This window comes from Cyprinodon tularosa, unplaced genomic scaffold, assembly GCF_016077235.1.
Source record: "Cyprinodon tularosa strain WSP-4 unplaced genomic scaffold, ASM1607723v1 ctg384, whole genome shotgun sequence".
NCBI classification, from domain to species: Eukaryota; Metazoa; Chordata; class Actinopteri; order Cyprinodontiformes; family Cyprinodontidae; genus Cyprinodon; species Cyprinodon tularosa.
The window spans coordinates 359,344-502,933 of NW_024039101.1; the positions used below are offsets into that span (position 1 = coordinate 359,344).

The 143,590-nt window shown below is 40.5% G+C and overlaps 2 protein-coding genes across 5 annotated transcripts; one reads left to right on the top strand and one right to left on the bottom strand.

Annotated features, from left to right (window-relative positions):
* Positions 1-13,285: 13,285 nt before the first annotated feature.
* ckma (creatine kinase, muscle a) lies at positions 13,286-17,246 on the top strand. Its single transcript, XM_038297173.1, has 8 exons — positions 13,286-13,443; positions 14,498-14,705; positions 14,798-14,952; positions 15,077-15,209; positions 15,994-16,165; positions 16,273-16,396; positions 16,481-16,670; positions 16,775-17,246. The coding sequence occupies exons 2-8, from the start codon at positions 14,513-14,515 to the stop codon at positions 16,951-16,953; spliced, it is 1,146 nt and encodes a 381-aa protein (XP_038153101.1). The 5' UTR covers positions 13,286-13,443; positions 14,498-14,512; the 3' UTR covers positions 16,954-17,246.
* A 7,702-nt stretch (positions 17,247-24,948) lies between these two features.
* mark4a (MAP/microtubule affinity-regulating kinase 4a) lies at positions 24,949-86,239 on the bottom strand. 4 transcript variants are annotated; one of them, XM_038297159.1, is made up of 18 exons: positions 85,570-86,239; positions 82,558-82,755; positions 65,081-65,134; positions 56,300-56,348; positions 56,116-56,181; positions 49,733-49,803; positions 49,594-49,650; positions 45,452-45,688; positions 39,284-39,403; positions 39,100-39,199; positions 38,900-39,009; positions 35,075-35,261; positions 34,716-34,927; positions 34,355-34,458; positions 31,275-31,559; positions 27,564-27,646; positions 26,996-27,040; positions 25,922-26,120 (listed from the first exon to the last, which is right to left on the bottom strand). In XM_038297159.1, exons 1-18 carry the CDS (start codon positions 85,621-85,623, stop codon positions 26,056-26,058), a joined length of 2,097 nt encoding a protein of 698 aa, XP_038153087.1. In that variant the 5' UTR covers positions 85,624-86,239; the 3' UTR covers positions 25,922-26,055. The 4 variants fall into 4 exon arrangements, with proteins under 4 accessions (XP_038153085.1, XP_038153084.1, XP_038153087.1 ...); XM_038297158.1 differs by having other exon boundaries at positions 34,716-34,942; XM_038297157.1 differs by lacking the exon at positions 27,564-27,646 and having other exon boundaries at positions 24,949-26,120.
* Between the last annotated feature and the right edge of the window lie 57,351 nt (positions 86,240-143,590).

Consider the following 143,590-nt stretch of genomic DNA (forward strand, 5'->3'; position numbering starts at 1 on the left):
GGAGCAAAACAAGGCTTTGCTGTGCTCCACTCTATAAAGCCTTGAACTCAAGACTATTTCTGACATTTTGAATTGAAAAAGCTTCCTGGATGGGAAGTGAAACTTCTTCAAACATGGAAACAAAGTCCATTGGATTGTCTTTTTTTTTTTTTTTTACTTTTTTGGATAGCTTGCTGAGTAGTTTGGCCTGGAGGAAAGTGGGTAAAGAAGTATTTTTTTATTATATTTGTTTTCTGTCCTTGCGAAGTATGTCAAAGTATTTTTTACATTGTTTTGTTTACAGGCTGCTGGTTTTCCTCATCTTCTCTTGACTTACGGTATACATGTCTATGCAAATTCTCATTCATCTGGATCAGGACAACCACAAAGAGACTTAAAGCAGAAACAAGTGGACTTTCAATTTAGCTCAATTTATAAAATTACACTCACCAAACAATAGACTAATTGGATCGGAACTGCTGTGTTCGATTCTGGCAATTTGTGTCTTTCGGAGGCCTGATCCTGATTACGTCAGCACGGCGCAGTGCCGTGGCCTGTTCGGATTTGGAAGACTTCATCCTGGACAGCCGACAAATGCAGCCATCATTTCCACCAGTTCGAAGGACTGGTCTGATGTATCCTTCGTAGCCTTGGGTATCCCATGACTTATTGTGAGTCTAAGTTAGCTGGCTGCTCCGTGCTCAGAAGAAAAAGGTACATTGTGCCAAGCAGTGGTGAATATTTTACGTGCAGTTTAATATAATTCAAGTATGTGAATAATTATGCCTTAAATTAATTAAAACAATACATTTTAATTGTTAGTTTGCCAGATATGTGGTGGGTAAAGTTTGGTTTGTATAAAGGTTTCATCTGTCCCTGTGCCAATGGGTTTGGGTGACTTTTAATCAGAGTCAGAAATACTTTCATAATCCCAGAGGGAAATTACTTTTGTTACACGCTCCAGTTACAGTTTTATATATACATATACACATCCAACTACACAAGATAATAAATATAAAAATAAAAAACATAAAAATATATATACATAGAGCTCTTCTGTATATATATATATATATATATATATATATATATATATATATATATATATATATATATATATATATATATATAAGTTGTGTCACTCAGTATGTTCTCCTTCCTTTCACTTGATGAAATGAATCTGCTACTGCTGCTGTGTCTGCAATGAACTCTTTTATGATTGTATTATAATGTATTTTTACATTGTTGTGTGTGAGCAAGCCAAAGGCAAATTTCTACCATCATTGTGTATGGTAGACAGTAAAGTGTTTACCAGTAAAATGTTCTATTCTATTTCAATATTTTTCAGTCTCTCAGTAGAATATTTGTGTATTTTTTTAAATTTGTTTTTTCATACACTCCTTTTGAGCATGATATTGAAATATTGCCAAATAATACATCCACACACTGAAGAAGCATGTTGACAAGCAGGTGGTGTTAGAAAAGAATTGTTTTTGTTATTTTTAGAAAAATGGGTCAACATAAACTATACTGATGTGAAAAGCTCAAAGGAGGGAATTTCTTGGATCTGGTGAATAGAAGCAGTCAGTTCAGAACTTCAGAGGCCCAGGACTGTTTAGGTAGCAAATAAAAAAATCTTTATATTAATATAGTGGTGATATCTGCAGTCAGATCAAGGCACAGGTCTCCAGTCCTATATATAAATATATACATATACATACACTCAGCGGCCACTTTATTAGATACCCCATGCTAGTAACTGGTTGGACCCCCTTTTGCCTTCAGAACTGCCTCAGTTCTTCGTGGCATAGATTCAACAAGGTGCTGGAAGCATTCCTCAGGGAGTTTGGTCCATATTGACATGATGGCATCACACAGTTGCCGCAGATTTGTCGGCTGCACATCCATGATGCGAATCTCCCGTTCCACCACATCCCAAACATGCTCTATTGGATTGAGATCTGGTGACTGTGGAGGCCATTTGAGTACAGTGAACTCATTGTCATGTTCAAGAAACCAGTCTGAGATGATTCCAGCTTTATGACATGTCGCATTATCCGGCTGAAAGTAGCCATCAGAAGTTGGGTACATTGTGGTCATAAAGGGATGGACATGGTCAGCAACAATACTCAGGTAGGCTGTGGCGTTGCAACGATGCTAAATTGGTACCAAGGGGCCCAAAGAGTGCCAAGAAAATATTCCCCACACCATGACACCACCACCACCAGCCTGAACCGTTGATACAAGGCAGGATGGATTCATGCTTTCATGTTGTAGACGCCAAATTCTGACCCTACCATCCGAATGTCGCAGCAGAAATCGAGACTCATCAGACCAGGCAACGTTTCTCCAATCTTCTATTGTCCAATTTCGATGAGCTTGTGTAAATTGTAGCCTCAGTTTCCTGTTCTTAGCTGAAAGGAGTGGCACCCGGTGTGGTCTTCTGCTGCTGTAGCCCATCTGCCTCAAAGTTCGACGTACTGTGCATTCAGAGATGCTCTTCTGCCCACCTTGGTTGTAACGGGTGGTTATTTGAGTCACTGTTGCCCTTCTATCAGCTCGAACCAGTCTGGCCATTCTCCTCTGACCTCTGGCATCAACAAGGCATTTCCACCATCGGCGTCGCCAGACCCCATTTACTGGGGCACGTGCCCCAGTATAAATGAGATGTGCCCCAGTATAAATCTCATGAATATTTGCAACAGTATTACATTTTTTTAATGCATCAATTTAGATATTTCCAACGGAAGGAGACGTATATTTCTACTCAAATGCGCAGCAAGTGTGTTGGTAACTCCAAATTGAGGATGTATTAGCGCCCCGACGTCAGCGCATGTCACTGCATGAACTGCAGGTAAATTAACACGCTGCTCTCAACTGAGTTGGATGGGACACTGTGCGGCCACGACGCATTTTTTAGTTTAGTTTCTTACCTGTCAATTTTATTATTTTCCCAGTGAAACCACATGATTTATAGGCTACTAACTGAAAATTACTGCATTGGTTTGTAGATGGATATCAGGAAATTCCTCACACGACGCAGAGACAGGGAAGCAGTAAAACAAGATGAGAGAGAGAGAGGTAAGGTCCCGTAATGAATTAGTGATTTAATGTAACCAGTTACATTAGGAACGTTATAAGTAATATGATAGATATTTACATAATTATAAATTTGCGTTTTTTTTATGTTTGCTGTAGAGAATGAGAATGCAGGTGCTGGAGTAGGAAAGGGAGGAGGAGGCGAGACTGAAAGGCAAGAGACAGGAGAGAGACAGGAGAGACAGGACCATGAAGGTGATGAGGATGCAACAACCAGCTTCCACAAACAAGAAGGGGACATTAGTGACTTAGGGGGAAAGCATGATGGTCCTAAACAAGTGAAGTTGTCCCACAATCCCCAGCACAAATTTGGAGTAAAAAAAACGTTAATTTAATTCAAAATGGTTTGAGCTTTTCCTGGTTAAAAAAGAAAGCCTTGTCATCAAGGATATGCAGTGTGTTTTCAACTTGCTTGATAACACCATGTTCCCCACACTAACGCAGGTCATCCAGATCTCCATCACAATCCCAGTCTACAGCTGGAGTTGTGAAAGGTCATTCAGTGTGTTGAGAAGGATCCACACTTGGCTGAGGTGCACAATGGGACAAGACAGGCTCCATCATCTTGCTATTTTATCAGTTGAAAAGGAAGAACTTTCTAAGCTGAGTCACAAGTGATTGACCACTTTGCAAAAATGATAAATAGGAGGTACACTTTAATGCTCAAAAAATAAAAGGAAAACTTAGCTCAGGATGAGTTAAAATTTCCCCCGAACTAAAACTCTGTAACCTAGGAATTAATGATTACTTCAGAATGTGTATAAGGAAACTTTTTATATGTCAAAGTTGTTGATGTCTTATTTTTTATAGCTGCAATGTTGAAAATGTTCATGTTTGTTAAAACAAATATGCTCTTATACTCATTATTATCTCAACTGGTAATTTTGGTAGGAATGTATCAGGGTTGGGCAGTGTGCTTGTCTGTATTTATGTATAGAAGGAGGGGCGTATGCACTAGGGGGCCGGTGCCCCAGTAAAGCTTTGTGCCTAGCAACGCCCCTGATTTCCACCCACAGAACTGCCGCTCACTGGATGTTTTTTCTTTTTCGGACCATTCTCTGTAAACCCTAGAGATGGTTGTGCGTGAAAATCCCAGTAGATCAGCAGTTTCATCATGGCACTTTCAAAGTCACTCAAATCACCTTTCTTCCCCATACTGATGCTCGGTTTGAACTGCAGGAGATTGTCTTGACCATGTCTACATGCCTAAATGCACTGAGTTGCCGCTATGTGATTGGCTGCTTAGAAATTAAGTGTTAACGAGCAGTTGGACCTAATAAAGTGGCCGGTGAGTGTATATCTATATATATATATATATAAATAATCTTTTATGGTGTGATGCGCTAGCAAATAAATGTACCAAAATGGTCTCTCAAACCAATTCCATGCTTAAAGATCTTATATTCACAGATTCCTAGAGTGATGAAGAATATTTACCTCTGGTAACGATGCTAACATCAACACTAAAGGATTCTGCACCAATAAGAATAGTAGTTTGATGTCGTCCCATATTGCTAGTAGCTTTTATTGCCGTTATATTTCTCATATTCAAGCAAACCAAAGAAGAAGCAAAAACAGCGTGACCATCAATCAAACTTTTAAGGGTTTTTGTCGACTTAAGAAGCAGAAGGACTCCGAAACCACACAGAAGTTGCAGCTTTTCTTCTAGACAAGTAGGTATTTTGCAGAATGGTAAAGCAGCCCATTATAAAAGCAGAGAAATGTAAGTTCCATCAATAGAATATTTCCTCCTCTCAGGCATAGATTCATGTTCCACTGCACAGTACAACAATTGCTGTGATCTAAGGTACCATCATGTCCCAGAGTGAAACAAAGCTTTTAACTCATACATTTCAGTATAGTTGATCATGTTTAGAGGGTAATGGTATCTCTAGTTGTAAATGTTGCGTGATTCAAATTTTAATGCTCTAAGGGTGTAAAAATGGGGGACAAACAAACTTTGCAGCATTTTGTTGAATTCAGACACAGCCTAGGACGAACAGAAAACTGAGTCGGGGAAATTGAATCGGGCCCTGCATGGATGGGGGGTGCTCCGGTCAGGGTGCAGACGGAACGAGCAAGCAGAGTATAATTTTAGCAGAGCCCCTGACCATGATACGTACGCGTGACTTTGGTTTTACTGGTACATCAGCTTCGCACACTCAGCACTTTAAAACCAAGCTTATATAATATAAGTTTAAAAATCTGTTTTTTTATTTCAAAAGCATCAGTTTAACTGTAGGTTTTGATCACAAAATCCAAACTTGATAAAAGTTCAACCAGCTAACTCACTTAATATGCTCTACTTGTTCAAAAAAATAATCTGAGCACATGAATTAACATGCTCCTCCATGTGTTTCGTGCAAATCTCTGTGGCAGTTTGTCTCTGACAGGTGCTGCACTGACTTTAAATATAGTCTGTCATAAAGGTGCTATTTATGGTGCCTTCAGAGTTCATTGTATTTAGTTGCTAAGCAAATAAAGAAAATATGCTTGGCATGTTTTATTGAAAATTATTAAAAATATACTTGAAAAAGTAGAAATGCATTCCTACTTTTATTACAGCCTTTGAAAATACATAATTGCCCTATTTCTAACCCCTCGAGCTAATTTGTTCCTACCTAACAGCTATGTGTAGCTCTGGGTACAGCTGCAGCTTGACACCAAGCTATTCTGACAGTACTGGGGCAGTTGGCCAGGATTCCTTTCAAAGGGTCACGGTGCTTTAAGAAAGGGCTCTGAAGGGTTACAAACTTAATCTTACTTCCTCTGGAAGAATTAAAGGGGCAATAAAATACTTAAGCATCCTTTTATCATTAAAATCTTGTTCAGTATAATATTTAAACTGATCTAAATCCTTTAAAACATAAAACTTGATTAAATGAGTGAGTATTTTTGTAACCCAATGAGGCACCACTAAAAAGTCGCCTGGATCGTATAATCACCTTGTTGCATAAATATTCCTGACTGGAATTATTTAGTTGCTGAAATTAAATGATGTTATCTACAGGTGTTGGTTCTCTTCCATTGAAATCAAACCTTTCAGTTTAATCTGTGTGACACTAAAAGCTGTGACGAACATGCCAGAACACGCTGTGAATTCTCAGTCATTTGGGTCAAAGCAACCTCAAAACAGGATTAAGCTATCATACTTCAAATTGCATACTTGAAAAAGGTACTCATAGAAATTTAAATTTTCCATTAAATGGCTAGAGGTGAAAGACTGAACAATTAGTCTAATGCAACATTTTGTATTCTTGTCATAAAATTATTGTACTTTTTTTAAATCAGATTCAACAAAGGTCTTAAATGGGATTTGATCTTTTCAGGCACCATTCATTCATAAAGATGACGTTGAAGATGAAAAAAAAAAATTACTTGTTTGTAGATCGAGGATCTGTTGACTGAGAGCTGAGGTGCAAAATTAAAGGACCAGTAAAAGCCAAGCAGTGGGAAATAAATTATAAGAGCTGTAAGTGACGTGGTTGGACTGTTGGACTGAACCTGCTTTTATCTGTGAAGAGCACAGAGTGTCAGGGTCCTGTTGCTTGTGGCCATCCATTTGTGGCCTGCTTGAGGTCATTTTGCAGGGCTATGGCAGTGCTTCTCCTGATCCTCCTTGCACAAATGCTGGGAATGTCAGTCATGCTGCTTCCTAAGTGGGCAGCTTGATATGACATGAGTTTAATGTAATTGAAGTTATATTGTGTTGTTTATGTGTTCACTTTATTTTTTGAGCAGTGTATAATGATGAAAGCAGAGACATATGACAAGAAGGCACAGACATTTAGATATATTCCTAATACCTAAAATCCGTAAGAACATCTAAGCCACAGTGGAAGGGGTCAGCAGTTGCCATAGTAAGTGCTGACAGTTGTCAGTGTCACAAATGCTAATGTACATTCCCTCATATGTTTGGGATTTTTCTAAAAAGGAGCTTGAGGCATTCACTACATTTATCCAAATTTTGCTTTTTGTAGTTCTTTTTTTGCAAAGTTTTAGTCCAAATGTAACCAGTGTCATTCATCTGATGCAATCTACCAGCTCACACCGCAGGTCCAAAAAACACACGTCAGACTCAGCTCTGAGAGATGGCGCTGGTCAGACTCATCAATCTGGAAGAAGAAGAACTCCATTGTTTGCACATGTGCAGTGCTTGAGGATCTGGTAAATCAACTTGTAGCTCTGCTTCAACAGCAGGATTTGTCCACAAACAACTTACAATAGCCAACTAAATTTCAAACATGTCTGATTTTTCCTTACCTTACAATTCCTGATCAGTAGGTGGTTGTGGGAGTCTAATGGCCCCTCGTTACCCCCTGTATACTACATGATGCAGGATGCACCATGAGGCTGAAACTCGGCAATATCGAAAAATTCCCGCATCACCGGAGAATCGGCCCGAAAAGGGCAAAAAATCATACAGTGTATGCCCGGCTTAAGGCAGAGGGCTGTATGGATTCAGCATAGCAGTGTACATCCCTTTTCCTACCCTGGGTAGAGGGTAGGAGGGATGATCCATAAGACCAATAACCCACACAGGAACAAGACATAGGAGGGTTATTCTCTGAATTTTGGTGCTCTTTGGGTTCTGAAGTTACTGAAAGATACAAATCAAAAAATAGTTTTTCTGAGCCTGGCATCTACTGAGGGAGTATTTGAACATCTGAGAAAATATGTTTTGCCAACTTAGGCATGGAATACCAACATTATTAGAAACCTCTTTGTTATTTAGATTGTTTTGATTCAACCTCGTAACAGGGAAATTTGATTCCAACATAATTGCTAAACATAATCAAATAATTTCTTCCAGTTGCTGGTTAATTACCTGTCTCTTCAATAAATTAACTTGTATGCATATTTCAATTGATTCTAAATTATTTTAGATTATTCTGATTGTCAAGTAGAACCTGGAAACGTATTGTAAAAGCTTCCTTCATTGATCCTGAAAATACACCAACATCAGATGAGGATCTTATTTTTTTTAACTTGTCTAATATTTGTTATAGTTATCAAAAAAATTTAGTGTAAATGTATAAAGTAACAGGGCTGAATGATTGATTTTGAATCAAGATCGAATTTGCTTTCATTACAAGAAGGAAAGTGTCATGATTTTATTCAAAGATCTGACCCACATGCAGAAAACCAAACAGAGAGACCAGGAGAAGGTTTAACAGGTTTATTGAGAACTGGTAGAGATGGGTCCAGTGCTGCTCTGAACACTGGCGAACCGGGACTGAAAAATGAAGGGGAACTTCCTGTGGTTAGTTCAGGCTCAGTGGGAAATTTGAGCTTCAATTTGCAAAAGGGAGTAGAGGCAACAGGACTCACTTTTCCAGAAAAGGTGTCTTTCTCTGAATCCAGTCGGTGTGGGTTGTTCCAGTAACTAACTTTCTCGTATAAGGGTGGATTTACCCAGGTTTACCCAGGTTGAGGTGTTTCCTTGAGGAACGGAGGAGCTGACTGCCACTTAGATTTCCAATGGTACTTGAACGGTTTCTTGTGGAGATGAATCCCCTGCTCAGTGTGAAGCTCAAACAATCCTTTGGGAAAAAGTAGATCCAAACCTTCAGTTTGAATCCCCAGCTCAGTTTGAAGCTCAGACAATCCTTCCAGGGGGAGAAGGTCCAAAACATCCAGTTTGCAGGATGACTTCCTGCCGAGAGGCAAAGACAAAAAAACAACAAGGTTTTAAGACTCAGGTTGACAAAAACTTAGCTTGACCCAGCAAAATTCAGCTTGGCTAGAGTACCCAAAACTGGCAAACACTCTGGGGTCGAGGTAATGGCAGTCAGCAGCTTAAGAGTCCTCAGGTAATGAGTCAACCATCCGCAGGTGTGTGATAAGGCCAACGAGAACCAGGCGCCACCTGGTGGTGGAGGGAGAACACACAAAAACACAACCCACACAAACTGGACTCCTAACAGAAAGAAAAGCGATAACTAGATGTATAACATGTTAAGCATTGGGTAAAAATAACATCACAGTTTGAGTGGATCTGCTTCATAATGGCAAACCCAAACAGGCCTTAATCGAAGGCAACCTGACCTTTTCTCTGTTTTTCTGAAAATGTTTTCACACCTATCCAGTAGTCTTTTTTAATTGCTCAGATCGGAGCATTCTGTAGCTGGAGCGCTAATGTTTAATGCTACATTCACACCCCTAGAAGCAGAAGCAGCAAAAATGCGCGTGCTGCTTTCTTTTTTGATGTTCTGAGAACCAAGTTTAGTTCTCAGGACTAAACTTGGTTCTACTTTTTACCCATCTAGTTCTAAGTGGGTAAAAAGTAGTTTTGATATCTTTCTTAGTAAGAAAGTCCACCTAAAAACTTCAATTATGCAGTCAGTTCATCAATATTATGATCCTGGCTTCAAATATTATTTTGCTGTCAGAGCCGCTCAGACCCCCGCACCCAGACGGTGTTCTTTCACTGGGTATCCCCAGCAGCAGCTGCCTCAGGCCCGGTCACCTCTTGGGGGTTTTCCAGTACTGTTCCCAGTGGCTGGAAGATGTTTTTCACATACGTAATTCAAACTCCAGGCACCAGAATAATAAAATTTAACATATTTTGCCTGCAGGTTTCGACATTTTAAGTTAATTTAGTTGATAACAAACTGTTTGAAGTAGTGAATATAGTCTCCCTGCCAGCTCCCAGATTAGCTTCTCTGATTGGTCGATGCAGTGCGTCGAGCAGCGAAATTTAAATTTTTCCAACTCCAGCAGCTGCTGCTTCTGAAGTGTGTCGCGTGTGTCAGATGCTCAGAAGCTCATGATGTGCTGCTCCTGCTGCTAAAAACGCACTGCGGGACGTTTTGCTGGGCCTTGATGGACATTTTGCCTTTGCCTATTGACTTTGCAGGTAAACTAGCTGCCTTAGCTGCCTGCGGTCTGAATAGCATTAGACAGCATGGAGGTCAATCCTCCTAAAGCACATTCCAAGTCAGATGCAAATCGAAGACCCACCAGTCGTCCTCCTGGGTTGTAGGATTCTTTTTTGTGTGTATGGACTATGTGTTAGTCCATTTGAAACATGATGAGTGTGCTTGTGTAATTTCTTTGGAATTAGTTTCCTGACTGAATAAGTCAATTTCCCATCTCAGGCTGAACAGCTCATTGTGGGTAAGGTCCTTTTTTTGGCTACCTAGCCACATTCAAAGGTAGTGGAAAGAAAACAAGAAATATATATGTATATGTATATATATATATATATATATATATATATATATATATATATATATATATATATATATGTATATATATATATATATATATATATATATATGTATATATATATATATATATATATATATATATGTATATATATATATATATATATATATATATATATATATTGCAATAGCCTTAATAGGCTGTTTTAGTACAACAGCGTTGTACTTTACCACTCACATAAAATAAAAAAAATATAACAAAAACATTGTCCAGTGCTTTAGTGTTGATTAAGTATTAAATCACAATCTGCATTACCGCAGAAAGGAGAGAGAGATAGACAACAAAAAAGATGCTCCCTACACAGTTATTTACATTCTGCAAGTAGCAGGTGTGTCATTCAGGATAAACATATGATGAAAACATATCTACAACATTACAACAATTCATCTCTGACAATGTCTGCATCATAAAATACTAGAAGCGTTCTGGATCTTTACGTTACCTTTTTATTTTAAAACAGGAAGTGGATGGTTGGGTGACCAGCTGATTGAATATCCTAAATAAATCTATTTAAGCATCCTCTATTTCAGTAACATACCTTATGGATATATAATGACTGTGCTGCTTTACCGGGCAGGTGGCAGAGAGAAGGGGATGATGATAAAGAGGGAGTAAGGTATTGGTATTGCTAAAGAAACCAGGAGAACCCATTTATATTTTGGATTGGACATTTCTACAAAAACTTTTGTTCCTCTAAAAACAATGACGGCAAAAAATATGACAACAAATCCAGCTTGTTCAGTTATCATTACTACTTAGGATATAATCCCCAGAAAAGAATGCTTAATGTATGAGCCTGCTCTACTTTAGAACCCATGGCTTGTCCAGAACAGGCACAGTGGACAGCTGGGTAGTCTGAGAAAAGATTTGATGGTGAGAATGCAGGCAAAGGACCCCTGGCCCCAGTAACTATTGACACTGGCCAAACAGGAACACTGAAAAAATGCTGTTAAAGAAGAAGTAAGTTGCATTGAACTACAGAGTTAGCAGAGAGGATTTGAGCTTGTTGTGCTGTGTGTGCGCAGACAGGAGCAGTGATAGCAGCAGGTGTGAACCAGGCAGCTGTGTGTGTGAAAAGGCTGGGATTACCTACTGGTGATCCAATGACCATTTCAGTCTCAGTAGTTGAAAGTTATGTCAGACAGGTTCCCGTTACAAACATTCTCCTCAACATGGCACAAGCATTCCCATGAAACTGGTCCTACAATAAAAGTTCAATAAAATCTATATCTGAAATGTCATTTTTTCACCTATGAAATAATTAATTTAAAAAGAAATCTTCAGCTAACTACATATCTACAGAACAAATAATCAGCACAGGAGAACCTATAATAGTAAAAAAAACTAACTTCATTTATTGATTTGAATGGTTCAAAACAAGCAGAACCATATTCTTAAGAAAACACTTTATACTGTAAGAGTGTAAAGTGATGAACAGGGAAGAAGGTTTTCTTCTACATTAATGCTTTGTCAACCCTCTCAGCATTGGGGGAAGAGTGCCAAGACTTTCACAAAGGCAGCAAACTGGCAAGGATGCATCAGTCCGGGCTGCTGCTAGCAACTTCCTAGACTCCATCGCTAGATGATCCACTTGGTTCTGTCTTGCAGTGGTTGACTTGCTCTCTCGTAAACAAACCTATTGGCTGAGCTGTTACTGGTACTAACTAGACCATGTTCTTTACCTCTATTGTCTATATTTGGTTTTTCAATCACACTAAGCATGCTTGTAGCGACAGTGGAGAGGAAAAACTCCCTTTTAACAGGAAGAAACCTCCAGCAGAACCAGACTCAGTATGAGCGACCATCTGCTGCGGCTGACTGGGGTTCAAGGAGACAGAAGCAGAGGTAGAGAAAGAGGCAGAGATACAAAAGGCAACTGTCAACTTTTCAGAAAACACACAGCCAGGCAGACGAGCTCCGACCCAGCGCCCATGTCCGAGGATAAAAGAGAGGAAACCGAGTTAGAGTTAGTCACAGTCAGAGAAACAGGACTACCCTGAAAAACAGGTCAAGCCGACATCTATGAACAAAGGTTTTGATGGCAGCAGCACAGCTGATATTTCTCTCCAGGATAGAGTCACAGCCAAACAGGTGGAAAACTGGGCCACCTCTTCACTACTTGCAGGGGGCTCAAAGGTTCATGGAAGCTTTTCTGACCCGGTGAATGCACTCAACTGAGTCCCTGTTGGTGCCCTAAGGGAACCTTTTACTAGAGGCCAACCAGTCTCTGACTAAGCAGGGCAGGAGTCTTCTCTGCATTGCCGAAATTAAGTCAGACCTATTTAAAACTAAAATCTCTTAGATTACATTTTAGTTGACTTCAAATCTGGAAATATAGACATCTATAAACAAAGTAACAACAGTATCATACCAACACTATGTTATATTTCAGACTGTTACTGTTTAAAAAACACTCTGATACATTTAACTTAAACACGTATGAAGAGATAAGAACGAAAATTCTCCCTAAGGGATCATCATCCTCTAATATCCTTATTTTATGGTAATTTTGACAATATATTTTAATTTTTCAATTATTTTTAATTCATTTTTTTTCATTCATATTTCAATTTTTCAATTATTATTAATTCAACAGCTAAATTAAAACATTCATGCTCACAAATGCCCACCCAAATACCAGAGATTGTTAGGCAAGTTAGAGTTAAGTGCCTGGCTTAAGAGAACATCAACATGTGACTGGAGGAAATCTCTTCCCACTGAGGTACAGCCGCCTAGGAAGAAAAACTCCCTCTAATATTTACACATAGGATCCCTGTTCCCCTTGGCAGACCCCCACCCTCTCCTGACCAGTTCTTCCCCGCTCACACATCCCCTGTCATGCTACTGGGGCTATCTATGGGTCCTAGTGGGGTGAGGGGTGGGGGCTCAGCTGAGTTAACCTTCTTGGCTAAAAGTGTTGCAAAGGCGCCCCTTTCATAAACCTGTTAGAGTCCCAGACAAAAAAGCCAACCAATGAGAGCTCTGCAAGCACTAAATGGCCAAACGAATGGCCGACATCGGCCAAGTATATAAAGAGAGAGCAGGGACGTGAAAAGCTGGGTGACCCCTTTTTTGGCTGTGCTGAACAGGATCTGATCCCAAGGACTGTTAACTCTGTTCTTGTCTTGTGTGCAGGTAAACAATATATAACACAACAATATTTTGATTTTTAAAAAAGGTGGTGACAAAGGGATATAGATATATTTAGTGAACATGCAAAGTATTTTAGAGGAACAAGATACTCTTATGGTGTTTTATATTCACAGCAATGGAAAATATTAAAGCTAAATATCTTTAAATCCCAAGTATCAAAGTAATAGGTGGTATTTTGTATCTGTAGACTAATGTTTCCTACAATAATGCACTGTTTTTCAATTCACTAATATTCTGCTACTTTTTTGAGTTCTGTAAAGTTGACTATGATAACATTTGACCTTTTATTAATAGTTGTATTGTTATTATATTTTGTCTGTAAAGAAAATCGTTGAGTGCATGTCAGGTAGACAATATAAATTCACAGAGATCCAAATAGTGGTTATATTGGTATATTTTCTTATTTTAGATAACACATTTTTTATCTTTAATTTCTAAAAATCTTCAACTTAATCAACTTTACAAGGAGTAAAATATATTGCAGAGGTGGACGAAGTAGAAGCTTGTTTCTAGCTCACTAAATTCTTTTGGAAGCTCAATGACTACAGTTGCTGATTCTCTCTGGGTTTGATCTTCTGTGAAAGTGTGAGAAAACTTTGTGTCTTTACCAAGATAAATAAGGCCTCGCCTGTAATGGCTAGATAAAGGGTATCCAGTCAGATGTACTCAGGCTAAAAATACCGCAAGATCATACCGCTGCTCCCTCCATCCTCCATTTCAGCATGATATCCGAGTCTGAATCCGAGTGACACATGTTGCCAGGATTCCTCAGCACACACCATTGAAATGTTGCAGCTGTTGCAGAGAATATCTCAAATGTCAAACTCATGTACAGTTTTCACAGCCAGTTATCCTCTTTGCATCCACACAGTAAATGTTGCAGTGTTAAAGTTACACTTGGAGAGTACATTTGGTCCCACACTAATGGGTGGGACCAAATGTACTCTTGAGTGTTACTTTAACACTGCACCAGTTTGGACTACCGGTAGATACATTTTTTTTTTAATCAGAAAATGTTTTTTTTTTCTCTCTGTAGTGTTAGAAAGCAATCATGCCTTTTGGAAACACCCACAACAACTTCAAACTCAACTACAAAGTTGAGGAGGAGTTCCCAGACCTGTCCAAGCACAACAACCATATGGCCAAAATTCTGACCAAGGAGATTTATGGCAAGTTGAGGGACAAGCAGACACCAAGTGGTTACACTTTGGATGATGTGATCCAGACTGGTGTCGACAACCCTGGTGAGAGACAAGGAGGCTGATTTAGCATTACTAGATTCATTTAAAACTCCTGAATTCTAATTCAAGCTATTCTACCTGCTCCTGTTGTTCAGGTCACCCCTTCATCATGACTGTTGGCTGCGTCGCTGGTGACGAGGAGTCCTATGAGGTTTTCAAGGACCTGCTTGACCCCGTCATCTCCGACCGTCATGGTGGATATAAGCCCACTGACAAGCACAAGACTGACCTGAACTTTGAGAACCTGAAGGTATGGTCCTGAGACTATCGATGCGCAAAGCTTCTCTAATAAGCTAATCCTAAAATTGATCACCAACCAGCAAGATGTCAACATAGACACCACCAGTAAACTGACAATGAAACTTCTTTATTAGGGAGGTGATGACCTGGACCCTAACTATGTCCTGTCCAGCCGTGTTCGTACTGGTCGCAGCATCAAGGGATACACCCTGCCACCCCACAACAGCCGTGGCGAGCGCAGAGCTATTGAGAAGCTGGCCGTTGAGGGTAATTTATTACTAATTTGAAAAGAAAAGGGTTGAATAGAAATGTTATACCATAAGGTCAAGATGTAAACCCAGGAAGTGAGAAAGAAAGTACATTCATATTCCTCTCCTCCTGCTTCTACTGACAATCACCATAGATGATTGATTCCTTTCAGTCTTATCAGAATCAGAAATACTTTAATTATCCTGGGGGAAATTATCTTCGTTACACGCTCCAGGTATAAAAACAACATATTTTCAATTAATTTTTCAGTTTATTGCACCAATTCACAACACATGTCAGTTCAAGGCACTTCACCAGATCATCCAGTCTAATTGGTTGAAGTTTTCTATCTAAGAAAAACCAGATGGTTGCATCAACTCATTGACTCAAAGGCAATCCCTCACACTAAGCATACTTGTAGCGACAGTGGAGAGGAAAAACTCCCTTTGAACAGGAAGAAACCTCCAACAGAACCAGGCTCAGTGTGAGATTTTTATACACACACACACACACACACACACACATATATATATATATATATATATATATATATATATATATATATATATACACAACATTCCACACTATATATACATATATATATATATATATATATATTTAATGACTTAAGTGATATATATTATAAAGTAATAATAGCAATGTGCAGAAGAGAGTAAAAATAATGAATAAATGTCAAAGAATTGTCATTATAATATATAACTTAAAATGATTGTATTATATAGTCCAACTGATCATGCAGTTATCAGTGTGTCCCTTTATTGAAAGGATTCTGTCATTGCAGCTCTGACCAGCCTGGATGGCGAGTTCAAGGGAAAGTACTATCCTCTGAAGTCCATGACCGACGCCGAGCAGGAGCAGCTGATCGCTGATCACTTCCTCTTTGATAAGCCAGTTTCTCCCCTGCTGACCTGCGCTGGTATGGCACGTGACTGGCCTGATGCCAGAGGTATCTGGTAAGTATTTCCAAACAGTCCAGCTGCATAGCACACTTACCAAAAACTGGAGTGTCCATTTCTACCTTTCTGAAGCCTTTCATTGACTAAGTTTAGTTTACTCTTAGGCACAATGACAACAAGACCTTTTTGGTCTGGGTGAATGAGGAGGATCACCTGCGTGTCATCTCCATGCAGAAAGGTGGCAACATGAGGGAGGTCTTCAGGCGTTTCTGTGTTGGCCTGCAGAAGGTAGACAATTAAAATAAGATCAAAATAAATTGTTGTTGTGTAAGGCTTTAAATCACATTCGTATATCTTTCCATGCCTTATCAGATTGAGGAGATCTTCAAGAAGCACAACCATGGGTTCATGTGGAACGAGCATCTTGGCTACATCCTGACCTGCCCCTCTAATCTGGGTACAGGCCTGCGTGGTGGCGTCCACGTCAAGCTGCCCAAGCTGAGCACACATCCCAAATTTGAGGAGATCCTCACAAGGCTGCGCCTGCAGAAGCGTGGCACAGGTATTCGCAGATTGTATCAGTTTGGCAATTGTTAATCAGCTTTGCTAATTGGGTACAAAAAAAAAATCTGATCTGGGCTCTCATCACACTTTGTTCTTCTTTAGGTGGTGTGGACACTGCATCCGTGGGTGGTGTGTTTGATATCTCCAACGCTGACCGTCTGGGCTCTTCTGAGGTGCAGCAGGTCCAGCTGGTGGTTGATGGCGTCAAGCTCATGGTTGAGATGGAAAAGAAGCTGGAGAAGGGAGAAGCTATTGATGGCATGATCCCTGCCCAGAAGTAAAGAGGGACAATCTTCCTATTTTCTTGTGACCATTCATGTGCAATGGAGCCGGCTGATGGGCATGCAGAGAACCGCTGCTCTCTTAGAGACTTTTGCCTCTGCTCAACTCTTCACTTCCTTCCAGCTATTTCCTTTCCTCTATCTTTTGACTTTTTTCATGTTCCCCCTGCTGGTTGGTAACAGAATTGAGCTCTGCTCTCCTAGCTGACATGGCATCACCTACTTTTTATTATGAAAAGTGATGATATATAAACCTGTTCATACTGTTCAATAAAAAGTGCCTAATTACAAAATGCTTCGAGGTCCTTTTGTTTGTTGGTTACTTTTGTTGAGTTATGAAAAATAGCATTGTGTGTGTGTGGAAAAGGTGTGAGGGATCTTGTTTTGTAGAACTACCTGAACCAACGGCTTCTCTGATACATTTTTAATGTTTGAACTTACAGTAGCAGCCGGTCAAAATGGCCCTTCCCAGTCAAAAGCCAGTCGAATGGCAGCAAAATCCCCTCTAAATTCCAGCCACTGGCCTTCTCATTGCGATGCATATTTATTTTTTTTACTCTGACTCCACCCTTTCACTCAAATACCAGGAGATGACGCTTCTCTTTAGATCTTAATGTCAATAAATCATGAAAGAAAGAATATTTTCAGGGCTTAAAATGGAAATGTAGGGGACCAGCCAAGGGCCCATTAAGGAAAGTGGGGACATTTTGAATGGCTTCTACGGTTACACTTGGGGAATTTTGCCCAACTTACTGTATTGTTACATTGATTCAGTCCATCTAGATAATAGACTTTTAATTTTAGTTTAGCTTTAATTTAATATAACTATTTCATTATCTAATTGAGTTAGTTGTAATTCACTTTCATAAAGTTTTTATTTGCTGTCATTATTTTATTAATACTTATTTTTAGTTTAGTGTTAGTTCCAGTACAAGTTAGGTTTCTCATACTTTGGTGATTATTTTAGCAACAGGATTAAAAAAATGTCAAAGTCCTGTATTTATGAAATTATACATAAATGTTAATAAAGTCGACACAAGATACAGATTTTTTTTTTAACAAAAAGGTCAAATTACAGATTAACGGAGTCCTGGTTGCAATTCCTATAAAAACAACCGGTAAAGACAAAAAGGGTTTATAAATGCACTATACAGTTTCTATAATTATATTTTTCCCTTTTAGTTACAGCAATTTCTATTTTTGAATAACCATGGTTTGCAATGCATTCGAGCCAAATGCTTCTTAGGTTTTTCCTCCTAACTGTTTTATAGTCTTTCAGAATAAGACTGAGCAAGTATATTCATCTCATTAACAACCATTTTTTTATGCTAGGGCCTGTAGAGTCTTTAACAAACATCACGTTTTTCATTTCACAGCATTACACAATTTGAATTGCAAATAGTGTTACTCTTTGGGTAACAATAGACTTTAAATCATTTTTAAAAAGCATTTTAAACTTTCCCAGACTAAAGGCTGAAAAGAATTGCATTTTAAAATGTTTTGCTGTTGCCTTGGCACCAATATTTAGCAACAATCAGTGGGGACATTGTAACACTTGGTAATGAACTGTTAATTAAATGCTTTAATTAGCGGCACTGATGTTTCCTACCCAAGTTTAGTGAAATAAAATCTTCTCACCCAGCTCATGCAGTGTGGCTTGTTTTGCAAACTAAAACCGTGACAGACATGTGACACTTAAGTAATTTTAGAACTTAAAGATTAGATCATTATTATTGTATTTGATGCCCAAAACCTTTGATTGAAACTTTATGTTTTCAAAGGTTAATAGAATAAAACTCAGCTCTCAGCTCTTTACATCAACTTTGTATTATGATGCAGGAAGTATTTTCTTCTTAGATATTAATCCAGACTTGAAAAAGATAGGAATCAAATTCCAGGCTTTTGCAGACCGTGTATGAATCCTTAATTTGTGTGCTCATAACTGTAAATAGGGACCAAATGGTGACTAGATTGGCGCAGCAGTGTTAAAAAGGTTACAAGTGGACAAAGAAACCAGCAAATCCAAAGTCTGGGGAAAACAGACGTTTTGAAAAGTTAGGACACAGAAATAAAAACAATCACAAAGCCAACATCAGTGAAATTTATTCAACTTCAGATCCAGATTATCTTTAGGTACCACAACCAATCAGTTCATGTTGCTTCTGTGGGAAGATTTTAACATCACAACAGAGTAAAACTGAGTTATTTAAGGTCTGCTGTGCAGAAGATCCACTCTCCCAAAAATGACTTAAGAAATGAAGTTGATGTGAAATACTGAGCCTTCTGGGCTCTTAATACTATTATGTTCCCAATGAAACTCAGATCAATAATACTCCTTTAAAAATACTTCATGGGGTGAAACTGTCACACTTTACCACAATATAACCCCATCTTTCACAATAGTGAGACATGTAAATCAAGGTTATCATTGTTATCACTGAATTTTTTCACACACATTATAGATCAGACACCAGAAGTTTAGCTTTTCTATGGCTTGTTTGCAGCTGGGGCTTTTTAAAGGTGTCATGGTGTCAGCAGGATGGGCGTGAATTCAAGTTCAACCTGTCAACAGACAATTAGGTGGAGGATAGTCACCCGATCTCACTGGAGCCCTTCTGTTAAGTTTCTGTGGAAAAAGGGGGAGGGGGGGTCACTTTACTGTAAAACTTGTTTTACAAACTAATTGTGTCCTCAAATACAGGATGTGCATCATAGTTCATTTTTCCAATATTATCCATAGTCTGAAGTCATGCAGGACAGCAGGTTGGTTTTTCTCCCTCATATCACTGACAGAAACTGTTTTAATCTATAGAATTACTTCCCTTGATCTAACTATAAATAAACCTTGAGCTCTAAGATATATACTATATTCATATATTTCATATACAGTCATCAAATGACTGATATAAATAAAGTTTTTTAATGATATTATTCTAAAAAATAAATAAAGTACCTGTGCAAATATCCACAAATTGAAGTGTTTCACATTTAAGACATGGGCGCCCTCCAGTGACTAGTACTGGGAATGACCTTAACAGGTACACCGGAGGGAGCTGATTCAAGTCAAAGCAAAGTGCATTGAGGTCTATATTACCTAATGCTAATATATACCACAATGAAAATCGTCCGGTGAGAGGACAAGGACGGACTCCTTGTGCCCATGTTGGTGCATGCTTCTCAACCTGAGGAGGAATGCAGGTCCCCTGTTGGACACCAAGAAACAGTGCACACCAAACAGGACAGAGGAGATGTCACATAACATGACGGAGTGAAAGACAGCTGATTATTTCCCCGTCGGGAGAATGAAGCCAAAATACTCATTGTGACTCATACAAAAAGTTTGCTAAGCGTAAGAAGAGAAGGGACTGATGAGGATAAACAGAGGAAGTTGCTTAAGTCCTGATGGGTGTAGACATGAATGGTTGGATGGGCATTGTTCATTTGGGTTACAGTGAGTAAAACCACAACTGAGAGAAAGTTTTAACAGTAAATCAGCAGCCAAACAATATGACCTCTGTAGTCTACGCAAATATCACAGTACATTGTTCACTAAAAACAGGGAGGGAGCATAGAAAGCTTTCTCAGGTTTCTTCCTTATTTACATAAAATAAGTACTGTATGAAGGCGCTGGGGGGAGTGTCCATTTTAAAGGCAGCTGGACTAACAAGAAAACAGTGTCCACATTGCTCCCATTGTGCCTTTCCAGACACAACACTCCCTGTGATTTCTGCAGTCATCAATAATGGACTCAGTAGTTCTTATAGCGGGACAGGGGGGTAAAGAGGTGCATGTTAGGATGTACATGGCCTCAGCTTATTAAGGTGAGGTGGAATGACCCATGTGCTGATGTTTCCAGTTAACAACAGAGCATAAGGATGGGGGAATCAAATGGCACAGAATTGAATCAATAGAAGAGTTGCATTGCATTGATGCTCCTAAGAATTGAAAGATTGCTTTAAAGAGCAAAGCTGGTGATTTGGTGTTGGTTGAAATATGTCTGAGATCAACACATTGCCTTTCTCCTATCAAAGATCAGACCATGGAGGCAACAGGTCCAAACCTCTCAGACACCCCACTCTTCAGTGACACTCCTTCTCCTCCTCCCCCTGCGATAATACTAGAAAACCTCCCAAAAGAGCAATCAAGATGTCATCCTGATCAGATGCTATGGAAGAAGAGCAACACTGGGTGTGCTCATAGCGCCCCCTAGAGGATGGACTCTCAACCTGTTTGTAAGGCTTACAGAAGTTCAAGTGTGACATGTATTTCCACAGTTTAGTAAAATGATGTCATTTCTATTGAGTATTTTATTTTTTTACACTACGACTTGGAATTATGAGTAATCCAGAGAGTAGATTAAAACCATAACCGTTATCTACAATGTGTTAGCGACGATAGATACCAAAAGAGGTACTTAAATGGATTCCAGAAAAGAAAAAGCAAAGAGCTGCTGGAAGAACAGAAAAAACTTCCCAAAATAAATATGTTCTTTCACAGAACCGAAGAGGGAGAGGTGGACGTTGCTGCTACAGTAAAGATTGTGACCAGGAGATGAATGGAGAGAGCGTGGGTGAGGAGGGGGGCTGTGACACTCACTGTAGCCCGATAAGACTAATTTTACAGCAGAATAAACTAAAGTATATCCACATCTAGTGAAGGGGAAGAATTATGAAATGATAAAGTGTGTATGTATGGGGCACGTTTCGCGTTGGATGTCTACGGCGATGGTGGGGTGGGTGTTGTACTTCATATGGGGCCCACCCAGATAATGTTTCTTAAGGGCCTAATGTTTTATCGTTACGCCATTGCCCTGGGCTATACGATGTAGTTCTGTTTGACTACAGTGTATACAGATACGAGCTTCCTGTTAACAGACGATTGCTTTCAATTGTCTCAAAAGTCCAGTGGTGTGCTTTAAACTGTGGTTTTGATTATCTTTTTTTATGTTTGTACAATGTGGCTACACACTGACATGCAAAACAACTACATTTTCTTCCCAAAGAAGCGAAGGTAGCTTGTCAAGCTACCACCGTTTGTTAACAAGGTTCTATATTGAGAGCAATGTAACTCTACTTTACAATATTTTCATTCCTTACCAGGAATTAGTTTTAGTAAATATGGATTAATTTGCAATAATTTGGTGATTATAAATCACAAATTTTAGTGCCATTTTGTGTCAGCTAGAAGAGGGAGCCACTGACTCCATCAGTGGTTGCCATCAGTGGTTGCTAAGTGGAGCTGTCTCCATTCACTTTAAATGAAATCATTTCTCTCTTTCAACACCTCTGCCTGGTAATGGGGAACAGAGACAATATCCAGATTATCTGAAGGGTGGCAGGGAGGAGCAAATGGAAGCAGGATGTCCTGAGCATAACTTCTACTCCTTCCTTACAGAGAAAACCTTTGGATTTAGCCCCCACTAACTATTAAAAGGCAGATGGAGGACATGACTATTGTCAATAAGATTGGCTTTGAGGGGTTTTATACAAGGTAAGATGGGTTGCAAGGTATATCAAACATAAAAATATGGAAGTAACATTAACCCTGGCGTTAAACATAATTGTATAATATTAAACAGCCATTAAGTGAAAGGCCAGGAAGTAATGCATGTGTATCCCTGCAGAACCAGAAATCATTCTGCCCTGACAATCAAACAGCCCACATCAAGCTTTAAATCTGAGCAGAGTAAAGTAGGTCAGAATCATACTTTTATGCTAAACAATGTTAATGTTGTTTCAAAGTCACATTTTCCCAACTACAAAGGACTGAAATTCACCTCAACGCAAATAAAACTGCTGTTTAGAAGTTAAAAAATAAAGCCATCGCTTCCTGTTGGGCGGTTTTAAAACAACAAGTCTGTTAGTGAAATAAAAAGCTCCGTCCATCCATGTGCCACAAAGCCGAATAATCTGCTGATGAAACTTTGTTAGAGTTAGATCTATCATTCTTTGCCACTCGCATGTTTACTTTCTATCTACTTCAAAATTAAGCTGCAGTATTTCTTACAAAATGCTCCAACCTTTCATTTCATCTTCTGGCTGAATGTTTTTTTTTTTTTTTTTTTTTTTTTTAATCTATTAAATTCATATTTTAGCCTTTATCAGTTTCACAAGAAAATAAAAGTTGGGTAAAACTTTAAAATGCGACTGTGACCTTATCTGAGCAGCAGTAATCATCTTTATTTGTCTCTTTTAATAATAATAATTGAACTTTATTGATCTCACACTGGAGAAACTTATCTCAGCATGTAACCAATCACTTTGGGGAGCAGTTGGCTGCCACTGTGCGGCGCCTGGGGGGCAGTATGGGGTTAAGGGTCTTGCTCAGAGGCCCAGAGGGCAGGCTGTGGGGATCAAACCGGGTACTTGTAACCTTCTCAGAGCAAAAGTGCACTGCTCATATCACTAGGCCAACACTCCGCCACAAAAAGTGGGTTCAGACTTTTTGGTGTTTTTATACTGCAGCTCTGCAGAAACTGTGTCAGTATAATGTCAGAATCTCATAAATATTAATGAATGAGAGGAACAGCTCTAGAATCTAAAGGAGTCAGGTTTTCTTGACAGTTGCAATGATAGAAACTACACACATTAAAACTTTTGTAAATAATTCTATACAAATGATGATGCAGAGGATTTCCCTTTACTAGCCCTCACCTGGCAAATGGATTACTCATTAGGTACACTCCAACGACTTATTGTTCACCTACGCAAACATTAAAGGAGAAGTTCGGTTTTTTACACTTTAAGCCCATTTTCTGTAGTGTCCAGGATGAAATCGAATGATCGACACCAAAAGTTTGTCAATTGCTCCTGTCTCTGCTTTTTGGCTCATTTAGAATCAACCCCTGGCTGCTTTAGAATGGCTAGCATAGAGCATGTCCGATAATGTCCTTAAAACAACCTTAAACGTTGTTTTTTTAAAATATGCTACTCACCGTGTCGTCAGCGCTGTTCAATGACGTTCCAAAAAAAGTTTCGTGAAGAAAAAACGTTCCTGTAGTGTTTTATTTAGCATTTTGTAAATCCCATTGAGTTCTGTAGGAATAGTCAATATTCCGCTGCCACCGGAAACGGAAATGGGGCCTGTTTACACAGTTGTAGTCTTTTCGCTTCACTCTGTGTACTCCGACGTCGAAAATCAAGAATCCACCTTTCGTATTCCATTTTCAGAGTTTTTTAAAGTGTTTAACAGAGACGTTAGCACCTCGACGTCGGAGTACACAGAGTGAAGCAGAAACACTTGGGCCTTGCGAAAAGACTACAACTGTGTAAACAGGCCCCATTTCCGTTTCCGGTGGCAGCGGAATATTGACTATTCCTACAGAACTCAATGGGATTTACAAAATGCTAAATAAAACACTACAGGAACGTTTTTTCTTTACGAAACTTTTTTTGGAACGTCATTGAACAGCGCTGACGACACGGTGAGTAGCACATTTTAAAAAAAGAACGTTTAAGGTTGTTTTAAGGACATTATCGGACATGCTCTATGGAAGCCGTTCTGAAGCAGCCAGGGGGGGATTCTGCATGAGCCAAAAAGCAGAGACAGGACCAATTGTCAAACATTTGGTGTCGATCATTCGATTTCATCCTGGACACTACAGAAAATGGGCTAAAAGTGTTAAAAACCGAACTTCTCCTTTAAGATCAAAAATGTATCTTTATTGGAATAAATAATGAGTTAATGGGTATATTTTTCAAGGAAAAAAAATGTGTTTGTTATTCTGGCACATGGGAATGGGCTGACTACTGATCCTAGGTACACCGAATGAAAACTGCTCGAATTTCCACAATATTATCACTAGACATTTCTCTTATTGAACAGACCACAGACTGATGGCTCTAAGTTTGGTTGCACACTGGCAGACAGCTGGCTAACACAAGGCAACTACATTGTCCCTTCCTAAGAGCAAAGACAATGTCAGCCACAGAAATACAGTAATTAGTTATCATTCAATCTGAAATACAATTTCAGATTTAAACAAAATTAAACAGATTTTTTTTTAAATCAAAATAACCATAGCTTTTTTTTTCATTTTTCTTTAAAGATCTTTGTTTTTTATACTGATGTTGTGGTATTTTAATAAAACGTTTTCATCCAGGGAGAATCTCATATTGACTGTCCAGTAGCCATTCTGCTTCAACAAGTTGATGATCTTAAACACCTTCTAAGCTTATCTGACTTAGAGAGCCTAACTGATTGGCTGTTGTTACCCCACAATAGCCTCTGATTAATTGTCAGACTTCAATTGATCTTAACCCAATGAAGTCTGAGAAGTCTGTGCATGAAACAATGCAATGCAACCCTTCATTTTCCACTGGATAACTGAATCGGACATGTTGTCACCTGTGTGACTGTCCCTAGGTGATCCAAATGGATGAAATAGGATGACGGTGACTGGGAATGTCATATAGAAAGAGCTTGAAAAGTACTGGGTGGACAGTGAGGCTTAAAATCTGAGGGGAGATAATGGTGATGGTGGGTAAAACAACGATCAGAGCATAACAAAATAAAGAGTCATTATGGCTAGGAGTAGCAATAAAAATATTCAACTAGATTTCATTTGATACAGATCCAGTAGTCATAGCAGCTCAGTGAGGAGGCTGCTAAGCCGCTTGCGGTGATTGTGTGGACGGTGGGGTGCTTCGGTCAGGTTTACCTCATTGCTCAGGGGTATGTGAGTCTATGTGTGTGTGTGTGTGTGCAGAGGGCGATTCTTGAAAGGGTCCAGCCCCTTGCCCCATCTATTACCTCTTTCCTTCTTCAGTTCTCCAGATGCACACATATAAACCCACATAGCACACTTTCAAGCACACACACTGCCTCTGGCTCAAAGCTCAAGGTCCTTTGAGATTTGGGTAGCGATGTCTCGAAAAGTTAGTGGTGCCCCCCAGAGCCGCGTGTAGCGTACTCCGTTAGAAGTCTCTGAGGTGCCTGTGGATAGATGGCACACCTCGGCCTCAAAAGCCACACGGCCCCCTGCCACACCATGGGTGCAGGAGAGCAGAAAGGGGCCGGAATGGTGGACCTGGCAGCCACATCCGAGCGCTGCCTCCTGCAGAGCCAATACCACCTCTGCAGGGTCCCGACGCCCACCACCTCTCAGATTCCAGCCACGTCCGACGGCCCGGGGCTCGGGCGCTTTTTGATACCCAGGTAGATGGCAACTACGAGAGAAAAGATTAAACGTCAAGTAAGGACTGCTACAACTAAATGTTGCATAAAAAGCAAGAGAACCTATGCTTGGATAATTTCGTAATGTTTTATTACAGAAAGTACTGTGAAGCCTGTTTGTTTTTAACCAAAATGTGCCAGATAAAAAAAAAATGCAGTTGTTGTTTGAGTTGCAGAGTTGAGGAGACTGGATTGGGAAGAACTTAACAAATTCTTTGCCAATGGCTTTTGTTGGTGACACTGTGTTTAGATATTCTTCCCTGGAAAGACAAACCATTACTGTTGGCAGAAAGGTGCTAAAACAAGATCTTTAATCAAAGAAACATAATACTAATCTTGAAGACATCTTGCTAACAGAGTGGCGGTGATCAAAAGCCATCTCCAGAAATTAGGGCTAAAATGTATTCAATTGCCTAACTCTATTGAACTGAAGTAGGAGTTCAGGTGTGCTCTTGGTACCGTGTTAGATCCTCAACTGTCAATGTGTCGTACAGAGAATGGATTGACACATCTAGTCAATGTGTGACTAAGCTTTTATCCAACACATGGAGGAGTAGACAGTCGGTCTTAGTTCTTCCCTGCATTACAGGTTGAATAAAGTGTGTTGTTCAATCACCCATGCCAAAAGCAAAGCATAAGCTGTTCCGGCTTTTTTAAAGAGGGAAATTTTTACATTGGCAAAACCTCATGCTGTCCTAATCCAAAGATGTATTTTCTTGAAAGGTCTAGCAAAATTTCAAAGGAAAAAAAACATAAATTTAACCAGACTTATTGCAAACAAGTTAAATCAATTGTAAACCAAAATAAAACACAAATTTACTTTTGTGTCATGTATTTTCCTCCAAAGCAGGTTTACAAAACCACTCACCTTGTGACCGCAAATCTCCTGATTCCCTCAGATTCATTTGTGACCCTGCAGGCCAGACAGATGGGGTAAGAAGTAAATCCACCAGAGACAATAAGCCTTTTAAATAATCTTCAGCTGTCAGATGAGATGGTGCGCAGCAATAGATACCATACAGCTGAACCAAATGAGCTTCAGCAAAAACAAGTGTGTGATATGAAGAACAGTCTTAGTCTCTACTCTACTCCAAACGACATGCAGGTATGAACTCAGAGCTTTCCATTACCTCAGTGCAGGTGGTCACTCATGATTATCTTATTCCAGAAAAATATAAACTTAACACAGCAAGTCTACTGTTGCAAGAGATGACACTTAATTGACCATCAAAGCAAATATAATCATTGACTCCACCCATGCTGAAAAACCACATGTGGGGAACCTTGACAGAATGAAGAAAAGACACAAGCCATGCACACAACAAGCAGCAGGTCAAGTCAGGCAGTGGGGTGAAGTGAGCAGATACCTATTAGAGGAGCCAGACAGACTCGGGAAGCACAGACAGACCAGTGAAGCCGGAGACATGGGAACTTACTAACTGTTTTTGATCCTTGTGGGAGTGAACAACCCGAGACTGATTTATTTGAACCCTGGCGCTTGGATGGGTCAAGGTTGACCCTGATGCCATAACAAGGAAGGAAGCAGAAAAAGATAAAGATGGAGAAAAAGGGGAGGGTTAGGAGCAGGGCTAGGGAGGGGTATAGAAGAGAGAACGTTTGAATCACAAGCGAGCAGGTGCTGATATGAGTGCAGCATTGAAGCTGATTGGCAGGGGAAAGCTGAGGCCTGAGATTAGATATGTGTGATTACGTCGACCGGGGAAGAGAGCTCTGGATAATCCAGGGCCTCAGGAACGCTTGCCAAAAGGCAAGGGTAGATACAATGTTTGGATAAACATGAAGCCAGACTGTATTTATCTGAAGGAGGGTCTCATGAAGTCCATGCTATCAAATAATAAACAACATTTATTTATTAAGCTAACTGAAAAAAAAACAAGTTTAGAGCTCTACCATCTTTCTTCCTTGGCATATTCTGGCCAAGGAAGAAAGATGGCTTGAGCGAGGAGTTAAGGAAGCCATCTTTGTTAACCGGAAAAACAATCTCTCAACAGATGAGGTGTTCCTAGTCAAAACATTTCATCTACTTAAAAAGCACTTTTAGGAACAATACACAGATGATTCACCTTTCACCTGCCCTCACCTGACTCACACTTCATTGAGTCATCTACTGAAAGCACACTGATAAGGGAGTTAAAGTCATAGCGCATTTCCGAATTCTCCCAAGTGGTGCACGACTTTACACGAGTGAATAAAATTAATGTGATTGGTCGTTTATCAAGAGGGCAGGATTGTTGTGGTTCGCAATCACAAAGTTTAGTTGTTGGAAGCATCTTGCTAACCAGTTAGCAACTTAGTGCTAGTAGGTTCCCAATGTGAAATTACATTGGGACCAAGTAGCACTAAATTGGTGACTTAGAAACGACACTGTCAAGGAACGCTATGGACAGAGGAAACATGCAAGAGGAAGAGAGTTTGGTGTCGGAGGTCGTGGATGAGTGTCCTCCGTCATCCATTTTTTTATTTAGAGGAGGAAAGCGGGGACGAAGATGTTGTGGAAGAGGACGCCAGGGCGGCAGAAGCTTGGTTTGGTGTAGAAGGCTTCCAGCCGTACATGTTTGAGCCCTTGCCTCGCAACGCTGCCAGTTCTGTTAGCTCTACGCCTGCCGAAGACACAGACGTCCATCCCCGTGAACACTGGGACAGAACTCAATGGGAAAGGAAAGGATTCTGATTTCTTATTTCAACCGTTGCGTATATTAGCTGCGACATATGAATCAAGATGCTTTTGGCGAAAAAATTTGACTGACAGATAACCGTTGTTATATGATTGGCTGAATTTAAGTGTTCAGGCTGACGTAAAACTAACTGGCCTGCATAAGATACCGCAACAAACAAAAAAAAAAAAAAAAAAAAATGCTTTTAAGAAAGGACATTTCAAAAATAGTAATTTTCTAACTTTTGGGACAATATCTATAAAGAGTACATTTATATACTTGTTTAAGCCAGAATTATTTGACATGTAAACATGACTTCCCTACGACTTAAACGACCCATCGGAGCCCCCTAATGACCATTAAACCCCTCCAAGTAACCTCCATGGCAAATCCAGTAGGAGAGATCAGAGCCACCTTTTGTTTTCCTCCAATTCTTTGGTACAACTACGTTATATTAATCTCAGTGCTCCCCGCCACTAGTCAGAACTGATGAGTCTCTTGGAGTAGAGATTAAATGTCTTCTAGAAAACTTCATGTCCAGTTGCTTAAACTGAACTCTTCAAGCTTCACATAAATTCTAGGTTGACAGTTTAAGTTGGTCATTTTAATTTTCAATATTGATCACTGTAAATGGGAAGCAGATACACCTAAAAGTCTTTTTCAATGAGTTTTAGATAATTCTATGGCTCTTTAAAGGGGGGTTTTTACAGCCATTGTTGGTCTGGCTGACCAGGCGAGTCCCATGTCTTGGGATGCAGGGTCCCCTGCATGCGATGTGGCTTATGATAGTGGGCCGAAATCAACTCTATCACTGCGTTGTACATTATGGAGAGCTGAAACCTGAGTTCACCCCCTCTGTTTAAGTTTGGTTTTTTCAAAACACCTGTCCTCTTTGTCCAAAATGTGAACGTTCTGAGGACCAAAATATTCACGTTTGCAGGATAACAAACGTCTCAACGAATCACCATTACTAAGGGGCTGACCTGTTCTTCTGGAATTGAATTTGCATGTTTTCTAATCCAAAACAAGGCTTTGTTGGGCTACTCTATAAAACTTGGAACTTAACACTATAGTAATTCTGACATTTTGAATTGAAAAAGCTTCCTGGATTGGAAGTGAAATATCTTCAAACTTGGAAAACCAAGTCCAATGGTTTGTTTTTGTTTTTACTTTTTTGGACTTTCTTCCAGTTTCTTCCACTTGTCCGGAAGCAACAGGTTTCTTCTGGAAGAATCTCAACACTGGAACTGAAGCCAAGTTGGATCATCATTTTTCTCAGACTTATAATTTCACTTCATATGAAATTTTAATCATAGATTTAATCATAGATTGACCTTTTCAGATTCAATCCACAGTGATCTGCTGCCACTGCCCTGTAACATATTAACATAGAATTCAGCTTAAATTATAAATGAAACTTTGTCATTTATGACCTGTGTGACCCTACCAGTGCACACAGGAGTTAAAACATGAACCAAAATGAATTGACTCTTTACTTTAAGCCACTTTTAGGAAACCAAATAATTGGGTGAATTTCTCCATAAATCTGAGGCATCCCAGCCAGCGAGCAGCTCTATGCTGCCTGATGGTCCTTGTTAATCAGTGCTTTGCATGGAACCACTGATGATGTATTTTGGGCTTGTGGAGGGCAGAGTATGAGGAAGAGCTTTGGGTGAAAACTTTAAAGTCTTGCTATGATCTACCTAGGACAATTGTTTGGTTTTATAAATCAGATTTGTTTTTGTTGTTTTGGTTTACTCTATTTTCACTCTGTATTTCACCAGGATTTTTCACCAGGAGTGACACTGCTTCTTCAATGCTGCATCTTCTTTTTTTTTATTGATTCTTTGCTAATTAAGCCTAGCCACTCAATGTTCTTGTATATTGGAAAGCATTGTTCATTTCTACCCTTAATACGCAAACAATCCAATTGTTCCTGTAGCAACAGCTGGTTCAGAGGCTGCACTGAAATGCACTGTGGAGGGAAGCCCAGGGTGCTACTGTCTAAGAAAATTAGTGTTTCAGCCTAATCTCTGCGTAGTGACCCACTACTTTGCAATGTTCTGCTGAGAAAACGTGTTTTGTCACAACCACCTGTTTGATAAAGTATTAATATAACTTAACATGCCTACTGTAAGAAACCAGACTACTGCATCGTTCATTATGCTTTTAGTTTGGCTCTTGCAAAAGATTTAGACACATCCACATGGTTACATGGTGAGCTGAGAAGGTTGGAAATGATTTATAAGGATTGGTCAAAAAAACGGTATGGCAGAGGAGTCGTAGGACACCATGGATCCAAATTTCAGCCTCCTTTACTTTTACAGATAACAAGTCTTTAAACTATTTTACTCGTAAAATTGGTAATAGCTGTAAGCAGAACAGTTTTGTTTAGTCCTGGAATTATTCTGGGTTCATCTAGCCTCATCAAACACCTTTCATACAGATATAGCTCCTATGGCACATATTCACCTGCGTGTGAGTTTGGAGGTCAGCTTGGTGAAAAGGTTGGAGGTTGCCCTGGTGCGTGCATGGGGGAGGGGGCTGGCATCATGGTGGGACAGAGTGGGTGATGTGGGCGGGGCAGAGTAGACTGGGGGGCCGCGATCCCTCAGCTGTCCACCATGGAAGGTGCTGCGGATTGTGGAGCCTCGGGTCAGGCGACATCGGTCCGATGAGGAAGAAGAGGAAGCTGCCCCAGCTCCAGCCATGCTGAGCGTGGAAGGAGATGCTGTGGGCATGCGGTGGCCCAGAGAACTGAAGAGAAGAAGAAACCAGAACTATTCTTCCATCAGTTTGGCAGAACCCAGTTTGGTTTCCTATGTTCATCTAAAACACTGCACTGGCAATTACCAAGTTCTCTGCCTACTGTCCCTTAACACTAGAACTCTCAAGGCCATCGTCTTAATGGTTCTGCGATTTTGAAGTGAAAAGCTTTATTTACATTAAACTTATGTTGGTCATGTTAATTTGTTTTTTTCTGTTTCTATATTTCCTTTATTTTCAAGTTTTTTTTTTTATTAAAATAAAACCTAAAAAAGAGTTATGGTTAATTTTACCTCTATCTCCCACAAATTGACATTTGATACTTTGCCTAGCAACCAATATTATACCTAGAAAGCTCTGTAACTGTTAGCTTTAAGAATATATCTAACAGCAACAAAGGCTTTAGAAAATGCTTCAAAATATTGCTGATAGCTATTCGGGCAGAGATGGAGAGACCGATGATGACGACTGGTTGGTAGGGAGCAGCTCAGATTATGACAGCGAGTCTGAGGATGATCAACCACCCGCGGAAAAACACAGACGTATTAGTGACACAAGAGACAGTAGAAACATTTTTGTTGGACGTTTGGAAAGCACTGCTTACACCTTAGCCAGTACACTCAGCGGTCTAAAATCCAAACCAGACCCCGTGGTCTATTAAAATCACGCAAAGGTTGGTGTGGATGGCGAAAAGAGATCATATCTCTCCTATCCGAGCTTCTCATGATTGGCTTTCTGCTAAATCCAAAATAGAATATAAAATCCTCCTTCTCACATATAAAGCCTTAAATGGCCAAGCTCCATCTGATAACAGAGATCTGATCGTTCCTTATGTTCCTAACAGAGCACTTCGCTCTCAATCTGCAGGTTTACTAGTGGTTCCTAGAATTTCTAAAAGTAGAATGGGAGGCAGATCTTTTAGTTATCAGGCTCCTCTCCTGTGGAACCAACTACCAGTTTTAGTCCGTGAGGCAGACACCCTGTCTACTTTTAAGGCTAGGCTTAAAACTTTCCTTTCTGATAAAGCTTATAGAGTGGCTCAGGTTATCCTGAGCTATCTCCATAGATATGCTGCTATAGGCTTAGACTGCTGGAGGACATAGGGAGCCCTTTCTTATCATTCTATCTCTATTTTCCCATTCTGCAAAATGAATTTGTTCAATCTCTAACACTCTGTGCTTTTTCTCATCATTGTTGCTTCATCTGGTCTGTTCCTGTTTGGCTGTGACTCCATCCTGGAGAGAAATATCAGCTGTGCTGCTGCCATCAACACCTTTGTTTATAGATGCTGGAGATCTGCTTGTTTTCCAGTGTAGTCCTGTTTCTCTGACTGTGACTAACTGGATGTGCTCTCTTCATCCTCTGACATGGGAGCTGGCTCGGAGCTCGTCTGCCTGGCTGTGTGTTTCCTTGAAGGAGCCGCCAGTGGAGCTGGTTGACAGATGCCTTTTGTTTCTATGCTTCTTTTTCTATCTCTGCTTCTGTCTCTTTGAACCCCAATCGGCCTCAGCAGATGGCCGCTCACACTGAGCCTGGTTCTGCTGGAAATTTCTTCCTGTGAAAAGGGAGTTTTTCCTCTCCACTATCGCTACAACCCTGCTTAGTGTGAGGGATTGCTGAAGAGTCCATGCAATCAACTGGTTTTCCTTAGATCAAAAACTTTTAATCAATTTGACTGGATGATCTGGAGAACTGTAAAGTGCCTTGAGATGACGTGTTGTGAATTGCCGCTATAGAAATAAACTGAATTGAATGTAAATACATCTAACACAGCAATAAAGGCTGTGGGGCGATTTCTATACTGACTGAGGCAGTGAGAGGTGATTCGCAGAGACATCTGTGAAGTCTGTATAAGTTTTTTATTTTTATGAAGAGTGGAGAGTAATGAGCTTTGCTTACCTGCTCTGTCTGTCCTCGTTATTTTATTTTTTTGTGATGCTCAAAAGGATCACTACTTTATTATATCCATTTCTGTCCTCCTGAGGTTTTTTTTTCTTTTTCGGGGAGAGTAATAATCTGCTCTTTCTCTCCCTTGTTATTTTTGCAAGGCTCAAAGAGGATCATCACTTTATCTGTTTTCTCTCCTCCTAAACTCCATGGGTAAAGTTTCTATTATAATGTTTTATTAATTGGTTTTGCACAAGTCTGTCCCGCCTAATAAATACTTGCTGTGGGACCCCAAAACTGACTGTTTGCCTTTGTGATTAACAGATCTTATTTTGTATTTTCCCCAAAAGCGGATGAGTTTTATTTTGTAACTGCGTCTCTCTTCCTGTCAGACCCATGAGATTTCCACTGAATTGCTGCGTAGTCTGACTAATATAGACCTGTGGTCTATCTCAGTCAGAGCTATTTGCCTTTTTGGCAAAATCCTGTGAAACTGAAAGGGGAAATTGAACCTAAAAAAATAGAAACTGAAAGAAAGGGATTTGAATCTGAAAATATAAAAATCTAAAACTATAATCTTTTTCTCAGATTATAAGGTAAAAATTTGACATTCAATATCCAATTATATTTTTTCACTTTCAACTTTTATTGATCAGTTTACAAACAATGAGCGCTGAGCGCCAGAACCTCGTCTGCCACGCTTTTCTTTCGGATTGGAGGCAAAAGGGGATTTGTACCGTTCAGGGCTAAAAAGAGAAGCTAAATATGCCTGTCATGCTATCAACTTATTATTTCCATAAATTCGGCAGAACATGAAAATGAAATATGTCTATTTTAGCTAAAAAAAACTAAAAAAAACTCCTCTAACCAGGATGTTAACCCTGAGCCAAATACTTTACCTGTTCTCTTTGCCGTTCTGCAGGAGAGAGTGTCTGTCAGCCCCCGCGCGATCTGTGCACACGTATGTATTCCGACGGGTCATATTGCTTCCAGGGATGTTATTCTACACAGAGACCAGCAGTTTAAGAGGTAGATGTTAGCTGAGGTTCTTGAGATAAAAAATGTGCAGAGCTACTGGTTAGTGTAGAACTCTGGCCTGGATCCCAACCTTCATCTGTTGAGGAAACCCTCTGAACCACAGACAGAGCAGCAGAGATCCTATCAGCTCCACCCGATACTCAAATTATATGAATTTTCTTCTAAACCCTGTTTGACATGTTCCTGTACTTCCCAGAATTTTATCCACCCTGGCTCACTCACCGTGGTGGCAGTCATGTCTTTGCGGCGGTCTGGGATCTCAGACTTGTTGGGGTTGTTGGCACTGCTAACCATGGGGCTGGAGGGGGGGAGGCTATGGCTTCCCATCACACTGCAGCTGGCTTTACGTGACGGCATCCGGCCCTCACGCAGCTCGCGGTCCCCAGTGCTGGTCGGGCTCCTCTTGGGGTGCATGACGGGCATGGAAGGCCCGCCTTTGTTGTGGAGGACAGCAGAGCGCAGACACACAGAGACTCACATAAGGAATATTCCGTGACTCACGGTATAGACGGGTTCAAAACTACACAGGAAATGAGAGGATGACCGTTTCAGGAGGGAAATACATCCGAGAAGAGACTCACAGAAGTCGCTGTGTCGCCGCTGTCTGTGGTAGGTGGAGGCGCTGCGCTGCGACTTGCTATGAGAGGAGGAGGTGGAGGAGGAGGAGGAGCCAGTGACAGAGGAGTGTTTGTTTGTCCCGTTGGTGATAGGGCTGGGTCGGACCCTGGCCAGAGACAGTGTGCTAGCAGTGCGAGCCTCATTGCTCTCCTGAAATGTGCCGCAGCAGACACACATGACATCACATCATAACCTTAGTTTAACACAATAAATCTCTCTTTAACCAATAAAACAGCTTTCATATATAAACAGTCTAATGTTCATGAAGCCAGCTTATCTTCAATGATATGATGATTATAGATGGCATAAAGGCCTGCTACAAGAAGACATAAAAAAACAGTTACAAAAACTGAATACTCACACTGCAAAAAAGATGTAGAAATAATTAAAAAAAAATCTTAAATCAAGTGTTTTTACCCTTAATTTGAGTAGCTACATGAATAAGATGATTTGCCATTGGAATGAGTGTATTTACTATTAAAATAGGATAAATAGATAATATGCACATGAAATAAGACAAATACTTTTTTTTTCATATTGTTCTTATTCCATTGGCAGAGTGCCTCAATTACCTCCTCAATTCAAGAAAAAATGCAATTATTTTAAGAAAAAAATTACTTATTTAGTTGTCTCTATTTTGCCATGCAGTTCAGGCAGACGCTACTTTGTAGAGTTTCATTCAGCGTCTCAAGAAGCTCTGAGCAGGTCCACCTCTCAGCAGTTTTCTGCTCCCATCTATCTATTGTCCATTCCTGCATCAGTGAGCTTTGACCTCGTTCACTAGTCTGTGGCTTGATCAGGGTTTATACAGGAATGAGTAACTCTAATTTAATGCTTCTAATGCTCTTTGAATGCTCTTAAAAAATAATTTTAATGCAGTTCCGCGCAAATATATTACGATATAATATATCTGATTAAATTGTTTTTAGAACATTTTTTTGGGTTTTAATATCGCATTTTAAATGCCATGATAATCACATTTAATTAATTGTAATGCCAATTAAGGCCTTAATTTAAACAAAAATAAAAATTTAATGACTTTAATGATTAATAATGACCCGTGGAAACAATATCAATTCGACATTGTCTTTCTACTTGAGTCAACTTCTACACAGGAAGTTCTGTGCTGAATGCATTTCTGGAGTAGAGCGAGATAGTGATAGAAACTGGAGGCCGATAAAGGAGGTGATGTCTGATAACAAGAAAGTCTATACATTGACTTGACAGTTAGCATGCTAACTGCTTGTAAAGGTTAGAAAAAATGTCTGCCCCATTTTTGTTATATTAACATTTAAACACAAAATAGAAAGATTTTGTAGATCTTCTTGAAATAATGTGACTCTGCTCTTTCTCAAACACTCAACAGGCCTCAGCTGCTGATAAGAATAATGAATGAGTTCACAGTGGGGATCCTCCACTAAATTACCCAGTATGGTTAAAAAATATATATATATCAATACTGGGATCAGCAACCCTTCAAAATAGTTCTACTTCTTCAGTACAGAGAAATAAGTCAGAAGAAATGTTCTGTCCAGAAAAGAGGAAGATTATTCCCAGTAGATCAGAGACACAGATGGACTTCACTTCATAAATAAGCCCCAAAACACAGAAATTGAAATGTCAGATTTTATTTTTTGGACCAGATCTGGTCAAGATGAGAATTCCCATCTCTCCAACAGTAAAGCCGGGCATACACTCTGTGATATTTTCAATTGTTGCAGGAAGCTACTGCTCAAAATGTACAACGTAACTGCAGGGTTTAAAAGTTCCCAGCTCTCCATGTATGTTCTTACACTGTACACTGCAAAACATTTCAATCTAAATGAGTAATTTTTCTTAAATAAAATGAATTTTTTCTTGAATTGAGGAGGTAAGTGAAACACTTTGCCAATGGGACTAGATAATTTACATTTAAAATAAAAAACAAACAAAAAAACAATGCTCATTCCAGTGGCAAATCATCTTATTTATCCGCTCAAATTAATTAATTAATACACGTCATTTAAGACATTTTACTTATTGCTAGATCATTTCTACAGTGTACAACCCGACGCTCTAATGCAATCTACCTCTTCACACTGCATGTCCAAACACACGCCAAGAGATTGCACAGGTCGGATTCGTCAATCTGGAAGAAGAAGAACTCCATGTTTTGCACATGCGCAGTGCTCGAGGTTTTGGTAAATCAGCTCGTAGCTCTGCTTCAACTGCAGGATTTGTCCACAAACACCTCACGATGGCCGACCAAATTTAAAACATGTTTGATTTTCTCCCGACTTCACGATTCCTGATCGAGGTGGTCGCGAGGGCAAAGATCGTACAGCGTATGCCCGACTTAGGGCTCCTAATTCATTCACTCTGTGGAAACCATGAGCCAAGAATACAACTGTATCTCCCAGTCACTCCATCTCAGTGTAATCAAGCAACACTGGTGGTGAATCCGTTTTCCGTTTGTTGTGAACATAGAGAAAGTAACTGGTGGAAACGACAGGTGATGACCAAGATGGTTGAGAGGTGATGACTACAAATCATTTCTCTCTGTTCACCTTTTCTGGCTGTTGCTTCGACCACTTTTACATTTGATTGCTCTCACAGGTTAGTTTATGCCTGTTGTATCTACAATGTGCACAGAACATTGCCAACACAGCATTTGTAGTGTTAAATTCTTCATCTGACTTTTCCTTGCAGTGCCTGATATTTTGGCCAAATATTTATTTATTTATTTTGTGTTATTGTTAAGACTTTTTTGTCCAATCTTTAAAATACTGAATAATAATAATAATAAAGACAAAATTAATAATAATAATATACTATATAAATCTACTATATAAATAATATTTGTAAACAATAATCTTACAAAAAATGTACGTAAAATTTTGTGTTTATCATATTAATACTTTATTGCAAAATATATAACTTTGCATATATCTCCTGTTTGAGTTCAGTTTAAAAAGTTTTTAATCTGAATAAAAACGTGTAATCTAAATGAAAGGTAATTTTAAAATTTGTTTTGGTTTTTTAAGAGGTTGTGACATGTAAGAGATTATTGTAATATTATCTCTGACTCATCTTTCATGCGATTAAAATGAGATCTAAGGCTCCTCCTATTTATTCTGACAGCAGCTGCCTGAAGCTGTGGTCCGATCCAAGATGGCCGCCCTCAAGGCACCTTGGCCAGCGTCCAATGAGGAATCTACAAATAAAATGTCTATGTCCAAAGCCTCTTCTTGTCATCAAAAAGGGGCAGTCATTTTTCTGTAAGATTTCTACACAGTCTTTAGGATTGGTGCTAAAGTAGGATGTGGAGTGGAACAAATGCTTACAAGTACCTTTAATCTTAAAAAGTTTGTCATGAAACAACCTGGCACAGAAAATGTTAGCAGCCTTTTGGTTCTAAGCCTGTAGAGAACACACAGACAGCAGCCTTTGTGTTGATAGGTGTGCTGCTAACCAAATGAAAGTACTGATATAGAAATAAAATGTTGTCATATTGTTCTTGAATTCTGAACTTCAGGAGACCTGGTTTTCTACAAACTACTTTCAATAAAAAGAGAGACTGCTCCTAAGAAACAAATTCCCAACGGGAAGAATGAGGAAAAAAAGACTTGTTTCTGTGACATTCTCATGAAATAACGGGTCTATGATTCATTTGGTGCATCTTCAATCATAATACATGCAAGAATAACTTCATTCTCTCTTCTACAAGGTTTCAGATCATCCATTTGATGCCCTTTCATGTAATTTTGCAGGATGATTAGTCAGCAGAAACAAAGAAACAGCAGACTCACATCGCCTTTTCGACCCAGCAGTAGGTAGGTGGCGGTGACCTCGTTGTATTTCTGATTGAGCAGAGCATCTTTGATTTCTTCAGGGGTGAAGCCCATCCCCACCATTAGCTCTGAGTCACACACACAAGCAGAACAGACAGGTAAGAGAAGACAACACCATGAACAATATCTTGCAGCTGACAACAATCCAGCTGACTGACCGATGCGAGCGGGATCACTGTAGTCCTCCACCGGTTCAATATGTGGTTTCAGCTCATCCCCCTCGTACCCTGCATTTATCCATTTTTCCTTCATGACTTGCTGTGAGCACAGGAGAACAGATACCCTTCAGGTTGGACATCAGTGGAGATCATTTGTACCTCTACTGCTCTTGTCTGCGCTTACCTCCAGCGTCCAGCGCTTGGCTGGGTTGAGCACCAGAAATCGCCGAATGATTGCCTCACAGTCGGTTGACATGTAGAAGGGCACACGGTACTTTCCTCTCAGCACGCGCTCCCTAAGTTCCTGTTGGACACAGGTGTCACTTCAGCTCAGTTATGATAGATTTATGACAATAAAAACCAATAACTGCAGGATCACAGAAACACCGCAGATGCTGAAATCAGCCACCATCTTACTAACTGCATGTTACCAAGGCAACTGGGTTGTAGCGGAAACAACTGATGAAATAAATCTTTGGGGAGATTGTTTATTAATTCAATTCAATTCAATTCAGTTTATTTATATAGCGCCAAATTCACAACACATGTCATCTCAAGGCACTTTACAGTCCAACCAGATAATACAGTCAAATTGATTCAAAGTTTTCTATCTAAGGAAAACCAGTTGATTGCATCGACTCATTGACTCAAATGCAATCCCTCACACTAAGCATGCTTGTAACGACAGTGGAGAGGAAAAACTCCCTTTTAACAGGAAGAAACCTCCAGCAGAACCAGGCTCAGTGTGAGCGGCCATCTGCTGAGGCCGACTGGGGTTCAAGGAGACAGAAGCAGACATAGAAAAAGAAGCATAAAATGAATGCCCTGAAATATTTTTCAGCTGGGCAGATAAGAAACATGTCCTTCACCAGGGGAGGTTTTCCGAAAAGGGGGGCTGTGGCAGTGCTAACTGGGGAAGATCGGGGGATCACGAAGGAAGGTCGGATAAGTCTACCGAGGAAAATGTGCCCGAGTGTGGAGTGTGTTACAAACAGGCAATACTAAGCAGTTGCCTAAGTTCCTGGGGGCCCCAAAAAACACAAATTCCATGTATGGTTAATACAACTATTTCTTATTTGTGCACATTAATTATGTTTTTGATAAAAATTCTTTTACTCTAAAATGCCATCAGAACACTTATAACATTAAGTGTGTCTCAACCCCCCCTCAGTGTCCAAGACATTGGTCCATTTGGTGCATAAGTTCAGAAAGGTCCAAACAGACAACAGCAAACCATTTGAAAATAAAAACGATGCGAAGAGCAGTGTTGCCAACGTAGTGCATTTGTCACTATATTTAGCGACTGGTGTGGAGAGGCTACGTCTGACTGAGGCTAGCCTCTAGGCTAAAGCTTGTGTTTGAGCAATGCAAACAGCAACTTTTAATCAGGGCGTGCACAGGGAGAAATGGTCTCGTGCACGGTCTCACATGTGTTTAACAGGCATTCCCTCTTGCTTTTTTGTAAAGTGGGAGAGGGGCGGGTCTTTTCAATAATTTGCAAAAATCCTTTACTATACCTTTAATAGTAATGTCAGTGCCTACTACAGACATAGGTCCACTTTGAATAGAACAAAGGTTGAGTATTGACATGGGTGTAGGGCTGGCCCGAGGCATAAGCGAACTAAGCGCTTAGGGCCCCAGGTGGCTGGCGTCTTGCAGTACGTGCGTGCATTGACAATTCACACGGGCGCACACGTCACGTTAATAAGTCTAAGCCATGACACAAAAAAGGATGCATCCCTCTGTTGTTTCGAGTGTCAGGCCTCCACAGCTGATGATGCAGCAGGTGAGGGTTTTCTTAATGGCAAATGGTTACATGGCCTGTTAATATGAAATGAAACATTTAGCTTTTTATTTCTTTATTTCTTGTTTGTTTGTTTTATCATTGCAGGTTCATCCACTGCACAAGCGACTAAAAGGGAGGAGCACTTACAAGCACCTACATTCACTGATACGTTGGTTTGTTCGCTGGGTCCACTCAAAGGTGGGACGTCTTATGGAAGTTTGTTGACATAACGCTCAAATCCTGGATTGAGACACGCTGGGAAAGCCGGATAAAAAGTATTGAAGCTTTGCAGTACCAGTCAGAGAAGGTGAAGGAACCCCTGCTAGAAGTTAGAGGCAAAGCGTCTGACTCTGTAGTGGCTGTTGAAGCCAACTCACTTGCGGAAGAGATACTGTAGGTTAATTTAGGTTCCAGATTTGTTGCGTTGTCTGGTATGACATTTTGTCTAAAATTAACATCACAAGCACGCGTCTATAGTCAAAAAACATGTAGCTTGATGTAGCAGTTAACCTTCTAAAAAAGAACAAAGGTGAACTTATCAGTTACCAAAAAACAGGCTTCTGTGATGCACAGACATCTGCTAAAGAATGAACACAGAAGCAGTGCTGAAAGAGAAGCGATTGCGTTCACAAAAAGGCACTTTGCCTATGAGGCTGCAGATGAGACAATAGTGGATGATATGAAGAGGCTTGAAGAGTAAGTATTTTAATGCTGTAGTGGATTGTAGCATTCAGTCATTGGAGGATAGATTTACATCTCTAAGTGAGGTTGAACTGCTGCTCAATTTTAGGGAGCTTGATCAAAAAGTCCAGAGGGAACAATGTGAGCTTCTTGCGGAAAAACTCACTTGTGGAGAGGAGGCTGATATTGATGGTAGCGCACTGGCATTAGAGACAGAGAGTCTTCCTGAGCTTCTTCAAACTATGAAGACTGCCTTTGAGCTTCTCACATTTCTCTCACAAAATGAGATGTTTGAGCTTTACCCAAATCTTTGGGTAGCTCTCAGGATAGCCCGCACTCTGCCTGTAACAGTTACCTCAGCAGAGAGGAGCTTTTCCAAGCTCAAATTAATAAAATCCTACTTGAGATCATCAATGGCCCAGAAAGACTAAGTGGACTTGCAGTCATTAGTATAAATAACAAAGTTGGCCAAGCAATACCGTACAATGATGTCATCGGTGACTTTGCCTCAAGAAAAGCTAGGAAGGAACGACTTTGAGGCAACATTGTACAATTCATTGTTGAACCCAAGCTGTTCTTATATTTGCGTTCTTTATTTAAGTATCTGTTTTTGTAACATTCTATTTTTGATTATATTATTTATGTTTATCTTTTTTGGTTTTATTTAAAATATTGCACATTTAATGAACTTTTGCAAATAATTTGTTTAACATGTTTGTATTCAAAAGGTTTAATTAAAAAAAAAGTAATGTAAGTATTGTTTATTTATTTATTTTGTATTAATACATTACCATAGTGTATTCATTTATAATATTCACTATAACATTATAGTGTGACATTTGTGTCAGTAATGTTCTAGTATATGTGATTCTGCAGGGTGGAAGGGGGGGGCCACCAAATCAAATTCTGCTTAGGGCCCCCAAGAGGCTCAGGCCAGCTCTGAGTGTTGCAATACAACACGTGTCACGATACTTGGGTCACGATATGATAGTCAAGATATTGCAATATCACTATATATTCCAATATTTTCCCAACTACCTCAACTACAGATAGAGTGCTGCGCCACACAGCAAATAAGCTCCACAGCTCTATTATCTGGAGTGGCATTGCAAAGATAGCCCTTTTTCCCTCATTGTTTTAGGCAAAAATGTTGTTTACGCCTTCGTTACTGGCGTTGTGTGGTTGTCAAGTGTGATATCCCGAATGTATGACGTCACGTGATGCTTTTTATAAACTGCAGTCAGTGTAGAATAGGTTTTGAACAAACAGTAGCCTGGATTGGAAGCTCTTTTTAGGAAGGGTCAGAGCAGACTCTACCTAATGAGGAGACTGACATATTTTGAGATGGCTTAAAGCAGGCAGCTTATTTATTGCTGAGAGGAAGAGATGAGATAAGCTCATCAGGAGGCCAGCTACAGAGATAGACTGCTGCACCATAGTGAAAAACAGAAGAATTACCACAACCGCAATTTTGGGCTACTTTTACACAGCAGCCTGAAGTGACCCAAATCCAATGTTTTTTGCCCATATGTGACCTGTATCTGATCTTTCCATGACAATCTAAACAACATAGAACCAATATTTTCCACTGTGACCCAGGCCATTAGGCTCTGTGGTCCTGAATCCAATAAAAATCAGATCTTTTCAAATGGTCGACCTGGGTGTGAAGGACCAGGTCGCATTCATCCAACCTGAATGTCATTAATAATCAACAAAGGTCCCTATTTAATGTCTAGCTATGCAGAAGCAGCAAGAGAAACAACATCCATGGCGGATGATGATGTGGAGAGCATTCTTCATTTTCAACCATATTGAAAAGATTGTGTTGTTTAATGCACTGGGTGATAGGGGTGTTGGAAAAACCGATTTAGCGATATATTGTGATTTTCGACTTCCTGATAAAACATTTTTCAGTTCCTATCGTTTAAAAAAAAAGAAAAAAAAAAGATTTATACCTAAAACAGTGAGGGAAAAATGGGCTACCTGTGCACCGCCAGTCTGGCAGATGGTGCTGTGCGGCGCCATATCTGTAGTCAAGGCAGTCACAGCAGAAGACGTGGACTGACCCAAACCCCAAACATCATGGATACCAAAATAACGAAATGATCAATATCTTCAGATGAATATATAGAGCAGTTTTTCTGTTTTCCCTATATATCTAATTTGATAGCTGGGAAAAATATCGCAATTTATGGTTACATTGCAACTATCATGACATGTATTGTATCGCAAAACCTAGGCCAATACTCACTGGTTGAGGTTGGGAATGATCGCTAGATGCACTGCAGAAGTACCATCCAGGTTTACTTCCATAAACACAGAACACGCTTCCTTGTGACCTCATAAAGTCCTCTACTCCTCATGCGGGACACTTAAATTGTATAAATGCAATTCACACAGGAGATCACGTACAAGTTGCCTATATTTGGAAATGTTAATGACCACGCAAAAGATTAAGAAGCATTAATGCAGTGTGAACGTAGCCTAAGATTCCAGAACCACTGGTCTAAACAAACTCCATAAATGTCTACCTACATGCACTCACATGCAGTTTTTCGACTTTCTCTAAATAGTTTGTCGTTGTTTATGCATGTCCATTTAGTGCTCTTGTGGTTCATCATAATCAGTTCTGATTTTATTTACTATCACTAATTTATGACACAACATTTAAAACTCTACAGGATTTTTACTTGTATAAAAAACTTGATCCTCACTTGCTGCTGATACACCTGAATTTACATCACTAACAGACAATATAGGATTGTCACATCTGATGCATTTCTATTCTACTCTACTTGATTCTGTTATTTTATTTAGTTATACTGTATTCTATTTTACTGATCTATCTCATTAAGCTCTATTATATTCTTTTCCCCTTTTGTTTACTAGATTCTACTTTATTTGATTCTACTGTATTTTACTTATTTCGGTTCTGTTCTACTCAGTTCTACTCTATTCATATGGCACCGATGGCCGTCTAAACCAGGTCTTAATGAGGAAACTGAACAGTTTTTTGTTTGTTCTTCACAACCAAAGTAAAGCTTTAATAAATCATTGCAGAATTTAAAGGCGTGCTGTCTAATGCAGGTTAACCAGCTCTATTTAGCCCAGATTAAATCTGATCCCAGCCTCTATTCTGTACATTGACATGGTAAGGTCGTATTTTCCGGCAATATTTACTTTGTAGTTATCAACAGAGTCAACTAATCGTGATTTCTAATCATAATTCTGTGATTAAAAACATGGCACTTTTTTGTACAAATACTTTAACCCAATCATTCTAGTCTACATTCCTGGGTATTTTTTGTTGTCTCTTTTCAGCACAACCCTTTATTTGACACATTTTTAATTATTTTACATGACTTACCAAACTAAAGCTGGAATCACACCGAGAATTGTTACTGTATTAGTTAAAAACATTTTCCTATTCTATGTTTATAGATTTCTGACACATTTTGATCATATTCCAGATTTCTTTGTTTTAAGTTGGGGCCAAAATGAAAGAAAAAGGTGCCACAGAGTCATCAGGCATGACAGTATCGGAGATAAAGGCTGGGATTTCAGATGTTATAACAGATTTTTTGTTTTTATGCAAGGATTACTAACATAGCTTCTCATGCTAGTTTAACAGGATTTTACTGCTGCACTGTGCTCAGACTTAAATTCAGAACACTTTATCCATAACAGTTGGTTCTGTTTGGCATCCCACTTGGATACAATGGACAGCAAAGACAAATTTCAATCTACTCATTACAATCTCCCACATTTCCACATCTTATATAAGCACACTGTATGCCTAAATATGAAACTGCCCAGATTATCTGCTGAAATCTGAAGAGGGGAAACTTGAATGTTTTGATCAAGTAACGTAAATGGAAACCACACCTTTAGATTCTGACCATCGAATGGCAGAGAGCCGCTGACCAGCGTGTAGAGGATTACTCCCAGGCTCCAGACATCCACCTCAGGCCCGTCGTACTTCTTTCCCTGGAAAAGCTCAGGTGCAGCATAGGGTGGCGAGCCACAGAACGTGTCCAGCTTGTTCCCCAGCGTGAACTCGTTGCTGAAGCCGAAATCAGCAATCTTGATGTTGGCGTCGGCGTCCAGCAGAAGGTTCTCCGCCTGAGATAATTCCGAGTGAGAGAACGGTTAGACAGCAGGAGGAGAGCAGAAAAGTAACACATTAAGGACAGCAACGACACATTCAGGATGATGATGGATGAGGGGAATAGGGGGCTGGGAAACAGAGAACAAACGATGAACCAGTAGATAAAAAAGGACAAAGAATGAAGTGGGCAGAGAGGGGATGCATGCGAGATGTGACTTATACTGCATGCATATAACAGCGTGTTTGGGCTCCGGTGTTCTGTCACACCAGCATACCAACAGTCAATATGCATGTGCAAGACATCAGACTTGCGTTTATCCCTTTAGGTTTGTACGAAAAATAAACTTCAAACTACCTCAATGGGCGTGTATCCTTTTAGTCATGTCCTCTACCTTTAAAGCATGGCGGCGCGTGTAGACGCAGCGGCTCGGAGCTCCCGTGTTTTCGTTTTTTTTAGCCTGTTTTTATTGATGTTTTCGCTCAACACACTACTGGAAGCCGTTACAACTTACAGCAGATTAGAACTGTGGGACATAGGAAGACAGTTTGGACTTCACACACCCACCAAGCTGGACTTTATTCCTCCAGAGCTGCTACGAACACCTGGGACTATGATCATTCCCCCCATGCTGCTAAGGCGACGGAGGAGGCAGCGCAAACAAAAAAGGGGTAAGAGAGCCGGCGTGCGGGCTAGGCTACAAGCTAGCCCTCATAAACCGGCCCTCCCCAGCCTCTTCCTCGCCAATGCAAGGTCCCTCGTCAACAAAATCGACGAGATGCGACTCCGGATTACTTCTCGCCGGATGGACAGCTGTGTGACTATTGTCTCAGAGACCTGGCTGGAGGATAACATCCCGGACGCAGCGGTGGAGATAACGGGGCGCGCTTTGTTCCGGGCGGATCGGACTGCAGCTTCGGGTAAGGGCAGAGGCGGAGGTTTGGCATTGTATGTACACAATGCCTGGTGTACAGCCACACACCCTGTCGGAACATTCTGCTCTCCTGACTTGGAATATCTGGCGGTGAAATGCAGACCCTTCAAGTTGGTGAGAGAACTCTCGTCCATTGTGATCGTGGCCGTCTACATACCACCGAGGGCTAATGCTAAGTTAGCATTAGAGGAGCTATACTGCCTGATCAGCGTGCAGATGAACTCCAACCCGGAGGCGGCCGTGATTGTGGCGGGGGACTTTAATCACGTGGAACTGAAGGCTGTGTTTCCAAAATTCCACAAATCCATAAACTTTCCCACCAGAGACAATAACATTTTGGACCAGGTCTACTGCAATATCCCCGGAGCCTACAAGGCTGTAGCAGCTCCACATCTGGGCATGTCTGACCACATCTCAGTGGAGCTGATTCCTGTCTACAAGCCTCTGGCCTGCAGAACTAAGCCGACCATCAGAATAGTTCAGGTCTGGACTGAGGAGGCCTCCTCTGCACTTCAGAACTGCTTTGAGCATACAGACTGGAGTGTGTTCAGGGACGGTGCAGATTTGGAGGAATACACATCGTCCGTTCTGTCCTACGTTCAGTTCTGCACCGACACTGTCCTCCCTGTTAAGACCATAAAAGTGTTTCCAAACCAGAAACCATGGCTGGACAGCACAGTACGGGCCCTGCTGAAAGCCCGGGATGCTGCCTACAGGTCTGGAGACAGGTTGGCTTACAACAGGGCCCGGTCGGAACTGAAAAAAGGTATTAAGCAGGCCAAGCTCCAGTATAAACAGAAGATTGAGGAATATTTCATCAACAATAACCCCCGAAGCATGTGGAGAGGCATTATGCTGCGTTCACACCGGGGGCAGCAAAAGCAGCAAAATCGCGTCTGCTGCTTCATTTTTGCTGCTTGTACCAGTTAGTTCTGACGCGCGTCTGAAGCAGCTTTGCTGCTCTCGCTGCGCGGTCCAAAAGTGTGTCTGACGCGCGTTGGGCGGAGCTTCACTATCCTTTCTCTGCCTTGCAGCTATATTTGCTGTGATCAGTAGGAATAAAGTAGTTTTAATATGTTTTTAAGTGAGAAAATACACTTGAAAACTTCATCAGTGGAGTCAGTTCATCCAGATTACAATCCTGCCTCCCAATGTTATTTCTGTCGGAGCCGCTCAGACCCCCACATACCGGCGGTGCGCCGACAGAAGGAATCCATTCATCAGCAGCCTCTGGCCGGGTCGCCTCCTCGCGGTTTACCGCGGTGGCTGGTAGGTGTTTTTCATCTAAATAATCCAATCTGCAGGCACCAGAATAATAAAAGCGAACATATTCTGCCGGCAGATGTATATATTTTAAGTTAATTATGCTTTAATAAACTGTTTAAGAGAAGTGATCAGAGCAGTCTGTGTCATCAGCGCTGTGTCTCTCTCCCAGCCAGCTCCCATATCAGCTTCTCTGATTGGTTGATGCGGCGCGTCGAGCAGCAAAAATAAAATTTTTCCATCTCGAGCAGCAGCGCGTTTGCGGCGCGTCACGCGCGTCAGATGCCAAAACGCGCCAGACGCACTGCGCTTGCTGCTCGAAACGCGCCGCGGGACCTTTTGCTGCGCCTTGACGCGCGTCAACCATTGACTTTGCATGTAAACTCGCTGCTTCTGTCGCGCCAGCTGCCCCCGGTGTGAACGCAGCATTAGAACCATGACAGACCACAAACACAGCACTCAGCTGACCAGCTGCGACCCCACCCTGCCTGACACCTTAAACAGTTTCTTTGCCCGCTTTGACACGGCGGGCAGCAGAGAAGCTGTACATCTACCCCAACTGGAAGAGCAGCACCAGCCCCTCATCTTACAGAAGTATCAGGTGACGTCCACCCTGAGGAGGATCAACACTCACAAAGCTCCAGGACCGGACAAGGTGTCAGGCCAGACGCTGAAAACCTGCGCTGACCAGCTGGCAGGAGTGTTTCTGGACATTTTCAATCTGTCCCTGCAGCTCGCCATGGTTCCTGAGTGCCTCAAGTCTTCCACCATCATCCCTGTACCGAAGAAGAGGTCCATCACCAGCCTGAACGATTACCGGCCCGTCGCTCTGACCCCGGTGATCATAAAGTGCTTTGAGAGGATTCTTCTGAGGTACATCAGAGACTTCATCCCCACAAACCTGGACAGCCTTCAGTTCGCCTACAGAGCGAACCGGTCAACAGAGGATGCTGTCTCCATCACTCTGCACACAGCCCTGACCCATCTGCAGCATCCCAACACCTACGTCAGGATGCTATTTGTAGACTTCAGCTCAGCATTTAACACCTTCATTCCAGACAAGCTGGTGCTGAAGCTACTCGAGGTGGGGCTGCCCACTTCACTGTGCCACTGGATCAGAGACTTCCTCACCCCCCCCCCCCCCCCACACACACACACACAGCCACATTGTTCTGCACTTTGCACTGTCACATTATCTGTATTTTGCCATAATTGGACCTGCTGCTACTTCTTTGGCATGGCTGAGTGCCTTTAGTTAATTTAGTTGTATATATTTTTCTTATTATTATTGTGTGTTTGCTTATTTATACTGTATATATTTGACCTTTTGCACGGGAGCTGCAATGGAAATTTCGTTGAATTCTGTTCAGTGACAATAAATGCTATCTATCTATCTATCTATCTATGTACAAAGAAAACAATTTAAGGTGAGATCACCATTTCCCCCCAAAAAACAAAAAGTAAGTAATTACATTTTTGTGTGTGACAAAAAAAAAAGGATACACGCCGTTGAGGTAGTTTAAAGTCTATTTTTCATACAAAACTAAAGGGTTTTGACCATGGGTATGCTCATCTGACAGAACACCGGGTCCGCCCTCTCTGCACTGCAACGAGGACTGCTTTTAGGGACTCCAACACGCTTGTAAAGATTCAAATCTTGCATGAGTTTTCTGAGACTTTGAGAGTGTTGATATAGTTTCTTCCTTTCATCTGATCTTCCTTACCTTCAGATCTCGGTGGACAATGTTCTTTGTGTGGCAGTAGTGGACAGCAGAGACAATCTGTGAGAGACAAACACACAGACCTGAGATCCTGAGCAGGAACAATTAATGGCGGGTGGATGAGAGGGACAAAGATTTCTACCTGTCGAAATTTGGCTCTGGCTTCAACCTCCTTCATTCTCCCATGGGACACGAGGTAGTCAAATACTTCACCTGTGAGGATGAGCATCTGGTTAGGTTATGAAAATATGAGTATCACATAACAGCTTGATTAGATATGACAGTTACACAAAATAAAAATGTTATTAATATTTAAACAGCCATAGCTTCGATCTGTTTTATTGCCCTCATAGAATGGGGGAAGAGATCATCACCAGGGTGGGTCCTGCTATGTTTTTGGTGGCCTATGCCCTATTATTAATGAACATCCTAGTCAGCATCATTTATAACAGTACCAAGAGCTATGGGCGTCAAGGTGGGCATATTTGGGGCACTTAAATTGGGTCAGCTTTTCTGACTTTGCTTCTGATGATCATGCCCACCTGTGTTTGTTGGTAGGCATTCAGACACCTGAATTTAGGGTGGAAGAATTGAGGGGCACGCCGACGGTTCTCTAGTTTTAGGGTTGGGTGTTTCGACAGGTGATATCTCATTCCTGGTGGCTGTCGGGCCAGGCCTATGCTTCCTGGCCCTTTGGAGTCCCTACTAGTGGGTGTTGCGCTCCTGGGCCTCGTATCCCTGGGCCTTCATCCAGGTGCCCTTTGGGCATGGTCGTCCACTGGCACAGTCCATGGGCTCACCGCCGCAGCACTTTGGGGTTGGGTCCCTCAGGGACTGGGCCCCTTTGGTGTTTGGCCCCTTGGGGTTGGTCATCCCTATGTCTTCCATCTTTTGTCCATGTGATCTGGTGGGATCTGGATACCTTGGGCCAGGATAACCTCTTTATCGGTTCCGGGCCCTTTGGGGCTAGTGTGGGGCCAACATGAGCGGCTATTAAGCATATTTTCCTTCTGAAGAAGATTTATAAAACTATTCTAAATGAGCATGCCAATGCATTCAAACCCCAGGAATTTGGTTCCATTTGCTCACTGATACCAACTAATACTAAATACTAAGCTGCAGATGCAGATTTAAACCACCCTGAAAATATTGCGCAATCACCATAGAACTTGCCTTTTACACATGGATAACTCTGAGATACCCACTGCTTTAACAGCTTTTTTTTTATGTTACATGGTTGTCTGCTTTCTTTTTGCTGTTGTTATGTTCTTGTTTCTTTCCCTCTTGTCTTATACAGGTGTGGAAGCAAACTTCTAGGAGTTATTGTATATCTTCTGTGTTATCTATTTTTCTGTTTTGATTTGCTCTAAATGGAAAATGCAATTTCCTTCTAAATGCCTCTTCTATTCGATTTTACACCCTATATAATTTTCAATAAAGTTTCATATACAAGTAAGAAAGGTATGTAAAAAAAAAAATACTAAATAAAATAAAAATAATAATTATATATATATATATATATATATATATATATATATATATATATATATATATATATATATATATATATATATATATATATATATACAGTGGTGTCAAAAGTACACACATTTGTTACTTAAGTAGAAGTATAGATACTGCAGTTTAAAAACACTCTGGTAAAAGTTGAAGTATCAACTTGACCTCTTTACTCAAGTAAAAGTGAAAAAGTATGTGCTCCAGAAACTACTTAAAGTATAAAAGTATAAAGTAACCTTTAAGAAAAAGGCCAGATACCACTATATGAATTAAAAGCTCAATTTTTCGTCTATTTCAAAAAATTCTTTGAGATAGGGCCAAGGATGAGGGAGGTCTTGTTGGTCTCCATCTCCCGATACGTTCTCGCCTGTGTCCGACCTTTCAGACATTTTGACATGTTTTTCTGAATCCCACATTGTAGCATGGCATAGACAATTCACGTTTACAGTTTGAAGAACACCTGCTTGCTTCTGATGATTTCCTTTAACTAACCAATGAGTGTTTGCGTTATACGACTCATCCAATTACACTAGTTTTCACTAGATGTGGATGGTGCCAATGATCTGCATTGGATGGCGCACATGACGTGAAATATATATTTAGAAACATTAAACCACGGGTAACTAATAAAAAATCAGTGGGGTCCGAATAAAGAAAATCAACCAGTAAATATCAGGAGACATTTTTAATGATCTGTTATTTAAACAGAATTTAACACTCAAATAAAATGACGTATTTATGCATTCATGTTACACTGAATAAAAAAAAAAAGATGAAAAAATAAAAATAGAAATTGCCAAATATTGCATCCTGTTCTATCTGAGAGGAGTTTACACTTGTATGACTGTATTCCTGTATATCCATCACTAGTTAAAAGACAAGATTCAGCAAATGCAAATTCTGCCCTGTAAAACAATGACAGCGCAATTGTCGCTGTACGATCCGAAGCCTCATTTGGAGCTTTTAAACAGGCTATTGAAAAACTTTGATAATTTGCTGCTGTAATATTATAGATTTTTTAGAATAAAAAGCTAGCAGATGTGAATAATAAAAAAATAACAGAAATACAATTATAGAGCATTCAGTATTATAAGAAAGCCCACACTGTTTCTGAATAAATACATTATTGTTTGAGTTCTGTTCCGTTTTTGTCTCTTTCCTTGTAAGTATGAAATGTCCCATGCTCCTGAATGCACCATAGCTGTCTGACGCTCGCGAATGCATCACACTGGTCTGTGTAGATGCGCGTTTGATTTTCAGCGGAAGACAAAGCTTTGCAGTTTTAAAACCCACGTCAGCTAATCACTTGTTTATTGTTGTGTGTGAATAACAAGAGACTACAACAAATACATCAGCTTTACTTCGGACAAAATCTTTGGATTTAATGTTGTTCATAACATCGCAGTCTGCTAATCCGTGACCTGTGCTTTAAACCGAAGCCAAGAGTAACGAGTAACGTTTGTTTAAAAAAAATAAGGAATAGAAAGTAAAGATACTTGTGTGAAAATGTAATGAGTAGAAGTCAAAAGTAGGAGGAAAAATAAGTAATGGAGTAAAGTATAGATACCTAAAAAGTGTACTTAAGTACGGTAACGAAGTATTTGTACTTCGTTACTTGACACCTGTGTATATATATACACACACACACATATATACACATATGTTCTTCCGCTTCTGGAGTCAGGTTGCGGGGGTAGCAGCTTCAGTAGGAAGGCCCAGACGCCCCTCTCCACAGCCACTTGGGCCAATTTCTAAGGGAGAGCCCAGACATACTACGGAAAAAACCCATTTCAGCCGCTTGTATCCGGGATCTCGTTCTTTCAGTCATGACCCAAAGCTCATGACCATAGATGAGAATAGGAACGTAGATCGACCGGTAAATCGAGAGCTTTGCTTTTTGGCTCAGCTCTCTCTTCACCACAACAGACCGGTACAGTGCACGCTTCACAGCAGACGCCGCACCAATCGGCCTATCAATCTCCAGCTCCATCTTTCCCATCTTTGTAAACAAGACCCCAAGATACTTAAACTCCTTCACTAGGGGCAGTACATCCTCCCCAAGGCACTCTACCCTTTTCTGGCTCAAGACCATTGTCTCAGATTCGGAGGCACTGATCCTCATCCCGGCTTCTTTACACTCGGCTGCAAACCGCTCCAGTGAGAGCTGTAGATCCCGCCCTGATGAAGCCAATAGAATCACATTATCTGCAAATAACAGAGATGAAATTCTAAGGCCACCAAAACAGATCCCCTCAACACCTTGGCTGAGCCTAGAAATTCTGTCCATAAAAGTTATGCACAGAATTGGTGACAAAGGGCAACCATGGGTCCAACCCTCACTGGAAATGAGTCCGACTTACTGCCGGCAATGCGTCCAGACTCAATGTCCCCCACCTCTCTCGGAACGTGTTCAAAGCTCTGTCGGAGGTAGGAGATAAAGCTCCCTTTCATGGGGGACTCTGCCAGACGGGGGACTCTGCCAGACGTTCCCAGCAAACCCTCACAATACGTTTGGGTGTGTCCTCCCCCACCATCGGAGCCAACTCACCACCAGGTAGTGGTAGGTGGAGAGCTCCGCCCCTCTCTTCACCTGAGTTTCCAAGACATGCAGCCGCAGGTCAGATGAAACAACAACAAAGCCGATCATTGAACTAGGGCTTAGGGTGTCCTGGTGCCAAGAGCACATATGGACACTCTTATGCTTGATCATGGTGTTCGTCATGGACAATCCATGATGAGCATAGAAGTCCAACAACAGAACACCAATCAGGTTCAGGTCAGGTGGGCCATTCCTTTCAACTACGCCTCCCCAGGTCTTATTGTCATTGTCCACATGAGCGATGAAGTGCCCCATATATTATATATATCTATATATATCTAAATATATATAGATAGATATCTATCTATCTATCTATCTATCTATCTATCTATCTATCTATCTATCTATATATATATATATATATATATATATATATATATATATACAGGTGCTGGTCATAAAATTAGAATATCATGAAAAAGTAGATTGATTTCAGTAATTCCATTTAAAAAGTGAAACTTGTATATTATATTCATACATTACATACAAACTCATATATTTCAGATGTTTATTTTGTTTAATTTTGATGATTACAAATGACAACAAATGAAAATCTCAAATTCATCATATCAGAAAATTAGAATATTGTGAAAAGGTTCAAAATTGATGGCCCCTGGTGCCACACTCTAATCAGCTAATTAACTCAAACCACCTGCAAAAGCCTTTAAATGGTCTTTCAGTCTAGTTCTATAGGCTACACAATCATGGGGAAGACTGCTGACTTGACAGTTGTCCAAAAGACGACCATCGACACCTTGCACAAGGAGGGCAAGACACAAAAGGTCATCGCTAAAGAGGCTGGCTGTTCACAGAGCTCAGTGTCCAAGCACATTAATAGAGAGGCGAAGGGAAGGAAAAGATGTGGTCGAAAAAAGTGTACAAGCAAGAGAGATAACCGCACCCTGGAGAGGATTGTGAAACAAAACCCATTCAAAAATGTGGGGGAGATTCACAAAGAGTGGACTGCAGCTGGAGTGAGTGCTTCAAGAACCACCACACACAGACGTATGAAAGACATGGGTTTCTGCTGTCGCATTCCTTGTGTCAAGCCACTCTTGAACCACAGACAGCGTCAGAAGCGTCTTGCCTGGGCTAAAGAGAAACAGGACTGGACTGCTGGTGAGTGGTCCAAAGTCATGTTCTCTGATGAAAGTAAATTTTGCATTTCCTTTGGAAATCAAGGTCCCAGAGTCTGGAGGAAAAGAAGAGAGGCACTTCATCCACGTTGCTTGAAGTCCAGTGTAAAGTTTCCACAGTCAGTGATGGTTTGGGGTGCCATGTCATCTGCTGGTGTTGGTCCATTGTGTTTTCTGAGGTCCAGGGTCAACGCAGCCACATACCAGGAAGTTTTAGAGCACTTCATGCTTCCTGCAGCTGACCAACTTTTTGGAGATGCAGATTTCATTTTCCAACAGGACTTGGCACCTGCACACAGTGCCAAAGCTACCAGTACCTGGTTGAAGGACCATGGTATCCCTGTTCTTAATTGGCCAGCAAACTCTCCTGACCTTAACCCCATAGAAAATCTATGGGGTATTGTGAAGAAGAAGATGCAATACACCAGACCCAACAATTCAGAAGAGCTAAAAGCCACTATTAGAGCAACCTGGGCTATCATAACACCTGAGCAGTGCCACAGACTGATCGACTCCATGCCACGCCGCATTGCTGCAGTAATACAGGCCAAAGGAGGCCCAACTAAATACTGAGTGCTGTACATGCTCATACTTTTCATGTTCATACTTTTCAGTTGGCCAACATTTCTATAAATCCTTTGTTTTTATTGGTCTTCAGTAATATTCTAATTTTCTGATGATGAATTTGAGATTTTCATTTGTTGTCATTTGTAATCATCAAAATTAAACAAAATAAACATCTGAAATATATGAGTTTGTATGTAATGTATGAATATAATATACAAGTTTCACTTTTTAAATGGAATTACTGAAATCAATCTACTTTTTCATGATATTCTAATTTTATGACCAGCACCTGTATAGAGAGAGAGAGAGAGAGAGAGAGAGAGAGAGAGACAGATACAGAGACATTTAAATGGACCCTTAGACCCCTTTTTCCCCTCTTTCCAAATTATTCATTTAGTCTAACTCACAATTATTTTCTAATAGTGTGTAGTGTTTGTATAGATAGTAGGTTCCTAAAATCCTGGATTGTTAGAAATAAAGATATCGTTATTTTAACCTGTAGTAGTTTGTGTTTATTGAACAGCGAATGGTTGACCACTCATCCACATTCTATTTAACCAGCATTCTAACCAGTCATCAGTGCCAGATTATTCTCGAGCCAGTGGTGAGAGTGTTCCAGGGTTACCTGAGTGTTTCTTATTACCTGACCCTGTAACAAGGGATTCAACCATCTCCAACATTTAACACCCAGCCCAAACTACCCACCTCCACTGGCATACTCCATCACTAGGTAAAGGGTCTTTTCCGTCTCTAACACCTCAAACAGCTTCACTGTAGACCAAAACAGAAGGACATTCGGTTGAATAACATGTTAGAATACCTGCTGGCCACACCCATACATACTGCACATATTAAATCAATGCCATAAATGAGACGGGAGGTGCCTTACCTATGTTAGGGTGATTTAAGCCTTTCATGATCCGTACTTCCCGAAAAAGCTGAAAGAGAGGGGGAAAAAAAGAGATGAAACCCAAAGAGTAAGGCTAGGATTGAAGGTTAAGCCTCAGTGGCTCCAAAGTCCCTCCAGACCTCCATCAACTATCAAAATGGTCAAATCTATGTCATTTATTTATATTTATTTATAGTAACAACACAACAACAAAATAAATATTAACAAATTACCCATAAAATATAGTAACATGGAAATATATCTTAGAGGCCAGATCTCATTTGTCTCCCTTGAAAGCCTGCCAGGTCCTAAATATTCATGTTGAAGGAGAGAGACATGAGAAACAATAGCTTTCATTTTTTACATCCCATTCAATTCACTGTTGACATAGACAAACCTGATAACATGGCTCTAAAACTGGGATTATAGAACATTACATTTTTTGTGTGTATTCACAACAATAGACAGAAACACAAACTAATTAAAACGTTTTAAATTATGTAATAAGAATTATTTGCAAATTCTGTTATCCCAAAGTTGAACAGAAGAAACACTTTTCCAAATTGAATTAGTCAACAAAAGTTTCAATAACCTTTTAAAAACCAAGCTTTGCAGTAGGCATAAAACTTCTCAGCTGATTTATCAGGAGGAGAAGCTCCTAGACATCTCTGGGCCTAAAGTAACTGGATCACATTTAGAAGTGGTGAAATCCTGCTGCTGGTTTAAAATGGCAACAACAGAATCAGTCAAAGTGCAGCCAAACTTGAAGCAGCTCTAATGGAGCGCCGTGTCTGGTGTGTGGGACATGCGGCAAAAGCCTGCACATCAGGCTTCATGTAAGCAGCAGCAGCAGTTATCATCACCATAAGCTGTTGTACTCCATTCGGATCTTTGAGCTGACTTCACTAACAGAGCCCGACGTCAACTGTTGCCATGGCAACAAAGGTATTAAAAACCAGCTCTTTTTCGCCGCACTCCAAAGAATGTTGGGATATGTAGTCCTGAAAGCATCTCATCATCTTGATCTTTGCATTAGTTCCCAGCTATAAAGCGGATTCTGATTCATCACAATAATAACAGCTAAGGATTCCTCCAGCTAGCGTCTGACCCTCATTGCTGTTGATTACACAGCAGTCCTGAAACTACAGTGGATGTGCAGAGCTCAGTGCCAATATGGCTCCAACTGCAAATCCTGGCTGCAGTTCAAATCCAGCAGATGGCAACAAACTGAATTAAAAGGAGGTTTTTACTCAGATGTGGTAGAAAATACAAAATGTAGATAGTGTGATCTAATGTCTGAGATATTCCATCAACAGATCTTGGAGAGCAACACAGTAATCTCCAGAATCAGAGATTATCTGATTAGATTTTCCCAATATGCATTTTTACGCCTTTCTTGTTGTTGTATATAATATGCAGAAACCCTTATTTTTTTCCATCTCTTCAGAGTTATAGGCATCAAGTTTATGTAGATTTGGGCAGTTTAATTGTTTCAGACCAAAGAAAATCTCCTGGTTCAAAGAAACATTACATATATAATTATTACTCATAATCTTACTCATACTGTAGAAAATGTTTAGAGCCTCTTTATTTGTTGGTGCTTTAAATAAATATAAGACAGATTTGCAATGCCAAACAATGCCAAAGAGCAGATTAGATTTTTTTATTGACACTAATCCTTTCCTCTTCTTGGCCTCTGATACTAGTGACCTTATGCTGTCGGGGAATTATTCAGGGGTCAGAGTATTCAGTAAATACAACAGAATTTTGTTGTTTTGTAATCCAGATCCTGATTTCATTGTTTTACACTAGAATAGTTAACAGATTTTTGCAGCCACGAACTCTGTTAAAGGAAGAAAATCTTTTTCGACAGCACCATATTTTATGGCCCATAAGACATAGAATTAGACAACTTTTATGGTAATTTTGTATACACAAATACATTTCATTTAGTACAGCTTTCCAGACAGTAAATTAACATTTCCATTTCACTAAGTGCACCAGTGAACAAATTTAAACAGTGTGGGAGAAAAAAACATTTGTCAAAAAATGCATTAATATGGAAATTCAGAGCATTAATATATATGATGCAAATATGCAGTATTGTTTGGTGTTTATAACTGTAAAGTGCCTTGAGATTACATGTGTTGTGAATTGGGGCTATATAAATAAACTGAATTGAACTGAATAAGTGTAATGCTTAGTGTAATGTTACAGGCTCAGGACATGCAGCCCTGGCATGGAAATGTCTTTTATGGAAGGAAGAGGAGCCCCCATAATCCTCTCTGCTGTTCTCACCACTCTTCTCACTTTCTTCCAGTCTGAGGCGCTGCAGCCTCCACACAGTGACACAGCTGGTCAGACCGCTCTCTATGGGGCTTCTGTAGAATGTGGGGAGGATGGGTGGGGGCAGGTGGGCTCTCCTCCTCAGTAAGTACAAGCACTTCTGTGCCCTTTTGACCAGTGAGGAGGTGTTTACAGTCCAGGTGAGGTTGACTGTGATGTGCACCCCCAGGAATTTGGTGCTGTTGACCATCTCTACAGCTGAGCTGTTGATGACCAGTGTGGTTAGACCGGTTCTTCCTGAAGTCAACAATTATCTTTTTCGTCTTCTTCACATTCAGGATCATGGGAGGGGTGCTGCTCTGAATCGTTGATGGTCTAAAGTGTTTCCACCTCAAGTTGCAAAGTTCACGTTGGTCTAAATGAGGAATACAGTTAGCCCGGTTAAAATCCTCAGCGATGATGAAAATGCCCTTGTGTGTGCAGATTGGAGCTTAGAGATTGCCTGGTATAGAATCTTCATAGCCTCTTTTGTATTAGCGCAGGGTGGCACATATACAGCAGTAATGCTAACCACACTAAATTCTCCTGGCAGTTAACAGTAGTGTTGCCAGCTCAGCGACGTTGTTGCTTTATTTAGCAACTTTTCAGACCCCTCCAGCGACTCTTTTTCAAAAAAGCAACTAGCGACAAATCTAGCGACTTTTCTGCCATGGGGCTCCTCCCCCGTCCCAACCTCGTCACTCTCAGCTCTGCAGTCAGAGCCACAGCATGTTTACCCTCAGCGTCCAGACTGCAAATGAGCCGATTGCATGCGCTGGGATTGATGGCGCAGGTTGATCACGCTGGAGTCAGCTCCCTCAGTTGCTGAACCTGCCATAGAGAACCTCAACCAACATGATGATGACCCACTCTTTCTGTGAGCAGGCAAGCACAGACTGTGTGTGGGGAGGAAAATCTTAGTAGTTAAAAAAAAAACAATAATTGCCATTATTTGCTCACATTGTCATTGATTCTTTGTAGTCTTTTTTGTTCCATTTAAATTGTTAATGTTAATGTTATGTAAAAAATTGTATGGTTCCAAATGTTCATGTTTTACCATGCTTTTTAAGCTCCTTAGTGGACCACAAGGCAAAAAAGAAAAAGTAAAGAAAAAAAAAAAGGTTCAGTGACTTCTAGTGACTTATAGCACAGCCAATAGCTACTGTCTTTACTGAGGAGTTGGCAACACTGGTTAACAGTCAGAAACTGGATGTCTGGATGATGGCGCAGCAGTTACTGTTTGAGTCAGAGATTATCCATTTTGTTATCCAGTGAGCGTATATTAGAAAGCAGGATTGATGTAAAGGTGGCCTAAAAAGGTTTTCTACTTAGCTTCACTGTTAGCCCACCTCTGCAGCGCCTCTTACGCTGCCTTGCGCACCCTGCTCCTTTTGTTGTTTACACTCGTCCGAAGCACTCCACGGCTTTTTAAATGGTCAAGAATGGCTGTATTTAAGAGTCCAGAAATTACATTTTATGACCAAAGCTCCAGCAGTCGCTAGTTGTCATAGATGCAGGATTGATGCCTAATTTGTAGCGTTCTAATCTGTGTATTTTGTGTATTTCTCTGGAGCTGTAACAAGCGGCTGCCTTAAGGCACAACCATCTTGGAAAGCTTCGTGGATCAGTCCTTAGTGAACAATCATCTTTTGATCCTTTTTGAAGCTGATTCTTATCTCTCTTCAAGGATTTAAATAAAATTATAAAAACACAAGAAGAGCAAAAGCTATCTGTTTTAGGCTTCCTGTCTAAAAACACAGAAATTATAGTTTATTTCTATTAATTTGTCTGTGCTTCCAGAAGTCTTTTTTTAAAGGAGTCATATTCCCTCTACAATTTCCACCTCCAAGAGTTGTTTTCAATGCCGTTTGTTTGTCTTTGAGCAGGATCATTTGAAATATTATGGACAGATTTAATTGACATTTTTACCATGTGTGCCTCATGCTAAGAAACTATATTTTTTATTTTCTTGATGATGATCCAGATCATAATCCGGAAAGGATTTTTTTAAAAAGTGTTCTTTAACATTATTTTGCAGCACAAGAGAGTCCCCCCAAAACCAGAAGGTGGCATCAGTGACTGCTGATAGCTTTTGGTCTGGATCTCCTAGTCAAACAAGAAAGCAGAGAGAAGGGCAAATGAAGAAGGTGAGCGCAGAACAAACACCAGTGGCTGCAGACACATGCTGTTCCTTACCTACGAACTCATAAAAGGGTGTTAAGGACATTTTTACCAGAGGTGCATCTCATGACAAAATAAACTGAGTGTACAAACAAAACAGTTAGCAGCTGTTGCAGTTTTTCTACATATAACCTTGAAAACATCAACAAAAACATGGTGATCTTATGCTTGGTTCAGATGTCTCTTTACAGTAAGGCATTGGAAGACAGTTGGACTTTATTGTTTAGCTGTCTATTTCCACCAACTGGCTTTCTGACAGTTCTGCACTACTGCCACCTCACCCAGTTCGGAATATTATTTAGGCTCAAAAATGGCTATTTAAATTCTGTCAGGTTGGACCCTTGGTGTATCTAACATTGTTTTATCATAATCAAACAGTTTGAAAAGCGATGCAGAATATTTTTCTGTGTTATTACTAATTTAAGCACCTAAAAGGTGCTGAGAATGGGTCACAGTAACCAGTTGACTACCTAAGGTTATTATCACCTTGATCTAGACTCGGAGACACAATAATAATAAAAAAAAACAACTATAATCTATAAGGTTATGTGTTCCAGTCAGGGCCAATGAAGTCAGAAACCAGTTTATTGTTACATCTTTCCATAAAAGCCCAAAACAGGGTAATCAGAGCTGAACAGATGCTGGTCAACTAAGGGTGGTAAAGGTTGTATTAAAGGCACACTATGCAACATTTTTCAGTTAATTAATGTGTTCCATAACGTTATGGATGATTAAATGAGTAATTTCAGGTTGAACAAAGGTATTCTCGGCCGCCCTGGTGGTCTGTGGGGGAAATACTGCACTTGCAACTGCAGGAGCACCGACCCGCACCCACAGGCTCAGAAGTCTCGTGAGAGTCAGTCTTGCTTTACGGCGAGAACTGCTACACGCCTCCAGTTAAAAGCATTCTCGTTGCTAGCACTGTGGCAATCTTTGTGCAGTTATGCTACGTTCACGCAGCAAAAGCAGCAAAATCGCGTCTGCTGCTTCCTTTTTGCTGCTTGTACCAGTTAGTTCTGACGCACGGCTGAAGCTGCTCTGGCTGCGCGGTGCAAAAGTGTGTCTGAGGCGCGTTGGGCGGAGCTTCACTATCCTTTCTCTGCCTTGCAGCTATATTTGCTGTGATCAGTGGGAATAAAGTAGTTTTAATATGTGTTTAAGTGAGAAAATACACCTGAAAACGTAATCAGTGCCGTCAGTTCATTCAGATTATTATCCTGCCTTCAATATTTTTTTCTGTCGGAGCCGCTCAGACCTCCACATACCAGGGATGCGCCGACAGTATGGATCCCTTCATCAGCAGCGATTCACCGCGGCAGCTGGTAGGTGTTTTTCATCTAAATTATTCAAACTGCATATTCTGCCGGCAGATTTCTGCATTTTAAGTTAATTTAGGCGTCAATAAACTGTTTAAGAGGAGTGATCATCAGCGCTGTGTCTCTCTCCCTGCGTTAAACGCACCCGACGCGCTGCTTCAGCTGCTCAGACGTGCTGCGCCTGCCACTCAAAACGTGCCGCGAGACCTTTTGCTGTATGGCTGCCATATTGCTGCGCCTTGACGCGTGTCAACCATTGACTTTGCATGTAAACTCGCTGCTTCTGTCGCGCCAGCTACGTCCAGTGTGAACGCAGCATTAGTCATTCGCTGCTAAGCTCAAAACAACCGCGCCTGGCTTGACGGAGAAACCAGGAGAACAGCTGAGCATATTTACGACAGTGCACTTTTACTTTCGCCCTCTGGGGGGAGCCTCTTTGGAAAATCAACACCGGTTGCATAGTGTACCTTTAATGATCCTTCAGTAAACAAAGCTACCGTCTTTCTACTTTGCTTTCAATGCAATCACACACAGGGACAAAATGTAGCCAATGACACTGAAACTCATTCAGTTTTTATGTTTTCTATTGTTCTTGCTGTGTCTGTCACTGTGACAATGAAACAACTTAATTCTACTTTCTTTGAATCTTTTAAACATGCGTTAAAGAAATACCAACTCTAAACATTACAGTAATGTCAAATAGGGCTTGGGATCATACTGTTCCAGTACTGATCACCACATAGTCATATTCCCATCACAGTAACCTTGGGATATTTGGTGCATCCTGGTCAGCTTCCCACACCACAGCAGCATTTATTGATAAAAACCATCACAAAAGAACATTTAGCAAAGGTTATGGGACACAATTTTCATTTGGACATACACTTATTAGATCTCCACTCTAGAGCTGTTAGCAACAACCACAGAGACAACTTCTCCAATCAGTCAGGATCCATACAATGATATTTGCACTGATTTAAAAAGCTGCACGTAGCAGCCATTCAGAATGTTCGGTCCCAATCAAATGCCAGCCGAATGACAGCCCACTTCCCTCCAACTCCCAGCAAAATCCCCTCTAATTTCCAGCCAATGGAGTTTTTTTTTATAGTTTTTTACTCAGACTCCACCGTTTCACTGAATTTTTGTACAAATATTGATGTTTAAAAAATAATTGTAGGAGACCAGCCAAAGACCCATCAAGTAAAGTGGAAAAATTTTGAATGGCTTCTACTGTAGGTTCAATTTCATGATCTCCTTAGCAAGGCACTTGACCCGAAGGTTGCATCGGTTTGCTATCGACGCATGCGTCTGAGGGGGGGATTGAATGTGACTTTGATATAAAGCATCAAGCCATCAGCAGAGGTTTAAAAAGTATTCATGTTTATTACTAAAGTAGAAATATAACTCCTACTGTTTAAAAACACTTTTGTAGAAGTTAGAGTATCAACGTAAGCTTTTTACTCAAGTAAAAGTGTAAAAGTACCAGTTTTAAAACTATTTAAAGTATGAAATTGAAATTAACGCAGGAAAAATATATGTTATGTACAGCTGCTTTAAACCTTATACTGGTTAGTGTTCTTGCCTATTAAATAAACATTTGTTCTAAAATTCTGGATAATAACTTCGTTTTACTCAACTTTCTTAGTTTTGTAACTAATGGCAAAAGTATCAAATTAACCTTTGCATCATCCTGAAAACAATTTATTTCGGTATGTGATGCTGGTGCAAATCAGTGCAGTACCGAGTTCAACCGCAAAGAAATGTATTGTCTGGATGGAACTAATTATTTTGATGGCTTTTTTTTTTTTTTTATATCAACAGCCCATAATGAAAATGAGCTTAAATGAAACAAATGTAGAGAGTAGAAAGTGGAGATAATTGCAAAAAGAAGTGTAAGGAGTAGAAGTAAAAAGTGATCTAAAAATAATTATTCAAGTAAAGTAAAGATAGCCAAAATTTCTATTTAAGTAAGGAAACAAAGTATTTGTACTGTTACTTGACACCTCTGGCTATCAGGAAGACCATAAAACGCTGCAAAGATTCAGTCAGTTAGTATCTGGTTTGCAAAAAAAGTTTGATTCTAAACCTAGAATATCTATACCAAAATGTCTTAATTGAGAGCAAAGAGGAACAAAGTTGAATGTCTTGTTTGTTTGATATTTAAAACTTCTTCAGATACTGATTGTTCAGACCAGACTACATTCTGGAAGACATTGGATTGGTTCTGACTGCTTTACCAACTCTGATATATGCAGCTGCACAAGGAGAAACTGGAGCAACAGGGGGCTAGGATGGAAACACCTTAGCCATAATGTTCCAGTCAAAGTTCCACATATTTAAGGAAGAAGTAGATGAAGACAGAACCAGAGAGAGTAAGAGAAGCCGAAAGTTAGACATAGATGAATGGTAGGGTGGGGGTTAGGCTTTCAGGTGTGTTGGACATCCAGCCCGGGTCTCATGCTTGACATCTCTGTCAATAAGGAGACAGAGCAGGAACCTAGATCAGACCTTCCTGTCGCAACATGTCTCATCTTCCTACGGAAGCAGTGACAGATCCAAACCTGAACACCTCTACAACATGTTCTCCTCCATCGTCCATGAACACGTGTTTCACAGGAGACACACAGAGGCAGAGGAAAGCATGGGTTCCAGGATGAGTCAGCCCTGTCTCAGGGCAGAGATTACCCAAAAGAGAGAGAGAATAGGTGGAGCAGAGGTCTCCTCCAGCTCATGTCCAGGCCCTAGCATCTGCCAGTCTACATCATGTCTCCTGAGTCCCTCCCCCTGCATCAACATCAGCTGCCTGCTCCTGTTGGCCCTCTTCCCAACATCTCCAATCATTGTCCTGTTTTTCAGTAATTAGAACCAAATGCTGGATAAACAAAATGAGACAGGACAGCCTCTTTTCTTCTGCTACTTCCTGAAATAACAGTTTAGAAAAGACGTAGAAGGAACTAACCTTTGTTAGACTAGTAGGATTCAACTGGGTTTTGTCAATGATCTTTATAGCAACCTGTAAGAGATCAGACAGAAAGAAAAATTATCAATTTCTGGACAACAAAATGATTCGAAAAGTAAATAGATTTCAGCAAAAACTATAAAGAGAGTGTTGGCCTAGTGGGTTAGAGCAGTGAGTTTGTGCTCTGAGAAGGTTGCAAGTCCCCAAAGGCTCCAGACTAGGTTCCTGAGCAAAACCCTTAATCCTACACTGCCTCCCAACTGCCACACAATGGCAGCCCACTGCTCACCAAGTGGATGGGTCAAATGCAGAGAGTGAATTTCCCCACTGTGGGACAATAAAGGGATTTCTAATTATTTTTAAAGAATTGATCTAGTAAATTTATCAGCTGGACATCTGTTTATCTCTCTCTCAATATTTCCAAAGTTAATTCTACAAACCATAATGTGACTTTATGTGTGAAGTGGGAGGAAGATCTGACAGAGAATCTCTGATGTTTAAATGATAAACTTGTACGGTTAGCTGTGGATGTATATTTATGTATCCCTCCTGACTTAACAGTTTTTCCAACATTACAGCTGGAAGCAGGTATTCTTCCTACCTCACCTTTCCTACCCTTCCTTTCTGGAAATATCATGCACTACACTTTAGTCAATAATTTACTTAATATTATAATATTTCTACTAATACATACATGAAATTGATATAGTTGCTATTTCTTTCTATTTGTGTAGAAGATTCCTAGATGACTTGCAGATACGTTTTCTTATTTTCCCAAAAACACCCTAAATAAAAAAGCATTAATTCTGTATTAAGAATTCTGAATTGTAGCACACTGAAATAAATTATTATTATAAACTACTACTATTTTTCTTTATTTATTGTTAATATAAATCAATATAAATGTAGAATAAGTTCAAACATTTCACCAAAATGTCACTGCTCCCAGCCTCTGTTTTAGAAAGGAACTGCTGGTTAGGTTCCCATGGCATTGACCTGATGAAAATAACCATTTGAACCCCATCATTTTATAATATTTAGGAACAGATTAATTAACATAAAAATAAACTCAAAATAGAACATAAAGAATTTGAAAGAGTGTCTGAAACCAAATGTCTCGATGTAATAATTTAGGAAAACTGCACTTGGAAGAAACATATTAAACATATTAATATCTATCTATATATATATATATATATATATATATATATATATATATATATATATATATATATTTCTCTCTCTCTCTATATATATATACATATATATATATATATATATATATATATATACATATATATATATATATATATATATATATATATATATATATATATATATATATAGAAAGCGAGCTAAGATCCTATGGGACTTCAAGATCCAGACTGACAAACAGGTGATGGCTAACCAACCAGACATCGTGTTGATCGACAAACAGCAGAAGAAGGCAGTAGTGATAGATGTGGCAATCCCAAGCGACAGCAACATCAAGAAGAAAGAACACGAGAAGCTTGAGAAATACCAAGGACTGAAGGAGGAGCTAGAAAAGATGTGGAAAGTAAGAGCAGCAGTGGTGCCAGTGGTAATTGGAGCACTGGGGGCTGTGACCCCCAAACTGGGAGAGTGGCTACAGCAGATTCCAGGTAAAGGTATTTTTATCCTGTGCGGGCAGTGCTTTTATTTTATTTTATTTACTTTTATTTATTTTTGTTATTTTATCTTTTTGAGCAGCACTTTGGAAACCTTGTGTTTATTTAAACTGTGCTATATAAATAAAGTGGATTAGATTGGATTGGATAAAACATCAGAGGTCTCTGTCCAGAAGAGCGCAGTCCTAGGAACAGCTAAGATACTGCGCAGAACCCTCCAACTCCCAGGCCTCTGGTAGAGGACCCGAGCTTGAGGATGACACATACCACCCCACGAGGGGTGAGAAAACAGGTTTTTTTTTTTTTTTTTTTATATTTATATATATATATTTATATATATATATGTCCATACACACAAACTTTTTTTAGTTCTATACAAAGATAAATATTGTCAAAGTCAATCATCATGATATACCTTTCCAGTTTCTTAACCCACATGCCGTGTGGCTGCAGGTTTTCGTTCCAACCAAGCAATAGCACACTAGACACCATTTATCTCATCAACTGAGTCCAGTCTTAACATGATGACTTGATGAGATAAATGGTGTCTAGTGTGCTATTGCTTGGTTGGAAAGAAAACCTGCAGCCACACGGCATGTGGGTTAAGAAACTGGAAACCAAAATGACAAAAACTACTTTTTACCCACTAATAACAGCAAATATAGCAAAGCCGCTCTCTACCATTGGCCATTGGAGCAGCTCGTTTCCATTCACTGAACTATTTCAACTGATAAAATAAACTTTATTTATCAGATTCCCTGTTTATCCTGTTGTGTCCATGTGGGTTAAGAAACTGGAAACCAACATGACAAAAACTACTTTTTACCCACTGGCCTGCTATCTGGCTCATCAGAGAGGACATAGGCTGTGTCCGTACGTCTGCCCCAATCACTATATAGTGGTTAAGCCATTTTTAATGAGTTCTCAAATGTCTAGTGAAAGAAAAAGTAGTGGACACAAAATTTCCCACAATGCACCTTAAAAAGTAGTTATCATCCATGGTCACTAGACCAGCAGACGATCTGGGAGATATTTTAGAACTATACACTATAACCAGAACGTTTGTCCTGAGCTGCCTTCCAGCCTGCTGGGTTCTTTGCAGTGGCGGCTGGCCATTAGAGGGTGCTAGGGCCCCACCCCACCCAATGACCCTGATTAAGACATAAAAAAAAATATATATATATATATATATATATATACAGTGGTGTGAAAAAATGTTTGCCCCCTTCCTCATTTCCTGTTTTTTTGCACGTTTGTCACACTTAAGTGTTTCGGAACATCAAACCAATTTAAACAATAGTCAAGAACAACACAAGTAAACACAAAATGCAATTTGTAAATGAAGGTGTTTATTATTAAAGGAGAAAAAAATCCAAACCATCATGGCCCTGTGTGAAAAAGTGATTGCCCCCTAAACCTAATAACTGGTTGGGCCACCCTTAGCAGCAACAACTGCAACCAAGCGTTTGCGATAACTTGCAATGAGTCTTTTACAGCGTTCTGGAGGAATTTTGGCCCACTCATCTTTGCAGACTTTTAGAGATAATTGGAATCAAAGATACTAGTAGAGGCCAGAAATGCAAACATTTTCAGAAATTTTCCAAATAAGTTTCCTCTAGAACCACTGCTCCAATCCGGCTGATATGGGAACCGGAACCACACATGAGGCCTTCCTCTGTTTCAGCTGCCTTCTCACCTGCATTGGTGTTACTGTGAGGGGGGAGGAAGGCACGACTAGAGGTGTGGATGGGTCGGGGGTTGGTGGGAGTGGCGGCGGTGGGGGGGAAAGGTCTCTGGGGGGCTGGTGGTTGAAAGTGTGTGGAGAGTTGAGAGCAGGGAGGGGAGTCAAACCGGGTGAAGAAGCTGTTTAACTCATCTGCAAAATTGGTGTAGGCACAATGCTCTCCACACAGAAGGTCATGTAGTCAGTGATGCATTCAGTCAGGCTGTTGAACATGCTCCAGTCTGTGGTGCTGAAACAATACCTCAGCTCCTCAGTGGTGTCATCCGACCAAACTTTCACTGACTGTGCAATTGTCCTTCTCACCAGTGGAATGTAATGTGGGGCAGGTAGACAAGGTTGTGATCTGAACGACCCAGCGGGGGGAGGGGGGCAGAGGTGTATGCATCCTTAACATTTGCATAAAAAAGGTCCAGCCTTTTATTGTTCCTGGTTGCGTGACGTATTGTGTGAGCATGGGGAGAGTGGAGCAGAGTGAAGAAGTCTGTTCTAACAAATCTACCGGTAACAATAAAGACATATTGTTTAAACATAAATCCTTATTTATTGATTATTGGTTTAATAATAACATTATTTTGGTTGACCAATTATTTAACAAAGAGGGTCTTCTTTACTCTTATAAAGAGTTTCTAGAAGAATACAAAATTCCTATGTCTCCTATAGATTATGCCTAAGTCTTTGGAGCAATTTCTTCTGGTATTTGCATGTTATTTATCCTCTAAAACAAAACAAACACACATACTATATATATATATATATATATATATATATATATATATATATATACACTATATTGCCAAAAGTATTTGCTCACCCATCCAAATTATTGGAATCAGGTGTTCCAATCACTTCCATGGCCACAGGTGTATAAATTCAAGCACCTAGGCATGCAGACTGTTTTTACAAACATTTGTGAAAGAATGGGTCGCTCTCAGGAGCTCAGTGAATTCCAGCGTGGAACTGTGATAGGATGCCACCTGTGCAACAAATCCAGTCGTGAAATTTCCTCGCTCCTAAATATTCCACAGTCAACTGTCAGCTGTATTATAAGAAAATGGAAGTGTTTGGGAACGACAGCAACTCAGCCACGAAGAGGTAGGCCACGTAAACTGACGGAGCGGGGTCAGCGGAGGCTGACGCGCATAGTGCGAAGAGGTCGCCAACTTTCTGCAGAGTCAATCACTACAGACCTCCAAACTTCATGTGGCCTTCAGATTAGCTCAAGAACAGTGCGCAGAGAGCTTCATGGAATGGGTTTCCATGGTCGAGCAGCTGCATCCAAGCCATACATCACCAAGTGCAATGCAAAGCGTCGGATGCGGTGGTGTAAAGCACGCCGCCACTGGACTCTAGAGCAGTGGAGACGCGTTCTCTGGAGTGACGAATCGCGCTTCTCCATCTGGCAATCTGATGGACGGGTCTGGGTTTGGCGGTTGCCAGGAGAACGGTACTTGTCTGACTGCATTGTGCCAAGGGTAAAGTTTGGTGGAGGGGGGATTATGGTGTGAGGTTGTTTTTCAGGAGCTGGGCTTGGCCCCTTAGTTCCAGTGAAAGGAACTCTGAATGCTTCAGCATACCAAGACATTTTGGACAATTCCATGCTCCCAACTTTGTGGGAACAGTTTGGAGCTGGCCCCTTCCTCTTCCAACATGACTGTGCACCAGTGCACAAAGCAAGGTCCATAAAGACATGGATGACAGAGTCTGGTGTGGATGAACTTGACTGGCCTGCACAGAGTCCTGACCTCAACCCGATAGAACACCTTTGGGATGAATTAGAGCGGAGACTGAGAGCCAGGCCTTCTCGTCCAACATCAGTGTGCGACCTCACAAATGCGCTTCTGGAAGAATGGTCAAAAATTCCCATAAACACACTCCTAAACCTTGTGGACAGCCTTCCCAGAAGAGTTGAAGCTGTTCTAGCTGCAAAGGGTGGACCGACGTCATATTGAACCCTATGGATTAGGAACGGGATGTCACTTAAGCTCATATGTGAGTCAAGGCAGGTGAGCAAATACTTTTGGCAATATAGTGTATATATATATATATATATATATATAATTTTTTTTTTTTTAACTCTAGCCCAGGGGCCCCCATCCTGACTCCAGCCCAGGGGCCCCCATCCTCCTAAATCCGGCCCTGCATACTGGAATACATTTGTGCAAAACATTGACTGGAAGAAGGTCTGGCTCTTACCCAACCGATGTTTGCTGACCACCAAAATTAAAGCAATATCATTTAAAAATAATTCATAAGTTTTACCCGTCTAATGATCATATTGTCAAAAAATTAAAAAAAGACATTGAAGTATTGTGGGATGGGAGTCAGTATTAGTAACGATCACGTGATTGGGACAGTACAGTATTAAACACTAACGGGAGCAGACGGGAGCGGGAGCAAACCAATAATAACAAAAAAAAACTAGGATCGATGCCAAAAAATAAAATTAAATAGAAAGAAAAAAAATCCAGTACTGGCGCGGCGCCGCCATTTTGTAGTTTTTTTCCTTGAAGCCTACACCATAATGCGAGTCAAAAAAACTACACGACCCAAAAACCATCACTGCTTCCGGAGCGGGATGGGACAGGAGTGAAAATCCACTCTAGTCTGAAACTTGTTTACCACGCTTTGGAAACGCACAGCACGATCACGTGACCAAACTCCCGCGGCAGATAATAAAGTCTTAAACTCCCTGAGAGTAATTCCTCATCTGGGCTGCATATCTGCTGCTTCACGTGAACATGATCCGAGCCGCACCATCTCTCATTCACAAACACCGCCAGACCATGACACATATAATATGGAATAGGGTAAATACAATTATAAAAATATCTAAACACTGTGGCTATAAGGCATGCAATATAATAAACCTATATATACAGTAAGATAAAAATGTAGAATGATAATCCCTATCGTCTAATGTAATAAAAAAGTGATTTAAAAAAAAATTTGAAAAATATTTGTCCATAGCTGGGATTGAACACTCAACCTTCAAAGCTGCACTCCACTCCCTCTACACTCTACACCAACAGCCCAGAACGTGTACAGCTCATTCCAGTTTCCTAATTGACCTATCTACTGCTGACTCATAGGACGCCGAAATGGACTCAGACTGCCACCTAGTGGCTATAGTAGTCACATGTTTTTCACACAATATGTGAAACAGGCGGAGCGTGAGTGAAGTGTCCATTTCCAACCAGCGCCCACTGTAATTCAGTTACATTAGAGGGTTTTCGAGCATGAACGGCCTTTTTAAGGTCATACCACAACATCTCAATAGGATTCAAGTCAGGACTTTGGCTAGGCCACTCCAAAGTCTTTATTTTGTTTTTCTTCAGCCATTCAGTGGTGGACTTGCTGGTGTGTTTAGGATCATTGTCCTGCTGCAGAACCCAAGTTCGTTTCAGCTTGAGTTCACAAACAGATGGTCGGACATTCTCCTTCAGGATCTTTTGGTAGACAGCAGAATTCATAGTTCCATTTATCACAGCTAGTCTTCCAGGTCCTGACGCAGCAAAACAGCCCCAGACCATCACGCTTCCACCACCATATTTTACTGTTGGTATAGTGTTCTTTTTCTGAAATGCAGTGTTCCCTTTGCGCCAGATGTAATGGGACACACACCTTCCAAAGAGTTCCACTTTTGTCTCATCAGTCCACAGAATGTTTTCCCAAAAGTCTTGGGGATCATCAAGACGTGTTTTGGAAAAATTGAGACGAGCTTTAATGTTCTTTTTGCTCAGCAGTGGTTTTCTTCTTGGAACTCTGCCATGCAGGCCATTTTTGCCCAGTCTTTTTCTGATGGTGGAAGCATGAACACTGACCTTAACTGAGGCAAGTGAGGCCTGCAGTTCTTTGGATGTTGTTGTGGGGTCTTTTGTGACCTCTTGGATGAGTCGTCGCTGCGCTCTTGGGGTAATTTTGGGCGGCCGGCCACTCCTGGGAAGGTTCACCACTGTTCCATGTCGTCGCCATTTTTGGATAATGGCTCTCACTGTGGTTCGCTGGATTCCCAAAGCTTTGGAAATGGCTTTATAACCTTTTCCAGACTGATAGATGTTAATTACTTTCTTCCTCAATTGCTCCTGAATTTCTTTGGATCTCGGCATGATGGGTAGCTTTTATGGATCTTTTGGTGGACTTTACTGTGTCAGGCAGCTCCTATTTAAGTGATTTCTTGATTAAAAATAGGTGTGGCAATAATCAGGCCTGGGTGTGGCTAGAGAAATTGAACTCAGGTGTTAAAAACCACAGTTATAGTATATTTTAACAAGGGGGCAATCACTTTTTCACACAGGGCCATGATGGTTTGGATTTTTTTTCTCCTTTAATAATAAGCACCTTCATTTACAAATTGCATTTTGTGTTTACTTGGGTTTTCCTTGACTATTGTTTAAATTGGTTTGATGTTCCGAAACACTTAAGTGTGACAAACACGCAAAAAAACAGGAAATGAGGAAGGGGGCAAACACTTTTTCACACCACTGTATATATATATTTCAAATTTGAAATATTTTGAAATATATTGATATATATGTTTTAGATGTGCAAGATAAATATTTAATCTTTAATGACGAGTAAAGGTAATTTTATTTTTTAGCGGATTGGTGACATATTTCCACCATAGGGTGCAAGAATGTTAAAGCACTTTTCAGAAAAGGCAAAGAATGAAAATACACATGGAAAACAATATAATATAATGTACTTTTTCTAGATGTTTGTTGATTTGCATGGTTGCTCTTAAATAAACACATTCTCAGAAAATAGTTTTTATATATTAAAAAAACATATAAACCTTCTCGATTAGTAAACTGATACATATTTTTTTCAGGTGTGTGATATAATATTGGACCATGCAAAACACAGATTTGGCTTCAAAAAGCCTCAGAAGGGTCAGATTTATGTATAATCCTTGAACATTCAGTAAACCTGCCCAGGAAATTATGTTTTGTTTTTCTAAAGTGTTCCTATAATGTTTTTTTGTTGCTGGCATTCAAATATTTGGTGATATATTTGATAATACTTTTATTTTGAATTTAAATATAGCCCCCCAGAGCTCCACCTACAGCCACTGGTTCTCTGGTTTTTATGATGCTGGTTGTTTTCTAAAGAACTCTTAAACCAGAACCAGAAAGGATTCCGTTTTTTCAGGATTTTCAAGATTTTATAGAATTAACAAGATTAAATTCAATTGATTTCTTATTTGCTGAACCTTTTATTAATTCAATCCCATCGCATACCCTGAAGTATGTGATTTTATTGTGAGTAACTGTATGAACAGGTTTATTTCCTTTAAACATCCTCTTTCATTCTTTCATGACCAACGGCTCGCCGTCTTGATTTTTATCTCCTTCTAGTGCCTAAAGAGGTCATCCATGCTCAGCCTGTGTCGGATTCTCCTGCCAGGAAGCAAATTTAAATTCAAGCCCCAGCGGTTTACAGCTTCTCTGCAGCATCACATGGAGTGACCTCTGGAATGTTTTCTCCTAAGAAGATTGGCAACTGTCTCCAGTGTGACCGATTATTCCCGCTGCACAGTTCTGGACACTGGATTTGACCTAAAAAGACAATTTAACCAAGAAAATCAGACCCAAAAAGATTTGTGGATTTCTAAACTGAAATGAATCAAAGAAGCAAAGGGAGAAAAAGCACAGAAGGCTTAGGGGGATTATTAACAGAAAAGCTTCTTAATGCAAAGATTTTACCAATCTAAACTGAAAAACTGTTTGATTAACAGAGATTTATTGTATGGAAATGTCTCGGTTTATCGCAAAGCTTTATATTGTTTCCTTAGTAACTTTCCCATTGTTTTCTTCCTGCTGACACTGTATTTGCCCTCCCATCTTACCATAGGCTACCCTCCTACAACAAAGGTTGCATTTCTCAGGTTATGACAGGTCTCTAAGGTCATTTTTTCCCACAGAACCGTCTCAGGTAACAAATCAAAAATTATGTAGTTTTTGGCTTTAGTGAAGAGTACTCTGATTTTCTGTATTGTCTGATGGAAAATGATCACACTCACAAACAAAACACAAGCCTTTTAGTGAAACTGTCTGCTGAATATTTATGTAGCTCAAGTTTTTGTCAAAGTCGATAGAATATTATCTGACAACAGACACCCTTTTTTCAGGGTTCCAGTGGCAGACGCCAGCCCTCACAGAGCACTGGAGCAGACAGTATGTTATTCCATCACTGATTCCAAAACAAAAAACAAAGAGATTTAAAATATTTATTCTTTCAGATGGTTTTTGATCGAAATTTTATTGTGTTAAGCTGTGTTCCTTCTATCTATCTATCTATCTATCTATCTATCTATCTATCTATCTATCTATCTATCTATCTATCTATCTATCTATCTATCTATCTATCTATCTATCTATCTATCTATCTATCTATCTATCTATCTATCTATCTATCTCAAAGCACTCCAATATTCTCTGGTTATTATTTATTTATATTTCCTGCTGAGCTCATTAATGGGTGAACAAAGTGGAGCTGGGAGCTTCAATTAGACAATGTCAGGACAAGCTTGGTTCTCCAGATTCCTACTAATGACATGATTATTTGACTCAGGTGGGTTGAGGCAGAGAGGCATCTAAAGATGCAGGACACCAGACCTCCAGGACTGGTTCAGCTGCAGCACTGAGCTCACTTATCAATCTGTGCTGGTTGCTCCTAACATTCAGATGCCTCCTGTGTTACTAACCAAGAAGTCCCCACAACTTTAAAAACATTCAGGATCCAATCCAATTTATTTATATAGCACATTTTTTGTTTCTAATGTGCTGTCCATAACAAATAATAAACAAAAACTCAACAATACATAAACACTATACAACAATAAGTAAACTAAAAGGACACAGAGGACCACACAAACTACACATTGTTAAAAGCCAAAGAGTAAAAGTGGGTCTTAAGACGAGACTTAAAACACTCCACCTTAGAGGCTACAGTACAGGTAAAAGCCAGTAAATTAGAATATTTTGAAAAACTTGATTTATTTCAGTAATTGCATTCAAAAGGTGTAACTTGTACATTATATTTATTCATTGCACACAGACTGATGCATTCAAATGTTTATTTCATTTAATTTTGATGATTTGAAGTGGCAACAAATGAAAATCCAAAATTCCGTGTCACAAAATTAGAATATTACTTAAGCCTAATACAAAAAACTGATTTTTTAGAAATGTTGGCCAACTGAAAAGTATGAAAATGAAAAATATGAGCATTTACAATACTCAATACTTGGTTGGAGCTCCTTTTGCCTCAATTACTGCATTAATGCGGCGTTGCATGGAGTCGATGAGTTTCTGGCACTGCTCAGGTGTTATGAGAGCCCAGGTTGCTCTGATAGTGGCCTTCAACTCTTCTGCGTTTTTGGGTCTGGCATTCTGCATCTTCCTTTTCACAATACCCCACAGATCTTCTATGGGGCTAAGGTCAGGGGAGTTGGCTGGCCAATTTAAAACAGAAATACCATGGTCCGTAAACCAGGCACGGGTAGATTTTGCGCCACAAGTCCTGTTGGAACCTGAAATCTCCATCTCCATAGAGCAGGTCAGCAGCAGGAAGCATGAAGTGCTCTAAAACTTGCTGGTAGACGGCTGCGTTGACCCTGGATCTCAGGAAACAGAGTGGACCGACACCAGCAGATGACATGGCACCACAAACCATCACTGATGGTGGAAACTTTACACTAGACTTCAGGCAACGTGGATCCTGTGCCTCTCCTGTCTTCCTCCAGACTCTGGGACCTCGATTTCCAAAGGAAATGCTAAATTTGTTTTGGTCAGAAAACATGACTTTGGACCACTCAGCAGCAGTCCAGCTCTTTTTTCCCTTAGCCCAGGTGAGACGCTTTTCGCGCTGTTTCTTGGTCAACAGTGGCTTGACACAAGGTATGCGGCAGTTGAAACCCATGTCTTTCAAGCGTTTTTGGTGGTGGATCTTTAAGCACTGACTCCAGCAGCTGTCCACTCCTTGTGAATCTCCCCCACATTTTTGAATGGGTTTTTTTTCACAATCTTGACTAGGGCGCGTGATCCCTATCGCTTGTACACTTTTTCTGACCACAGTTTTTCCTTCCCTTTGCCTATCTATTAATGTGTTTGGACACAGAGCTCTGAGAACAGCCAGCCTCTTCAGCAATAACCTTTTATGTCTTTCCATCCTTGTGCAATGTGTCGATGGTCGCCTTTTGGACAGCTGTCAAATCTGAAGTCTTCCCCATGTTTGTTTAGGCTTCAGAACTGGACTGAGAGACCATTTAAAGCCCTTTGCAGGTGTTTTGAGTTAATCAGCTGATTAGTTTGTGGCACCAGGTGTCTTCAAAATTTAACCCTTACACAATATTCATATTTTGTGACACATGGAATTTTGGATTATTATTTGTTGCCACTTCAAATCATCAAATTTAAATGAAATAAACATTTGAATGCATCAGTCTGTGTGCAATGAATAAATATAATGTACAAGTTACACCTTTTGAATGCAATTACTGAAATAAATCAAGTTTTTCAAAATATTCTAATTTACTGGCTTTTACCTGTATATGGGGGGGGGGGGCAAAGTATTCCAAAGTCTGGGGCCTACTACAGAAAAGGCAGAAAAGTGCCGTCTGGTTTTAAGCCTCATCGTAGGCACTATTAACTGAAGATGGCCCTCAGACCTCAGACAACGTGCCGCAAAAATAAATCTGGAGGAGGTCAGTGATGTATTGAGGAGCCATCCCATTCAGGATGCCTCAAAATGATTTTAAAATAGACAAAATCATTTTTGCTGCTGTCAATAACTTCCATCATAGATAAAAAGAGTTGGACCTGGTTTTCAGTGATGTGTATATTTTCTCTTTTAGACATATCTATAAGATCAACTTTCACTGCGACCTACTATCTGCTCTTTTTAATCTTTTTTAACAAGGCTCATAGCTCATCCACTTAACTGTTTCTTGCCCAGACAGATTCACCTGTGGAGCTAGTTCACTGTTACTTTTTCTAACATAGAGGTATTCGTGGGTCAGTGCTTCTATGTACCTTTTCTCCTCTGTCTGAACGCCCATGCAGCAACAGCAGAAGGCTGTTCACACAGAGCCTGGTCCTGCTAAAGGTTTTTTCCTGAGTTTTACTTTCCACTGTCGCTGCATCTTTGCTCAGAGTGATGGACTGCTGTAGAGTCAACAACCCAATGCAAGCAAATCTAATGTCTCTACCTGCTCATCCTGGTGGAGAGGATCCTGCAAAGTCAATGTCTAGATGCTGGTGAAGATTCTTAGTCATCGAGGTCATAGTCAACAAACCACTGGATTTTGTTTTCCAAGTTTGAAGAGGTTTCGCTTCCCATCCAGAAAGCTATCTCAATTCAAAAAGTCTGGTGTAGCGTTGAGTTCCAGGCTCATAGAGTAGCCAAAACAAAAGCCTTGTTATGGCTTAGAAAACATGCAAATGTCCATCCCTTCGTAATGGGGAGTCGTTGACTGGCCCATGCCCCTGAAAAGGGGAGTCGCTAGGGTTGTTTTTGGCCTGGCTCATGGGCGTAGGTTTGCATAGGGACCATGGGGACATGTCTCTACCAAAATTTTGGACCGACCTATTTGTCCCTACCAATAATTTTATTTGAATAACATGTTTATAATTTACAATTCAGCGTGGTGCATCACAAACAGCCATTGTGTGTGATGATCTCCGTAGCTCAGTAGCTGCTGCTGAGTGTTTACCGGTCTTTCCTGTCCCTTAAATCAGTAACTGAGCTGTTTAACTCCACTCTCATTGGTTGTTCTGCCTCATAGTTCTGCCTTCTCTCTTCCTGATTGGCTGTTTTCTAGTCCACATGCGTGTGTGCGTGCTCGGAGCATGAAATAAGAATTTTATTCATGCTAGTTACTTAAATTAATATTAGGCTATGAAACTAGTCCTAATATAAAAAAAGTAATTCTATCTACACTAAAAAAGGTGAAAGCTGCTGATAGCTGATTTTTAGCCACAGCTGACTGAAAAAGAAAATGTGAGGGTTTCCCTTTTAACAACACTTCATTGTTATTACCGTTTTCATTTAATGACGACCCTTTGAGAGAATTTAGCTATAAATAGCAGGTGTTATTTCTTTTATAGAGTAAAACAACACGACATGGTGCCTAAACATCTGCTATTTTTTTGTTTAGAAAGCATAATTACGGTTCCACATAATATTGCTATTTCTTTGACTATTTCTACTTTTGAAAATAGGATAAAGCCAATAACAAACAGAGGAACACTATTTACATTGATTTTATTTTAAATAAATTTCCACACAGTCAATAAGTTAATTATTACAAACATTAGTGTTTGGTAAAAAAGTTTGAATCCAGCTGTTTATTTTAAATATTATTATATTACAGACAAGATGGTGTTATATTTTCTTTTAATAATTGTTAAAAGTGATTTTATATTGGAATAAATTTAGTCCCATTCTTAGTGTTTTGTTTTGTAAATGATGCCACTAAATAAATGTATTTGTATCCCTTCAATGCGTTATTTTGCGTGATACAGAGAGAGCATTTAAAAAATAAGAGTGTTTCACCTGTTTAATTTTGCACAATTATATATCTTCAAAAGAAAATACAGGATAAATTCACATATAACGGGCATATTTAGACTATATTTGGTTAAATAGGCATATATTTAACTACTGTCTTAGTCATTGGTAAGTATAAATGCAAACCTTTTTAAAGTGGAAAAAAGTCCTAATTCTACATTAATCAGAGCCGGTGACGCTTCATATATTGATAAACAACATCTAGTGTGTGTAGCGCTTATAAAATTTTTATAAATGTAGCAAGAAACACTGCCTTTCTCTTTAAACGAAATGCACCCTGATGCTCATGTCAAGCATTAAAAAAAGCATGCATATTTTTGCATAGGTAAAATGACATTAATGAAACTTAGGACCAATAGTGTCCCTACCAAAGTGGAAATCAAACCTACGCCCTTGGCCTGGCTAAACAGGCGATATGTATTGATCCCCTGCATGGCGATGAGGATTGAAATGATAGTGGGAAGAAAGCAACTCTATCACTTGGTTTTGCTCTCTTTACATAAATGGCTTCCTTCACACCCCTTTCAAACCACCTGTCTTCTTGGTCCAAAATGTGAGCAGTCTGGTCCTCAAAAGAATGTCCTTTGTCCTTCAGGTGTAGAAGGACAGTGGAGTCTTGTCCAGAGGAGGAAGCCCGTTTTGTTTGGCTTAAAATGTATCGAGATTTTAAGTTTGGATAAAATCCAAACAAAAACTCCCGCAACAGATGGCGATATCTTTGCTTAATCTTCTCGCCCTTATGATGCTGCTTTTGGATTTCCTTTGACAAACGCCCAGTTAGGGTGTCCACAATTTTGGAGAGCATCTTTGATGTGTTTCCTTTCTTTGTACTTCCCTTCTGTTTTAGTAGGGACAGTAGTCTTTGTCAATGTCTGGATGCAATCAGCTGTATGAATGAAAGAGTCTTCTATCCTCCAAAGCAGATTCATAAAGATAGGGCCATTAAAACAACATGCGAGCAGTCAGAGCCGCAGTTTACCTTTTCATGGAAAACCCTCTCTTACATCATCCTTCTGCATCATGCAGATTACTGTAGGGTATCTAACGTGGCCAGGTTCAGAGATCACTGTGAAACACCAGACCTGTCAGTCAAGCTCCAGATGAAAAGAAGACAGAATAGTGAGAACTGGAACAGGTACTGGTAAATTAATGTTCCGCCTAGTCTCCCTTAGAAATACTAAGGCCATTTTGCTGGAGAATGATCTGCCTGGATGGTAAAAAACTAGTTCTAGTAAAGGCTTCTTCATCATCATCATGTCCCAGAAGGTCGGTATAGGATCTCAAAACATACTCGCACTGGGTTTGATTAAGGTAAATGAAACTAAACAGTCACATTTCAACGTACTTTTTTTTTTATTTTTGCTCGGATTCCCGCAATCTATGGTGTAACGTTGCTTTTGTATACTTAGACTTGGACAACTATGGATCTGCTTGTAGCTGCTGTCTACAGGCGCAGCCATCTCGCTGCCATAAATTATTAGGTTTTTGTATGGCAGTACATCTAGAAATGTGCATCAAATGTTGTGCCAGAGGCTTTTTGTGCAGATGCAAATTTTAAAGGAAACGTCCGGTCAGCAAGGAATAATCAATGGATCATCATCTATACCTAAAACTAATATGTCCACGGTAATTTAATGAAGTTAGGGTTAATTAGTAAAAAAAAGAAAAAAGGAAAGTAATAATTTTCTTTGCAATAATGGTACCAGCCATTTTTGCCCAAATATAGAAACACCTCACTCCTGACATCTTCCTGCAGTGACGTCATGGTGATTTAAGCCTAGCACTATTCTCCCGACTTTACAAGCAAAATCAGTGGGAACTACTAGACACATCTGCAGTCATCAATTTCGAGAGGACTTCACCATTGAAATTCACCAGAGCTATAGTGAAACTGACAATGCCCACGTGCATGGCTGTTGGATGTTGGAATACATCGGGTAAAAGTGAAATAAAGAAATAGTTATTTCATCTTTCTGATTCCTGATCCTCCATGGACGGGTTCGTCGTTGGATTGCCAACTTGAAGAGGGAGGATTTACCATCGAACTTCTGGCCAGAAGCCAGAAAAAACACGTAATATGTAGCCAACATTTGGAAGAAGAATGTTTTCAAGATGACTTGAATAATAGCGCGTTGTGACAAACACCAGATACAGCACTGGGACTTGATCAACAGCTGATGCCGCACCGTTACGTCACAAACCGGTAGGTGAAAGTAGTGTCCTTTGACAAACATGGATGTCTCAAGTAAAGAACATTCAAATGAAAATTACTCTGAATTAAAAACACTGATCATTTATTGAACAGTATGTGATAATCTTATATTTAAAGTAATTTCTGAAGTTTAAATTTTTTGTTTTAAACATGGGGCTCCATTAAAATACTCCAAGCTGATCGTTATAGTTATCAGCTTGGAGAGCAAAGTTTGGTATCTTCTAAGGAAATCCAGCTGATTGCATCCAGTCAGCTCTTGGATGAGCATTTAGAGACAATAGATATCCTCTGGCATTACGTTGTTGACTCTACGGTATACCCTCAAATTGTGCATGCATGTAGCGACGGGGGGTGGGGTGCGGTGGTGGGGAATTCCAAAAAAGTTAAAAAAAAATGCACTGGATTTTGTTTCCAAGTTTGAAGACGTTTGGCTTCCTGGAAGCTTTTTCAATAAAAAATATCAGAAATAGCATTGAGTTCCAGGCCCAACAAAGCCTTTTTTATGTTTAGAAAACATGCAACTAAAACAGATGAACGGGTCAAGCATCAAGTTTAGAGACGTGTCGCTTCCTGAATGGGAGTGACTTGTCTTCAAACTTGGATAAAAAGACCAGTGTATTGCTTTTTTAACTTGTTTGGAATGACTATGACCTGGATGACTGAGAATCTTAACCAGCATACCTTCACCAGGAAGAAACCTATACAATAACTGTAAGAATTAATAATATTAACTGAACTTTATTAATCTCACATTGGAGAAATTTACATCTGCATTTAACCTATCCCCATGGGGAGCAGCAGGCTGCTATTGTGGTACGCCCAGGGGAGCAGTGTGGGGTTAAGGATCTTGCTCAGAGACCCAGAGTGGCAGTCTAAGGGAGTTGGGCTCAAACTCAGAACCTCAGGATTCCACGCTCTATGCCCTAACCAAAAAACTCAAAAACAACTGGATCAGTTATAGGTCCCTGTTTGTTTTGGGTCTGTAATTGAGTTGTATATGTGAGTAAAGCAGAGCCTTCATGACTACCATGATTGTTCTGCCATTAACCTAGTGGAAACACTATAAAAAGACCCATCTGCTTTCTGAATATCTAATAAAGAAAACAAATTAAGGCAGTTACTGTATATGGTAGTGAGTTTTACTCCAGTTAGATTAGAGTGGCTTCAGGTAACCAACACAATAATCTTTGAAAAGGGGAGTGGTCTGAGAGTATTTTAAATGCTGGAGCACCGTTGGAGGGACAGCTTCCTTCACCCAGGAAACATACTCAGCCCACTCATCCTTTGCTGCCCCACGACTCACCTCCCTGCCCGTTAGGATGTGGCGGCCCAGCTTTACTTTGGCAAAGTTACCCTTGCCAATAGTCTTGAGCAGACGGTAGTTCCCAATGTGTGGCTGCTCATCTGAGCAGGAAGCGATGGAGTTCCTGCACCGTGCACCCAAAGAGCGGCTGGACTGGCTTGTGACCTTGTCTGAGCGGCTGGCACCGAGTGGCACATGCTGCAAGAAAAACGGAGAGCGTGAGAGTGGAAAGACTATCCCCAGCTATGCCAGCACCAGTATGACATGCTGCTACGCTACTACACCATGGAGAACTAGTTTCTACAAGCTGCTGTTTGGTCACAACGTAATAGTTTAATGCTCAAAAATATCTCTATCCTAATCTATTGAACTTGATTAACAAAACCTGGTATTTAAGACAGTATTTTTATTTGTTAAAAGGAATTCAGTTGAGAAATTTATTGAGCTTTTGTCGAGTCTGGTGTAAGTTATACACTGCAAAAACATTCTAGAAATAAGTTAGAGTTTCTTAAATTATTTGTATTTACCCTAAATTATAGTAGGTAAATAAGATGATTTGCCAATGGAATTTGTTTTACATTTTAAAATAAGATTATTAAATAATACGCACTTGAAATAAAACATTACAATTGTTTTTTTCATGTTTTTAATGTAAATTGTCTTGTTTCATTGGCACTTACCTTACCTCCTCAACACAAAACTTATTTGAAGAAAAAATTATTTATATAGAGTTAATTTTTTTTGCAGTGTACCCACTTAGATCAAGTTTTTATTGCCTAATGCTCCATGCAGACAGATTGAAAGCTCTAAGAGAAGAACTCTGCTGTAATCTTTTCAGCTTTTGTGAGACCCGCTAAACAATCAACAGATCTTTCCAAGAGATTCTTACTCCTATTACTGAACATAGAGGGAAAAGTGGACTTGGACTCGTTTCCTCTGTATCAGTGTGCACACTTAAAAAGTGCTAATAGCACTGAGGTGACTTACAGATGATTGTGCGTTTTGTGCAGCTTAAACGAATGGCTGAAGGCCCACTGGCCAGGCTGGCAGAACAACATGAAAAAACAGTTTTACAGAAGCTGCATTGACTTCCAGAACACATAGAAGCATTTGAGATTGTGTTGCTGAACAGATGTGGCTGTGAGGCTGTGTTTGTGTGCATGTTGAGGGGGGCGGGCATTGCTTTAAACGATGGTGGCCACATTCAGCAGCTGTTTAGTTCAAAAACAAGTGAAGCTGGGCTGAACTTGTTTCTACGTAAACAGCTGCCGTCCGGAACGTGAGCATATCAGCTCTGCTTTGGGTTCAGCAGCATCTTCTGCTGTGTGCAGATGGAAGCATTTACCCCTTGGTTTTTGATTTAATTAGACAATTGTTTAGTGCTGATTATGAGTTGGAAAGATTCTGATTTCTTTGGTGTGATGCAACAGATTTCTTGCAGTAAACTATGTTTTATTTCCTTTATTAAAGTGGATTTATAGTAAAAGAGAAGTCTAACACTAGAATGACCTTTTGGTCCCGCAGTCACAGCCGTCCCCCCGTCACTCCGAGGCCAGGCTAACTATCAACACCGGATTAACTATAGTTAACAGTAGTCCGAGACACATGGAGGCCATCTGTTTCTAGGTGAAAAGCATATATTTGCAGATGTAGCACCACTCAGAGTCCTCAATCTGAAGCTCATCTCTGTTCCTGCATGAATTACGGTCTGTGGAGCTTTGAAAGGCCAGTCCATCAACAGGCCTCCATCTTAGGGACGTATTTACCATTAGGCAAAACTAGGCAGTTGCCTAGGGCTTTAAGTCCCTGGAAGCCCCATAAAACACATTTTGCATGTATGGATAATGCAGCTATGACTTATTTGCGCACATTAATTATGTTTTGATTAAAAATAATTTCACTAAAATGCTCTGGTTGGTGACAACATCTAAAAGCAGCGAACTCTGCTCTCCAGAGCAAGTAGATTGGTAACCCCGCCTCCTGCTCTCCTCTATCTTGTCTGCTGTCATGATTCGTGCAGCTATTATTTCATCCAAATGAAAAATGGAGAACAGATAATCAGATCATGGCTTGTCTACAGTGAAAAGAAGGACTGGGTTATTTACTTTGGCCTTTTTGGAAACACAGGAAGGAGCAATCAGCTAAGTGAGCTTAGTGCTTGGAAAAAATATTTCATTCCTTTAGAGACAGCATGAAAAGTCAGCTGAGTACAAAACATAGAGAGGAAAACAAGAAGAAAAGGGACAAGAAGAGAGGGACACAACCTAGAACAGACAATGGATGTCTATTCTATTAACATTTCTCTATCTTTAGAATGGGTCTGTTCTATGTGCTGTCTTCTCAATTCAGAGGGCCCCCTGCCTGTCTTTGCCAAGAGCCCCAGATTTCCTGAATCCGCCCCTGCCCACCATTAGACTACTTTGGAAACTGGGAGCAGCAGAGTTTGTCAGAATGGCTTAATTATACCGAAGGTTGACAGCAGCTTCAGATAGACAGACAGACAGACACTTCTGTGGAAGATATGTATGGCCTGACTCTAGGGCTGGGCGCTTTGTAGGCTGCGCAGCGACAGACAGCCCATAATTTTTACGCAGTAATCCCCTCCACTTCTTACCACCAAGCCCACATATTCTCTATGCATTTATTTGGGCCTCTTGCACTCGTTCCGCCCTTCGACCAGCGCAAACACACACAGAGGGAGAGCAAGAGGAGCAATTGGTACAATGTGACATCACAATCTCTCAAAAGCGGAAAGCACATAGGTGACGGACCGGGCTTTCGGCGCATATTCGCTGAGCTGCCATCAGTTGCACCAACACGCACTCAAGGTTAGCACATCCTGGGCCCCTTGATCCACACAAGAGAGGGAACAGCCCTGTGCATGATGCACCCCATGCGTGGAAGAAAAAAAAAGCCCGGAATGCCAAAGGCCACACAAGCAGATCTGTGCTCGGAGATGATCGGTCCATCATCATCTGCATGAACACAGGCATAAACAGTGGCTGAACTTACATGTTCCCCTGCGCTCCTGTCGTTCCCAGATTGTAATGCAGATCGAGACGACATGTTTTCCTCCCCCCACCCACCCCCCGGTTTTCCTCCCCCTGTGTAACGTTCCCACTGTTTGCGAGGATGGTGTTTACAGGATCCACAGACAGACTGACATCCGCAGATAGAGGCCCAGCGTCCCGGATCAATCTGCCAGCCCTCCGAGGCACCGAGCCGAGCTCCAGAGGAGACCTTTGCCTGTCATGGCAGCGATGAATATGTGGAGGAGAGGGAGAGAGGTGGGGGGTGTCCTCAAACAAGCTGCATTTTCCAGCATGCACCTTGCAAAGACAGATGTCTTTTGAACAGTCTGAATGTGCGGTCGATCAGCAACGCAGCTCGGAGCAGAATCCCCGCAAGGAAATTATGCTAAAATGATGCAATGTTTGGCCGGAGCCCAGCGTCTCTGTGGCGACTCTCCACCGCCTGCCTCATTTTGCCACCCAGAACCAACACCGCTCCATTTGGACCGCTTTCATAACAGCGACAGGCAGAACGCTTCGCCTGGTCTCCGCGACGCCAGCGCGACCTGCAGAGAGGGAGAAAGGCTGAAGAAAGGGCCCCAATGTCCCCAGTCTGCTTCTCCAGCTCGATCAGATGCGCACAGAACCGTCAGAGCAAGAAAAGCAAAAACACTTAGGGACGACTTCCGTCCAAATTTTTAGAAATAAAAGCCTAACGACGCAAGTGATGGAGACATCCGGACTACATTCTCTTTACTTGCAAGGGTTCTGAAAAACAAATCCTATATTTAAAAATTCAGGAGTTTTGTGCTTTATTTTGGGAACTGGGTCTTGACTTCCTGTTTCAACCTGCTAATCAAATAATGCTTGATGCAGTTAAGATGCGCCACACCAGAGACTGACAGGCCAGAACACTACAATTCATCCCAAGTTTTACCAACATGGATTTAATCTTTTGACCTAAGGGTCAATTTACACTGCTCCAAAAGGAAAATGAACAAGCACAACATCCATATTTTCTAAATAAAGACAAACTATACTTTTCTACAGCCTTTGCTAACAAATATGTTTAGGCATATATTTAAACATTCATGCTGTCTAAATTAAAGGTATAGTCAACAAAATTACTTCAATTTTGCGAGGGGGGAGAACATCCTAAACATTGTCATTACTTACATACTTTTATCAGTAACCTTTCTACTTAAAATTAATATTTAAATCTACTAATATCTACACCAAATTGATTACTTATTATTAAACTAGTTATTTAACTCTGATTTCACTGAAGACTCCTTCATGACTTGCAAAGACATCATTTTCTCTTTACTCCTTATAACAAAATCTAATTCTGAAAAGAGCATACATTCTGTATCTTTTTATGTTGGCATATTGATGTGCATGATCATGATCAGGACCTGTCATTTAAATCCATGGGCGTAGGTTTGCATAGGGACCATAGGGACATGTCCCTACCAAAATTTTGAACCGACCTAATTGTCCCGACCAATAATTGGATGTGAGCAACATGTTTATAATTTACAGCAGTAGTTGTTGCAGCAGTGGCTTCTTTTCCTCTCGCAGTTCCTCTGCTTGGTCTGTCCTGTCCCTTTCATGTAGCAGCCATGGAACTGTGCTGCGCTGTTTAACGCCACTCTCATTGGTTGTTCTGCCTTAAGTTCCGCCTTCTCTCTCTCTGATTGGCTGTTTTGTAGTCCGCGCCTTGAAAATTTATTCACACTAGAATGCAGCGGTTACTGAAATTAATATTAGGCTACAAAACTAGTCCCAATAAAAAAAAAAATGAATATCATGTACACTAAAAAACCAAAACCTTTTTTTTTCTTTCATAAAACGAAATATTCTGAGTCAGCCAGGAGTTCTGAAGACTGCTGGAAAAATGGGCAAATAAAGGCGGTAATCCATCAACATTTCTGATTCTTAGCCACAGCCAACTAAAAAAGAAAATGTGAGGGTTTCCTTTTTACCGATATTAAGTTGATATTACTGTTTTCATTTTTTTGTTTTTATTTTTACAATTTTGATATAATAACTGATCTAAGTGGGTTGCTCTGTGGGGAAAGGCACATTTTACATTTATATTACTGTATGTTTTAAAGTCTCCAGTTAATGATGAATCACTTACTAAATTAGTTGACGATTATTGAAATAATCAATTAATATGATTCATTTTTTTCAGCCCCAGATGAAATACATGAAATGTGCGACACAGAGTAACTACAGCCCAGATGTTCAACTTTTATAGTGAAGTTAATATTTTAATGAATGTATTATTTTTGCTTGATACAGAGAGAGAATAGTAGGTACAAATATTAGAGTGGGGTTTAACTCTGCACAATTCTATATCTTCAGAAGAAAATACTGTATTTACCTTCTCTCTTAGTCGTTCAAATGAAACCGTTTTCAAAGTGGAAAACAGTCCTAATTCCACATTGATCAGAGCCGGTGATACTTCAAACATTAATAAACAGCATCTAATGAGTGTAGAGCTTATAACATTTTTATTAATGGAGCAAAATGTTGCTTTTCTCTTTAAACAATGAATTCCTCTTATCAGTACAGATGCTCGCATCGAGCATAAAAAAGGGCATGCATATTGCATAGCACCAATGACACCAGACCAATAGTGTCCCTACCAAAGTTCAAATCAAACCTACGCCCTTGTTTAAATCCCATATCAAAGAGGTTTCTAGAATTTCCTTCTTTCATCTGAGGAATATTGCAAAAATGAGAAATCTCCTGTCCAGGGGTGATGCTGAGAAACTAGTCCATGCATTTGTTACTTCAAGGCTGGACTATTGTAATTCTTTACTATCAGGAAGTCCACAAACTGTAGTTAAAAGCCTTCAGCTGATCCAAAGTGCTGCAGCCAGAGTTCTGATAAAAATTAAAAAGAGAGATCATATCTCTCCTATCCTGGCTTCTCTTCATTAGCTTCCTGTTAAATCCAGAATAGAATTTAAAATCCTCCTCCTCACATATAAAGCCTTGAATGGCCAAGCTCCATCTGATATCAGAGATCTGATTGTTCCTTATGTTCATAACAGAGCACTTTGCTCTCAATCTGCAGGTTTACTAGTGGTTCCTAGAATTTGTAAAAGTAGAATGGGAGGCAGATCTTTTAGTTATCAGGCTCCTCTCCTGTGGAACCAACTACCAGTTTTAGTCTGTGAGGCAGACACCCTGTCTACTTTTAAGGCTAGGCTTAAAACTTTCCTTTTTGATAAAGCTTATAGTTAGAGTGGAACAGGTTATCCTGCGCTAACTCTATACTTATGCTGCTATAGGCTTAGACTTCTGGAGGACATAGGGACCCCTTTTCATCATTCTGCTTCATTCTATCTCTATTCTCCTACTCTGCAGAATCTGTTAGTTCAATCTCTAACTCTGCTTTTTCTCATAGTAGCTTTGCCTTGTCTGTTCCTGTTCGGCTGTGACGCCATCCTTGAGAGAAATATCAGCTGTGCTGCTTCCATCAACACCCTTGTTTATAGATGCTGGAGATCGGCCTGTTTTCCAATGTAGTCCAGTTTCTCTGAATGTGACTAACTGGATGTGCTCTCTTCATCCTCTGACACGGGAGCTGGCTCGGAGCTCGTCTGCCTGGCTGTGTGTTTCGTGGACGGGGCCGCCTTTTACAGTTTCTGTCTCCTTGAACCCCAGTCGGCCTCAGCAGATGGCCGCTCACACTGAGCCTGGTTCTGCTGGAGGTTTCTTCCTGTTAAAAGGGAGTTTTTCCTCTCCACTGTCGCTACAAGCACACTTAGTGTGAGGGATTGTATTTGAGTCAATGAGTCAATAAGTAAACTTTCTGAAAGAAGGGTACATGTAATATCATATGACTTTTACATACTGTTTATATGTGTGAATAGTACAGATCTGTTTACAAGGCAAGGCAAGGCAAGGCAAATTTATTTGTATAGCACAATTCAGTACAAAGACAATGCAAAGTGCTTTACATGATTAAAATACAGGAAGATAAAACAGAATCAAAGCAAGAAGGAAAAAATAAAAGATAAATAAAATAAAATAATAATTACAGTCTATACATGTTATATTTTCCATTAACATAGATAAGATCCTTATGATTCCTAATATCATACCCTGTTTTATTTAAACATCCACATTTTCCTTTGATTATTACAATTTATTCAGAGAAAGTTCTAAAAGATATTGTGAGATTTCATACATAACCAATTCTACCTTTAACGTTGTTAATATTGCAATGCTGGGTGCTTAATATGAGCAGAGATGAGCCACAGAAGTATTAATTTGACCCTGGTGCAACTTCATCATCTTGGAAGACAAGAAACTCTTATTTGATACAGCTTGCTGTGTACCCTAAGTTATTCAAATATCAGCTCAGGTGCCACTATTGTCCTAGAAGCATTGAAAAAGTTACAGATAACAGGTCTTAGCTCATTGCTGGAAGGAAATTTTCTGGCTTGACTGTGTGTATGTCTAACATATGGTGCAAGATATCTATTATGCAGTTTTATACTACCGCTGTCTTGAGGTTTCACCATGCCCATTCAGACAGTACAGTTACCTTCTCCTGGACTCTGTGCAATTCCATTTTTTCCCCCTTTGACCCAAACCTGGATCTAAAAATCTGGCTCTGTTCTAAAAATACATAAAATTTTATCTCAATAGGCCTCTGCATGACAAAATTATAAAAAGTATATTTAAGTTTATTTGTCAAAAGTAAGGCATATTTATTATGCTTGTACATATCCCAGTAGGTCAGATTTGATACTGGTCAGTGAATCCTGTTAACTTGCCACGCCAAACTCACCAAAAACAAATTTGAAATGCTTGAAAAAGTATAAAATAAATCATCCGTTATATAAACCTTGGGAGGGTCTAGCCTGCCATATCAGACTGTCGTAATTGTGAACAGTAGCATTTTGTTTGCGCAATCTTTATAGATAAGCTGTAAAAACTAAATTTTCAATTCAATTAAATTCAGTTCATTTCTATAGCACCAATTCACAACATGTCATCTCAAGGCACTTTACAGAGACAATTCACCCAGATCAGAAGTCAAATTGATTAAAAGTTTCTATCTAAGGAAAACCAGCTAATAGCAATCCCTCACACCAAGTATGCTTCTTGCAACCGTGGAAAGGAGTAATCCCCTTTTAACAGGAAGAAACTTTGAACAGAATCACGTTCAGTGTCAGTGGCCATCTGCCAACACCAACTGGGTTTCAATATCAGGATTTTGGCAGTGATGTTTGGTCTGATTACTCATTTCACTCACCTCCCTATCTCTGCCAAGTTCTCATAACAGCTTATTTGTTCCACCTGCTTCAGTCTCTATTTTACGAGCCTTCAGACCAGTCATCAGTGACAGATTATTTCAAGCCGGTGCTGAGAAGTTCTCTAACATATTTCTAGCATATTTCGGATTTCCTGATCCTGACCTCTCGACCACTGAGCCTGCCTGTCCCCGTCTGATCTCTTTGCCTGACCTGTCTTCTGACTCCTGGCAGATCTCTGTCTACCTGTGTACCGAAGCAGTACCTATTGTTATCCGACTGCATCTGGATTCTCCTTTGGCATCTCTTTGGATTTCTGATCTCCTGACCCTGACAACTGAGCAGGTCCTCGACATCGGCTTTGGTTTCGCCTTCTGGATTATCCTGCCTACCTTCATCTGCTTGGTTCTGATCTCCGGCCTGTCCTCCGACAAATGATAAATCAACACCTGCGACTCTCTGTGTGGCAGCTACTGCATTGCTTTGGCAGCTGACCAGCTGGGACCAACCTCCTGAACTATAAGACCAGAGATTCCTGCCTAGATCACAGCGTTGCCTCGTCCGCGCCACTGAAGTAAAAGAACGGTGAGAGCAAGGGGACCATCCGTCTGTTTACGTAGCTGGTGTAATGAAAGAAGCCCTTGGACTAGACCAGTTGCTGACTCTTGATAGAGTACATCAGACCCTCTGCACAAAGCCATTACATGATGATTTGCCACTAAGGGCGTTTGTGGTCAAATGTCACTACATAAAAAAGGCAGTACAGGCTGACAGGAAGCAGAAGGAGGTGGCAGGAAAAGAAATAGGTCTTCCCTATCCCCATAATAAAAATCAAATAGTTCAGAGTCAGAAGTTGGAGAAGGAACACCAATAGGATCTAACTCTATGGATGTAGGAGAGTTGTGTGTCCTGAAATGTGGACAGGGCCACCTTTTACAGCTGCTTTTTGTGTCTCTGCTTCCGTCTCCTTGAACCCTAGTCGGCCTCGGCAGATGGCCGCTCACACTGAGCCTGGTTCTGCTGGAGGTTTCTTCCTGTTAAAAGGGAGTTTTTCCTCTCCACTGTCGCTACAAGCATGCTTAGTGTGAGGGATTGTATTTGAGTCAATGAGTTGATGCAATCATCTGGTTTTCCTTAGATAGAAAACTTTGTATCAATTTGACTGTATGATCTGGTTGAACTGTAAAGTGCCTTGAGATGACATGTGTTGTGAATTTGGCGCTATATAAATAAACTGAATTGAATTGAATTGAATTGAAATGAACCAACTGAGAAATTGGAAGCAGGAGAAGGGAAGCAGAAAGTCAGGTGTGGTTCAGCAGAGTTCTACCTTTTACCAGACAGGATCGCACTCATCCATCTCTGCCACAGTAGAGGCACAGGTTCAGTCAATGATGTTGGTTCTTCTCCTTCTTGGACAAGCATTGACTTTGGGATCTGGTGTTTTGGCCAGACCAAGAACCAACACAGGTGCAAAGGGAGTAGGGTGAGGAGCTGGTCGAGGGCCCACTGACTTCAGAGCTCTCCGTTCTCTGCAACGATCTGTGAGACTTCTCTCCGGGTGGCAAGATCTTTCAGCTACTGCAGAGTCTGAATGTAGTCACAGGTTGAAAGTTCATGCCTAGCTCTTTCATTAAGGCCTTCATTAAAATGATCTGTTCATAAGGGAGTCCTCATTTCAGGTACTCTCAGAAAATAAAATGTGGAGGTCGGTAATTTAATCCACCACAGATCGATCACCCTGCTTAAGTGACAGAAGTCCCCTCGAAGCCTCTCTACTGGGAAGAATTGGGCATTCTGCCATTCAGAAGTTCTCTACAGTTTTCCTTTATCAGTTAATATTGAAATTATGTAGGCTACCTTAGCCCTATCAATATCAAACACAGAAAGCTAAAGCTCGAAATGAATTTCATATTGGGTCAAAAAGGCAGACACTGATCAGGATCACCCTTAAACAGTTAAAGGGGAGACAGACACTGTTCCGTACAAATGGATCTGACTGCAGGTGACCCGGAAGTAGCCTGACCACGCAGGTAATCTAGAATCTCCTGCATGCCTGATTTGAGCCGAGTTATACATTCTTATACATCTGAACGTCCCTGCCTGTCTGCCGATGGGTCCATGTTTTGGCCAGATTATCCTGTCAAGGCTCAGAACAGCGGACCCAGTATTCAAGGCAGACACACAGTCAGATATGATTGTGTTAAATACTGACAAGGTCATTATTGTAGAAGCTTGTATTATTCCTGCCCACAATTAAGCTGATAGCTTAATGCAGACTTTAGTGCTATTTTAGACTCAATTGGCTCTTTTCAGAATAGTCCCACACATTCTCATCTTCACACGTTGGACCTTGTGCTGAAATATGGCATTGAATGAGAAGAAATAACAGTCTTTCCTCACAACCCTGGACCACATGACCACTTTTTAGTAACCTTCAAAACTATTCAAAAGCATCATGCAAAGTTAACCGCCCTCTAAAGAAGGTTAGGAGATCATTATTGGATAATTTAGTAATACATTTTGATGAATCTGTTCAACTTTTTATTTCCTCTGTATCACTAAACAATTTTTAGAGGGCAACTATTTAAAAACCTTTGTGTTATTTTTGATAAGGAACTGTGATTTAAATCCCATATCAAAGAGGTTACCAGAGTTTCCTATGTTTATCTTATTCATCTTCTTTCAAGAATTATATCTATTCATATGTATTAGAATTAATGCTGGAAAAATAAGTTACTTCAAGGCTGGGATATTGTAATTCTATGTTATCAGGAAGTCCACAAACTGCAGTTAAAAGCATTCAGCTGATCCAAAATGGTACACACAGTGTTCTGATGAAATTTAGAAAGCAAGACCATCTCTCTCCTATCCTGGCTTCTCTTCTTTCCCACACATAAAGCTCAAAATGGCCAAGCTCTTTTATCAGGACCCTTACAGAGCCTTTAAGATTCCGCTTCCTTCCTATCCGTCTTATCTTTTGTTTTAATCTCTTCTTTCTTCTTCATATTTTTTGTCTAACATTCTACATGTTATGCTATTTTATATACAAAACATTTATCAGTTTGACTTTTACCTAAAATAAATAATGTTTTGTTTAACCCAGTATGATCAAATCTGAATCTATTTAAAATATTCTCTTCTCTTTTGGTTCTTTCTAGTCACATCTTTTGGATTAACCAATTGCTGCACACTATAATATTTCCTTCCACTTTTATCTTTGTCCCACCTAACTTGCCTTTTTTATTTATTTTCCTCCTTTCCTATATAAGGTATATTTAAGTCATAGTTAGTTTATTTTTTTTTTTACTTTTTTGACTGCTCTCTCATATCCATTTATACCTAAATGAGCAGGGACGAGCAAAATTCTGTTATCTGAATAAACGTTGATGAATTTCGGATAAGAAATCTTATCTTTAAGATTTTATATTTCGAATGCTATGAAGGGCTCCACTTTGTCCGTGCATTTTTTCCTTTGGCCACACTAGCAACTTACAATTTAAATGTCACTGGTCATTAGAAACACTGAGGCAAAATTAAAATAACTGGTTTTCATTTGTATTTTCAATAGCACCACTTTATTTTTCCAACTACAATAATAGTAAATATCATGCAGGAAAAGAAAAGATCTGTACATTAAAAGTGTTGATATAATAAAAAAAAAAATCAGTCAAAAAAAAGAACTATTTGGAATACTTAGATTCACAAAGATAATTTATGAAAATATGCTTAGCTACTGGACAGATCCATTTTAATGGTTTGTCAGGATCTTACCTGAATATCTGACAGATCTATAAACCACTATGTTTCAGTATCCTTCAAGGTGTGAGTTCTTTGTAAGGTTGAGCGGAGGTTTGAACAACCCAAATGCAGAGAATTAAGCTGAGGTGTTTTCTTGCAACTTTAATAACAAAAGGTGGTAACTGAAGCAAAATCCAAAAATACCAAAATACAGAAAATGTCAGGAAAAACTCACATGAAGGGCAAAGAATTAATGACGAGGAACCAGCAAACAGTGACTGAAGAGGAGGTGTATATATGGGAGACAGAAACAAAGACCAGGCTAATTTGCAGATTGGGAGAAGGTGTGGACAGGGGAATCTAGAGGGGAGCTTGTGTCAGAAGACTGACACAAGAGGGCAGCAGAGGGCAAACAAGAAATACATAGGTACTCAAATACAATCCAAAATAACTAGACTAACACAAAATGGAAAACTCAAATAGAAAACTTAAACAGAACCAATACCATGACCCAACCCACCAAAGATGGGTGAGGACAAAAAAAGTAATCTCTAAAGTTCAAAGATCATCAGGCCAGAGGCAAGGAATAGTCTCTGGAGGTCGGCCGTAAGGCTGGAGGCAAAGCAAAGTCTCTGGACGACAGCCACAAAGCCGGAGGTGAAGCATTGTCTCTGGAGGACGGCCTTGAGGAAGTTGACGAAGGAGGATCTCTGGAGTACGGCTGTGGGGACAGTGACAGAGGAGGACCCTGGAGGATGGCATCTCTGCAGCAGGAACCTTGGAGGATGGTGTATCTGCATCAGCAACTGTGGAGGACAGCATCTCTGCAGCAGGAACTGTGGAGGACAGCATCTCTGCAGCAGGAACTGTGGAGGACAGCATCTCTGCAGCAGGAACTGTAGAGGACAGCATCTCTGCAGCAGGAACTGTGGAGGACAGCATCTCTGCAGCAGGAACTGTGGAGGACAGCATCTCTGCAGTAGGAACTGTGGAGGACAGCAACTCTGCAGCAGGAACTGTGGAGGCCGGCAGCTCTGCAGCAGGAACTGTGGAGGACAGCAACTCTGCAGCAGGAACTGTGGAGGCCGGCAGCTCTGCAGCAGGAACTGTGGAGGACAGCATCTCTGCAGTAGGAACTGTGGAGGACAGCAACTCTGCAGCAGGAACTGTGGAGGCCGGCAGCTCTGCAGCAGGAACTGTGGAGGACAGCAACTCTGCAGCAGGAACTGTGGAGGCCGGCAGCTCTGCAGCAGGAACTGTGGAGGCCGGCAGCTCTGCAGCAGGAACTGTGGAGGCCGGCAGCTCTGCAGCAGGAACTGTGGAGGACAGCAACTCTGCAGCAGGAACTGTGGAGGCCGGCAGCTCTGCAGCAGGAACTGTGGAGGACAGCATCTCTGCAGCAGGAACTGTGGAGGACAGCATCTCTGCAGCAGGAACTGTGGAGGACAGCATCTCTGCAGCAGGAACTGTGGAGGACAGCATCTCTGCAGCAGGAACTGTGGAGGACAGCATCTCTGCAGCAGGAACTGTAGAGGACAGCATCTCTGCAGCAGGAACTGTGGAGGACAGCATCTCTGCAGCAGGAACTGTGGAGGACAGCATCTCTGCAGTAGGAACTGTGGAGGACAGCATCTCTGCAGCAGGAACTGTGGAGGACAGCATCTCTGCAGCAGGAACTGTGGAGGACAGCATCTCTGCAGCAGGAACTGTAGAGGACAGCATCTCTGCAGCAGGAACTGTGGAGGACAGCATCTCTGCAGCAGGAACTGTGGAGGACAGCATCTCTGCAGTAGGAACTGTGGAGGACAGCAACTCTGCAGCAGGAACTGTGGAGGCCGGCAGCTCTGCAGCAGGAACTGTGGAGGACAGCAACTCTGCAGCAGGAACTGTGGAGGCCGGCAGCTCTGCAGCAGGAACTGTGGAGGACAGCATCTCTGCAGTAGGAACTGTGGAGGACAGCAACTCTGCAGCAGGAACTGTGGAGGCCGGCAGCTCTGCAGCAGGAACTGTGGAGGACAGCAACTCTGCAGCAGGAACTGTGGAGGCCGGCAGCTCTGCAGCAGGAACTGTGGAGGCCGGCAGCTCTGCAGCAGGAACTGTGGAGGCCGGCAGCTCTGCAGCAGGAACTGTGGAGGACAGCAACTCTGCAGCAGGAACTGTGGAGGACACCATCTCTGCAGCAGGAACTGTGGAGGCCGGCAGCTTTGCAGCAGGAACTGTGGAGGACAGCAACTCTGCAGCAGGAACTGTGGAGGACACCATCTCTGCAGCAGGAACTGTGGAGGCCGGCAGCTTTGCAGCAGGAACTGTGGAGGACAGCATCTCTGCAGCAGGAACTGTGGAGGCCGGCAGCTTTGCAGCAGGAAATGTGGAGGACAGCAACTCTGCAGCAGGAACTGTGGAGGCCGCCAACTGTGGCTCAGGATCCTTGGGGATCACTGACTGCAGCACAGGAGCCTTGGAGACAGCCCATTGTGGCAAAGGTGCCTACAGAGAAGAGGCACGGCCTGGGAGCCACGAAGAGGCGAGGAGCGCCCGCTGAAGGGCCACACATGCTCAGGGAGAACATAACTCCATGCAGAAAGACCCTGGGCGGAGAATCGAACACGGAACCTTCTTGCTGCAAGGCCCAATGCCCCACTGAGCAGCCCATATTGGACCAGAAAAACGAAAAAATAAATAAATAAATCTGTCTGGAGACGTGAAAATGTAAAAGTCTTATATAAGGCTTATGTGGCAACACAGGCTCTAAGTGTATTATCCCACTAAAGAAAAGGACTATGTGGGCTTAAATATATAATAATCATTCATGATTAACCTATTGTCTTTTGTGATTATTTTATGAAGTGAACTGCCAGAATCACTCTGGCCAGATTCACCCACCTTTGGTTGACATTTGAATGAAGAGAGAAAATTTCTTTGGTTGGTGATTAGTAACTATGCTGATAATCTAAATTACTAAATAGGGGAATGCGCCTGGATTTTAACAGCCTATTGAGGTGTCCAACCTTTATGCCAAAAAAACCCTGGTGAGTAAGGAAATTACAGTTATAATAATTTAATTTATAATCATTAATTGGTTTAACCCTCGATTTGAATGACTAATTTACAGGCTATAACTCTCAGTTGTAAGTTATAGTCTTGTATAGTCTTGCAGTAAGATTAATATAGTCACATTATTCTGGCAAAATTCCACAACAGACTGTTGGAAGACACAGGGATCACATTCTGCAGCATTTGTTTACGCTATCTCAGATTTTTCTTATCATAGTAATTTTATGTGATTCCATCCTGGAGAAAAATATCAGCTGTGCTTCTTCGATCAACACCTTTGTTTAGATGTCGGACCTTGGATTGTTTTTCAGTGTAGTCCTGTTTCTCTTACTGTGACTAGTTTTCTTTGATCTTTGATCCTCTGACATGGGAGCTGGCTCACAGCTCGCCTGCCTGGCTGTGTGTTTCCTAGAAAGGCCGTATGTGGATATAATTAACCTTTTGTGTCTCTATTCCGTTTTCGCTGTGTGCTTCTATCTTGTGAACACCAGTCGATCTCAGCAGAAGAAATCACTGTTGGTCTGGGTACGCAGGAGGTTTCTTCTTCTTAAAAGGGAATTTTCCTCTCCATCATCACTACAAGCATTCTTCGTGTAAGTGATTGCTGTCGAGTCAGTGAGTTTATGTGATAAGCTGGTTTTTCTTAGATAGAAAACTTGAACCAATCGGACTGTATGATCTGGTTGAATTGTCTATGTAAAGTGCCTTGAGATGATGGATTATAATAATATTATGATAGTGTATATATGGTGTGACTTCTAACTGTATGAACAACTCTTGCAATCACGTGGTAAATATACTAACGGTCTTTAACATTTATGGTTAACGTCTCTGGGGGCGCCAACTACCTATTATAATGCCAGACTTATAGCGAGATATGTTAATTGATAGTGAGATCAAGCTACGGCTAGAGACATGTTCGGTTCGGTTGTTGTGTGAATGTAAAACAATAAACTGCACAAAGCCAAAGAAACAACTTAATGTGATGATTGCAAGAGCCACCTTAGGATATCACAATAGTCATTGGAGTTTGGGACAGATAATTAGTGGTTTTTAGATTAAGAATGTTAAATATTTTAGCATATTCCATCTGTTGTAGAATCTAGAACTAAAACTAATATGCTAGTAGAGGGCTATAAGCAAGTCCATGATCAAGTTTTTTTCACCATTCAGAATAGAGTCTGTTTTTCATTTCAGAAGATCTTATCATGCCTTAAAGGAATAGTACACCCAAAACATGATTAGCCTTCATTTTCTACTCACCTCCATGCTGAACAACACTCTGGAGTACTTTTTTGATATCTCAAATGCATCTGGAGATCTGGGAGGCTTCTTGCTGTCTGCTGACATTCAAATAATGGAGGTCCATGGCGCCCGAGACAGAAAGGTCCATAAAAGTCCACAAAAACGTGTCAATATTCCTCCATACTGCTCGTCCAATGTAATCCAAGTGTCCTGAGTGGGTAGCATCCAGAATTTACTCGAAACGAAGTCATTTAGAATGTTTTTAGAGCATAAACAGTAGTGTATAGGATTTCCTAATAGCGCCCCCATGCGCGCTCACGATTCTACGGAAGCCGGCAGACCAAACCGGAAGGAAGTGCGCATTCAGCGTCTGGTCTGCCGATAATGCAAGCGTAGAAGAAGAAATGTGCTGTTTACCTGTGCAAAGAAAGAAACAACGAAAGAAAAATGTCTGAGGACTTCAGTGTTGAGGAAGAGCATGAGTTCTTTGCCGAGCTGAATGCGCTGGTTTGGTCTGCCGGCTTCCGTAGAATCGTGAGCGCGCATGGGGGCGCTATTAGGAAATCCTATACACTACTGTTTAGGCTCTAAAACGTTCTAAATGACTTCGTTTCGAGTAAATTCTGGATGCTACCCACTCAGGACACTTGGATTACATTGGACGAGCAGTATGGAGGAATATTGACAAGTTTTTGTGGACTTTTGTGGACCTTTCTGTCTCAGGCACCATAGACCTCCATTATTTGAATGTCAGCAGACAGCAAGAAGTCTCCCAGATCTCCAGATGCATTTGAGATATCAAAAAAGTACTCCAGAGTGTTGTTCAGCATGGAGGTGAGTAGAAAATGAAGGCTAATCATGTTTTGGGTGTACTATTCCTTTAATCGATAAATACAAAACCGTTTCTTGACAAGTGGGTTAACCAAAATGTTTACCTACATTTGGTCATGTAATTCATCCACAAAACCACTAGAGGGAGACCGTTACTAACAAAATGTTGCCATTTCCTTACCAATTTAGGTTGAGTGCTTGACAGAGTAGCAGGCTGAGACGTGGTCATTTCACATGAGAATTCAAAAGCCACATAACTAACGATTTTTGCAGCATCCTCTTCTAAACTTTAGTTATTTGTGTCATACCAAATTACAATAAACTCAAACACTCAGATTCAAGAGATTAATTTAATGTAAATAGCACATTTAGAGAACCTTCCCTCATTTTGGGTTTGTCACTGTGAAGCACGGTATTTCTAAACATGGTCAAACCTGGCTGAACACACAGGCTGCCACTCAGTATCATGAGTAAACGGGCTGAAAAAGTAAGCCCATGTATCAAAAGCTACAATCGCTGATAGAAAACTTTAAACTCTACTGACTGACAGATGTGTCATCATGATTTCCAGTAACAGATTTTTCCTCGCTGATACCTTAAACCTTACTTTTCATATGCAGCTGTTACTATATATTGTTATACATAGATACAACACTATTTTCTGTTGCAGTTAATCTATAGGTTAATGTTGAGATGTAGATGCATATAAGTAGGCCTACTTCAGATATATGTTTAATAACGGATTGCTCAAATATTACAATCTGAGATTTGTTAGATCTCAAAAATGATGTCTTTTATGTAATATGTGAGTAAAGTGCTTCAACATCGCAGTACTAGTATATAACTTTAAACACTGTTAATGAACTTCAAATTAATGCCACAATATATATATCTATATATCTATATATATATATCTATCTCTCTCTATATATATATATATATATATATATATATATATATATATATATATATATATATATATGTCACCTTTATTTAACTACAAATATTCAAACATTTAAATTTTTAATGTCATACTAAGACAGTAGCTGATTTTTATTCCACAAGACGGTGGTAGTTCATTAAAGCAGTTCAGTGTGGTCCTATGTCATGGTAATAATATCAACTGACTTTTCATACATAAATTTAATGTTTCCTGAAGCTAGATATCAAAGCATAGACTAGAGAAAGAGCTAAAATGATTTTATATCTAATAAAATCTGACATGGAATGAAAAGTTTTAAGTGTTGGAGAGATGAAAGCAGACAAAAATAACAACTATTGGGTTAATTATCTAACGAGATGGTGGGTTTTTCATTTGCCTCTCAGGAAGCCCTTGAAAGGCTGTTTACTTTTAAGGAGGACTGGTTGACAAACTTGCAGTGAGCTGTTACTAATGTTAGAGCTCTATCCACAAGGAAAGGAAAGATAAAATGCTTTTATGTTGCCCATTAAAAAAAAAAAAGGATTCACGGTGAGATGGGATTAGTGGGCAGTAAAGAACCTTGTGATCTCCATTTATCTTGGACTGTGCTTGTGAGGACGAGCAGCTCGGCTCTTCTCATGCACAGCCACTCTCTGTGCCTGAGAGGATCTGGTATTTAGGGATGTTTCCTCTCCCTTTGTTTTTGCAATGTTTCCTTTGGCATTCATTTGATTCATCCTTGTTGATTGGCTCCAAGTCTTTGTTGTTTTAAGGGCTTCTTTCAGTCATACTGATGTCATTATTTTTCCATCCAGTAGAAAATAGTTTACTAAAGTAAAACCATTAAGTTCAAATTTAAGCTTCTGGGGGTATGAATAATTATTTGCTCAACTGTAAGTACAACTAAAATAACTCAAAGGGGTATCGTCTCCAATGAACCTAAATTATTTTGTTATCAACTGAAGTGTTTTCAAAGTGTCCATTATAAGAATTGTGTTTTTGATTATGATTCTCATTTATCTTATAGGACACAATTTTTTTCCACAAATTATATTGTAAACAATGGTCCTGTTAGACTGTGCCAATTGTTGCACTTAGCTTATACTAATGTAGCTTTAACTACAGCTACAGTGCATATCATAAGCATTCAGTCTTTAGGAGGTTTAAAGGGATAGTTCGGTATTTTTGACATGAATCTGTATGTCATCCCGATCACCAGCGGCATGCAATCACACTGACTTACCCCTGGCAGCGTCCTGTGAGCAGAGTTCTCGTCCAGTTTTGGTCAAGCCAAAAGTAGTCCGGCAGGTTTGCTAGACCCAGCGAAATAAAACGTTTGTCTTCCCAAAACATTATGTGTTCAAAAGAGCGATATTTTTGCATCCCAAAAACATTGTAGTGGAAAAAGTCACACGTCGTTATCACTTGGTCCTATTTTCTCTCTGTTCGTATCAGAGTCTCCCTCCTCCGCGGCGGAGGGAGACATGGCTGTTGTTGGGCTCGCTGTCTGAATGACGGCGCGCACTGATACGAACAGAGAGAAAATAGGACCAAGTGATAACGAAGTGTGACTTTTTCCACTACAATGTTTTTGGGATGCGAAAATATCGCTCTTTTGGACACATAATGTTTTGGGAAGAGAAAAGTTTTATTTCGCTGTTCCTAAAAACCTGCAGGACTACTTTCGGCTTGACCAAAACTGGACGATAACTCTGCTCACAGGACGCTGCCAGGGGTAAGTCAGTGTGATTGCATGCCGCTGGTGATCGGGATGCCATACAGATTCGTGTCAAAAATACCGAACTATCCCTTTAACCCTTATAATGATTTAAAGGAAAAGTCCAGTCAGCAGGGAATAATCAATGTATTTGCGGTGATTTAATTAATTTAACGTTCATAGTTAAAAAATAAAAATAATAATTTTTGTTGCGATCACTGAATCCGGTACCGGCCATTTTTACCCAAATATAGTAACACCTCATTCCTGACATCTTCCAGCAGTGACGTCACGGTGCGATAAGCCTAGCGCCATTCTCACCGCTTTACAAGCAAAATCAATGGGAACTACTAGACACATCTGCAATCAACAACAATTATTGAAGATTTCCAGAGGACTTCACCATTGAAATTCACCAGAGCTATAGTTAAACTGACAATGCTCACGTGCATGGCAGCTGGATGCTGGAATACAGAGGGTAAAAGTGAAAAAAATTAGTTATTTCTCCTTTCCGATTCCTGATCCTCCACGGACGGGTTGGTCGTTGGATTACCAACTTGAAGAGGGAGGATTTTCCATTGAACTTCTGGCCACAGGAAAAAACATGTAATATGTAGCCAACATTTGGAAGAAGAAGGTTTTCAAGATGACTTGGATAATAGCGCGTTGTTACAAACAACAGATACAGCACTGGGACTTGATCAACAACCGATACCGCACCATGAAGTAATGGATGCCTCCAGTAAAGCACATTCAAATTAAAATAACCCTTAAATTAAAAATTTAATTTCATTTATTGAACAGTATGTAATAATTTCATATTTGAAGAACTTTCAGAGGTTTGAATTCTGAATATGACTGGACTTTTCCTTTAAAAATCAACCACGGTGAAAAAAATGTGTCTTTCTTCACATGAAAATGTATTGGGTAAAGTTATGTCGAAGCAAAGACAGATTTCTACCAAATACTGTCAATAAAAAAAACAACAAAAACACAACTATTTACCTCCTTCAAGTCAGTATTTAGTAGTTTCTCCTTTGGCTGATTAAAAGTGTAACAGGCAATAACAGCCCTTTTCAAATCCAGACACAAATTCTTGCTAGAAGTCTGGGCTTTGACTTAGCCACTCAAGAACATTTACCTACTTTTCACTTAGACATTAAATTTTTTTTTTTTCCAAAAAATAAAACGAACTAAGGCTATGTTTGGTGACTGTGATTGGTTTAGGAAAAGATGAACAAGTAAAAGTTCCAAGGGGGTGAATGCTTATGATATGTAATCACTGTATTAGTCACTTATTATATAAGTTGAGAATGCAGATCAGTGTGCTGAGAAAGACAGTTAGCGCAGCCATGTTATATTATAGTATCACAGGACAGGGTTAACAGAATGAAAGGGTTGCTATTTTTAATGCAGTGTATTTCAGTGTAGGCTCCTCTGTTTCTGTTCTGGTTTTTATTCCATGTTTAACAGTTTTAAGGTTAAATTTTAATGTAGGTCACATGCAGCTGAATAATTAGCTGCAAAGAAATACAATAAAAACTCTAGTATGATTACAAATTTGCAAATTATAATCTGCCAGTAACATGTAAACAATCCAGCCTGCAATAATATTCCAGAATTCCATTTTAGACTCCCTGTGGAGCCTAAAATGGAGGCATAGGGTGACTCCGGTGTTTGGCCTTTCCCTTTCATATATCCAATTACATATGGTGCCTTTTAGGGTCCAGTACAGAGAGTTTACTCTTTATCTTACCTCAGATTTTGGTTTCCTGAAACACCTCTTCCTGATGGGGTACAGGACACATCATGCTTACATAAACAAGAGCAGCAAATGAGCCAAAGGTGAGACCCTGCTGCCATATTTCATAAGAAGCACCATTGTTTAGTTTGAGACTTATTCCTTGCATTGCAAGGTAGTTTCCGCTCTCCAAATGGCTGAGCCAATAAATCTGTTGTTAGTGGCAGAAACAAACAACTTACTGGCAGGTACAGGGGACTGCAACAGAACAAAGCAGGGGAGACTTCTCCACAGTGTAAGCAATGTCTCTAAGAAAAATCATGGACTTACCTTAGAAATACATTCGATTAGGGATTTTTTGTAATAAAACAGTCTGATCTCTAACTGTTATCCCTTGTCTCCTCTCACTCTTTTACATCTAATCTATTTGTAATTTTCTGTTTGCTCTGGTTTTAGAGGGAGCCCCAGAAACAAGAGACAAAGAACTTTTTCCACTCTCTAACTTCCACCCTAGTCTTTCAAGCTTTTCTGAGACCTCCTCTCCCAATAGAAAGTTTTAATTTAGCAGATTTTCAGATATTGCAGGAATGTTTTAAAGATTTTTAAGAATCTGTTTACCTCTTTATTTCCAATGAATCAGTAAACATTGAATTCAATTTTAATTCAGTTTAATTATGTTGTGCCAATTCACAACACATGTCGTCTCAAGGAACTTTACAGAGAATATTCAACCAGATCGTACAGTCAAATTGATTCGAAGACTTCTATCTAAGAAAGAACAGCTGATTGCATCGACTCATTGACTCGAAGGCAATCCCTCACACCTAGCATGCTTTTAATGACAGCTGAGAGGAAAACTCCCTTTTAACAAGAAGAAACCTCCAGCAGAACCAGGCTCAGTGTGGCGACCATCTGCTGAGGCCCACCAAGGTACAAGGAGACAGAAGCAGACATGCAGAAAGAAGCAGAGACACAAAAGGCAACTGTCACCCAGCTGTCAGAGGATGAAGAGAGCACATCCAGTTAGTCAAAGTCAGAGAAACACTGAAAAACAGGCCAAGTTTCAACATCTATAAACAAAGGTGTTGATGGCAGCAGCACAGCTGATATTTATTTCCAGGATGGAGTCAAAGCCAAAGATGAACAGACCAGATTAATCTAATATGAGAAAAAGCAGACAAAGCAGAACGTTGGAGATTGAACTAACAGATTCTGCCGACTGGGAGAATAGAGATGGAATGAAAAAAAATTATGAAAAAAGGGTCTGTATGTCCTCCAGCAGTTGCTCTAACTTTAAGGTTTATTGAAAAAGGAAAAAAGATAGTTGTAAGCCTCAGATTTAGAGCAAAGTGCTTTTTTAGTAACATAAGGAACAATCATGTCTCTGATATAAGACCTTGGCCATTTAAGGCTTTATATGTGAGAGGGAGGAGTTAAATTCTATTCTGGACTGAACTGGAAGACAAAGGAGAGAAGGTAGGATAGGTGAGATTAGGGTGACTATATTTTTATTTCCTAAAATAAGGACACTTTGACTAGCCTTGAGACAAATTTAAACTGGTTTTTCAGAGGTTAATGATAATGCTTTATTACACCCCAATGGTACAAAAATAACTTATGTAGTAAAACAAAACACCTAACAACCTGTAATAAAATTATAGCTTTCTTTTAGAATACATAAATACCTGTACTTTAAGACATTTAGACTTGACTTTTCTTCTTTATCCTGCTTTTTTCCTTATTCTCCTTGTTTGACTATCTATATTTTGCTGTAGAGCTGATGTTTCCCTGCAAATTTTTAGTTCCTCAACAAATATACATTCAGGTCTTTACAAGAAGTGTCTTCAAAATTGTATTGCACTAATAAAACCCCCTTCAAATCAATTAAATTTAATTCAGTTTATTTATACAGGACCAATTTACAACACGTCATCTCAAGGCACTTACAGTTCACCAGATCATACAGTCAGATTGATTCAAAATTTTCTATCAAAGGAAAATCATTTGATTGCATCAACTCATTGACTTGAAGGCAATCCCTCACAGTAAGCATGCTTGTAACACCAGTGGAGAGGAAAAGCTCCCTTTTAACATGAAGAACCCTCCAGCAGAACCAGGCTCAGTGTGGGCGGCCATCTGCTGAGGGTTCAAGGAGACAGAAGCAGAGATACAAAAGGCAACTGTAAAAGGCTGTCCCATCCAGGAAACACACAGCCAGACCAATCCAGGGGCACTGTCCCACACCTCCACAGGATGTTGAAGCAGCATGCCAGCCAACAGCCCAACAACATCCAGAGCTCTAAGTTACCAAAGGTGGATTTCACCCACCCCCTTCAGCCTTGCCACAGTGGTTGACCACCTCAGTGACTTAAGCCTCAGTGATAAACTAATCAGGCCCAGAGTACCCTATCTGTTCTTCCGCTATGAAAGATGGAAGAACATGGAATTAAGGTTTACCAGTGGCTCCTAGAATCTCAAAAAGTAGAATGTGAGGCAGATCTTTTAGTTATCAGGCTCCTCGCCAATGGAACCATCTACCAGTTTTAGTCCATGAGGCAGACACCCTGTCTTCTTTTAAGTGTAGGCTTAAAACTTTCCTTTGTGACTCAGGTTATCTATATCTATCTATAGTTATGCTGCTTTAGGCTTAGATTGCTGGAGGACATACGGACCCTTTTTCATCATTTTGTTTCCTTCTATCTCTATTCTCCCAATCGGCAGAATTTGTTTCTTCAAACTCTAACATTGTCCTCTCTTTGCTTTTCCTCATAGTAGCTTCATCTGGTCTGCTCAAGTTTGGCTGTGACACCATCGTGGAGAGCAATATCCGCTGTGCTTCTGCCATAAACACTTTTGATTAGATGTTGGAGGTTGGCCTGTTTTTCAGTTTAGTCCTGTTTCTCTGACTGTGACTAACAGCATGTTGTCTCTTCACCCTCTGACATGAGAGCTGGCTCATAGCTCGTCTGCTTGGCTGTGTGTTTCCTGGACATGGCCGCCTGTTGAGCTGGTTGACAGTTGCCTTTTGTATCTTTGCTTCTTTTTGTATATCTGCTTCTGTCTCCTTGAACCCCAGTCAGCCTTGGCAGATGGCCGCTCACTCTGAGCCGGGTCCTGCTGGAGGATTCTTTCTGTTTAAAAGGAGTTTTCCTCTCTGCTACAATCATGCTGGGTGTAAGAGGTTGCCTTTGCCAATGAGTTGATGCAAACAGTTGGTTTTCCTTAGAGAAAAAACTTTGAATCAATTTGACTGTATGATCTGGTTTAAATGTCTCTGTAAAGTGCATTTAGATGACATATTGTTAATTGGCTCTACATAAATAAACTGAAGAATTGAAGCTGTGTCCAACAATGTACTCTTTTAGGGTCAGCAGCTCCCCAGTATAACTGAAAACAGCAAACACAGCCTTCCCCTGTGAAGACACTGGACGGCTTGCCAGAATCACTTTGAGGCCAACTGATAGAGTTTCTCCATGGCCTCTCCAAACATTTCCCATGCCCAAGTTTTAGTCTCCACTACCACCCAGGCAGAGGCACACATGGCCTCACAACACCTGTTTGCTGCCTCAAGAGTGCCACCCACCAAACACCAGTCATCATTTAGACTTTGGTTTTTAGGCTAAATTGTCATAGTATTAATTTAGTCTCGAAATAGTTATTGAAAATTGGGCTTTGTTTGGTCAATCTGATTTTTTCCCACATTAATCCAATAATAAATGCTGAAAAGGTTTTGAAAACCAAGTTTTCAGCGTCTTTTCAACGATATGAAAATTTATGTTTTTCGCCATTCACTTCTCAACCAAATGTAGACATTGTTTGGATGTAAATAATGTTGTCCTTTCAATGTCCTTTCAACCGATTTTTGCTCTGCGGGACAAGCCAATCAACTCGATAGGACTCCTTCAGCTTGACATGCATCCTTTAATGCTGGTGTCCACCACAGAGGATTGCCGCTAGGACAGGCACCGCAGACCTTATGGCCACACCCACGGGTGGCCGCATCGACAATAGAGGCAGGGAACATGGCCCACTCAGACTCCATGTCTCCAGTCTGCCTTGCAATCTAGGAGAACCTCCCCGGGAGGTCGAGAGTTGAACAGGTCCCTGACTGAGGGCTCCACCAGATGTTCCCAGCCTCACTAACCACTTGGGCCTGCCAAGTCTGTATGGCTTCCTCCTCTTCCAGATCATCCAGCTCAGCACCAGGTAGTGGTCGGTGGACAGCTTCGCCCCTCTCTTCACCCGTGTCCAAGTGTTAAAGTGTCCAAGATTTGTCCAAGATATGACAGAAGGTCAGAAGATATCACAACAAAGTTCATCATTGACCTCCAGCTTAGGGTGTCATGATGCCAAGTATCTTGATGGACATCCTTATGCTTGAACATGGTTTTCATTATGGACAATCCATGACTTGCACAAAGGGCAATTAAAGCTACAGTGTGTAAATGTAATATATTATACATAACTATGTTATTTATCATCATCTACGAGCTCAGCCTCTTAACCTTAATATTTGAGTTGCCTTAGAATTCGTTATTTATAATTACATAGGAGCGGGTCTCGCAGCCATGGAGGCAGACATCTTTGCGCTATGGCAGCGCAGCGCCAACAAACTAGCGATTGCGAGATCGGCCATTACGCTCGAAAGTAACTACGGCAAGTTGAAAGAGATGAACTGAGACGGTACTGAAATCTATACCCTAAACAGACTAATGAAATACTATCTGTAAAATTATCTATGTAAATAAACCTCATCACTTGAGAAGGTAGGTGATGCGGATGTCGTGGAAGACATTTTGTCCTGTAACGCTCGCCGTACTGTTGGGGGGGAGAAGCGGTGGGGGGGAGATGTTCATGTTGCTGCGGTCTGCAGTCTGGACGTTAGATGTCTCTGAAAATTACACACTGTAGCTTTAATGAAACACCTCTGTGGTTCAGAGCTTCAGACCCCTCCTCCTTTTTTATTTTCTGTTATTCATGTATCTCTTTGTATTGTTTTACTGCAAAAATGTGATATATAAAAAAACTTGCATTGCCTTTGCTTTAAACTTTCATAGATTTTTTGTAAAGTCTATATTCTTTTAATTTCATATAAATAACTCGCCCCATAATTTCACATATATGTAGAGGATTGTATGTAACATAACTAGTGCTTAATGGAAATTTAAACTCAGGGGAGGAAGAGCCACCTTTTTGTAAGCTCTTACAACAACAGCTGTTATTATCAACTCCCCTCTTGCCCAAACTGCTGAATAATGACACAATGTATTGTGAGGCAAATGTCACCGCATGTAAACTAAGTTTATATATGTTGAAAGATTATGGTAGGTTGTTTGTTTTGCTGACCACACCTGGAGGTCAGCGTTTTTTCATTTTCTGCTGTCCAGCTGTATCACAGTTGATGGGCATTGATGCTCAGTGTCTCATTGTAATGCAGCCAGGTCTGTGAGGCCAGGGGATGTGCTCACATAAATACAGACAATCAGGACCAAAAAAGCCTTCTCCTGTTTTTACTCACTATTATAGAGACGTCAAAATATTTTAAACACAGGAAAACAAATAACTCCACATGTTTATAGCAGCATATTTGGCATCAGGCCAAACCAGAGCTGAGAAAAATATCCTGATCCCTCCACCCAAAATTTAAATCAGATAAATCACCTCTTATTGAGGTAAAAAAAGATTTGATGTGTGCCTAAGTTTCACTGATGTGGCCCTCTGATTTTGTGAAAGTTTACTTAAGATAAAATGTTTGCTTTAGATAAAGCTTCCTCCAGTCTGCTTGAAGCTGAAGGCCTGAGAAATTATAATCTAATGTAACTGCTGATAACGAAACAAACATGTTGACGTGTCTGCTTGGCCTCTTCTGGGCCTTAGTGGGCACACCAAGGCAGGGCCCTTTTGCTCCACGTAGCTAAATAAAGATCTACTTGATGGATATGCTCGGATAACATAAATCAGGATATCCCATCAGGAGTGACGAAGTGCACCATTGTTTTGGTTCAAGTAGGCAGCCATCCTGACAGACAGCACATTCTGAGTCAGGGAAAGGACAGGAGGTTCTCCTTCTACAAGCTTAACCTGAGAGGTCATGTCAGAACTGGTTGTTTTCAAATCGTTATGCAACATGTTAGTTAACTCACAAGTATGTCATATCCACAAGTACATCTACTGATGAATACATGCAATGTTGCTAAACATCTGTAACCACATTCAGCATGGAGAAGTTATTGTTTTATTTGTTGCTATATGGTAATCTTTGTTTGCAGGTTTCTCCTTTTTAGTTTTTTAGGCTAGATTTGCAACACTTTTCAGAAGTTTCAAATAGCAGAAGGTCAAATAGAATCTTGACTTAACTAGTGAAACAGTATGTCAACAAGCTGGCAAACTTGTACCATTAACATGGTATTTCTGTAATTTATTAGAAAAGACAATCCTTAATTTATCGTCTGGTGTGAGAGTTTGAAGAAGGAATGCAAGGATAAAATTAAACCGACAGCAGAAGTTTGGGACATGTAAATTATTTGTAAAATTTGCTTCTTTAATATTACATGATGAAAACTTGAGAACCTGAATGCAATTTAATATAAAGTGAGCAATTTAAAAGGGAAAGGTAGAGGAACTTAAACTTACCCTAGCGTTTTAACACAATCTGTTTTTTCCTTATGTTCCTAATAGAGCACTTAATTCTCAATATGCAGGTTTACTAGTGGTTCCGGGAATTTCTATAAGTAGAATGGGAAGCAGACCTTTTAATTATAAGGCTCTTCTCCTGTGGAATGAACTACCAGTTTTAGACAGTGAGGCAGACACCCTGTCTACTTTTAAGATAAAGCTTGTAGTTAGAGTGGCTCAGGTTAGCCACATCTCTGTTGTTATACTGCTATAGGCTTAGACTGCCCAAGGCCATAGGGATACCTTTTCATCATTCTGCTTCATTCCATCTCTATTCTCCAACTCTGCAGAATCTGTTAGTTCAATCTTTAACGTCATGCTCTCTCTGCTTTTTCTCATAATAGCTTTGCCTTGTCTGTTTCTAATTGGCTGTGACTCCATCCTGGTGAGAAATATCAGCTGTGCTGCTGCCATCAACACCTTTGTTTATTGTTTATTGTATTGTTTATTGTATTTATTGTTTATTGTTGGAGATCTGCTTGTTTTTCAGTGTAGTCCTGTTTCTCTGACTAGGATTGCCTGGATGTGCTCTTTTTATCCTCTGACATGGGAGCTGACTTGCAGCTTCTCTTTCCTGCATGGGGCTGCCTTTTACAGTTGCCTTTTGTATCTCTGCTTCTTTCTGTATGTCTACTTCTGTCTCCTTGAACCCCAGTTGGCCTCAGCAGATAGCAGTTCACACTTGTTCTGCTCGAGGTTTCTTCCTGTTAAAAGGGAGTCATTCCTCTCCACTGTCACTACAAGTATGCTTATGGTGAAAGATTGCCTTTGAGTCAATGAGTAGCTTCATTTGGTCTGTTCCTGTTTGGCTGTGACACCATCCTAGAGAGAAATATTAGCTGTGCTGCTGCCACCAACACTTTTGTTTATAGATGTTAGAGATCTGGCTCGGAGCTTGTCTGTATGGCTGTGTGTTTCCTGGCTGGGGCCGCCTTTTACAGTTGCATTTTGTATCTCTGTTTCTGTCTCCTTGAACCCCACTCGGCTTCAGCAGTTGGCCTGGCATGCTCAGTGCGATTGCCTTTGAGTCCATCAGTTGATGCAATCAACTTGTTTTCCTTTGATAGAAAACTTTGAATAAATTTCACTGTATGATCTAGTGAACTGTTAAGTGCCTTGAGATGTCGTATTGTGAATAGGTGCTAAATAAATAAACTGAAGTGAAATTGAAATAACAAACCCAGAAAGCTCTCTAGTGACATTAACTTGCATTTGCATCTATTGCACATAGATAATTATTGCATCCATTGCAGTAAACTCTCTGATGCAGGTTTTTTTTAAAACCTCTTAAATTTCTTTATGCTAAAATCTGATGCCTTTTATTCCCCCGAGACATGAGGGTCTCCTGAAATGTACAATGTAAAACTAGCCGCCAAACGTGATCATCCAGCTGCCATAACTGTGCACATAGTCATGTTAAGAAAAAAAGACATCATGTTCTTTTGCAACTGTTACTAAATTATTTTAACACACTCATTTATTCTGCAATGTCAATCACATATGACTCAAATTAAAGCTGAGAAAATTGTCTCCGTTATGAAATGTAAAAAATATGCAATGTTCCAAAACTTAAATTTGTTATGAACAATCTATTTATGACGGCTATCTAATGTGCAACAAAGACTGGCAATCTATCTTTAATTACTGTAAGCAGCATAGCTTTAAATATTTATCATAGTTTACTGGTTTCTGGTCTTGATGCTTGGATTTCTAGACTTGTATATATAAAAAGAGGATTCATGTGACTGCTGACACCTTGGAAGGATTCACCTATGAAATCTGATCAATATAGAAATGATTTGTAAAGCCTGTAACCAAGTATATCTTAGTATTTACCTTCTGCTTAAAGAAACACATTTCAGTCATCATTACTAATGGTTTAATACTTATCTTGTCACCTGAGATTAATTAAATGTATATGATTGCTTTGAAGAGCAAACACAGACACAGCCCTTCTGTATCAGACAGTTTATTAATTAATATTTTATCTGTTTGGGACTTCTGGTGACGTCATGATGGAAGCAACAGCTTAAACACTGGGCTCTGTTAAAAGTTAGAAAAATAACGACAACTTTATCAAGAAATACCATTCAATTTATACCATACTTGACTACAAAATAAACGGCCCTTCAAAGACCAGATCGGGAAACAAACAAGCGAATTCTAAGGAATTTGGCGAAAAACAAAGACAGCTAAGCCCGACTAGCAGCACTAGCTCAGGCTCAGACCCACCAGATGCTAACGTTAGCCAAAAACATGATAAGCTAGCGGGCGAGACGTCTATGCTGGAAGAAATGAGAAAGATGCGACAGGAAAACGCCGAGGGACATAAACCAAACCAAAGAGGTACTTGGTTGCTTGGAGACAGCTGTGTCCGAAATAAAGACACAACTGAACGACCATAGGAGAAGGTTTGAGGAGCTGGAGGACCGTGTGGGTGCGGCTGAGGAGGTGGAGGGGAGGCAGGGCCGGGTGCTGCAAAACCTGCTTCAGCGAGAAATACAACTTGCAGCCACATGTGAGGACTTACAAAACAGGTTACGGAGAAACAATTTACGCATTTTCCAGATCCCAGAGGGTAGTGAAGAAGGGAACGTGGTGGAGTTTGTGAAGGATCTACTGCCTAAAGTACTGAAGCTGCCACCAGATCTGGATATAAGGATCGAGAGAGCGCACCAGTCGCTCCTGTCCAGGCCATTAAAGGAGAATTCCGGTTTTTAACACTTTTAGCCCATTTTCTGTAGTGTCCAGGATGAAATCGAATGATCGACACCAAAATTTTGACAATTGGTCCTGTCTCTGCTTTTTGGCTCATTTAGAATCCACCCCTGGCTGCTTCAGAATGGCTTCCATAGTGCATGTCCGATAATGTCCTTAAAACAACCTTAAACGTTCTTTTTTTAAAATATGCTACTCACCGGGGTCGTCAGCGCTGTTCAATGACGTTCCAAAAAAAGTTTCGTAAAGAAAAAACGTTCCTGTAGTGTTTTATTTAGCATTTTGTAAATCCCATTGAGTTCTGTTGGAATAGTCAATATTCCCCTGCCACCGGAAACGGAAATGGGGCGTGTTTACACAGTTGTAGTCTTTTCGCTTCACTCTGTGTACTCCGACGTCGAGGTGCTAACGTCTCTGTTAAACACTTTAAAAAACTCTGAAATGGAATACGAAAGGTGGATTCTTGATTCTCGACATCGGAGTACACAGAGTGAAGCGAAAAGACTACAACTGTGTAAACAGGCCCCATTTCTGTTTCCGATGGCAGGGGAATATTGACTATTCCAACAGAACTCAATGGGATTTACAAAATGCTAAATAAAACACTACAGGAACGTTTTTTCTTTACGAAACTTTTTTTGGAATGTCATTGAACAGCGCTGACGACCCGGTGAGTAGCATATTTTAAAAAAAGAACGTTTAAGGTTGTTTTAAGGACATTATCGGACATGCACTATGGAAGCCATTCTGAAGCAGCCAGGGGTGGATTCTAAATGAGCCAAAAAGCAGAGACAGGACCAATTGTCAAAATTTTGGTGTCGATCATTCGATTTCATCCTGGACACTACAGAAAATGGGCTAAAAGTGTTAAAAACCGGAATTCTCCTTTAAACCCGGCGGCGCCTCCTCGCTCAATAATCGTGAGATTTCTGGACGCCGCGGTGAAAGATGTTATTTTACAGCAAGCGTGGAGACAAGGACAGGTTTCGTTTCAAGACAAGAGGATTTTCTTTGATCGAGATTACTCCCCGGAGTTACAAAAGAGACGGGCAAAAGTGCAAGCAGTTATCAAACAGCTTAAACAGAAGGGGGTACAGGCGAAGTGTTTGTACCCAGCACGCCTGGAGATTAAAATGGACTCTGGAGACAGCACTTTTGCATCGCTGATGGAGGCATCGGACACCCTGCAGCGGTTGGGGATCCAGGTGTCTCACGGAGAAAGGGAGCGCCTTGAAGAAAGACTAGCAGATGGATGGAGCATCAGCTCGAAGAGAAAGAGAGACGGGACGTTGTCTGTAGCAAATCTGAAGGCCATGATGGAATAGGAGCGAGCAGGAAGATAAGACAGGTGAAGATAAAAGATTTAAACTGTTTAAAGGTATAGTAAAGTCAAGTAGGAATATGATGAGAAAAGACTGAAGGTAAAAATGCTAATTGAGAACATTATTTGTTGTCTAAAAGAAGAAAAAAAAGAAGAAAAGGAGACCTTTTGTTTTACTAACATGAGTGAGCTACACTCACAGAGACCTTTTTTGCATCCTAGTGTAACACTGGTCTTGATTGCACATACATGTTCTATGTTGCAGAGAGCTCACCACTCTCTGTCCCAATGTTATGGGGGGTCAGGCATGGTTACAGTTCAGGGACTATGGCTGGCTGTATTTTTGGAAGTTCTGTTATGTGTTCAAAGTGTTCTTTATTTGTTTCCCCTGATTCAAGAGGTTTATCCAAAGTTATTTTGCAGAAAGGTTACTTTGCTTTTATGCTTCTGTATGAGAGATACATATCCGGAGGCGGAGCAGCAATTTATTAATCAGTTTATTCAATTTAACCTTAATGACGAGATCATTGACTTTAATAACATATAACATAAAAGGTATAAACAGCCCAATTAAGAGGAAGAACATTCTGACACAACTAAAGAAGATGCAGTGTGCAATAGCCTTGCTTCAAGAGACACATCTCAGGGGAAAAAGAAGATCTAAAGTTAAAAAGAGAATGGGTAGACCAAGTATATTTCAGTTCTTATGGAACTAGTAAAAAACGTGGGGTAGCCATTTTGATTAATAAGTCTGTATATTTTAACTTTTAAAAAACTTATCAGGATCCGGAGGGACGATATATAATGGTAGTGGGAACCATTGCTGAGATAAAATTGAGTATCTTAAATGTGTATGCCCGAACGAGGATTGTTCATTTTTCTTCAAAAACCTCGCAAATCTTTTGGCAGAGAAAGGAGAGGGCTTACTGCTTATAGGTGGGGATATGAATTGTGTTCTTAGCAATAAATTAGATAAATTACTCCCAACATTCAAATCCCAAAGTAGAATGTCAAAAAGTCTAGCGACCATGATGACTGAACTCGGTCTAATTGACATCTGGCGTCATCTCCATCCAAAGGAGGAAAATTTCACATTTATGTCCCAAGTACATGGCAGCTACTCCAGACTAGATCACTTCTTAATAACAAAAAAGAACATCCATCAGGTTAAAGAATGCTTAATAGAGTCAATTACAATTTCGGATCACAGCCCTGTAACAATGAAACTCGACCTGGGTTTGGAACCTTGTTTTCGGTATTGGCGGTTAAATGTATAAATATTAACAGATACGCTTATTCGAGAAGAAATACAGACAGCCATAAATGAATACTTTGTTTTTAACGATAATGGAATGGTCTCACCCTCTGTGGCAAAAGCCACAATAAGGGGCAAAATAATCTCCATAGGATCCAGATTAAAGAAACAAAGGATGCAAAAAGAATTTCAGATTGAGAATGAAATAAAAAGATTGGAAAATAATCACACAAACAACAAGGGAAAAAAGAAGTTTTTGACAAACTTAAAGAAAACAGAAATAAGTTACCGTAGATGATTTGTTGACTTATAGGGCGGAGGGAGCCCTCAGATTTGTAGACAGGAAATACTACGAATTTGGAAATTAGGCTAGCCGTTTACTAGCATTTCAATTGAAAAAGGCTCAGGCGAGTCGTATCGTCCCAAAAATTAAGCAACTTAATAGTAATTCAATTGTAACTAGTCCAAAAACAATATCAGACAATTTTGCTAAATTTTATGAACAGTTATACAAGAGTCAAAACCAGAAATCAAAAGAAGACAAAATTTATACGTTTTTTAAATCAGTGAAAATGACTAAACTGACAACAGATGAAGCTTCAAGGCTAGTTTAACCCATTAGAGAAGATTAAATTAGAGAGACTATTGGTAAATTGAAACACAACAAGACACCAGGACACCCGGTTCGCAGGAGAATTTCACAAGGTATTCATTAATGATCTCTCACCCATACTATGCAAGCTTTACAATTATGTCCTAGATTCAGCGTACCCTCCGGAGTCCTGGTCTGAGGCGATCATCACGGTTCTACACAAGGAGGGAAAAGATCCATTGCAATGTGCAAGTTACCGTCCGGTTAGCCTTCTTTGCGTGGACTATAAAATACTGACATCAATTATATCCAATCGAATCCAAAAGTATATAAAAAAAAACAATTAATCCAGATCAAACTGGGTTTATCCTGGGTCGACAGGGATCTAATAATGTAAGAAGAGCCCTAAATTTACAATCATTGATGACAAAAGATCGCCAACCATCCATGCTTCTTAGTTTAGAAGCCGAAAAAGCGTTCGTCCGTGTTGATTAGCAATTCCTAAACATACACTAATTGAGATGGCTTTGGTGAAACATTCGTTAGTTGGGTTACGTTATTTTATAAAAATTCTAAATCCAAGGTTTAATGTGGAGCGAGGGGTGCGGCAGGGCGATTCGTTGTCCCCTATTTTGTTCGCCCTGAGTATCGAACCTTTGGCAGAGGCCGTACGTCGAGACGATCACATACAAGGAATCAGGGATGGAGAGGGGGCAATTCATAAAATTGCCCTCTTCACTGATGATATTTTATTATTTATAAAACACCCTCTTACATCAGTCCCTAGACTCATGCATTGCTTAAAGGAATATGGTGATATATCTGGATACAAAATTAACCAAATTAAATCAGAAGCATTAATGACGTCGGAAGAACGGCCAAGTCAACTTAGTGAGATTTTTCATTGGTCAGGAAAGGGTTTCAGGTATTTAGGGATAATTCTTACACCCAAACCTTCACAACTGTTCAATGCTAATTATAACAAATTGATAAAGAAAATCAAAATTGACTTGTCCAGATGGGAGGTCCTACCTTTGTCCCTATATGGCAGAGTGGAAACTGTTAGAATGAACCTGCTTCCTCGTCTTCTGTTCTTGTTCCAATCTTTGCCAGTAAGAGTCCCAGTCTCAACATTTAACATACTCAGCAAATTAATATCTCAATTTATTTGGCAACAAAAAAGACCAAGAATTAGACTTAAAACACTTCACTTACCCAAAAACAGGGGTGGTTTAGCTCTACCCAATTTAAAATGGTATTATTGGGCAGCGCAGTTATCAGCCATTGTGACTTGGATTGGGGGGGATGAGGAAGCAAAATGGCTTCAAATAGAACAGGGTGAAACAATAGCTACACAATTATCTACTCTTCCCTTCCTAGATATCAGAACTGTTAATAAAATGAAAATTGGAAATGAATGGACCAAACACACTTTAAAAATATGGACAGAGGTTAAAAAGATGCTTAGAGATACAGGGTCAGTCTCCAGAGCTATGCCTATTGTGGGTAATATAGACTTTCCGCCTTCCACATGGGTCCAAGGCTTTAAGAGATGGGCAGCTAAAGGTCTTAAAATATTAAACCAATTATTCGATGGGGCTGACTTAAAGTCCTTTGCACAACTTCAGGAACAGTTTGATCTCCCCGCAAATGATTTACATAGATATCTGCAAATTAGGCACTACATTATTAGTCACAAGGAACGTAATAGACTTAATAGAAAACCAAATGATATAGAACAATATTTTATTACTATTGGAGAAAAGACCTTTCCAACCCGGAAACATGTCTCACATTTGTATAAAATTCTCTCATCTAATAATTTTCAAAATACCTACCGTATAATGTAAAAGAAAACTGGGAATTAGAATCCAATTCTATAATAGAGGACGAACAATGGGAAAAATTTTGCGAGGGCAGTCACAAAGGAATCAACAGCCAAATGTGGAAAGAATTCAGTTGGAAAATTTTAATAGGATTTTTTCGCATCCCGTTTTTAATTTCTAGATTTGTCAAAAATCCTTCAGGGGCCCTATGTTGGAGACAGTGTGGGAAGATTGGTGACCATACGCACATTCTTTGGGACTGTCCTGTTATCAGTGAGTAGTGGAAGGGGATTAGGGATGAAATAGAGACAATTATAAACAGAGAAATACCTTCAAATGCTTTGTTTTATTTACTGAATATAATACCATACTATTTTAATGTAGACCAAAAGTATATTTTGCACATTTTACTATTAGTAGCTAAAAAAAACTATAACGGCTAACTGGAGACCAGTTTTATCAGCATCTATAGCAGAGTGGAAGAATAGGGTAAAACAAGTGTATATGATGGAAAAAATTACCGCATGTTTACAACTCAAAGTGGACAAGTTCAATCAAAGATGGCATTTGGTGAAATTATATTTGGGTGTGTGATTTTGGGCTGTAGTGATTCTAATGGATCGCAATCCGCTCCGTCATCGGTATTACTAAGGTATATACTTCAATAAGTATATGTATGTGTATATATACATGTAGGTGGGTATATATTATATATATAATTTTTTGCTGTTTGTTTACTGTATGTTGTATTTTTGGCCTGTGGGTAAGCACCTTGGAGGGGAAGGGGAGGGGTGTGGGTTTGTGTGTATGTATATGTACATATGGTAGTATGTATGTGCAGTTCTCTCTTGTAAGGTAGTCAAAGTTTCAGGTGACCTGGTTTATCGTGCTGCATTTATGTTGAAATATTGTACATCAGTATTTCTGTTATTGATTTAATTGCTCTTGGCTCAGGAATTGCTCTTGGCTCAGGGAATGTTCTTTTGTTGTGAAAAGTTTTTGAAAATAAAAAGTTCTAAAAAAAAATATTTTATCTGTTTGCCCATCTATTCAAGTAAGACAAAATAGAAGTTTTTCTGATCTTAATTTCAGTCACTTTTAGAGTGGTACAGAAACACATCCACTATTATGTAAACATAACTAACTGTTATTGCATATTACATTTCATATCAATAACATCCAAATTACATTAAATTAAAAGTTTCAAAAGAATATGTTTCAAGCCTTTCAGTAACTGCACCCCACACTTGAAAGGGCTGGACCCATGACTTTAGGAGTATAGCTGGATTTACTTAGACAAAGCAGTTGAGACCTTTTGCGTTCTTTTTATTTCCCCATTTTGTGGTCAGTCTAAACAACAGTCAGGTAAAAACCTTAGGATAGAAAGACAGTTAGGATTGTTTAGGGTGACCATATTTTCAGTTGGGAAAACCAGGACACCTTGGAGCGTGGGGGTGGGGGGGGGTGGGGGGTGGGGGGGTGGGGGGTGTTGATTGAAAGAACAAATGTCTCATCATCGGGATTTGCTCCGTGATCAGAGGAAAGGTTACTGCAGGACAGTGGTGAAAATTGGAAGTTCAGTTTAATATAATAAAACTCTGTGAATAGTTCCGTCTGAGATGAATGAAAATAGTTGTTTTAATGGTTATAGAGTCAGATATGTGGCGGTAATGTTTGATTTATCTAAAGGTTTTTATCTGTTACTGTGTAAAAGGGTTTGGCTGGAATTAAAGGACAGATTCTAATAGATCTGCAGGGTGGAAACCATAAATCTGATAGTTTAATTTTTTTATTGCTGTTTTGCACAATATGCTTAACTAAGTATTTTTTGTTGTTGAATATTACAGATTTTGCAGATATATTTTGTAGATACATTGTTTAGATTTATTTGTATATTTCTAACCCTTTTATAGAATAGAATAGAAAATCCCTTTATTGTCCCACAATGGGCAAATTTACAGCAGCAGAAATATTATTGAAAATGGTCACACAAATGTGGACCTTAGAAAAATGTATAAGAATAATATAATAGGGAAGAGTTAAAATATAAAAAATAAAATTCTGTAAAGTGTTTTAATAATATAAAACTGGGGAATAAATAACCAATATGCAGCTATGGACATTTTTACAGTAATGGATGTTTGAAAATAGCAGCAACATCAGAGATGTGCAGAATGACAGCAGCAGGTTATTTAACTGACTAAGGTTTCTATCATTACATTTGATTTGATTTGTTCCTGCTACCGGTGGTTGGAACCTTTATTCCACTCAGGATTCTTCTGAGTGTAGTCTTTGTTCACTTTAACTTTAAAAAAAATAAATAAATAAACAAACAGTTTTGAAAACCTCGGTATTCATTCTTTTCCTGCTTTGTGTATCAACGTTTACGGTTGCTAAGCAACAGAGCATACCGCGGTAAAACCCGCCTAAGGGTGGACCTGTTCGAATTTACAGCCAAAACTCTTCCGGTCTCCTTATTTTCAAGGACTTCGAAGGATCCAGTCTAGGTAGACCGCGTCCTTGGAGGATGCAGCCCAGGTTTTCGAACAGAGCCTCTGATTAAGAACAGGGCTGCCCGCACTGACGCGGCTCAGGGATTACGTCACACAGAGCGTCATGCGCAGTGAATTCAGGACATTTCCTCACTTTCTAAAAAAAACCCGGGACGCCCGGGACAGGACGTGAAATACGGATATGTCCCGGGAAATACGGACGTTTGGTCACCCTAGGATTGTTAGTGAACATATAATATTAAGGACACCCAAACTATAAATGAAATCAAAATACTTGAAATTAAAGGCTCCATAACTAATATGGTGATTTAATGAATTTAGGGTTAATCAGTAAAAAAATGTAAATAATTATTTTTGTCACGATCACTGAGTCTGGGAGTGTGCATTTTTGCCCAAATACAGTAGCAGCTCACTCCTGACATCTTCCGGCAGTGATGTCACGGTGCGGTAAGCCTAGCGCCATTCTCTTCTCTTTTCAAGCTAAATCCATGGGAACTACTAGACACATCTTCAATCAACAACAATTATTTAAGATTTCATGAAAGTGAAATATTGAGAGAGCTACATATAGTTAAACTTACAATGCCCACATGCATGGCAGTTGGATATTGTAAGTCTTTGTTGCTTTAAGGGCTTCTTCCAGTCATACTGATTTCATGTCTGTTGGGATCTGGAGATTCTCCACCTTCTCCAGCAGAGTGCGCTGTGGATCCTCCTGGGCTGGAGCCCTCCAGCACAGCTGACGCTCATCAGCTCATCAGGAGACCTTTATAAGCAGCTGCCAGACCTTGCTTCGACGCCGCAGTGTTAGCCAAGTTTGGTTAGCGAACCTGAGCCTCTGAATTTACTAATACCGTATTTTCACGACCATAAGGCGCACCGGACTAAAAGGCGCACTCTCAGTTATGTGTCCCATTTCTGTATTTAACACACACATAAGGCGCACCGGACTATAGGGCGCGTTTTTTATATACAGGTACATGTCCTCTACTACCTTTAAATACCTCTACTGCGTATTTAAAAATACAGCGGGGGCAAAACTGAGTATGACTGTGCTTTATTCATGTATTTATTACAAAGTATTAATCAAACCTGGCAGCTGGCCGTGAGACAGACACATTGCAGATGACACAGCGCTGTGGTCACTCCTAAATTAACTTAAAATCCTGAAACCGCCGATGGAATATGTTCGCTTTTATTACCGGTATCCTGGTGCCTGCAGCTGAAATTATTTAGATGAAAAACACCTGCCAGCAGCCGCGGTGAACGAAAGGATTTCTCCTGTCGGTGCACCGCTGGTATGTGGGGGTCTGAGCGCCTCCGACAGAAATAGATAATCTGGATGAACTGACTGCAATTATTAAGTTTTCAGGTGGCCTTTCTCACTTAAAAACATATTAAAACTACTTTATTCCAACTGATCACAGCAAATATAGCTGCAAGATTTAGATTATTTAGATGAAAAAACACCTGCCAGCCACCGCGCTGAAGAGGAGGAGACGCGCTCAGAGACTGCTGTTGAATTAAGTTTTCAGGTAGAAAAATAGAGCGGGAGCAAACCTGAGTATGATTGTGCTTTATTCATGTATTTATTACAAAGTATTAATCAAACCCATCAAAGTCATCATCCTCTGTTATCCTCAGCATTCCTCTGAATAAAACAGCTGCGCTAAATCAGACATGCCAGTTTCCCCTTTTTCTGCGCTGTCAGTCACTTTCCGTGCAGCGCAGCTCCTCAGAAATAATGCCGGCTTTTGCAAAAGCTTGAACAACAGAGCCAGCAGACACAGTCCATCTACAATCCATCTGCAAACGGTGGCATAACTTGCACGGCGCTGCCTTCCATTTATCATGAAACTGTGGTCTCAGTCTGTCATCCATCGCTCCCACGCCGCTCGCAGCCTTACTGTGAACGGCCGCTCCACACCGATGTCAAGCGGTTGAAGTTCCTTTGTCAGACCCCCGGGATAACGGCGAGCACAGCGTTCATTTGATTCATCTTTTTTTCACATCGGCTGTGAGATGGGCACGCAGCGATGGTGATGCGTGGAAAAAAGCACCTGGTCTCCTCACATTAGGGGTGTAAATAATAATCGTTTTGTATCGATGCATCGATCCAAAAGCCGACGATCCGATGCATCGACACGTCCGCAAGATAATCGATTAATGTTTTTTTCCCCCCCCGGTCTATTTTTATCCATTTGCTCCTGGGCGTAATTCTCCCTCCCGTGCTGCGGTGCCGCTAAACCTATTTTGCCCTCCTACCGCGCTTCCTGGTTATACTCTTACAGCAGTTTGTTGCAGCAAGCTTCACACAGACATTTTTAAATTATGCTCAGTATTGAAGCGTGGTCTGGGCTACACGCTGTGGGTCTAGATACGGCCGAGGCGATGAGGAAGTGGGGGCGAGTTTAGTCCGACGACGGAGGGAAAAAAGAGCGGAGATTCAGCTGGAAAAAGGCTCCCAGCGTTCTCGCGCACCTCGCTCTTCTAGCGGGTCAAACTTCACGAGTTGTTTTCCGCAATTTCGGTCATAAAAACAAAACAAGCCGGCCTCCTGTCTGGTGCACTGTTTGCGGTCAGCTACAATTTGGAGAGGAGCAGCGGAGCGTCTCTCAAGGGGCGGTGACGTCAACACTCTGGAGCCTTCTTCTTCTTCTTTTTTTTAATGGCGGTTGGCAAACAACTTATAGGTGCATTACCGCCACCTTCCAGAATGGAGTATGGACCAGACAAACTATTATATTCTCCCTAAAATACCCGTTCTTCTTAGAAAATTAAAAATACTACCAAAAACTACATCCCCAGATGACCTTTGAAACAATTCCCCTTATATCTAGTTTATTTTTATTCCTGTCTAACTCTCTACACAACATCTCTCTTTCCTGAATATATTTATTACATTCTAAAAAAATATGTTGGACAGTTTCTCTGGAGCCGAGGTATTGCATTGAACTCATTACACTGATATTGTGCAGTATTTTTGCAGTATTTTTTGATGCAACTTTTCTACTTCTGTTATTTGCTGTTGTTTCTAAAGAAAATGCATAATGATATTACAGCTTTCATTGATTTATTTCAAACTTGAAACTTTGTTTAGCCTGTAAGGTGTAAAAAAAAAATAATAATAATAATAATAAAAAAAAAAAAATTAACCGATTAATCGATTAATCGAATCGAATCGAATCGAATCGTGGTGTATTCTTAAGTATCGAAAATAATCGAATCGTTGGGTCAGGAAATCGATACTGAATCGAATCGCCATGATGGATGTGATTTACACCCCTACCTCACATACACCTGCCTTTCATCATCTCCTCATTCATCCAGCCTTTTTCATTTGCGTTAATATCATATGTCATCAGAGCGCTGTCTGTCTCCCAGCCAGCTCCCAGATCAGCTTCTCTGATTGGTTGATGCGGCGCGTCCAGCAGCAAAACTTCAATTTTTCCATCTGAGCAGCAGCAGCGCGTTGGCGGTGCGTCAGATGCTTAAACGCTCCCGACGTGCTGCACCAAAACGCGCTGCAGGACCTTTTGCTGCACCTATATGCACGTCAACCATTGACTTTGCATGTAAACTCGCTGCTTCTGCTGCACCTGCTGGGTCCGGTTCACACCGATGTCGAGCGGTTGAACAGCGAGCACAGCGTTAATTCGTTTCCCCATGTTTTTCACATCAGCTGTGAGATGGGCACGCATGGAGTTACAGATTAACAGCGATGGTGAGGGGTGGAAAAAAAACACCTGGTCTCCTTACATTCAGCCACTCTTTCATCATCTCCTCAATGAGGTGGTCTCAAAAGTCGCAGTTACAACACACATAAGGCGCACCGCACCATAGGGCGCACCGCACATTTTGAGGAAAAAAAAAGACGTTTAAGTGCGCCTTATAGTCGTGAAAATACGGTAGTAATCTTCCTAGAGAAACCTTATTCTAATTGCCTCTGTCTTCTCGTTCCTAGGAAACCAGTCTCTCGAGAGAAGCTGTGGATGAGCTTAACCTGAATCTGCCTGCCTGCCCTAGAGAGCCAAACCTGAAGACTACATTCTGGAATCCACCTGCTGCTCTTGGGAAAGAGCTAATCACTTCAACCAAGGTCTGTTCACTGGAAGTCAGAAGTAAGACGCTGCTGCTGCTTAAGCACTCTGCTGAACCAACAGTCTCTGGACCCAACCGGTTCCCTCTCTCAGAACAAACCTGGACCTCTTCAAGGTATCCGATGAAATATCTGAAAACCCATTTAACTTATCTGCATACCCAGCTAACCAACTATCTGTCTCTGCAGACGCCAGAGAATCCTGCCCGGACCAGAACCTGAATCTTGTCTTGTTTGTGTGAAACTTTAATAAACTCTGTAAAACCTTTTACCAAGTCTCAATGGTGTTCTGCATGTGGGTTTATCTCTAAACCGATCATGACAATGTCATTATTTTTTCCATCCAGTAGAAAATATTTTACTAAATTAAAACCATTAAGTTCAAATGTAAGCTTCTCTGGGTATGAATAATTATTTGCTCAACTGTAAGTACAACTAAAATAACTCAAAGAGGTATCGTCTCCAATGAACCTAAATTATTTTGTTCTTGTTTTGAAAGTGTCCATTTTAAAAATTGTATTTTTGATTTTGATTCTCATTTATCTTATATGACACAAATTTTTTCCACAAATTATATTGTAAACAATGGTGCTGTTAGACTGTGCCAATTGTTGCACTTAGCTTATACTAATGTAGCTTTAACTACAGCTTCAGTGCCTATCATAAGCATTCAGTCTTTAGGAGGTTCAACCCTTATAATGATTTAAAGGAAAAGTCCATTCAGCAGGGAATAATCAATGTATTTGCGGTGATTTAATTAATTTAACGTTAATAGTTAAAAAATAAAAATAATAATTTTTGTTGCGATCACTAAATCCGGAACCGGCCATTTTTACCCAAATATAGTAACCCCTTCCTCCTGCCATCTTCCAGCAGTGACGTCACGGTGCAATAAGCCTAGCGCCATTCTCCCCACTTTACAAGCAAAATCAATGGGAACTACTAGACACATCTGCAATCAACAACAATTATTGAAGATTTCCAGAGGACTTCACCATTGAAATTCACCGGAGCTATAGTGAAACTGACAATGCCCACGTGCATGGCAGCTGGATGCTGGAATACATCGGGTAAAAGTGAAAAAAATATAAATTATTTAACCCTTCTGATTCATTATCCTCCATGGACGGGTTCGTCGTTGGATTGCCAACTTTAAGAGCGACGAATTGCCATCAAACTTCTGGCCAGAGAAAAAACACATAATTGCCAACATTTTGAAAAAGAATGTTTTCAAGATGACTTGGATAATAGCGCGTTGTGACAAACACCAGAGACAGCACTGGGACTCGATCAACAGCCGATACCGCACCGTGACGTCACAAACCTGTAGGTGGCAGTAGTGTTCTTTGACAAAAATGGATGTCTCCATTAAAACCACATTCGATTGAAAATTACTCTTAACTAAAAACACTTATCATTTATTGAAATGTATGTAATAATTTCTTATCTAAAGCACTTTCAGAAGTTTGTATTCTGAATATGACCGGATGTTCCTTTTAAAACTCTGTCTGCTCATATGGTCAGAAAGCCCGTCAAAGAGACACTAGATTTGGGGATATCGTGCAGCCATGATTCATTGAAACACGTACTGCAATTGCAGTTTTCTGTCTCGGTCCTTGGTAGGGCTTGAAGTTCTTATATTTTGCTTCCTAAAGCTCTGGTACTTGGGGATGTATTTGAAGAATAATTTCAGCTTTTGCCATGGCAATCGGCCAGTTGTAAAAAAAGATAATTATGGTTGCTATGGTTATGCATCATAAAAAGTCCCAAATAAAATCAGCAAACATCCTTGTAGCCTCACTCTAAAAAGGTTTTAAAAAAACTAACTACTTCACTTTGTTTCCGAGTTTGAAGACATTTCTCTTCCCATCCAGGAAACTTTTTAAATTCAAAATGTCAGAGAGGCTATAGCCTCACAGTATCAAAAAGTAAATAAAAAAAACTATAAAAAAAAAAAATTATAACATAAAATATACCTACAAATGGAGGAAATTAGGTTGCTTATAGTAGAGACGTTAAACCTGGCCTTTTTACCCAACATCAATGTCTGCTTCTGGAAAAATGGTCAAACTCTGATACAACAACCTGCTGAGACTTGTAGACATCTATCGATCTTCTTCCGCTTATCCGGGGTCGGGTTGAGAGGATAGCAGCCTCAGTAGGGAGGCCCAGACATCCCTCTCCCCAGCCACTTGGGCCAGTTCCTCTGGGAGAATCCCAATATGCTCCTAGGCCAGCCGAGAAACATAGTCCCTCCAGCGTGTCCTGGTTTGCCCACTGGGCCTCCCCCCGGTGGGACGTGCCTGGAACACCTCACCAGGAGGTATCCTAACCAGATTCCTGAGCCACCTCAGCTGGCTCCTCTCGATGTGGAGGAGCAGTGGCTTTACTCTGAGTCCTCCCCGGATGACTGAGCTCCTCACCCTAAGGAATTTGTAATTTTAAAATTTAAATTTTAAGTAATTTGTAAATTATGGAGGACATTAAGAATATAGTCAAAAATAAAAGTTCAGCTCAAAACTTTGAAGAATAACCATGGCTGAATTCATTCTTCCATCTGAGAAGGATCAGTCGTCCTTCTCCCTTTACAGATAAACAGCCCTAAAGCATGATGTTTTAACCCCTATGCTTCACATTAACGATCCCATAGTGTTCTTAGGATTCAACCCCACATTCGTCCTCCTCTTAATAGTTTAGTTTATGCCAAAAAGATCTAGTTTGGTTTAATCTGACCAAGATATTTTTTCAATCCTCTTCTGGATCATCCATATGCTATCTGGCAAATTTCAGATGGGCCTGGACATGTACTGGCTTAAGTAGGGGGCACACACCTGGCACTGCTGGAGGTTAGTCCCTCCTCTCATTGATTGTCGGGCATACACTGTACAATTTTTTTGCCCTTTTCGAACTGATTCTCCAGTTGTGCAATTTTTTTTATCTGGCTGAGTTTTAGCCTTATTGTGCTTCCAGCATCGTGTAGAGGGTAATGAGGGGTGAGTACCCTCTTGCGACCACCTCCCGAAGAAATTGTAAGCTCTTCAATTTAATTTAAATTTAATTGAACTTTATTGATCTCACATTAGAGAAATTTACCCGCATTTAACTAATCCGCATCATGGGGCGCCTGAGAAGCAGTGTGGGGTTAAGGGTCTTACTCGGAGACCCAGAGTGGTAGTCTGTGGAAGTGGAGCTCAAACTCAGAACCTCAGAATTCTGAGCTCTATGCCCTAACCCCTAGGCTGCCACTCCCCGACAAGGAAGAAAATCAAACATGTTTGAAATTCAGTCGGCCCTATTAAGGTGTTTGTTGGAAAATCCTGCTCTTGAAGCAGAGCTATGGGCGTCCAAAGCCGATTTACCAGAACCTCGAGCACAGCACATGTGAAAAACCAGAGAGTTCTTGCACCATCTCTCGGTGCCGAGTCCAACGTGTGGTTTATACATGTGAGCAGGTGTATCACATCAGAGCGTTGGGCAATACAATATAAAAACATACATTGTGAACTGTGAACCTTCAAACCCTGCAATTTTGTTGTACAGTTTAATCTGTAGCTGAGTACAATGGTTGAAAATATCACAGTGTATGCCCGGCTTTACTGAAGCAGCCATTGCTCCTTTGGTCCCAGCTCTCTGCATTTCATTCCTCAATTCCGTTCATATAGTTCTGGGATTCTTACCATAAACATGATCATGTCGACACCACAGCATGTGGTATTGCCTGTAGTGCCAGATCATTGAAACTATTCCTGGTGTTGAATGTAATCCTTTTTCTTCCAGTTGCTCTAACAGATGATTTATTCAGAAAACCCTGCTTGCCTATTGTGGGCTGTTTCTTCCCAGCCTAATGAAAGTCTAGAATTCTCTTTCTGGTGTCCTTTCACAGCTTTTTGATGTTCACCATGCTGAAGACTGGGGTCTAACTTTTTGAGGCTTTGCCCTTCATATAGATTATTGGTTTAAACAGGTGCCAATAATACAGGTAATAAGTGAAGAACAAAAGAGGTTCCAAGTTTGTGACATCTTGCTTGTTTATTATGGACAAAAATATTTTTTTAAAAATTGTTTTTAAATAAATTATTCTAAAATCTTTCAATGTGAATTCGTACATGCATACATACATACATACATACATACATACATACATACATACATACATACATACACACACACACACACACACACACACACACACACACACACACACACACACACACACACACACACACACACACACACACACACACACACACACACACACACACACACACATACATACATACATACATACATACAGTCTGCATGAGTTATGAATACTTTAAAATGCAGTTTTACCCTAATAGGACACATCTAGACAGTTAAAACACACATCTAGACTAAATAAGTGCCAAATTCACAGCCTTTTGAGAACTTGAAAATATATACTTAAAGTTGTATGAAAAACAAACAGAACAGTGTGAACAAAGCAGGGCACAGCTTGCTTCCAAAAACAAACATTAAAAAAACAGTCTGATGGATTTTCCATTGCAGAGCAGTGTTAATGAGAGGAAGCAAGGGAGTGCTTCCCAGGGATTGCATTGTGATATTGTGCACTGTTTCGCATTCAGCAGCTTGATTGGGGGAAACCTTCAAGACTTTGACCAATCTGTCCTTCTCAGCAAGGGACGGTAAATCCCCGCTTGAGATGTTTGGAAAACTGCCATCCGCTAATGACCTGCTATAAGGAAGGATTTTAATAATGTCTTGAGATATACCTCTGACTCAAAGGATAGCTTGCCAAACTTAATATGTGACCTATGCAACCTTTATTTAATGTGCCTCCTGTTCTATTCTACAAATTCTTGGAACGCGTAAAAATAACAAGCACAGAGATCAGTCAGAGGTCAGAGAGATGTAAGGTTGGTGATTACAAGAAAAACCTTAAAGGGCCAGTCAGCACCATGATACTTTAAATGTGCCCAATTTTTAGCCAAACTTTGGTGCACCTTCTTCTACCTAGCCTTTATAGATCCTGACAGACGCAGTATTCTGATTCATATTCAATTCAGTTTTAGCCTTACTGTGCCAATTTACATCAAAGATCATCTCAGGGTACTTACCATACAACAGATTGATATTTGATTATTTTCATTTAAACCTACCTATTCTAAGGACTGGGAAACTTTAGGGAAATATTTTACCAGCTTTTTTTGGTTACAGATTCATGTTTCAACAGAAAATCAAATTAAACCAAATAACAATGTGCGTAAAGATAACACATAACACATTTCACCTAGGTAGGACCTGCTTAGCTCAAGAATTTGTCAGGGCAAATTCTTTCTGTATGGCCAAAGTGCTGTAAACACAAATACACAAAGTGACTAAAATATTGGAATATTTCTAATGCAGGATCTCTTCTGTGGTAAAATACAGAATCTTCTAAAACATTGGCATACGCTAAACTTTCGATGGGCATATACATAGAGTATTCATAATGATTCCATAACTTATGTAACTTATGAATAAGGCACGGCAGCTTAATGCCCATGGAATGTCACAAGCCAGTGTCCTGAAAGGGGCAGATCACGGTATTAACCTAGCTGCTGTTTACCGCCCGCCAAAAAAAAAAGAAGAAAGAAATAAAAAGAAAAAGAAAGAAAGAGGGTTTGCAGTCGCAGCAGATTCAGTATCATGTCGGTTAGGAAGTTTGTTGGTCATGGACATTAAGCAGGGAGTATCCATCAAACTCACCATCTCCCTAACCATATGATGTGAATGAAGTCTGGAAGAGAACTGGCGGTTTCCTCCTGTGAACCCCCTTTTAAAACACTGTCAACAGTAGCTGTAAGTTAGAAACACGTTCAGCATTTATCTGGAACATGTCAAATTGTTGATGTGCGCTGGAGATAAATTCTTGATAAGTTATGCAAAAGTTATAAACAAGTTACTCAGAGGTTTTGGATGAGCTAGACGCCACGACTTATGAGTAATTTAAATTAACGTATATGTACACGATCAGATAACCTATCTGTAACTTATGCCCCATGTATGGCATATGCTGACATATCGGGGAATTTTGAGCATGCTCAAAATTTCTGGATACTTGCCCAGCATGCTTTTAACCCTCTACAAAATGTATCCATAGCTTATCCAACGTATGCCAGCATTTTTGCCAAACATTTTGTACGTCAGGCATATGCTGTCAAAATCGTCAAGGGGTGACAGGGGCTTAAATTACAAAAAATATCTTATTTACTATTTCACGGAACCCCAACTAATTATCTACATTTTTTTAATTAATTAATTTTAATTTTATTGGATGAACATAATTTTAATTAGCATGAATATGTTGGGATCCAGAGGCCTGCCCACCAGAGGGTGCCAAGGATCCCTTCCTGAGGGCTGGTGCTCACCTGCAACACCTGTTTTCCATCTGCTCATCAAGAGGTCCCTACTTAAGGAGGCAGAGAGCTACACTCCAGCGCCAGAGTGTTTGCCAGTTATGGTTAGCAAGCCTGAGCCAACCTGCCTGTCTGAACTTCTCACCACCTTGAAACCAGAACCTGAACCTGATCCGTTTTCTCCTTTCTGCTTCCCAGGTTGAACCTGCCTGAAAACCTGAAAACTCTGATGAGTTTCTCTGTTGGAAATCTGCCCGCCTGATCTCTGAAGAACCCTGGAGAATCTTTCCTGCCAAGGACCTGCCTGCCCACTCTCTGAAGAATCTAGAAGGGAAACCCAAACCAGTAATCAGCAAACACTCAACCAAGCTCTGCCTCCGCCAAGCCCTCAGCCTGCCGACAGCCTCTGGACCCTCAAGGTCACCCACCTCAGTCTGGTCCTCAAGAGAGAGGAAGAGAGAGAGAGCCAAGCCTGGAATCTGCCCGCCAGCATTCTGACAGCCTCTGCCCAGCTCTCAGCTCTCCTCCTGCCTGCACAGGGTTCCCAACCAGAAACCTGCCCGCCAACACTCAGACTGTCTCAGCCTAGCTGTAAGTTCACCCCCTGTCAGCACTCAGCTCTGCTAGCCCTCAGCCCTTGGCCTGCCAACAGCCTCTGGATCCACAAGCCCCGCCCCCCCCCCCCCCCCCCCCCCCCCCCCCCCCCTCTGCAGCTCTGCTCATCCCCAGACCAGCGGGGGACCAAATCCTGATCAGTTTCCCAAACCCTGGAATTGTTTTATTAATTTACAATCCTTTAAATAAACCTTTAAACTTTACCCAGTCTCCGAGTGGTTCTGCATATGGGCTAGAGTCCTTCAACCATTATGACAGAATATATGATTTAACTGAAAAAGCATGTGCCAAAATCTCTCAGTTTTAAGAGCATGCACAGGGTTAAACAGTAGTTTCCAGACAAAATTATCCTTATCAGTTGTTCAAACAAAGCTTTTCCCAATTTCCAGAAATTATAACTGTTAGGTTCATAACTGTTAGGTATGGTTCCAGTGATAAAGAATTTATGAATACATTTTAACCAGAAAAAAACTGATCTTAAGAAGAACATTTTAAGAAGAACCTTTAAACTGAGTTAAAACATGTATGGTGAAGTTGCATGAAATCATAAGCCTATAACAGAACAGTAAGACTTGACAAAGAATATTATTGTTCTACAACAACTTCAACTTTATGATGGTGATGGTAATGGGTTCGCAAACTGCAACCTCTCTGGGATGCTTCTGAGCAAATATGTCAATGATTCTGTTGATGTCCAAATGTTTGTCTTTGCGGACGTACATAGCAAAGCCACAAACATTTCTAGTCACATAGTTGACCTTAGCAAAGTTTTCACGGCTTTAAAGTCTGAGCTAATATGTTTTGCACAAGCACAGGTATAACTGACAGAAGATGAAGAATCATTTGTCAAAATAAAATATGGTAATGACAGATCGGTAACTACAAATGCATAGTGCTTATATATTCCCAGAAACATAGACAGTTTGTTTAAATTACTGAACGCAAGCTATTGGTACTTCAACATTTCTCATCTCCATCAAAATATTTATTTTAAACTGAGAGGCTTAAAAGGTTAATCAAATCCAGTCAATGTTAGGGTTCCAGTTTGAGGGGATTGTTTTGTTTTCTCTTTCAGAGTCTCCATCCATCCAATAGATGGTGCCCTCGTTTCTCTGTTGTCAACCTCTGTTGTTTCCTGGTGTCAACCACCCACACCTGCAGCTCTTTTGGTCATTACCTGAGGAGTATATGAGCAGCGGACTGTCACCACCTCAACGCCAGAGTATTTGCCAGTATTGGGTACTCTAGCCTCTCTGAGATTAGCTGAGTCTAACCTTTTGAGTTTTTGTCTCTCTGAGTCCAAGGTTCTAACTCTTTGTTCTCCTTTGTGGACTCCGGCAGGCTTATTGCCTGAGCTACTGGCTGAGAAGTTTTGTGCGCTGTGATGCGTCTCCAAGAAGTCATCCTGAGCCCCACTTGCGTTTTCTTTCTTATTTATATTTCAAAAAGTTACAAATGACAATCACAACAATGACGACGATGACGGTCAACATAAAAGTTTGATAAAAACCTATTCACCTAACTCGCTGTTGGGTGCACTCCTTTCTTCTAAAATAACAAGGGACCAAACCCCCTAAGCAATCACCCCAGCTGAGGGAAGATTTGAACACCTGTGCCACCAAAATAATAAACAAAATAAAAAACATTAACTTTGGCTCTTACATATAATGCATGCTCTCATTGAGCTTCAAGGAAGTTGGAGCAGACCAAGGTCGGAGGAACCGTTGAGGATGTAGGCTTTGCTTTATGCAAGTGGTCTGGAATGGACAGGGGCAGGGATGTTGAATGAGATAGTTACCTTTTGTATCTCTGCTTATTTTTCTATGTCTGATTGTGTCTCCTTGAACCCCAGTCGCCGTCAGCAGATGGCCGCTCACACTGAGCCTGGTTCTGCTGGAGGTTTGTTACTGTTCAAAGGGAGTTTTTCCTCTCCACTGTCGCTACAAACATACTTGGTGTGAGGGTTTGCTGAAGAGTCAATGCAATCAGCTGGTTTTCCTTAGATAGAAAACTAAATCAATCTGACTGGATGATCTGGTTGAATTGTCTCTGCAAAGTTCCTTGAGATGTGTTGTGAATTAGTGCTATGGAACAGTAGCAGGCTTGAATTTGCTGAGCTCCTGAGAGCAAATCGTTCTTTTACAAATAATAATTAAAAACATGCCAAGGTGCTTGATATATTTGTGGACATGGAAGTGACTGATTCTGATAAGTTGAAAGGGGTAGCAAATACTTTCAAAAATATAGAATAGAATACAATGCAAGAGAAAATCCCTTCATTGTCCCACATAGGGGAAATTCTGGTGTTTACAGCAGCAAAAGATTATAGAGAAAATGGTCACACAAATGTGGACTATAGAAAAGTGTATAAGAATAGCATAATAGTGAAGAGTTCAAAAACAAATAAATTAAATACTGAACTGTAAATTGTTATACAATTATAAACTGTGCACCTGGAGAATAAATAACCAATTGACATTTTTACAGTTATAGAAATTTAAAAAATTGCAGCAACATCAGAGATATACAAAATTACTATCACTAACTAAGACAGAAACTGTGCAAAATCAGCATGAATGTAACAACTTATTGAGGTTGTTGGGAACAGTGGTAGTTATAGAGTCTTCCAGCTGCTTGGAGGAAGGATCTGTCATAACGCTCCCTGTGTCATGATCTTGGCGCTGATGGTTTGGTTTTTTCCTTTGCTCCTTGCTCCCCTGTCTAATTGGTTCTGCGGCTGATTATCGCTGATCATTTTCACCTGGTTCCTCTACTATTTAAGTTGTGTGTTTGCCTCCCATCAGTGCCAGGTTATTCATGTGTTTCTTGTGAGACGTTCCCTAGCATTTCTGTAGTCTGCCTGTTTTCCTGATTTTGACCAGTTTTCTGCCCTGAGGATTTCAAGGTTTTGCCTTGCCCCTGTCTGCTCTGTTTGTCCTGTCTGATCCTGGATTCTACCGGCTTCTGAACCTTGAACTGTCTCCTGACTTCGGCCTTGGATTTCCCTTCTGTTGCTACCCGGCGTCTGCTGCTCGGTCTCTAGGAACTCCGGGGGCATCGCCCGCCGCAACTGCGGTCAAACCTCCGCGAACGGACTGAACTTTGAATCAGGTCACTGACTGTGCTCCATGTCCAGTCACTGACTTGTATTCTCCCATCCCTGCAGAGATCCGCCCCGTAGCAGACGAGCAGCCCCGCGCACCAGTTTGTTAAATAAATGCTTTGAACTTTCCCACTGCCTGTCTCGCCTTGAATTCTGGGTCCAATATTCTGAGGTCATTACACCCTGGTGCATTTAGGGTGCAGCAGTCTGTCACTGAAGGAGTTCTCCAGTTCAGCAAAAGCTTAATGCACGGGGTGGGAGACATTATCCAACAGAGATGTCCATTTAGTTAATATCCTTCACAGATCTGGCCTTCCTGATCAGCTTATCCAGCTGCTTTCTCACAGCTACAGATAAGCCACTGCTGCATAGAAGATGGCTGATGCCACAACAGCAGTCATAGAGGTCTTTAGGAGCGCTCCGTGCACTCCAAAAGATCTCAGTCACCTCAGCGGGTAGAGTCTGCTCGTGCCCTTCTTATACAGAGCCTCAGTGTTGTGAGTCCAGTTCAGTTTATTATTCAAGTTATTCAGGCGAATATAGTGAATATTGTAAAGAAAATTGGCCCTAACAAGGATCTCTGTGGTGCTCTACAAGTAACCCTGGAGCTTGAGTATATCATATATTTATAATTAATATGAACAAACTGAAATCTGTCAGAAAAAATCTGATTTAAACCAGCGTAGCACATTTCCCTTAATTCTTTTAAAATATTTAAGTCTTTCTAAAAGAATATTACGATCAACTTTGTCAAACGCAGCATTGACAGGGCAAGTAAAGATACAAGTCCATTATCTGAGGCCATGAGAATATTATTAGTAACTTTCACCAGAGCTGTTTCAGTGCTATGATGAGCCCTACAGTATGACTGAAATTGTTCAAGAAGGTTATTACCATTGAAGTGCTTTCACATTTCATTACCAGCTATTTCCTCAAGAACATTCAAGGAAGTACAATCACATATAGGTCCATAATTGACAAAGTCACTTTGGCTACGTTCACACCGCAGCCTGAAGTGACCCAATTCCGATTTTTTTGCCCATATGTGACCTGTATCTGATCTTTTTATGACAGTCTGAACGACACAGATCGGATTTTTTCAAATGCGACCCAGGCCACTTGGATATGTGGTCCTGAATCCGATACGTATCTGATCTTTTCAAATGCGACCTGTGTCTGTACGGCCAGGTCGCATTCATCCGACCTACACGTCATTGATACTTGACAAATATTACTAAACGTTACTAATCTGCGTCCTACTAAGCGGAGGCGGGAAAAACTAACAACCATGGCGGAAGATAACACAGAGAGCAGTCAATGGAGAGAAAGTGAGGTTGCTGACTTAATTCATATTTAGAAAGCTCGATTCAGACCAAACTCGAAGGGTCTTACCGGAACCGGGGGAGGGTCTTTCTTTTTGATCTTCTTAAAAAGATTTCGTTCGTAATGTGCCTGCTCCTGTTGGAGAAGAACTTAAAGAACGCAATATACGCTGCGGTATTACGAGTCATGTTTACTTCCGCAAACACTGAGGACGCTTGCTACGTGTGACGTCATCGCGTCCTCGAGTGCGCATGCGGGACACTTCGGTTGGACGCATTCAGTTCACACAGTAGATCACATACAAGTCGCATATACTTGGAAGTGTGAACGGACACGCAAAAAAATCAGATTTCACAAAAAAATCGGAATTGAGCATTAAGGCCTGCAGTGTGAACGTAGCCTTTGATGGCTTCTTAAGTAAAGATTTAACTACAGCTACCGTAATAGCCTGCTGTACATATCCATTTAACAGGGAACAATGGAAACCAGAGGAAATACTCTTAAAGTTACAGTGTGTAATAATTACAGGGATATAAAGTCAGAAATTGAATATATCATACATAACTATGTTATTTATCATCACCTATGAGCTCAGCCTTTGAACCATAATATTTGCGTTGCCTTAGAATTTGTTATTTATAATTACATAGGAGCAGGTCTCGCAGCCATGGAGGCAGACATCTTTGCGCTACGGCAAGCGCAGAGGCAACAAACTAGCGATTGCGAGATCGCCCATTACGCTCGAAAGTAACTACGGCAAGTTGACAGAGATGAACTGAGACGGTACTGAACAATAGATGGCAGTATTATGCCTGAGAAGCGTTTAGTCTGCCTGAAACCAAAGAAGAAGAAGAAGCAGGTATACGGGGCGCTTCAGTAACAAGAAAGGTGAACAAGGCGGCAGGCGTGAGTGACTTTGCAAACTGTTTGGCCAAACATCAGACGAATGGAGGATCATGCCTACTCTGTATCACAACGAAAAGCGGCGGACACCGAACCCCCGTCGTCTAAGAAGCGGAAACACGACGAGAATAAACGCAAGCGTGACAAGAAACGGCAAAAAACACGGATCAACGTTGGCACGGCATTTACACGATGGAAGTCACTGATGGAGGAAAAAGGTTTTCAAAGTGACGCTCAAGTTGCCAGTTTTCTCTCGGACAGGTAATTAATCCTACACACACAATTGTCTTTTTATACACGTAATACCCCACCCCCACATCCCGTTTCAACCAAACTATTGTCAAGATGTCAGGTAGCATTACCTAGATAAGGCCACAGCTTCATAAAATTACCACAGCTGATAGTGGCGTGTGTTGAGTGTGAGAGAGACAGATATATGAAGCTGCATATTAGCGAGCTACGGATATATACCTTGGTTACTTCTCTCCGGCTCCTTTGGAGATCTTCAAGCCTTTCCTCCACTGCTCTAGTCACCCCGCTGGCACCTCTCCCTCGCCTGGCCCTGGCTGCACGCCCACCCCGGCCTCTCTGCCCTCTTCCTCTCCCTCTTCCTCGCCTTTTAACCCCCGTGCCACAAACATGACTTGGACTCTGTAAACGGGGAATATATATTCTTCCAGCGAACACAATCTCGCTGTTAAACTAATGACTACAATTACTTCGTCTGTTTATATCACTATGCAAAGCAGCTCACCAAAACGTCACAACGATGTAGAAAAAATAACGGGTATTTTTATTATCTTAAGTCTACATGAAATCTATACCCTACACAGACTAATGAAATACTATCTGTAAAAGTATCTATGTAAACAAACCTCATCACTTGAGAAGGTAGGTGATGCGGACGTCGTGGAAGACATTTTGTCCCGTAACGCTCGCCGTACTGTTGGGGGGGAGAAGCGGTGGGGGGGAGATGTTCATGTTGCTGCAGTCTGCAGTCTGACCGCTAGATGTCGCTGAAAATTACACACTGTAGCTTGAAATAACTTGGGTATAACTAGTTCTAACAAGAATTGATTGATTGACTTTCTTGATTTCACAGTGCAGAAAGTAACTTGTTACATCAGCTCAAATGGTCAAAGAAGAAGAAGGTGCCAAAGGAAGAAAAGGGTGCATGGGATATATACAGTATATACAGTGCATCCATATATGTTTTTTTTTTATAATAGGATCATTATACCAGGTTATTGCAGAGGGTGTTAGATATTCATATTTATATATATAGTTATTGCACTGGGTGTCAAATATAGAGAAACAGTTTTTGGACAGGGTATCAAATGGTCAAATGGTAAATGGCATGTACTTATATAGCGCCTTTATTCAAGTTAGGAGACCTGACCAAAGCGCTTTACACTACATTCATTCACCCATTCACACACACACTCACACACTGATGGTGGTAAGCTACATTGTAGCCACAGCTGCCACTGGTTAAGCTGTGCGATATTTTTCAGTCGAGCGAGAATTTTTCGATCTGCCCGACTTTCAACCTGATCATGCGTCGTGAGTCGTGTAATGTACAGGGGGTTACGAGCGGATATCAGCCTCTCACGACCACCTCCCGATCAGGAATCGTGAGGTCGGGAGAAAATCAAACATGTTTGGTATTTACCCAACCATCGTGGGCAGATCGCTCAGGGTGCATGCGCAAACAAGGATTCTGCTTTTTATTCTTCCTCTCAAATGTAAACACAGCATTAGGGAAGGATGCAATGAGTGAAATGCAGTTCTGTCTGTAAAATAGACAGACCACAGTAGCCACATTTGCTCAGCCATGTCTTTTTTCCAAATACGTTGTCGCCTTTTCTTTTTAGGGCTTTCAGCACAAAATTGCACAAATTGCCAAGGCAGGGTGTTTCCCCATATTAAGCTTTATATTCCTCTTCTATTTGTTTGGTTTCTGGATAGACGAGTCAGAGCAGCTCCATCTTACTGTGGAGCTGAGTCCGATGTAGTTTTTAGTCGTGCAGTGTGAGCAGGTAGATCGTATCAGAACGTCGAGCCGAACATACATTGTGAGCTGTGAACACTTTACGACTAAACCCTGTGATTAGCCATACAGTGTGAGGATTAATAATTCGTCGGCGGATGATTTATTCTACAAAACAGACACCTCTCCACAACCATAGCAAGGCAGGCAGTGAGCTACAACCGTAGTTTCCTAAAAACGAGTCTCCTATCGCGCTGGGTTAATGAATGCAAATGCTTTTAACGACCGTCTGCAAGTTTCAAAATAATCAGAGAGACATATTCAAAAGCGTCACCAAGGAGAAGTGGATTATTATCACATTTATTGGATTCGAAAATAATACCTTTCTGAGGAATTTCCAAAGCCTATATGACAAATGGCACATCTATTCTATTATTAGAATAAGTATAAAATGAGCAATGACTACACTACTACCCCATTTACACTACCCTTGAAAAACCGATCTATGCCGAGACCGGTCCGAGCTCGGATCAGTTAATCATGCCGAGCTTGGTTCTGACGACCGTTTACACATCACACTATCTCGGTTCCTCGACTCCTCGCCTCCTAGTGACGATCTGCAGTATTACTGCCGGTATTGAAGGAGGAAATCAAGCAGTTGGTGGCGGTGATGCACCAAAAGTTGTTTGCCAACTGCCATAAAACACAAGAAGAAGAAGACGAAGAAAAAGGGAATAAAGCAAATCAATATGTCAGCGCCCGTCACATTCTGAAAGTTTTGCTTGATTATTATTGCTGTACTTTGGTGTTTGCGGAGGGGCAGGCGAAGACGGCAACCTTTCGTGGATTTACTTGAGAATGTCGGCTTTCGATTGTTGTTTATAGTTGTTGTTCTTCTTCTGTTTTGTGTTGGTTGGTAAGCAACTTCCGGAGGGGCATTACCGCCATATACAGGAATGGAGTGTGAATCGGGATGTGCAGCCAGACGGAGATGACACATTCTGCTCATGTGCTCTTGTTATCAGAGAACCGAGCCAGGGAAAAACCGAACCGAGCCCACCTTTGGAACTGGTCTGCAGTTAGCTCGGTTCGGTTGTTTCTAGCTCGGTTCAGTTCAGTTTGCTTTCCATTTACACACGATAAGTTATCTCAGACAATCATGTAATTACTTTACTCATGGAAATCCTTCAGATTAATGTATTTTTTCTTTATTATTTTTGAATAATTGTTTGTTTTCTCCTCCCTTTGAAATTTAAGTGTTTTTGATTTATCACACAGTTACCCAATAAAATGCAATAAACTTTGTGGTTGTGACCTAAAAACCTTTAAGAGGTTGAAAGAGAAGGAATGTTTTTGTTTCTGCCCAATAAATATCAGGTTGTCATTTGAATTAAGATAAGCAATGCTGACTTGGAGAGGTCATTGTGCAGAATGAACCCTAGTGAGACAGGCCAGCATTTTTTTTGAACAGGCCACAAGTAGCTCAGACATGAAAAAGCTTCCCGGCTGAACTGGAGGGGAAGTTTCCTCCTGGTGCATAATGTAAACTTGGCTCTAATAAAAGCATCCGCTGGCACCTCAGTGGACAACAGGAAATCTCTTTACCAAAAGCTATCCCGTTGTTGGCCTTGGGGTCCATGACCCCTTTTGTTGTGGCCCAGCCCCAAAATTAAGGATCTGTTTACAAAAAAAAATTGTCAGGCACTTAGATAAACAACAAAGACATAAAGCATGTGTGTAAATATAGGCACTGCACTGAGTGTGCGTCAGGTCATCCGGCATTTATCATTTAGTTGAAGTGCCTCTTGATATGTATTGTTTCTCACAGAGTGGACCAGGTCTGCCAACACTCAAAGATTGGAGCAATGACTGCAGGTTAAAATATTTATTTAAAGTTCAATCGAATAGATCACATACAGCAACATGATAAATTATTCACATTCCTTTTCCTTATTAAGTTGGGTTACTTTTTAGATTTATGATGTAACACTTGTTTTCTTTAAAGATAAATTAAAATCAAATGAATTTTTTATTTGTAAAAGAAAAAAAATTAAACACAGGTCTACAAGTAGACACACCCTTTAATTTGTCTCTTAAAAATGGACTCCAGGGTGGTTGATTTTCACTGATCGAAGTGAAATCAAATTCAGATCAAATTTAACTTGAATCCACTTGTGCTAATTTTAAGGAAAGAACCTCCATCCGTCCAGTGTCAAAACCTGTACACTAATCCCTCACAAACAAAGAGCAGTATGTGCCAGTGACGTGCGGTGAGGTTCATAGCTGGTGAGGCACTGACGTCATCAGAATCAGATTTGCAAATAGATGCATAGATTGACAGCAGTTTACAGGTTATGTTTCACTTCTGCATCCTTACACATACAAACTGTAGCTCACAAAACACACATTTCCTTAAAAAACAAAACAAAATAAATGTTATTACTGTCTTACCTTTACTTATAAATGAATAGAAGTCCTCCTTATCTTCCTTCAGTTTTAAAAGTCTCTCTGTCTCAATGGAGATCACTGCCAGGGAAGAAAGCCTTCCTTGATCCGTCCTGTTCCTGCCTTATGTTTTCAGTCTCTTGAGCACCCCCTGCCATGAGGCAAGAGAACTGCCTGCCTCACCTCGAACTTGTTCTCTGCCGTTTATAATCGCTCATTACACGAAACACGTTACACAAACACAGTTGGTGACAAAAAGCTCTGTACATTATATACATAAGCCAAATTATTAGAAATAAGTTCACATATTACATTTGTTTAAACCATTTTATTGACGCCGTACAGCAACATGCTCTCTCCGCTTTGCAGCCAGCGCAGAGCCAGGGGTTGCGCAATCCAAGGTGAGGCAGAGCTCGCTGCTGCCTCACCGGCATCGCTTCCAAGCATTTGAATGGGAAAATAAGAAAATTCAGCGATTTTGAACAAATAAAAATCGAAATTGGTGAAGCTACATGAAAAATGAATATTTTTTAGTACAAACCACCGGATGAATATAACAATTTAAATTACTTTATGATTATATATTTTCTTTCTTTCCATGATGGCTGGTGAGGCACTGCCTCACCTGCCTCCCCTGACCGCACGTCACTGGTATGTGCATATGCCCCCAATCTTAAAGGTAACTCAGTGTAACCAATTTTCTAGCATTGCATCTTTTCGAGAACATGCAAAGTCCATGCAGAAAAGCCCCGGTGTTCTGTCAGATGAGCATACCCCGTCAGACCAGCATACCCATAGTCAATACGCATGCGCAAGATGTCAGATTTGGGTTTATCCCTTTAATTTTGTATGCAAAATACACACTAAACAACACATCAGTCATGTACAAAAAAACAACTTAAGGTCAGATCGTCATATGCTTCAAAAAACACCAAAAAGTAAGTAATTAAACTGTCTTTGTACATGACTAAAAGGATACATGCCTGATAAGGTAGTTTTAAGTTTATTTTTCATACAAAACTAAAGGGATAAAGGGGGATAAACTAAAGGGATAAAAGGGGTTTTGACTATGGGTATGCTGGTCTGACAGAACACCGTCAGAGATATAAATCCAGGCCTTCTTGCTGCAAAGCAAATTTTATCTACACAACCAGCTCCAACAACAGATTAACAGAGAGGTTTAAAATCTATGGCTGTGGAACAAACATAAATACATGCTTCTGCTATGAGCATCTCAGCACTGGAAAAATTGAGGATATTGTGAATAGAATGAACATGCATATATCATTCTACCCAAACAAAGTATAAGAGCCTTGATGAGCAAGATCCTAATGGTCACAGGAGTGTTTTGTTTACTGTTCTTTCTTTAAAAAAAGAGAGCCAAATTTCAACCATTGTTAATACAACCAACCCCACATTTTTTAACTGAGTAGCCAAATGGGCTTTGAGGCCAGCTTGAAGTCAACTGTTTCCAAAATGCAAGCAAGAGTTTGTCATGCAAAGAGAAATACAAAATATTTGCTTGAAATCAAAGCAGCATGTCTTAAAAGACATCAGCTGTTTAATTACATCCGTTCTGTTAAGCTGGATGTGCTCTGTTTATGCTCTGGCATGACAGCTGACTCGGAGCTCTTCTGACTGGCTGTGTGTTTAATGGACAGGGCCTCCTTTTACAGTTGCCTTTTGTAGCTCTGCTTCTTTCTCTATGTCTGCTTCTGTCTCCTTGAACCCCAGTCT

What these genes read in the sequence shown, in the direction of transcription:
- ckma (XM_038297173.1), top strand. Translation starts at nt 14,513, where the DNA reads ATGCCTTTTGGAAACACCCACAACAACTTCAAACTCAACTACAAAGTT. An exon ending in TGAACTTTGAGAACCTGAAG is followed by an intron (nt 14,953 to 15,076) that starts GTATGGTCCTGA and finishes CTTCTTTATTAG; the next exon opens with GGAGGTGATGACCTGGACCC. An exon ending in CCTGCAGAAGCGTGGCACAG is followed by an intron (nt 16,671 to 16,774) that starts GTATTCGCAGAT and finishes GTTCTTCTTTAG; the next exon opens with GTGGTGTGGACACTGCATCC.
- mark4a (XM_038297156.1), bottom strand. Translation starts at nt 85,623, where the DNA reads ATGTCGTCTCGATCTGCATTACAATCTGGGAACGACAGGAGCGCAGGG. An exon ending in CTTAAATCACCCTAACATAG is followed by an intron (nt 56,182 to 56,299) that starts GTAAGGCACCTC and finishes TTTGGTCTACAG; the next exon opens with TGAAGCTGTTTGAGGTGTTA. An exon ending in CCAAGCGCTGGACGCTGGAG is followed by an intron (nt 39,200 to 39,283) that starts GTAAGCGCAGAC and finishes CTGTGCTCACAG; the next exon opens with CAAGTCATGAAGGAAAAATG.